At 43.0% G+C, this 124,438-nt stretch overlaps 1 protein-coding gene and 1 long non-coding RNA gene across 2 annotated transcripts; both read left to right on the top strand.

The window, feature by feature from the left end:
- The first annotated feature begins 23,820 nt into the window (after positions 1-23,820).
- On the top strand, positions 23,821-93,098 carry LOC115796372 (protein NLRC3-like). The gene is made up of 8 exons (XM_030752762.1): positions 23,821-23,877; positions 29,080-30,863; positions 30,953-31,126; positions 33,664-33,837; positions 89,758-89,931; positions 90,671-90,847; positions 91,133-91,179; positions 91,834-93,098. Exons 1-8 carry the CDS (start codon positions 23,821-23,823, stop codon positions 92,370-92,372), a joined length of 3,126 nt encoding a protein of 1,041 aa, XP_030608622.1. The 3' UTR covers positions 92,373-93,098.
- LOC115796937 (uncharacterized) lies at positions 78,995-81,429 on the top strand. Its single transcript, XR_004021367.1, has 4 exons — positions 78,995-79,098; positions 80,735-80,824; positions 81,060-81,182; positions 81,420-81,429. It is a non-coding gene; the product is annotated as an uncharacterized LOC115796937 (long non-coding RNA).
- Positions 93,099-124,438: the final 31,340 nt, after the last annotated feature.

The raw sequence follows: 124,438 nt of genomic DNA, 5'->3' as shown, positions 1-124,438 counted from the left end.
GGGGTCTTTTGTGACCTCTTGGATGAGTCGTCCCTGCGCCCTTGGGGTAATTTTGGGCGGCCGACCACTCCTGGGAAGGTTCACCACTGTTCCATGTCTTCGCCATTTGTGGATAATGGCTCTCACTGTGGTTCGCTGGATTCCCAAAGCTTTGGAAATGGCTTTATAACCCTTTCCAGACTGATAGATCTCAATTACTTTCTTTCTCAACTGCTCCTGAGTTTCTTTGGATCTCGGCATGATGTGTAGCTTTCAAGGATCTTCTGGTGGACCTTACTGTGTCAGGCAGCTCCTATTTAAGTGATGTCTTGATTGGGAACAGGTGTGGCAATAATCAGGCCTAGGTGTGGCTAGGGAAATTGAACTCAGGTGTGAAAAACCACAGTTATAGTATGTTTTAACAAGGGGGGCAATCACTTTTTCACACAGGGCCATGATGGTTTGGATTTTTTTTCACCTTTACTAATAAACACCTTCATTTACAACTTGCATTTTGTGTTTACTTGTGTTGTCCTTGACTATTGTTTAAATTGGTTTGATGTTCCGAAACACTTAAGTGTGACAAACATGCAAAAAAACAGGAAATGAGGCAGGGGGCAAACACTTTTTCACACCACTGTAAAGAAAACAATAATGGGCCCAAAATAGAACCTTGTGGCACACCACAGGAAAGAGAGGCTACAGAATACAAGGCTACATGCTACTATATATTTTGTTTTTATCACTGTTGTATATGTAGTTTTGCACCTTTGGTACTTCTACTGTCACTTGTAATTTATTGAATAGTGTACTATTTTTGTTGTGTGTTGTGGCAAGAAAGGATCCGATCACAGTGCAGTTAACTTGGTTCCATTTAATGAAGAATGTCAGTCGCCAGCTCACATAGCGGTAGCCAGTGGCAACCAACGGCAGGACAAAAACAACAACGTAACCTCCAGTGCGCATGCGCAAAACCCAGAACCACGGACCCTGTGAACGCTCAATATTACTGTGTGCACACTGCACAGTCAATATTCTATATCCCCTTTCCTTAGCTAATCTCCATCATCATAAAACATTAGGCAGTCAAATTGTATCATCTCAACAGCAGTATGGCAACCACATTTTGTACTCTCTGGACCTGTGCTGAACAACATAAATCATAACCATGACCTTAAATGCATAAAATAGAATAACAATAACTAAGATGAAATTTCAACGAAACTAGTAACAGGTTTTTTGTTGTTGTTGTTGTTTTTTATATAATGCAACCATATAACTTTAACAGCAAATTAACTCAAACATGGAGATCTAATCCCTGTATTTAGGATTGGGCTTACTGACACGGCTTGAGCGTGTTCTGTAGAGATTGTTGTCTGTGGTTAAGGATGAATCAGTAGCTGGAATTTGGACCCTACAATGGTCAGAGTCCATGTCCTGTTGTGTTTGTGGGAGGGTGGGGTTTTTTTGAGATAGGGCTAGTATCCTGATACTCAGAGTCATTTGGATCAATCTGAGCTGGAAGAGGCTCAGTCACAGGTAGGATGTGTCTGCTGCTTCTCCTATAGGTTTGTCCTTCTGATTGGATCAAATAAGACCTACGCTCATTGCACATTTCTTTGACAGTTCCAGTGCAGTCAAAGCCTTTTGGTGTTTGCAGTCTGACAACTTGCCCTTCCAATAGTGGCTGGAGAGGCCTGCTTGTTCTGTCATAATACACCTTTTGTGTCAGTCTGTTGTTGAGCAGCTGGGCACTGATTTTCTCAGGATTACACATATTGGGTACGAGCAGTTTCTTGGAGAGAAGAAGCGTAGTGCATGTTTATCTTGACATGAGTTGTTGCGCTGGAGATCCAAGTATGGTGTCACGAGGTATATTTCTTATGTTCAGCAGGTTGAGTAAGACATCATTTTTATCTCTGTAAGACTTCTCCATGAGGCTCTTGACACTGCGGACTGCTCTCTTGGCTAATCCATTAGATTGAGGGTATTCAGGGCTACTCGTAACCTGAGAGAAGTCCCACTGTTTGGCAAAGTCTTTGAAACGTTGGCTCGTAAACTGCCTACCATTGTCCGATATTAGAGTATGAGGTGATCCGTGGACTGCAAAATGGTGTTTCAATTTGCCAATGACTGTAGCAGATGTGAGATCGTGAAGCACGTCGATCTCAAACCAACATGAATAAGCGTCCACAAGTACCAGGTTCTGCTTGTTGTGCCATTCAAAAATATCGGCAGCCACTGTGGACCAGGGCAACTCCGGAACTGGGTGCAAATGCAGTGGCTCCTTTTGCTGATGCGATTTAGTACTATTACACACAGAGCACGCCTGTACTTCCTCATCAATGTCTTTGGTAATTGTGGGCCAGAACATTACACCTCTCGCTCTGCGTTTGGTGGCTTCTGCCCCTGGGTGTCCTCTGTGAAGTATGCCCACATATGTCTTGTGTAATGAAAGGGGGGTTACGGTTTTCCATCCTTTCATCACAATACCATCCTCAATAGCAAGTTCATCCCTAAAAGGTAAGTAAGGACGTACTGCATGTGGGAGAGCATGCTGTTTGGTGGGCCACCCGTGTTTGATGATGCTGCTGAGTGTCTGAAGAGTCATATCTGTGGCAGTGTGCTCCTTTAATTCCTCCAAGTGAGCTGAAGACACATAATTCACAGACATTACATCAAAATCATCCACTTCATCTGCAAGCTGAGCTGTGGAGCTTCTCAGTGCTCTTGACAACGTGTCAGCTAAGTGCATCTGTTTGCCAGTTTTGTAGACAAGGTTGATGTTATACTTTTGAAGCCTCATCCTCATTCTTTTCAATCTGGCAAGTGCTGCATGGATGGGCTTTTTTATTATTGTCACAAGAGGCTGGTGATCAGTTTCAACAGTTATTGGTTTGCCATAGATGTAGTCATGAAATCTTGAGCATGCAAAAACAACAGCTAGCAGCTCTTTCTCGATTTGGGCATATCTTATTTCAGTGTCTGTCAGGGTGCGTGAAGCATAGGCCACTGGGTTGCCTTCCTGCATGCATGCTGCTCCAAGTCCATACCGTGAGGCATCATAGGTGAGTGTGACAGGTTTGCGAACATTGTAGTAAGAGAGCACTGGAGGGTTTGACATGTGCTCCTTTAATGTTTCAAAAGCACGCTGCTGCTGTTCATCCCATAACCACTCGGTGTCTTTGTGTGTGAGCTGGCGGAGTGGCGCAGTGATTTCACTGTAGTTAGGTAAAAATTTTCCGAGGTAATTGACCATGCCGAGAAACCTTTGTAAGCCTGAGACATTCATTGGCACTGGCATGTCGCTTATAGCCTTTGTTTTTGATGGGTCTGCTTTTAAACCTCGAGCAGTGAACACATGCCCAACATAACTGACCTGGTTCAGTCTGAACTTGCATTTGAGAGGGTTGAGTCTTAATTTTACCTCTCTGGCTCGGTTGAGTACTTTTCCTTGTCCTTGCCTCCCATGAGTATGTCGTCCACGATGATGGCACAGGGGTATCCAGCGAATATTTGCTCCATGGTGCGCTGGAACACCTCGCTCGCAGAGCTAATCCTGAATGGCATCCGTAGGAACCTGTAACGACCAAAACAAGTGCTGAACGTGGTGAGCAGGGATGACTTACGGTCCAGTGAGATCTGTCAGAAAGAGTTTTTAGCATCCAAAACTGAGAATACAGTGGCAATGGACATTTGTGACGCAACATAATTTACTGTCCGCATTGGGTGATGTGGTCTTTTTAGGGCAGTGTTGAGATCTTTGGGATTGATGCATATTCTGATCTCTTGTTTGTCCTTTTTATTGGTGGCGATAATGGATGACACCCAATCAGTGGGGTCTGAGACTGGTGTGATCACACCTAATTCTTGCATCCTGTCTAATTCAGCTTTGACCCTGTCTTTCATGGCTACACGAACCCGGTGGGCAGGGCGAACTACTGGTCTCACCTCTGGGTCAAGTGTCATTGAGTATGTAACCGGGAGCTTACCCAACTCATCTGAAAACAGATAGCTGTATTCACATTTCATCTACTGAGTGAAATCTTCAGGTGTGGTGTTACTGACCTGGTGGACCTCTTTGCTGAGTGTCACAAGACCCATTTCCAGTGAGGCACCTAGTCCCAGTAGTGGTAATACATTCTCATGGATAATGTAGAAAGGTACAGTATATTGCCTGGTCCCCAAACGGCAGCATAGGTTGGCGAATCCAGCAGTTTCAATCTTGCTGCCACCTTATGCTATGAGGGTGGTGGGTTTGCTGCAGGGCTGTAATTGTTCATTTCATCTTACATGCTCAAAAGTCTCTGCTGAGAGGACATTGCATTTGGCACCTGTGTCCACCTTCATCTCAACTGTAGCATCATTAATTTGTATTGTGGCAAAGACCTCATCCTTTCCATGACTCTGCGCGTTGGTTGAGTCAACAGGTATATGCAGTTTAATGCCATTGACGTAGTAAGTCTCATCGTCGCTAGCTTCTGTGCTTTGAGTGTCCACCTGGTGGACAGACTGCCTCTGCCTCTGTCCATGCCTGTCAATCTGTGGCCTCGACCTGCAACACTTTCTAAAGTGGTTCATCTTCTTACATGGATTACACTGTTAACCAAAGGCAGGGCATTTGTTCCTCTTTGCCACATGACTACCACCACAATTACTGCAGTTAGCAATGAACTGTGTGGTGTTGTTGTTCATTTTGTTGTCAAACCTGATCTTGTCAGCGCCTCCTCTCTTTCCACTTGTGAGTTGAACCTTGTCTACAGTTGTGGTGGGAGTACGTGGTGACGTTAAGGTTTTGTCAGTCATCTCATGGATCTGACATATTGAAATGGCCTTGGCGAGCATTAGATCACAATCACGTAACAGCACTTTCCTGAGATGGTCGTTATCTATGCCACAGACCAGCCTGTCTCTGATGAGCTCCTCGCAAAGCCTGCCAAAGTTGCAGGTTTTCACTTTTATTCTCAGATCACCAGAGATGGGAAGTAACGAAGTACAAATACTTCGTTACTGTACTTAAGTAGATTTTTTAGGTATCTGTACTTTACTTGAGTATTTATTTTTCTGAGTACTTTTTACTTTTACTCCCTACATTTTTACACGAGTATCTGTACTTTCTACTTCTTACATTTTAAAAATAGACTCGTTACTTTTTAACACGTCAGGGAGAAGTTTTCGTTTCCGGTCAGTGCGCCGTCAGTCATCAAGCGATCTGAGCCTAAACGGAGGAATATTAACATATAAGAGACAATCGTACTGGCGTATCCTCCATCACCGGGGCTTATCGGGTACAAAGGGATTAAATACACAAACCCATGTAATTAATGTATCATTTATAGCGCTATAATCAGGGGTTACAGCGGGCCGGACCGAATCCGTAAATTATGCTCGCAGGACAAACAGCTTAGCTAGCGCTACTGAAGAGGAGCGAGCATGAAGGGAGTAACGTGTGTCAGGTAAATGCAACGTTTCTAAATGCTCAACAAATATCAGCAAACACACAAAGTGTGTGCAGTTTGTCACACAGTGTGTCTACTAGCTAAAAGAAGAGCTGCTGCATTTGAGGGAGAGCAAAGAGAGAGAAGTTCACTCAGAGATGGAGAAAGGGGACAGGAGAGGAAGAAGAGAGGCTAGATTTAAAGGTAAGGACTGGAAAATAAACTGAAGTATGCTGACTTTGTGTTATTCAAAGATTGGATGAAAATACTGCAGTTTAGTGTGTAATAAATAGGTTATCTTGTTGTACTGTATTTACAGTAAAGCTCTGTGTTGGTGCACTTTGTGTTCATGGTCAGAGTTACAGGTTCCATCAGTGCAGCAGAGATGAGTCTGAATCAAAGCTGCTGATGCTGAGATTCATTCACTGAATCCAACATTTCTACAGCCTGTATGCTGTCAGTGTAGGGGATGGAGATCAGCTCAGAGAGCTGTGAAATACTGGGTTACATCTTTGTGAGTTCACTTCATCCACACAGAGCAGTAAACCTCAGAGCAGCAGCAGCAGGTCAGCTGATCACAGCCTGCACACCAACATCATTTACTGCAGCTACAATAGAAAGCTGTGGTTCTTCTCTCCATGCAGAGACACTACAGCTGATCTTAGGGTTCCTCCACCTTCTGAATCCCACTGTAACCCCTGAGTATCCTCATGTTGGTGTTTAGGTGGAGGCACAGTCACCCTCTACTATGGAGGACACAGAGAACAGAGCTGTGTTTAAATTCCCTTTCACAGTTTGTGATTCAAGCTGAGTACATTCATTAGAATTAAAATTTAGATTGGAATAATGTGTTCTCATGTATTATTTTATATTATTACAATAATATATAATAAGGTTCAGTTAGCTTTACACAAAAATAGCAGGTAGAAACATCCTCCAAAGAACTACTTTTACTTTCTTACTTTGAGTAAATTTCAGAACCTGTACTTTTTTACTTTTACTTAAGTAAAGAACTTGAACCAGTACTTCGACTTTTACCAAAGTATTTTTTAACACAAGTACTTGTACTTCTACTTAAGTACAGAATGTTAGTACTTTTGCCACCTCTGCAGATCACTGACATATGATTCAATAGGCTCACCAGCCTTTTGGTTGCGTGTGTTGAATTTGTGTCTCTCCATGGTGATATTTGTCTGAGGGTTGCATATTTCATGAAATTTCTTTCATATGGGGCCCTCCCTGGATTCCACGGGAACCAGGATACGTCCTTCTTCCCCTTCTCTGCCGGGCGCCCGTATCGCAGCTGCATACACAAATGATCATTCGAGTTCAATAGCCTCAGGCCCAGCCAGATTCAGAAGTATATAGGCTTGAGTCCATGCCAGCTTGTCCGAGTGCGCCACTGTGATAAAGATGTCATATTCTTGCTCAAATACGTGCCAGTTCTCCACTATATTGCCACCCAATACTAGCGGGTCGAGCCGTCTGAAGCCGTCCGCCATGTTGCAAAAAGCACAATGGTTCCGCACAGATGTACTCACGACACAAAATTGTCCACAAAACCGTTGAAGTCCAGGGCTGCTGACACCATGTTGTGTGTTGTGGCAAGAAAGGATCCGATCACAGTGCTGTTAACTTGGTTCCATTTAATGAAGAATGTCAGTCGCTAGCTCACATAGCGGCAGCCAGTAGCAACCAACGGCAAGACAACAACAACAATGTAACCTCCAGTGCGCATGCGCAAAACCCAGAACCATGGCACCTGTGAAGGCTCAATATTACTGTGTGCACACTGCACAGTCAATATTCTACAATTTTCTTGCTGCTGTAACATCATTTCCCTTGCAAAATTGATAACCTACCTACTGCCTGCTTTGACTGGATTTAGTAGACTGCTAACAGGCTGTTAGCAGACAGTATAAATATCCAGAGTCCAAAGGAAGCAAAGGGTCTGGGTGTTAGTGATGAAAAAGATTATCTCTGTGTTTGATTCAGTTTAATTCTGTTCGGTTTTATTTATATAGCGCCAAATCACAACAAACAGTTGCCTCATGGCACTTTATATTGTAGGTAAAGACAATAATTACAAAAAAAATCCAACAGTCCAAACGACCCCCTATCAGCAAGCATTTGGTAACAGTGGGAAGGGAAAACTCCCTTTTAGCAAGAAGAAACCTCCAGCAGAACCAGGCTCAGGGAGGGGCAGTCATCTGCTGCGACTGGTTGGGGGTGAGGGGAGAGAGACAGGACAAAAGACATGCTGTCTCCTGAATCCAAGCTGGGAGCTGGTTCCACAGAAGAGGGGCCTGAAAGCTGAAGGCTCTGCCTCCCATTCTACTCTTAAGTATCCGAGGAACCACAAGTAAGCCATCAGTCTGAGAGCGAAGTGCTCAGCTGGGGTGATATGGGACTATGAGGTCTTCAAGATAAGATGGGGCCTGATTATTCAAGACCGTGTATGTAGATTGCTGAAACTGGGTCACAAGACTATACTGCAGTAACACAAGACTTCAATGCAAATCTCAGCAGTATGGAGTAGGGTGGTAAGCCAGTGATTGTTGAACATCCTAGTGAATAATTTTCTCCCCCAGCTTAGTTATAGACAAATTTAAAGGCTATAAAATTTATATTAGCTAGAGAGTCACTAACTGAAGTGCACTCGAGGATAGTGAAGAGGACCTGGACAGTCTGCAGAATTTTATTGACAAGTGTTTTGAGTGAGTTGTCATGGGTAAACCAGACCCTCCGGCAACAAAGGAGCTCCGTCCACCAAGAGGAGTCACTCTGAAGATTCCCCAGAGGCTGCTTTTTCCACAAGGAGTTTCAGGCTCTCCTCGAGTCTGTAGAGTTTAGCCAGCAGCAGGTGGAAACACTTGCTGTGGAAATCGCCGTCCTCAGAGAGTCAGTGAATTCCCTCATGGAGGGAATGACCCAGATCTCGGAAGATCCAGATCACCTGAAGCTCCTGGAGGACACAGTGAAGACCTTCACCTTAAATCGTGTTCACCGCATAGCAGCCAAGTGACCCAGATGGCACAGACCCAGACCGATCGTGGCCAAATTTGAACATTCAAGCAAAAACAACTGGCGAAGGATTGCGGCTGGGAGCTGAGAGGAACGGATTTTAGTGTTAACAACCAGTTTCCCACAGAGGTTTATTAGAGATGTCTGTATATAACAATTAATACTGGTTAAATCAGCACAGCGCATTGTTTTGTCTTGTTATCATGTTGTTGTTCGTCACTTTGTAATGGCTCTCTGGTGTTTGCACCCTTTCATCTCTCGCTCACTTTACACACCCTTTCTTTTCTCTTTCTGCACCCAACATGTTTGCCACACAGACACACAGCACACATACATACACAATACACACGGTCAAGCAGGACACATACACGTGCACGCATAAGGTTATGCAGTATACATCCAAGAGCATGCATGTGCGCACATGCACACACACCACACACATCTTTAATGAGCACATAACACTACACCAGTTCATTTAAACATGTGCACTATGCTGTCCTCACCCCGAGTTTTCCAGTTTTCACCAGCTAGACAGTTAGATAACGATGCTCCAGTAGAGAAACTTCTCTTTGGTTTTTGTGGCTTTATTGAAGAACGGCCTCTGACCATCGTCCTCTTTCAACCACCGTAAAAGAACAAATTCCGTCTGTAACAGCATTTCAAGATTGATATCAGCCTAATTTATGAACTCTCTGGCATTACATTCCACCATCTTGGATCTGTCTGCTTCCTCTATTTTCTTTTCCTCAGAACAACCAAAAACAATGTTACAAACAACCACTAAAGCAGAGGTCACCAATAGGTGGACCTCGGTCCGGATCTGGACTGAAATGATGTCTCATGCGGACCCAAACCTAATAGCAAAATAGAAATGCCCACTTAAAATGTTAAGCTGGTTCCTGCCAGCCATAGACTTTGTAACAAACAAGGTTATTATAGTTAATGAAAACGAATAAAAAAACGAAAACTAAAATTGAAAAAACTTTTAGTTAACTGAAAAAAATAAAAACTATAATTAAAAGGAAAAAACGATAACTAAAACTATATTGTGAGTTTACAAAACTAAGTAAAACTAACTGAAATTATAGATAAAATGACCTTTGTTTTAGGTATTTTATTTAAAAGCCTTGTGGAATGATATGAAATCTTTTATTCCGCTCTAGCAGTTTAAGCCGGGAGCGCCATCGGGCAACTGTGTGCGTGCACGTGCGCGCTCACCGCGTTAGTCTGCAAAGTAATGGCAGCGGTCTGCGGATAAAAGGGTTTTGAATATGATATCAAAGATAGAAGTGAGTGTCTTGTTGTGGATGATGAAAAATGTGCAGAGCACTTCTCAGTCAGGAAAAAACCACCAACATCAAAGTCCAGCTGAGAAGCGCACAATTCCTACAGAAACTGTTCTGATCCTACGACATCATCTGACGCGCCTCCAGAAAACTCTAACTACAGGTTGGGTCCACGCAGCCCTCAATGTTGTGATTAACCTGTTCCGTCCTTGTGTGTTTCCGGCTACTTTATCAGTGAGGGAATAACAATCAGGAATAATAATCAAAGTATCAATATAAGGACTCACAAATGTCAGCAAATTCCTGGAGGGAGACTGATGAAACTATGGGACTGAAGAAAGTGAACAAACAGGGACAAATATGTTTGCAGCCAAAACACTGAAGACAAAGAGCGAATACCAAAAAAAGTCCCAGCATGCACTGCATATAAAACACCTGCACAGGACCACAAGGTAATTAACACACACAATCCAGCTACACAAGCATAAATGTGGACATGGGTTTGGCCACTTCGTAGGTTGTGTACAGAGGCCGCAAAGACCCTGAAGGCTAATCAGAGCATCTAACCAAGCTAGCTCCTGTGATAGAAATTTTTACTTTAACTTCTTATCTAGTTGGTTGACCACAGAGTGACTGGTAGGTTGTAAAACCCAGAGGCCTTATCCGTTAACACTTCCTTTCCCAGGATTTTCTGTGTTAATGGGGTCACATTTGTTAGTTTTATTGTCCTTTTGGTTAGTCTCTTTTATGTAGGGACATGTAACTGGAGAGGATCTCCTCTTATTTATGGTTGGGTTAAGGAGGGGGAGAACGGGGGGTGGGGGGGTGGGGGTGAAAAAGGTATAAGTAGATTGTATGCTGTGTAAGATTCAGAAGTCATATACATTCCTTGGGGTGTGCATTTGACTTCTCCTCGTACAAGAATAAACATCATTTGACAGAATCTTGTCTCTCTAATTTGATAAATAAATTTCCACAACACTCCAAAACAGAAGCACCTTCGGGTGGTGAGAACATCAGGATGCAGCTGGATTTGACCTTTGATTCCTTCAAAAGTTCAGTTTTTTTTGTCAAACATTCGCTGTATTCTGATGTTATACACCACATGTTCTGCATTGACCATGAAGTTTGTTGTAGAGTTTGAGTTCTGGAGTTCATATTTTTCTTCATTTTTCTCCCTGTTGATGTTCATGTGTGTCCTTAATATTACACACATTAAACACGTAATGCTGCTGTCTGTGAACAGTTGATTGTTGAATGACATTTTTCAAACTGTATCTTTTCTCGAGTTTTTATTACACAATAGTCACTCTTGCACCTGACAAAGCATGAAAAACTAAAGCTAATACCCAAACTATTTAAAACTGAACTATAATGTAAAATACAAATCTGTTATCACTAATATATATATAGAGAGAGTGAGAAAGAGAGAGAGAGAGAGAGAGAGAGACCTTGGCCTCATGAAATTTTGTCTGACTGGACCTCTTTAAATTTTATTTGAATACCTCTGCAGGGTGGGTTACAAAAAACTATCCGGTGTAACTTACAAAAGGCAGAACAAGCACACTGAAGTTTGTCTCATGGAATGTACGCGGAGTTGGTTCAAGGGAATACAGAGTGAAAACTATTAATCTGTTAAATGATTTACAGGCTGACGTGTTTATACAGGAGACACATGTGTCCAGAACATCTGCATACACACTCTCCACAGTTCCCTCACACGTACTCAGCCTGCTACAACTCCAAACAAAGAGGTGTAGCTATATTGATTACCAAAAAGATAAACTTCACCACTAGAAATACTATATTAGATTCAGAAGTTGGATTTATAATACTTAATTTAACTATTCAGAATATAGATTTATGCATTACTAGTATATATGAACCAAATGCCGATGACCCCTCCTTCTTACCTTCACTTCACTCTCTGATCACTCTGACACCACACTCGTAATAGGAGGACTTCAACCTGGTGTTTAATGCAGACACTGACAGGCTCAGTACAGCAGTGAGTCAAAGGAACTGCTGTACTGAGCAAAACACATTCTTAAACAGTATATGAAGGACTTGGGTCTTTGCAATGTTTGGCGTTCACATCACCCCACTCTGAGAGATTATACTTTTTTATTTATTTAGTTATTGTCAAAAATGAATGATTCAGATTCCCTCCCAACTGCAAAATGAGAGCAAGATCTTTCCATCAACCCAGATAAAAACTTCTGGACACAGATATGTTTAAACACCTTCAAAATGACTACAAGTCCAAATGTACAACTTCTATAATACAAAACTCTCCATAGAATACACTATACAGGACACAGAATGTTCCAAATGGGCCTCAGAGTCTCATGGTGTGCTGTGTGGCAGGAGAAGGTAGACCCAAAAACACAGGACTCAGGTAAACTTAACTGAATGGTTGTTTAGTGTAATGGGCTCAAGACACAGGGAGCAACAAAGGACAGTGACAAATGGCCCTCATCGCCACTAGGGTGAAACCCAACATACGGTACGCGATAGCGATGGCAGCATTCTGAATCGCACTCTTGCGTAACTTGTCTCCAAGAAATTTGATTGGTTATGAAATTGGAGGGATTTTGACATTTTCAAAGCAGTCTGTGTCAGACAGGCAATAAAAAAGGTTCAGTTTGTCAGAGTTAATTATTGATGAGATTAAAGTTATAACAAGGTGCAGCAGCTGATCTTTGACCTGTGAGCTGGAGCTTAGACTCTTTCATGGTTTGAAGTGTGACAGCAGCCTGCAGACACAGATGACTGATGACAAAGATTCAGAGGATTTTTCTTTTGCTACACAGACCTGGTGCAGACAGCAGAGAGCTGCAGAGAGAAGAATTAGTGTGCTCGGGGACAAAGCTGGGTAAGTGGAACTTTTATTGAATAGTCTCTGAAATTTTCTCTGTTTCAAAATGGATACTCTTTGAGGTCTTGTACTGCTTAAAGGCTCTAAACAAAAAGTTCCTCAAATAACAAACTCTTCAACATCAAGCTCAGAGCTTTTCAAACAGAGTCCACAAGTAGAGATTTGTACTCCTCACATGGAATTAGACCAACAGTCTGTGGGGGTGTTTTTATTAGCAGTGTTGCCAGATTGGGCAGGTTTCCATCCAGTTGTGTGGTTCTAAGATTAATCTTCCAGATTAAAATTATAGTGGGCAGGTTTCAGATGGCAGTTTTTAAAATATATACATTTTATAGGTTAATTTGAAACAAAACCCAATGCAGTGGTTAGGTGTGGATCTGGCCCAGGTACAGGGTGGAGCAAGGTTCAGGGAGCAGCACCTGGAGGGGTTGGCTGACATGCCTGTTGTGCGTTTTCTAATTCTGCCTTTCGCTATTATTATGCTGTAGGGTGCTGCGGCAGGGAGGGCTGAGCAGCGTGAAGGGCAGCTGAAGTAGGCTGCAGGGGCAGAAATGCTGAGCAAAAAGGGCTTTGTCTGGAAAAACACTTGAAAATAGCAAAGACACTGAGTAACACTGTCACTTCTTTGCTCGCTTTGATCGTCAGTCACTTCTTGATATCCGTGATTTTCAAGCTTCGGTATAGATGTACAACTTTGAAGGCTGGACGGCCAGTCGTCCATTTGACCTACCAGACATACCAGTATGCTTGTGGTGTCGAACCTCTGCAGCTCCTTGTAAGAAGCATCTCAGCCAGTGGGGGAAATGAGGAGGTGTGAAAGCTAGGATGGAGGCTTTTTCTCGCTGCTTACTGGGAGTGAGTTGGCGGTGGTTTCGTCCTGTTGTGCCTTGTTTCCCAGACTTATCCAGTGCCATTCTGCTGTTGCCGTCTTCTGCTCCTCTCAGGGGTCGAGGCCACAGATGTAGACTTGCTGGAGTGGGCTGCATCTTTGGCTGGAGAGGACCGTGTTCTATGGTTGCCGTTGATCGATGCTAGATCAGTGGCAAATAAAACTTTTATTTTGAATGACTTCTTCACATCACGTCAATTGGATTTTATGCTTCTAACAGAAACCTGGATTCCTGATGATGAGACTGTGTTGTTTTCTGAACTTTTTCCACCCCATTGTGCCTTTTTCAGCTCTCCTAGAGCCACCGGTAAAGGTGGGGGGGCTATAGCTTCAATTTTTAAATTCATTTGATAGCTTTGCCAGCTTTGAGTTGCAGCTCTTCGAGGCAAATTTTTCTATATCTGTGCTGTGTGCTGTTGTGTATCATCCTCCAACATTTAAGAAAGGCTGTTCAGGATTTTATGCATTTTGTCGCTGGAACTGCTCTGAAATATGACCATTTCTTAATTGTTGGTGATTTTAATATACATGTTTGTTGTGAGTCTAGATGTCTGGTTAGAGTTTTTGGATCTTATGGACTCACTGACCTAAAGAACTGAATGTTCTTCATCTTAATAAAAGCAAAACAGAGATTGTTATGTTTAGTTGTACTGAAGAGTTGAAGGACTCTGGAGTCGCTCTTGGACATCTCGGGTTATGCATCCATAATCTGTTAAAAATCTTGGTGTGATCATCGACAACTCCTTTAACTTTGATAGGCAGATTAATTCTTTGAAAACTACTTTTTCTAGTTGAGATTGTTGGTTAAAGTGAAGCCCTATCTTTATTATAATGACTTTGAAAGAATCATACATAGTCTCATCATGTCAAGACTGGATTATTGCAATTCTTTGTATGTTGGTTTACCACAGTCATCTCTTCGTCAATTTCAACTGGTCCAAAATGCTGCTGCTCAACCTTTAACAGGCATGAGAAAGCCTGAGCATATTACTCCAGTTTTAGCTTCACGTCATTGGCTTCTTGTCAATTTTAAGATTTTATTGATTGTTTTTAAGATTTTAGACGGGCTGGCCCCTCTGTATTTGTGTGATATTATTCGTGTTCATTCTCCTGTCAGAGCACTGAGGTCTGCCAATCAAATGATCCCAAAAATTCCTAGATCTAGAGTTAAAAATAGAGGTGATTGAGCTTTTCAGTTAGAGCCCTAACATTTCATATTAGAACTGCTGGGACTGTTCTATAGTTAAGTCTTTGCTCAAGACCCATTTCTACTCTCTGGCTTTTAATTCGAGCTAATCTTCTCAAGATTAGCTCGAATTAATAGCCAGAGAGTAGAAATGGGTCTTTGTCTGGATTTTTGTTTGTTGTTTTTGTTTTTCTTTAATCTATGGCATTTTATTTATTTATTTATGTATTTTGGTTGCCTGTAAAGCTCTATGGTCCACTCTGGTGGTTTAAATCTGCTATATAAATACATTTGACAGTGACATTGACATTAAATACAGGCAAGCCCAATATACAATAAACAGTTATCCTGTTTTTAAATAACAATATTTAAAAGCATATGCTTCAAGTTGTACTTGCATGTCTAGGTCCACTAAATCCACTCTATGTGCAAAATGGAGTATATATGTGCATTGATTGTTATTTAGGTTGCTTTTAAATTGATAAATTTAATTTTTAAACTGACAGTGAGAATACTAAAGATTTGCAAACCATTGTGTTCTGTTTTCATTTACAATTTTTTTATTTATTTTTTTTTGGCGTGGGGTTGTATTTGGGCAGGAAATTTGAAGCATTAACTAAGTGAACGTTAATTTTAATAAAAAAAAAGATGTATGTACTCCACTGACCCTAAAGTCTAGTTAGCTTAGAACATGATGCATTTCACTCAGATTAGGTACTGGCAATCAAAAATTAAAAATCAAAATATAAAGTGGAAAACTGCTTTATTGATATCAAGAGGGCAACAGACATACACACACAAATTTCAGCCCAGTATCTCAAATGGTCGTTGCGCTATTGTATATCAAAGTAATGGGCTCGACACACGGGGAGCGACAAACGACAGCGACAAATGGCCTGAATCGCCACCGGGGTGAAACCAAACACATGGGATACAATAGCAGTGACAGCTTTGGGACTCGTACTCTCATGTCACTCGTCTCCAAGAAATTTGATTGGTTATATAACTGGAGGGATTTTGACATTTTCAAAGCAGTCCGTGTCAGACACGGCAATGAAGATGAGGAGTCAGAAGATTTAACTGGAACTGACAGAAATCTTTCTGTTAAGTCTCCTCTACAAAAGAGAAAGACAACCTTGGGTTCGTCCTATATTAGCACAAAAGTCCTCTCTGTCCTTCTGTTTAAGGTCAGTCTGGCGCCAACACCTTCCCATAGGCTGCCTTCTATGTGTAACTCGATAATCACTATGTGAAGTGTCATATAAGAAAGTCAAACACAGATAAAATGATGCTTTCCTTCATGCTGAAAGTGGTTGCAGACTACAGCGTGTAGCATACTCTCTGCTCATTGGTCAGTCAATGAAACCCTCGCTGATTGGTTTAGTGCCACGCAACAGCCACAAAAGTAGAACATTTTTCAACTTTGTTGTGTCGCGTCGCCTGGTCGTGTGTGCATGTCTATGTGTATGATTTCGAAATTTCACATGCATGAATGTCGCCGGTCACTTAGCTGGAGGAGGACAAGTGACTTGTTGCCTCATAGCACAAGCTCCATAGGAAATGAATGGAGAGCGAGCGACGTTGCTCCCCGTGTGTCAAGCCCCTAACTCACTGCTTGCACCTTGGTAAAACTGCTGAAAAGGTGGTTTTTAGGCCCCCTTGCACAAAAAAGTAAACAAGATAGCCATGGTTTTTGGCTGTAATCCTATCAGTCATAACCTCTAGTGTACATAAATCAAATATCATTTAATGAAAAAGAATATTTATAAAGTTATGGCCTTAAAAATATGCCTTCCTGGCCAATTACCCCAGTGATTCTTTGGACAAAATGGGATTTTTGAAACCTCCCTACACAAAATGTGTGCACAGCTGAAAAGTTACATTTAAACATGTAAGGAGAGTTAGCCTATTTTTCTCGAAGCAGTTAGGAAACCAAGCCTTTGAGATATTAACAGGGAGTCACGTGACGGCGGCATCGTCAAAGAAGCAGGATTCCAGAAAACCCTGAAATGGCTAACCCTTTTACCTATTTGCTCAACATCATCCCGAAATGGTTCCCAGAACTGGGATCAGTTAAAATCACGCCTGTACACCGAGTGGGCCCAACGAGGGAAAACGTCAAATATAAGCTCGCTCAACATACCCTTCTGCTGGAGCTGCTCACATTTACTGACAGAGATAGGATGCTGGGCGCCGCTCGTAAAATGGCGGTGGAGCTGTGTTTCTGCACCTTTTTGCACTACCAGGTGAGGGCACTTCTGACCCCGGGGAACATGCTTTTTTTTTGCCATACTAGAATTAAGTGTAATTGCACATCCACTACAGTAGGTGGCAGTGGAGCTCTCATTGTCAGAGTGTGCGCAGTAAGTAATAGCTCTATGGCTTACGCGCAGAAGGTTTTCTTTTCTTCCTAGGGGGGCATAACAGAAAATAATTGAGAAGCCCTGACGTAAACGTAATCTCTGACTGAATATACTAGGAAAGTATTGGAAGTGAAGATGGCAGGGTCACAAATTCCCCTGTATTTCTATCTATGCTCCACCTCAAGATGAACCAGATTTCTTCTCTAAATTAACTTCAATTTTGGCACAACTTCATGACTATTTGTTAATTATAGGTGCAGGCATGAATGCCTGTGCCAATTTAACGCTAGACAAATCTGCGCAACTTTCTACCCCAACACAAGTACAAGTATCCAAATAATTCCAAGATCTCTTATTGGCCTTCAGTCTGGTAGACCTATACCGTGTAGTTAACCCCACCTCCAACCAATATACTTTCTACTCAGCCAGACATCAGTCTTTCTCTAGGTTAGCTTACTTGTTAGTATCTCCTACTTCATTCTCTGAAATTCATAATGTAGTAATTTTACCTTGTCCATTATCAGACCACAGTATCACTGCAGCTCATCTAACACTCAGGGACATTCCTTCTAAAGTTTCAATACATCACTCCTCAGAAATGAAGAGTTCTGTACTTTTTTCATAATGCCTTAAAAAAATCTTTATAGAAATTAACACGCGGTCAGTAGAAGATCCCACGTTTTTGTGGGATGTGATTAAAGGGTCAATTGGAAATTCAACTATTTACTTTTCATCTAATCTTAAGAAAAATAGACTCCAAAAAATTTGTGAATTGGAGGAAACCCTTAAACAACTTAAATTAGAACAACAGGATACCTAGAATGCTGTACTGTTGGGAGAAATTTCTGCAACTAGGACTGATCTGAACTCATTGTTAAGGCAGAGAGCTGAATTCCTAATACATAGAACTAGAAGAAATTATTATTATAATGGATCTAGAATGAGCCATATACTGGCCTTAAGTCTGAAACAAAATACGCCAACATCATGGCCATCCAAACACCTATTGGTACTCTAACCAAACCCTGCAAAATTAATTTGACATTCAAAACATATTATTCTAACCTTTACTCATCTGAAGTATTGCTGAATACAGAGATATATGAGCATTTTTTCCAGGATCTCAAGTTTCCTACTCTGGCTAATCAAGATTCAGAAAAACTTAGTGCTTCCATTATGTTAGAAGAGTACACAAGGCTCCAGGACCTTGTATACTCTAACATACATACATCCCAAAGAGGCCAAATTACAATTAGGCCCCATAATCTCGCATTTGTTTGGAACCTGCCACACAGTATTGAATCATACAAAAGCCGACCTGAAATGGAATAAACACTCTCCTATATTTAATAATTTTTCTATTCTTATTGGGGAAACACTGACACCCTATCCCTCCCTCAGTGGAGGGATAGGGTGTCAGTGTTTTCAAAGATCTTTTCAATGATGATGGTCTGCGCTTTTTTAGTGACTTACAAGTGGAGTATAATTTACCAGGTTCAACATTTTTCTTTTATCTGCAGTTATGATTGGCCATGAAGGCATATGGTGTACCACGGGGCACACCTCTCTTAACCCTCTGCATGAACTTCTTGCCCCAAGTGCTGTAGTACCTGAGACCAGTCTTGATATTCCATTATCATCATCCTTCCTCCTGCTCAATGACGATTCCACTCTAGAACTTTCCTCTCAACAAACATGCATACTGTGGGCAGGACTCACTGCAGCCAAGAAGATGTTGGCACTGCGATGGCAACCAACACATATATTGCCATGGCAACAATGGACCAACTCTTTCCTAGATATCATTATGATGAAGAGATCAGTAGCCAGTCCGAAAACAATGAGAGCATGCAATGCAGCTTATGCTTGCTTTGCTATTGCTTGAGATCTTTGGGGGGTGGGGCAGGAAGTCGCCATGGGACTCGGGGTGAGGATACTTGTCCATAATTTCTTATTTCACCTCTTCATATTATGTTCTATTGTTATTATTTTCTTTGTGGATGCACAATAATGATAATTGATCAAAAAAGAAAAAAAGATATTAACATCTAAATATGCTTTCATGGGGCACCAGGGTGGTTCAGGGTGTGAGCAGGCGACCACCGCATGGTGGTGGAGACGGCACTGGTTTGAGTCCTGAGCGGTCACCATTTACCGCGTGTACTTTTACAGAGTTTTTGGATTGATTGGTGCAAGAATAACAATCATAGCATCTAAAAATATAAGCACAGTCCACAAATTGTCCAGCACCGCATATGAAACACCAGAACATAACCACACACTAATGTCGGTTATGGCTCCCATTGAAGCATACGTTTAAGTAGGGACTCGTATGTTAAAAATGATCGTGCTCTGTCACCGCTGATTCAATATTATTGATATGACACTTTTTAAAAAGCCCTTTTTTGTGCTTTATTTTGGTACCAGGTTTATATGGGGGTTTTTAATTGTTCATATTCTATCTTGATGTTAAAAACTTTGAAATTTGTGACTTCTTCCTAAAAGTTTATCCTATGCAAACTAGGTATGTATCAAGAGCTGGGGTTCTGGGGATGAATATGAAATTTGTAAATATTGCCTAAGGTCAATGGTGTCAGAGTGCAGAGGGATTTTCAAAGAGGGTCCATCCTCTGGCAAGGTCCAATCAGGAGGAAATGAGTGAACATTGACTTTTCATGTCTTTATTTGAGAATCAAAAGATACACCAACTTACATGATTTTATACAAATGAAAGGAGAATTAAACACTCTTTATATTCATTTAAAATATTATTTCATAGAGCCAGGATTTTTTTATGATAATGCTACCTAAAATTTGTCCACTTTCACCCACTCACTGTGTGGCCATTGTTTTCTAGCAGCATTAACCTGGACTTACTCAAATGCACAGAGTGAGAGGTTGTGGCAGAGGGAGTAGGGTTGGTTTGGAGGTGGGCTTATGCATTAGTGAATGCATCGTGTGTGTGCTAGGCTGCAGCTTCATGGCTTCATTTAATAGGCTGATAGTAGAACTAGAGCAGCTGATTTCGTCTGCCTCTCACTGTCTGACTGCTTTCAGCTGACACTAAGATGAAGCAGCTGATATTTGGACAGCACACATGATGAAAGGAGGATTTCAGTTGATGTGCACATGAATGATGTGTGTTTCCTCTGCAGGTGAAGGTAGAACGTGTGCGGGAGCTGCTGTTAATTCAGCAGCATGGATCAGTGTGAGGACAGAGAGGAGGGAGTCCCTCCCTCTAAAACCACTCTGTGTGGGGAACATGAGAGCCAGACCAAAGCTCAGAGGTGAGATGACCATCTCTAACTGTCCATGACTCTTCTCCATGTCACAGCTCAGCACTCACATCACTGCTGCATCATTATTCACAGGAACCAACCTGGACCTGAACCTGAACCTGAACCTGAACCTGGACCCAGCTGTGTGTCTTTATGCAGTGACAAGTCAAAGGGTTTGATCATTGAGTTTAAACACCAACATTTTATACGAAAGAGGTGAGCTGACCATATATTTTAAGTGACTAAAGCTTCATCAAACACACACATCTGTAATCAGTTAATATATTTTCCACCCACTTTACCAAAAGAGTGAAGGTGTTAAAAATTGAGGTCAAAGTACAAAGAAAATAGAAAAAAAAAATTCTTATTTAAAGTTTCACTCTGGAAATCCATCCATCCATCCATCCATCCATCCATCCTCCCATCCTCTCCTCCTAGTAGGACATGCCCAAAACAACTCACCTCATAGGCATCCTACATTCTCAGCTGACTCCTTTCAATGTTGTGAGGACTGTTGTAACTGTTGTGATTAGGCGTTATTTATATAAATAAAATTGAAATGAACTGTCAACCTCCCCTCAGCCCCCTCCAAGTCACAGCAGATGACCCCCCCCTCCCTGAGCCTGGTTCTGCTGGAGGTTTCTTCCTGTTAAAGGGAGTTTTTCTCACCTCATGAGTGCTTGCTCATAAGGGGTCATTTTCAATCTCAAAAGCTTTGGATCAGTCAACCAGGGCTCCCATTCTTGGCTGCCGCCCAACACACACTGCACCTGATCTCTACTGTGTCTCCTGGTGGCGGGCCTACAGAAGGGTGAGCCCATGTCTCACTTTCGGGCTAAGGCCTGGCCACCAGCCACTCTCCCTCAAACCCTCCCCAGGCCTGGCTCAGTGTTGAGGTCCCCGTAACCCTTTCCTGGACAGGGTAAACTGTTCCCTTGGTGTCTCTGCCAAAAGGGCCAATTGAACTGCTCTTTTTCTGGCCCCTCACCCAGGACCAATTTGCCTTGTGAGACCCTACCAGGGGGCAAAAGCCTCCAAACAATATAGCCCCAGGGCTCACTGGGACACAGAAATCCCTCCACCATGACAAGGTTGCGATTCATTGAGGGAAACCCTGGAAATATTTGACATTATTTTGACATTATCTTAGCTTGAAACTAATCACTTAAAGGGGGGCTAAAAGATGATTAAAATATCAGTAAATGTTGTTTCGGCCTTTTTATTATTGTGTGCACTAGTGCCTCCTTACTACTATGAAGTTGATCAGACCTCATGAGTGCACATTTTCTTGGGTAAATTGTAGATAAACTGTTGCTCAGTTCACCTGCTTTTGATCTGAGGTTCTTCTTCACTGCACTTTACTACCTGACATTAGCTTTCAATCCATTTGAAATTCCCCAAGGTCTCACTTTTCAGAACAAAACTGCTGCAGCTTAATCTACTGGCTTATGGCTGCATTATTTTTTGGGGAGGCATCAAATTTGAGGGATGTCATCCAGGTGAGTATGTTCCTTCCACATGGCGAGATCCAGTGAATGACAGTATAATGAAAGGGCCTTGAATGTCTGCCTGCAAAACCAAGGTGACCCACCACTAGACCGGTCATGTTGAACGACGTTACAGGCAGCATAACATTCTCCACAGCTTCTCCAGACCTTTTCACATCTGTCACATGTGCACAGGGTAAACCTGCCCTCACAGGTGAAAAGCACAGGATGCCAGTAATGGACTGGCCAATTCTGGTATTCTATGGCAAATGCCAATCAGGCTCCATGGTGCCAGGCAGTGAGCACAGGGCCCACTAGAGTATGTCAGGCCTTCGGGCCACCCTCACTAAGTCTTTTTCTGATTGGTCAGAGACATTCATGCCAATGGCCTTCTGGAGATAATTTTTAGGGCTCTGTCAGTGCTCATCTTGTTCCTCCTTGTGCAAAGGAGCAGATCCTGGTCCTGCTGATGGGTTAAAGACCTCTATGACTCTGTCCATCTCTTCTAGAGTAACTGTCCATCTCCTCAAATCTCCTCCATGCTCTTGAGACTGTGCTGGGAGACACAGCATGTCTTCTGGCAATGGCAGAGCTTTCTGTCTAGCCATGAGATCAGAAGAACAAAATACAAAGAACAAAATCACAAAAATTTTCACAGACACAACAAACCTGGCAATTTATGTATTGATGTGCCATCCTGGAGGGTTTGGACTACCTTTGGAACCTCTGCAGGGTCCAGGTATCACCTCATGCTACCAGTAGTCACACTGACCCCAGCCAAATTCAAAACTGGTGGAAAACAAAAACAGTCAAAAAAGATGAGGAGGAAAAATGTCAGTTGCCTCCACCTGTAAAACCATTCCTGTTTTGGGGGTTGTCTCTTTGTTGCCCCCCTAGTGCTCCTGTTAATTTCATTAACCCCAAAGCAGCTGAAACTTACTCACAACAAAGAGATCAGTATACCAGAAGTTTAACTGACTTGGTGCTATACTCTGTGTTCCTTTAACTTTTTTGAGCAGTATACAATACATTGTCAGATTATCTCTCAGTTAATTCTGAGTGCAGTGTAACCTGTTTTTATTAGGAGGAAGCTGGAAAAACAAGACAGCGCTCAAACTGCACCAAGCTCTGAGTCACCGATGACGGACCAAAAAAGTGTTTATAATTTCAGGAAGAAGCGCCACTTCGTGGATCAAAGGTAATGATTTAAAATTGATACTAAAAATAGAAACTGGACAATTTTTTTCTGAGCACTAATCTCTGTTTCACAGTCAAGCATATTCACACTGGGAGTTGCCCAGTATTATTAGTGTGATAGTGATTGTGGATGCTGCGTTCATGGTATTTCAGAAGGGAGGGAAGCTTTATGAAGTGATTTGTGACAGCTGGGACTCAACCAAACTGAAATGAAATCCACAAACAGGCTGCAGACTGAGTGGTTGATTCACAATGAAATCAGAAACTAGTAAACCTTTAACACTACAGGGTAGTCATGTAATCCACTCAAAACATTATTTTATGGACTTTTAGTTTGTGTTTCTCTGTGCAGACAAACATAATGTGATCTAATTTTTCATGATTCCAATGCAGAGGGCACCACGAGAGCTCTGAGGTTCCCAGTGGTCTGCCTGTCCAGCAGCATCAAACACACCAGGACGTATTTACGGTCTGTGCCTGTAGGCTACAACACCTACTTTTACATCTATTCTGTTCACAGTCATCTCCATGCGGCAGACCAGTGGATTATCAGTGCATCCAACATGAATGTGATGTTTAGCTCCATGATTTCAGCCTGATTGAGTCATTCATATAATATTCTGTTCCAGCTGCTGGAGGACAACATCATCACTTTTGCGAAGAATGAGTTGAAGAAGCTCCAGAAGGTTCTGAGTTTAGATTATCCCGCATGCTTAGACATTCAGAGAGAAGATGTCTTGGAAGATGAGCTTAAGGAGCAGAAGAGAAGCAGTAGAGAGGCATTTCTGAAGATCACACTGCACTTCCTGAGGATTATGAAGCGGGATGATATGGCCAACTGTCTGCAAGAGAGTAAGAGGATTTCTCTAAACATTTAAGTTAATGAATACAGATGCTGGCCATTAAATTAGAACATCATAAAAATGTTGATTTATTTCAGTAATTCCATTAAAAAAGTGAAACTTGTATATTATATTCATTCATTACTCACAGACTGATATATTTCAAATGTTAATTTCTTTTAATTTTGATTATTATAACTGATAACTAATCAAAATCCCAAATTCAGTATCTCAGAAAATGAGAAAACTGTGAAAAGGTTCAATACTGAAGACACCTCTAATCAGCTAATTAACTCCAAACACCTGCAAAGGCTTTTAAATGGTCTCTCAGTCTGGTTCTGTAGGCTACACAATCATGGGGAAGACTGCTGACTTCACAGTTGTCCAAAAGATGACCTTTGACACCTTGCACAAGGAGGGCAAGACACAAAAGGTCATTGCTAAAGAGGCTGGCTGTTCACAGAGCTCTGTGTCCAAGCACATTAATAGAGAGGCGAAGGGAAGGAAAAGATGTGGTAGAAAAAAGTGTACAAGCAACAGGGATAACTGCACCCTGGAGAGGATTGTGGAACAAAAGCCATTCAAAAATGTGGGGGAGATTCACAAAGAGTGGACTGCAGCTGGAGTCAGAGCTTCAAGAACCACCAGCACAGACGTATGCAGACATGGTTTTCAGCTGTCGCAGTCCTCGTGTCGAGACAGTCTTGAACAGAGACGCCGTCAGAAGCGTCTCGCCTGGGCTAAAGACAAAAAGGACTGGACTGCTGCTGAGTGCTCCAAAGTTATGTTCTCTGATCAAAGTCAATGTTGCATTTCCTTTGGAAATCAAGGTCCCAGAGTCTGGAGGAAGAGAGGAGAGGCACAGAATCCACGCTGGCTGAGGTCCAGTGTAAAGTTTCCAGTCAGTGATGGTTTGGGGTGCCATGTCATCTGCTGGTGTTGGTCCACTGTGTTTTCTGAGGTCCAAGGTCAACGCAGCTGTCTACCAGGACGTTTTAGAGCACTTCATGCTTCCTGCTGCTGACCAACTTTATGGAGATGCAGATTTCATTTTCCAGCAGGACTTGGCACCTGCACACAGTGCCAAAGCTACCAGTACCTGCTTTAACCCCTTAACTGGCAAGGGCCCGGTGACGGGCCGTTTGTAGTCCCTTTTATATGGCAGGCTAGACCCACCCAATTTTATTGACACGTCATTCGGCCAATCATGTAACTGGCTGCACCAAATCACCTGACAAAGCTACGTGACGCCCTCTGAGTATTATTGGCTCTGGGAAACCCATTTCTTAACATGATTGGCCGAATGAGGTGTCAGTCAAAATGGGCGGGTCTAGCCTGCCATATAAATGCACTTCATTCGGCCCGCGGACCAGACGCAGCCGATTAATAGGCTATGAAATGGGTTGTTCAGAGCCAATAATAACCAGAAGGCGTTATGTAGTTTTTGTCAGGTGATTTTTTTGCTGCCAGTTAAGGGGTTAAGGACCATGGTATCCCTGTTCTTAATTGGCCAGCAAACTCACCTGACCTTTAACCCCATAGAAAATCTATGGGCTATTGTGAAGAGGAAGATGTGATACGCCAGAGCCAACAATTCAGAAGAGCTGAAGGCCACTATCAGAGCAACCTGGGCTCTCATAACACCTGAGCAGTGCCACAGACTGATCGACTCCATGCCACGCCGCATTGTTGCAGTAATCCAGGCAAAAGGAGCCCCAACTAAGTACTGAGTGCTGTACATGCTCATACTTTTCATGTTCATACTTTTCAGTTGGCCAACATTTCTTTTCTTTTCTTTTTTTTTTTTTTTTTTTTTTTTGGGCCTGTCGTGTCTGGTAGTTTTTGCTGTCAGAATGATGTTACAAGAAGAGCTCCATAAGTTTTTTATAGGCTATTCTTGTTAATGTTTGTATTTTTATTTCAGATCTGACCAGCAGGAAGGAAAAGAAAAAAGAGAAAGAGAAGCCAGGGAGAGAACAGAAAAAAAAAATAGAAAATAGATAGATGTACATACATACACATATATATACATGCATATACATATACACACATACATACAATCTTGCTGTAGTTTGTAGCAATGTCTGTGTGCTCCTCTGTCATGGACAGAGGTGGCAAAAGTACTGACATTCTGTACTTAAGTAGAAGTACAAGTACTTGTGTTAAAAAATACTTTGGTAAAAGTCGAAGTACTGGTTCAACTTCTTTACTTAAGTAAAAGTAAAAAAGTACAGGCTCTGAAATTTACTCAAAGTAAGAAAGTAAAAGTAGCTCTTTGGAGGACGTTTCTACCTGCTATTTTTGTGTAAAGCTAAGTGAACCTTATTATATATTATTGTAATAATATAAAATAATACATGAGAACACAAACATTCCAATCTAAATTTTAATTCTAATGAATGTACTCAGCTTGAATCACAAACTGTGAAAGGGAATTTAAACACAGCTCTGTTCTCTGTGTCCTCCATAGTAGAGGGTGACTGTGCCTCCACCTAAACACCAACATGAGGATACTCAGGGGTTACAGTGGGATTCAGAAGGTGGAGGAACCCTAAGATCAGCTGTAGTGGCTCTGCATGGGGAGAAGAATCACAACTTTCTATTGTAGCTGCAGTAAATGATGTTGGTGTGCAGGCTGTGATCAGCTGACCTGCTGCTGCTGCTCTGAGGTTTACTGCTCTGTGTGGATGAACTGAACTCACAAAGATGTAACCCAGTATTTCACAGCTCTCTGAGCTGATCTCCATCCCCTACACTGACAGCATACAGGCTGTAGAAATGTTGGATTCAGTGAATGAATCTCAGCATCAGCAGCTTTGATTCAGACTCATCTCTGCTGCACTGATGTAACCTGTAACTCTGACCATGAACACAGCCTCTGTGCACCAACACAGAGCTTTACTGTAAATACAGTACAACAAGATAACCTGTTTATCACACACTAAACTGCAGTATTTTCATACAATATTTGAATTACACTAAGTCAGCATACTTCAGTTTATTTTCCAGTCCTTACCTTTAAATCTAACCTCTCTTCTTCCTCTCCTGTCCTCTTTCTCCATCTCTGAGTGAACTTCTCTCTCTTTGCTCTCCCTGAAATGCAGCAGCTCTTCTTTTAGCTAGTAGACACACTGTGTGACCAATTACACACACTTTGTGTGTTTGCTGATATTTGATGAGCATTTAGAAACATTGCATTTACCTGCCACACGTTACTCCCTTCATGCTCGCTCCTCTTCAGTAGCGCTAGCTAAGCTGTTTATGTCCTGCGAGCATAACTTACGGACTCGGTCCGGCCCGCTGTGACCCCTGATTATAGCGCTATAAATGAGACATTAGTTATATGGGTTTGTGTATTTAATCCCTTTGTACCCAATAAGCCGGTGATGGAGGATACGCCAGTACGATTGTCTCTTATATGTTAATATTCCTCCGTTTAGGCTCAGATCGCTTGATGACTGACGGCGCACTGACCGGAAACGCAAACTTCTCCCTGACGTGTTAAAAAGTAACGAGTCTGTTTTGAAAATGTAAGAAGTAGAAAGTACAGATACTTGTGTAAAAATGTAGGGAGTAAAAGTAAAAAGTACTCAGAAAAATAAATACTCAAGTAAAGTACAGATACCTGAAAAATCTACTTAAGTACAGTAACGAAGTATTTATACTTTGTTACTTCCCACCTCTGGTCATGGAACATACTCAATAATGAGGGCAGGAAGCCGCAACCTCCCCCATCCAGATCCAGAGGCAAGCTGGGAAAGATCCAGGGGACCCGGGCCATCCACGGCCCACCAGGAGCTCAGAAGACCCAAGGCCACACATCCCGATGGCAACCGTGCGCACACCCTAGAGGAGGAAGGAGGGAGACACAAGACGGAGCCCCCACAGTCAAATGGCAAGGGCACAGAGAGCCAGGCCAGCCCTCCCAGCACGAGCCGAGAACGTAGCCCCGAGGCCCCAGGCGCCCGGGAACCACCCGACACACACACGGACGGACCTTAACTGGACACTAAATGGACACCACTAGCCAGTCCCCTCCCCAGGCAAGGGCGTGCGAAACTGGGGTGTGGGAAGACTCGCTCACCCCCTCCTCCCACTCAAAGTGGTTGGGGGTTGTTAGATGTATGTGAGTGTATGTAGTGGGAGAAATGTGTATGACTATGTGAAAGCTACAGTGCTATTAAAAGTGGAGGGACAGATATAACATGAGCACTGAGCAACAGCACTGAGCAACAGTTCCCTACACCCAACTGCAGGGCAGCAGCGGCAGGTCTAGGGCCTGAAGTGGCCACACCCCCAAGGCACCGCCGCGTTCAAAGCCAGCACCACAACCCACACGGTAGACAAACAAAAACGCACACACACACACACACACACACACACAAAAGACAACAGCAAACATCCCAGCCACACCCACATACACAAACACAATGGTCCCAAGTCCAGAACCAACCGGTCCCCCGTGGGAACCTCTGTCCCCTTTATCTGAGCAGACATGCAGGCACCACGGAATCCCGGAATGCCGGCCAGAGATCCCCACACGGCGGGGGCGAGGGGCGCAGACCCCTCCAACACAGGGAGGGGCGCAACCGGGAAACGGGCAACTCCGGGCACCAGGGCCCGAGACCCCGCACCCCGCCCCTGCAGAGGAGGCTGGCCACCTGGCCTGGGGCCAGCACCCACCACCACAGGCACCCCAGTCTGCACACCCCAAGACCGTCAGAGCTTCCATCCAAGCCCCCACCACAACCAACCAGGGCCCGCACACAGACACCACATAAAGACAGCCACAGTCCTCCAGTCCAAGAGCCAATTGGCCAACATTTCTAAAAATCCTTTTTTTTGTATTGATATTAACTAATATTCTAATTTTCTGAGATACTGAATTTGTGGTTTTCATTAGTTGTCAGTTAAAATCATCAAAATTAAAAGAAATAACCATTTGAAATATATCAGTCTGTGTGTAATGAATGAATATAATATACAAGTTTCACTTTTTGAATCAAATTACTGAACTAAATCATTTTGTTCATGATATGCTCATTTTATGACCAGCACCTGTGTGTGGGACATTATGAAAACTGACATGAGAGTATGATCTTGGGTCAGCTCTTGAGACTTATTAATGTCTCAAGAGCTGACCCAAGAAAAAACATTCCCCTATTCTTTATTGTTTAATTGATATTGCTTTTATGTTTTTATTCAGGACATCTTGCTGCAGTTTGTCAACACAAACTTAAATCTAAGCTGAAGAAGAAGTTCCAGTGTGTGTTTGAGGGTGTTCCTAAAGCAGGAAACCCAACCCTTCTGAATCAGATCTACACAGAGCTCTACATCACAGAGGGAGGGACTGCAGAGGTCAATGATGAACATGAGGTCAGACAGATTGAAACAGCATCCAGGAAACCAGACAGACCAGAAACAACAATCAGACAAGAAGACATCTTTAAAGGCTCACCTGGAAGAGATGAACCAATCAGAACAGTGCTGACAAAGGGAGGGGCTGGCATTGGGAAAACAGTCTTAACACAGAAGTTCACTCTGGACTGGGCTGAAGGCAAAGCCAACCAGGACATCCAGTTCATGTTTCCATTCACTTTCAGAGAGCTGAATGTGCTGAAAGAGAAAAAGTTCAGCTTGGTGGAACTTGTTCATCACTTCTTTACTGAAACCAAAGAAGCAGGAATCTGCAGCTTTGAACACTTCCAGGTTGTGTTCATCTTTGATGGTCTGGATGAGTGTCGACTTCCTCTGGACTTCCACAACACTGAGATCCTGGCTGATGTTACAGAGTCCACCTCAGTGGATGTGCTGCTGACAAACCTCATCAGGGGAAACCTGCTTCCCTCTGCTCACCTCTGGATAACCACACGACCTGCAGCAGCCAATCAAATTCTTCCTAACTGTGTTGATATGGTAACAGAGATTAAAGGTTTCACTGACTCACAGAAAGAGGAGTACTTCAATAAAAGATTTAATTATGACAAGAAAACTACGTTCATCATCTCCCACATCAAGACATCACGAAGCATCCACATCATGTGCCACATCCCAGTCTTCTGCTGGATCACTGCTACAGTTCTGGAGGATGTGCTGAAAACCAGAGCGAGAGGAGAGCTGCCCAAGACCCTGACTGAGATGTACATCCACTTCCTGGTGGTTCAGGCCAAAGTGAAGAAGGTCAAGTATGATGGAGGAGCTGAGACAGATCCACACTGGAGTCCAGAGAGCAGGAAGATGATTGAGTCTCTGGGAAAACTGGCTTTTGATCAGCTGCAGAAAGGAAACCTGATCTTCTATGAATCAGACCTGACAGAGTGTGGCATCGATATCAGAGCAGCCTCAGTGTACTCAGGAGTGTTCACACAGATCTTTAAAGAGGAGAGAGGGCTGTACCAGGACAAGGTGTTCTGCTTCATCCATCTGAGTGTTCAGGAGTTTCTGGCTGCTCTTCATGTCCATCTGACCTTCATCAACTCTGGAGTCAATCTGCTGGAAGAACAACAAACAACTTCACATGACTCTGTAATGAAAGAATCTGCAACCTTTCAGAAAGAGATACACTTCTACCAGAGTGCTGTGAACAAGGCCTTACAGAGTCCAAATGGACACCTGGACTTGTTCCTCCGCTTCCTCCTGGGTCTTTCACTGCAGATCAATCAGACTCTCCTACGAGGTGTTCTGACACAGACAGGAAGTAGCTCACATACCAATCAGGAAACAGTCCAGTACATCAAGGAGAAGCTCAATAAGAATCTGTCTGCAGAGAAAAGCATCAACCTGTTCCACTGTCTGAATGAACTGAATGATCGTTCTCTAGTGAAGGAGATCCAACAGTCCCTGAGATCAGGAAGTCTCTCCACAGATAAACTGTCTCCTGCTCAGTGGTCAGCTCTGGTCTTCATCTTACTGTCATCAGAAGAAGATCTGGATGTGTTTGACCTGAAGAAATACTCTGCTTCAGAGGAGGCTCTGCTGAAGCTGCTGCCAGTGGTCAAAGCCTCCAACAACGCTCTGTAAGTGTATATTTTGGGATTATACATTATGTTTGAAATGTATCATTAATGTTTCATTAGAGAACTCTTTTTGCACTTTATTTTTTTAGACTTCATATGTGTAACCTCTCAGAGAGAAGCTGTGAAGCTCTGTCCTCAGTTCTAAGTGCTCAGTCCTCTAATCTAAGAGAACTTCTCCTGAGTAACAATGACCTGCAGGATTCAGGTGTGAAGCTGCTGTCTTCTGGCTTGAAGAGTCAACACTGTAAACTGGAAACTCTCAGGTCAGTTTTTCTAAATTCTCATATGTGACCTGTTTCAATTGTTTTTCTTTAAGATTTTCTCAGCAGTCTCTTACCAGCTTAGCACTAGTTCATCTGATTTAATTCAATTTCAATTCAATTCAATTCAATTTTATTTATATAGCACCAAATCACAACAAGCAGTTTCCTCAAGGTGCTTTCTGTTGTGGGTAAAGATCCTACAATAATACAGAGAAAACCCAACAGTCAGAACGACCCCCTATGAGCTGCACTTGGCGACAGTGGGAAGGAAAAACTCCCTTTTAACAGGAAGAAACCTCCAGCAGAACCAGGCTCAGGGAGGGGGGGTCATCTGCTGTGACCGGTTGGGCTGAGGAGAGAGAAAAGACATGCTGTGGAAGAGAGCCAGGGATTAATAACAATTAATGATTAACTACAGAGTGTAGTATAAACAAAGTAAATAAGGCGAATCAAAAGAAATAGTGAATTATTGGAACCCACAGCAGACTAGGCCTATAGCAGCATAACATAGGGAGGGTTCAGGGTCACCTGATCCAGCCCTAACTACAGTATAAGCTTGATCATAAAGGAAAGTTTGAAGCCTAATCTTAAAATAGAGAGGGTGTCTGTCTCCTGAATCCAAGCTGGGAGCTGGTTCCACAGAAGAGGGGCCTGAAAGCTGAAGGCTCTGCCTCCCATTCTACTCTTAAGTATCCTAGGAACCACAAGTAAATTCCTGCAGTTTAACTAATTGATGTGTGTCATCAGGCTTCATTGATAGGTAAAGCTGAGTATCATCTGCATAACAATGAAAATTGATGCAATGCTTTCTAATAATACTGCCTAAGGGAAGCATATAATGTAAATAAAATTGGTCCTAGCACAGAACCCTGTGGAACTCCATAATTAACCTTAGTGTGTGAAGAAGACTCCCCATTTACATGAACAAATTGGAGGCTATTAGATAAATATGATTCAAACCACTGCAGTGCAGTACCTTTAATACCTATAGTATGCTCTAATCTCTGTAATAAAATGTTATGGTCAACAGTATCAAAAGCTGCACTGAGGTCCAACAGGACAAGAACAGAGATGAGTCCACTGTCAGAGGCTCTAAGAAGATCATTTGTAACCTTCACTAATGCTGTTTCTGTACTGTGATGAATTCTGAAACCTGACTGAAACTCTTCAAATAAACCGTTCCTCTGCAGATGATCAGTTAGCTGTTTTACAACTACTCTTTCAAGAATCTTTGAGAGAAAAGGAAGGTTGGAGATTGGCCTATAATTAGCTAAGACAGCTGGGTCAGTGATGGCTTTTTAAGCAGAGGTTTAATTACAGCCACCTTGAAGGTCTGTGGTACATAGCCAACTAATAAAGACTGATTGATCATTTTTAAGATTGAAGCATCAATAATTGGAAAGACTTCTTTGAACAGTCTAGTAGGAATGGGATCTAACAAACATGTTGCTGGTTTGGAGGAAGTAACTATTGAAGTTAACTCTGAAAGATCAACTGGAGCAAAAGAGTCTAAACAAATAGCAGCAGTGCTGAAAGCAGCCGAACATGAAGATAAATCTTTGAGATGGTTATGAATAATTTTTTCTCTAATGTCTAAAATTTTATTTGTAAAGAAATCCATGAAGTCACTACTAGTTAACGTGAAAGGAATACTCGGCTCTACAGAGCTCTGACTCTTTGTCAGCCTGGCTACAGTGCTGAAAAGAAACCTGGGGTTGTTCTTATTTTCTTCAATTAATGATGAATAGTAAGATGTCCTAGCTTTACGGAGGGCTTTTTTATAGAGCAACAAACTCTTTTTCCAGGCTAAATGAGCATCTTCTAATTTAGTGAGACACCATTCCCTCTCCAGCTTTCAGGTTATCTGCTTTAAGCTGTGCGTTTGTGAATTATACCACGGAGTCAGGCACTTCTGATTTGAAGCTTTCCTTTTCAGAGGAGCCACAGTATCCAAAGTTATACGCAGTGAGGATGTAAAACTATTGACGAGATAATCGACCTCACTGGGAGCAGAGTTTAGGTAGCTGCTCTGCACTGTGTTGGCACTGAAGAGCATAACAATGAAGGAATTAGATCCTTAAAGTTAGTTACAGCACTTTCAGAAAGACTTCTACTGTAATTAAACTTATTCCCCACTGCTGTGTAATCCATAACAAAACGAAATACTGCAGTAAATTACTCAAAACAAATCAAATCAAATATACTTTATTGTCCCCACAGGGACATTGTACAAAAAAAAGCTGCTACCACAATAATACAGTATAACAATAAAAGTGATTTTAAAAGCGCATAAAAAGTGCACTCAAAAGTTCTGAACCAGTTGTAAGTTGTGTGTATAGTGCACTAAAATGTGGCTTGAAATTATTTTGTTCCCTTGATGGTTTTGTTAACTTAGGTAAAATGAAAATGGCCAATAATGTTGGATTGTTTCAGGGTTTTTGAACTTGTGAGCAACAATGAGCTTTAGTTTCATACAAGTTCTCTCACACAATCTGTTCTGTGTGTCTGTTCTGTGTGTCTGTTCTGTGTGTCTGTAGTCTCTCAGGGTGTTTGATTACAGAGGAAGGCTGTGCATCTCTTATCTCAGCTCTTAACTCCAACTCCTCAAATCTGAGAGAGTTGGATCTGAGCTACAATAATCCAGGAGACACAGCAGTGAAGACTCTTTCTAAAAGACTGAAGGATCCACACTGGAGACTGGAAAGTCTCAGGTACAGAGAGAATAGCTGATAAGTTGTTTTCACATGTGCTCTGCAGCCCACACGTTTTCTGAACATTACCTAATGAATCTGCATGCAAAAACATGAATATCCAAATTAGTCTGACCAAAATTTAAGTGGCGTTTACTCTGCTGAGTTCAAAATCTGTTTTAACATAGATTTGGTAGAATAGTGCAGGGACTTGTTGTGAATCCAGTGAATTCACAGTTGATGATAACATTTGTCCTGCTTTCTGCACACTATCCAGGCAGCAAACTCACTCAAACCAAACAGAGTATTTTCCTGTATTGAAAATGCATTTGAACTTATTTCACCCACATCATATGCAATTCAAGTGTGGAAATGATGACAGAAACATTTGCTTTGTCGTACTGTTTCTCTGGGTCATGCTATGTGATGAATTCAAATGAATTCAGTGCCACACATAGTGGATTCTTTTGCACTTCTGCATGTATGTAAAGATAATGCATTTGTTGCTCCACTCCATAATAAAATACAGAGGTCCATCTCAGAAACTCCTTGGAATCCAAAGTATGTTTTATGCTTGATATGTGACCTATTTGGACTAATGAGTTGTGAATAATAAACTGTGTGTCTGAGAGCGATGTAATGTCCATGTGTGCATGCTGACAGAGACTGTGCTGCTCTGACCCCCCTCCTCCTTTCAGGGTGGAGCCTGCTGGAGTCCGATGGCTGAGACCAGGTCTGAGGAAGTGTAAGTGTGTTTTTAATGCGATTGATGAAAACAAAGCAGCACACATTCAACCATCTTCAAACTGTCACATCACTCATTCACATCTCTGATGTCAGGAGTCATCATCAAAGTGTCAATCAATGAACAGATGATGGATCAATAACTGCAGCTGGATTGTGTTTGTTCTCTCCATCAGATTCCTGTCAACCCACAATCGACACAAACACAGTCTACAGATACCTCAAACTGACTGACAACAACAGGAAGGTGACACATGTAAGAGAAGTTCAGTCATATCCCGATCATCCAGACAGATTTGACTGTGTTCAGCTGCTGTGTAGAGATGGTCTGACTGGTCGCTGCTACTGGGAGGTCGAGTGGAGAGGAGAAGTTGATATTTCAGTGAGTTACAGAAGAATCAGAAGGAGAGGAGGCAGTGACTGTGAATTTGGAACGAATAATCAGTCCTGGAGTCTGAGCTGCACTGGTTATAATAACTACTCTGCAAGACACAACAACAGAGACACAGCCATCTCCTCCTCCTTCTCTTACAGAGTAGCAGTGTATGTGGACTGTCCTGCTGGCACTCTGTCCTTCTACAGAGTCTCCTCTGACACTCTGATCCACCTCCACACCTTCAACACCACATTTACTGAACCTCTTTATCCTGGGTTTGGAATCTGGTCTCGTGCTTCCTCAGTGTCTCTGTGCTGAGTTGAGTGTAAAGAGCGTCCTCCTGTCAGAGAAACTCTGACTGTTGAACAGATAGTTCAGTCTGTACATGTCTGTCTCTTTCACTCACAAACACGTTTTCAGATTCATGGATTCAATCAGTTGATGTTTGAAACTGTTCTCAATGATTCCTTGTAAACGTCTTCCTCTTCAGTCCTTTAAAGATGGAAGCTGCCATTATTCCAGGATCCACATGTTGTTTTTCTGTCTTTTTCCACTCAAAGCTTCACAGTGAATATCAGGATGTTGTGTTTCTCTGAAGCTCAGTTCAGCTCAGATGATTCGGTTCATGTCAGCTGCAGTTAGTTTGCTGCAGATGAGACAAACTGTGATATCAGAGAGGAATCACTGAGCTGCACTGACCCAAAACATCAATTTACAAACTGCTCAGAGACGTTCACACATTATTGTCAATCTATTTTCTTCCACTTGTACTTTTTCTAGGTTGCAGCGGAGCTGGAACCTCTCCCAGCTTTAACAGGGCGAGTGGGGTACAGATGGGTACTCTGCCTATTCAACATTTTATTAAAAATTAAAGTCTTCAAAGAGGAAATGAGAAAAGGAAAGTGGATCTGACCCTCAGATGCTTCTTCTCTTACATTGACTTTGGGAACTTTTCTCCAATAAGCTGAGATGCTTTGAGAAACATGCAGTTTTCTTAGAAAGCTGTTTAATGCCATTTGTTTCTTAAAGCAGGAATCTTGTGATTTCAGTAATTTAGAAAATTTTTCTTTCCAACCTTCATAACATGTAAGATCCATATTTACTATAAAATGGTTGCTTTTGAATCATCAGTGTTACAATGTTTTGCCATTTAAGTCCTTACAGATCATTAATTCCCAATCAGTTTTTTCTTCATAACTTTAGAACTCCTGCTCTATAATGACAATCATATCTATTATGGTATATATTAACTTTAAAAAATAATTGTAACATTTTAAAGAAGATGTAAATAATTTCCCTTATAAAGTAAACTCATAAAAGTACCTTAAAGTAGAGGTCTTAACATTTCCTGCTCCAGATGTTAGTGCTGTTTGTTAAAGATGGAACAAAACCTTTCATTCAGATGACTGAGATTCTATTAATTACTAGTGATAATTGGTTGTTCCATTAATTAAGAGGACTTTTTTTTTTACTTTAAACAACTCTTTATTTCAAATTTACAACGCATGTTAATACACATGAAAATCAAATTCACATTCAGTCAGTGACATGATTATTTTTATTTATTTGTTTATTCTGTTCAAAAAAGGAGGACGAAACAAATGCTTATTAATTACTACCCCTAACCTGCTCATTCTTTATATCTGCTCTGATTATACAATCTATGTGCCTATCTAATACACAGTCCCTTGTTATTATATTTATGAGTTAATCTTTAATTATTTAACTATACCTAGCCAGAACAATGGCTTTTTTGATAGTATCTCATAATAATCACGTATCAGTTTTTTAAATATAAAGTACAGCTATATAAACATTTACCACCCTCCCTCGTTGATATAGTGCTTTATAAGTGTTATTATATATAATTTTTAAACTGATTTATATTAGTACATCTTTTCAAATTCTCCCCACAGACCGCTGCTGTATACATGCTCCTCATTGCTGTTCTTACTTTATGTTTTTTTATAATTTTGCTCTTTCCTCAGCTCATAACCGCCTTCTCTGTCAAATTTTTTTTAATGTTTTCTGGTAACATATTATTTCTTGCTTTTTACATTATTTGACCAGTTTTGAATTTTAGCAGATGCATAAATTTCAACATGTTTGACCTTAAAAATAGAGTTTGTGTGCTGCAGATATCCCACATTATTAACTATCCCTATTGCTCTTTTTTGTAATGTACATAGTGGCTGTAGTGTGCTTTTGTATGTGTTACCCCATTAATCCACATATTAATTCAATTAAGATAAAACCACTGAACAGTATAAAATATTCTGGTTCAGAACGTGCCTCGTTTTTCCAAACACGGCGACACTCGTTGCTATTTTTGCTTTTACACGATTAACACAAGGCCAAACCACATAATCTTTGTTTTACTCAAATTTATTGACAGTTTGTTGATATCAAACCATTGTTTAAATGTTTTCATTTCTGTTGAAATTGTTTCTAAAAGCTTGTGTAAACTGTCATGTTCAGAATAACTGGTGATGAAAGTTGATCTTTACTGGAAAGAACTTATAATTAACAGCAGATCAATCGGCTCCTGAACAGCAAAGATTGGTGTCTGGAGGCAGAGTGTACTTTTGAGATGGTGATTATTATTATTTTCATAAATGCCTCCAACCATGTGACATCGAAACATCTGTTTTTATTTACTTTTAGGGAAACTACATTATTTATCTGAAGTTTTTCTTCACTGATCAGGTGAAATGTTTGGAAATGCTGTTCAGATGTGTTGAATTGTCTGTTGAATAAACCACCCGGCATTATGAAATACAATTTCTGATATTAATTGGTGATATTACCAAATTCAGTGATGCTGAGTTCAAAAGTACAAATAAAAATATTCAATCATGTGCTGTCAGAAATTGTGAATATTTTTTTTTAACATGTGGTCCATTGTGCTCAGTGTACTTCAGCTTCTTCAACACAATTTGAATAACCAACTGGCATGGATGCAAAATAGTTGAAATTATGCAGTAGGACACATTTTAGGCTGTTTCTAAGCTGATGCGCATGATGCAGATGAGCTGAACAGCCTCAGCTCATCTGCATCATGCTCACAACCCAATACACCCAGAGGACCTTCAACATCAACAGAATAGACTCATCAGTTCCAACGAATGGAGTAAGATCATTCTCACAATGTTTATAAAATGAACATTTGGTCCTTGGAGCGGGGAGGTTTTTCCTTACTGAGCCTAAACACGAGCAGCTCAGCCTCGTTCTTTGGCAGGTTCAAATCTTGTGTCTAAATGTTGTTCCTGACTCAGTGTTTCTGAATAAATTCTCCATCATGTTTAATGTCAGCTCAGCTCTTTTTCACACACATTTCTGTGTTCATATGTGAAGCGGTGTGTGTTGGAGTTTGTTCCACAAACACAGCAGTCAGAGTGTAAAGAATGGATGTTGTAGGAGGTGTTTGTGTAGTGAAGAGGCTGAGTGTCTGTAGGACTGCAGCTGCTCCAGCAGGGGGCTCCTTTGAGCTGTGCTTCACACAGTGTATGAACTTCCTCTCAGATGGCCTCAGGTGTTGCTGGATGGAGGAGGACAAATAGTTTTTTGTTTTCTTCTTTATGTTCTCCTGAGTAATTTGTCTTCATGGAGGTTTATGCCTCATTTTTACTTATTTAAGTTATTCTCAGGGACTGTGCAGACCAGCTCTGTCAGGTGGTCCTGCACATCTTCAACCTGAGTCTGAATCTGGAGAGGGTTCCTGAACTGTGGAAGACTTCCTGCATAGTTCCAGTGCCAAAGATTGCACATCCCAGGGAGTCCAACCACTACAGACCTGTGGCCCTGACTTCTCACCTGATGAAGACCATGGAGAGGCTCATCCTACACCACCTCCGCCCACTGGTGACCTCAGCGCTGGACCCCCTGCAGTTCGCCTACCAGCCCGGAATCGGGGTGGACGATGCCGCCATCTACCTGCTGCACAGATCCCTCTCTCACCTAGAGCAGGCGGGGAACACTGTGAGGGTCATGTTCTTTGACTTCTCCAGTGCTTTCAACACCATCCAGCCTGCACTGTTGAGCGGGAAGATGGAGGGAGCCGGAGTGGACAAGCAGCTGACGGCATGGATCATCGACTACCTCACCAACAGACCACAGTATGTGAGGTGCCATGACTGTGTGTCTGATGTGGTAGTTTGCAACACGGGGGCGCCACAGGGCACTGTCCTCTCACCCTTTCTGTTCAGTCTGTATACCTCAGATTTCAGGTACAATTCAGACCACTGCCACCTACAGAAGTTCTCAGATGATACGGCCACCATCGGATGTGTATCAGATGGGAACGACCAGGAATACAGGGGGGTCATCAGTGACTTTGTCGGCTGGTGTGAGAACAACGCACTCCAAATCAACGCCAGCAAGACGAAGGAGATGGTCATAGACTTCAGGAGGAAGCCACCCCCTACAGCACCAGTGAACATCCAGGGAAAGGACATTGAGACAGTGGTCTCCTACAAGTACCTGGGTGTTCATCTCAATAACAAGCTGGACTGGACTACAAACACAGACGTCCTGTATAAGAAGGGCCAGAGTCGACTCCACCTGCTGAGGAGACTGAGGTCCTTTGGTGTCTGCAGGACTCTGTTAAAGACTTTTTATGACTCAGTGGGAGCATCTGCCCTTTTCTATGCAGTGGCCTGCTGGGGGGGTGGATGCACCGAAAGGGACAGGAGCAGGATCGACAAACTGGTGCGGAGGTCTAGCTCTGTGTTGGGATGTCCTCTAGAGTGTGATGGTGGTGGGTGAGAGGAGGATGTTAGCAAAGCTGACATCCATCATGGACCCCCCCATCACCCTCTGCATGAGACCGTGGGTGAACTGAGCAGCTCCTTCAGTCAGAGACTGAAACATCCTCGCTGCAGGAAGGAGCACTTTCACAGGTCATTCATCCCAACAGCAGTTAGACTGTATAACACATCATAATGTCTTGAGTCACTTGGACACTTTACCTCCTCTGCCATCACTTTATCCATACAGTCCAGATACATTTTATTTATTACACTCACCCATATAATGCATACCGTGTATGTTGTGTACCTTACCGGCTACAGATGTATATGTTTTTTTGATATCTGTATATAGTGTTTTGACGTGTGTGTATATGTGTGTATATGTAAATGTGCGTATTGACATTGATATATATATTTATGTATATAGTGCTTATGTATATATGTATAGTTTTTTTTGCTATTCTATTTTATTTTATTCTATTCTATTTTAGTTTTAGTTTAGTTATTTGTTCTTACTCATCCTTTTCATTTTTTCTCTGTACTGAGCTGCTGTAATGCGCAAATTTCCCCGTCGTGGGATCATTAAAATCTTATCTTATCTTATCTTATCTTATCTTATCTTATCTTATCTTATCTTATCTTATCTTATCTTATCTTATCTTATCTTCTTCTCTTCATCTCAAAGTGCTGCAAATGGTGGACACTTATGCACTGAAAGCCACAGACCCAATGAACCAACCAGAAACCTGCGTCCCCGGCTGCAGTCTTAGCTTGAAGACAGATACTTCAGCCATTTACACCCTCATGTTATCATTTATGCATCCATCCATTGGGGTGGGTGAGGTCACAGCATGGCTCAAACACTGTAAGAACACTAAATCTTCAAAAAAAAACAAACAGTAACTAAAAAATTGTATCTGTCAGAAAGTGCACTCCATAAAATTTATGTGAGTGGTTGCCGTGTATGTGGAGAGCAACAGGAAGAGGGTGAGAGAGAGAGAGAGTGAGTGCAGCCATGAAGGATCTTTCTGTCTTTTCTTATTTCTCTAATGTGTGCCTCTTCCATGCACAATCCATGCACAATCGACCTGCACATGGATCCTGCTCCACCTGTTTATTGACCAATAATAGAGGAGCTGGAGCAAGAAGGCTGCCCTCCTCATTTGCATAATGAGGCAGAAATGCATACGGTAAAGGAAAAGCGGACGAGGAAATGTAAAAAGAACAAAGGCTTGTATAAGGAAAACGCAACACAATATATATATATATTTCCTGATGAAAACGCATGTATAAGGAAAAGGAAAAACAATATATATATATATATATATATATATATATATATATATATATTATGGAATGCCATTTAGGAAATTATTATATATATATAAAAATAAGAGTCTGAATATATTGAATGAAAGTCTGAATATATGGAATGATGTCTGAATATATTGAATGAAAGTCTGAATATATTGAATGAAAGTCTGAATATATTGAATGAAAGTCTGAATATATGGAACGAAACTTGAATATATTGAATGAAAGTCTGAATATATTGAAAGAAACTTGAATATATTGAATGAAGTCTCAATATATTGAATTAAAGTCTGAATATATGGAACGAAACTTGAATATATTGAATGAAAGTCTGAATATATTGAATGAAACTTGAATATATTGAATGACGTCTCAATATATTGAATGAAAGTCTGAATATATGGAACGAAACTTGAATATATTGAATGAAAGTCTGAATATATGGAACGAAACTTGAATATATTGAATGAAAGTCTGAATATATTGAATGAAAGTCTGAATATATTGAATGAAAGTCTGAATATATTGAATGAAAACTGACGTCACGGAAGCTCTTGCGCCATCTAGTGTTTTCGTTACGTAAAGCACATAATGTCGCTACAAGAAATGACACTATGAGTCAATCTGCAGGGAATTTAGTGGCAGAAATCCTAAATAATGTGTAGCTAATTAACACCCTGGCAAATGCATGAACTGGCCAACATAATGCTAGCAGCAGTGTTCCTAATCATACTACTGATGAAGAGTTTTTTTCAGTGAATCTCTCAGGTCAGACAGCTCCTGCGTATCAAGCTAACAATAAGCAGAACATGCCTTCCACATCCACATCTCAGATTCTAGACAGAGCCTGTTGTTGTGGAGGGTGCCTGTGCATGTTCTGCGTAAGGTTAGCCTGCATGCAGGAACTTTCTGACCTGAGAGGTTCGCTGCATTTGGTCTTCCACGATGAAACAGTGAAGATGAACTGCAGATTGACACATAGTGCCGCTTCTTGTAGCGATATTATGCGCTTTACGTAACGAAAACACTAGATGGCGCTTCCGTGACCACAGCTTTCATTCAATATATTCAGACTTTCATTCAATATATTCAGACTTTCATTCAATATATTCAAGTTTCATTCAATATATTCAGACTTTCATTTTATATATTCTGACTTTCATTCAATATATTCATACTTTCATTCAATATATTCAGACTTTCATTCAATATATTCAGACTTTCATTCAATATATTCAAGTTTCATTCAATATATTCAGACTTCATTCAATATATTCAGACTTTCATTCAATATATTCAAACATCATTCAATATATTCAAGTTTCATTCAATATATTCAGACTTTCATTTTATATATTCTGACTTTCATTCCATATATTCAGACTCTTATTTTTATATATATATAATAATTTCCTAAATGGCATTCCATAATATATATATATATATATATATATATATATATATATATATATATATATATATATATATATATATATATATATATATATATATATATATATATATATTAGGGGTGGGACTCGATTAAAAAAATTAATCGAATTAATTACAAGCTTTGTAATTAATTAATCGAAATTAACCGCGTTTTAATGGCATTTCAATATTTGACATGATAAATATTAATTTAAGTTTAGTTGATGAATAAATCAATATACATAAGCTTAAACTTCAAAATTTTGTTTATTTTCCCACCAGTCTACTACACAGACCAACAAAGGGTGGAAGTGCTCCTGTGATAAGCAAACTCCTGAAATTAAAGTTAAGAATCATAACTGGATAGTTTTATTCAACATTAATGTCTCACTTGTTATAGTTAGAAATTAATCATTCTCTCAGCTGTATTCCTTTATGTTGAAATGTGTTATGCTTGTTTTAACAGCTTATTTTGAATTAAAGACTTAAAATTAAACCACAAAAAGGAGAAAAAGTTCGTTCTCCGTTTAACAGCTGCTTTTACACAGCTGTGCTTCACACTCACGGTTGCTAGGCGACATGAGCTACGCAGAGGTGACGGCAGCTGATATGAAGGCTAGCCGCTCACTTCCGGCCTTTGTGGTGTTCGTGGGCTGCGAAAGACGTGGGCCGGGTCCTTCGCAGGATGCGGCCCCTAATTTGACATTGTGCGTCGATATAATCTGTATGCCGGGAACTCGTGCACTGAGAAACGTTCCACGGTGCAAAGTGCGATTAAAATGCGTTAAAATTTTTAACGCGTTAATTTCCCCATAATTAATTAATCGAAATTAACGCGTTAAAGTCCCACCCCTAATATATATATATATATATATATATATATATATATATTGTAGCGATTCTCTTAGTTAGAGAGCGTGTTGATGTTGTGGGATTTCGGACTGTTCGGGAGGTTCGTGAAGGCAGCATGGAGAGAGAGAAAAGACCGAGAGCTTGCCTGTGTGTGTGTGTGTGTTGCTGTTCCGTTGTTGTAGTTGTGGTTGGCGTGGCTGTGGCCTACAGCAGCCGTTTTTCTGCTAATAAAGACGACCTTTGTTGTGAACATCGCCGACTGTGGAAGTGTGTTTACAACGTTACAATATATATATATATATATATATATATATATATATATATATATATATATATATATATATATCTGCTTTTATTTCTAATTATGTCAGTTTTTGTCCTCCATATCTCCAAACCACAGAGGAAGCCGGAGTCTTTGAACAGCTCGTTCTTTTTATCCATGTTTCAGACTTTCTGCCCTTTTTGCTGTTTCTCTGTGACTGTAAAAAGCTCTGATCTCTGTCACACTGCCTCATGTTGTGAACTCAATTACAACAGTGACAAATATGAAGCATAATTGGTGTTACACCTGAGTAATAGTGAAAATCACATATCAAGATCTGATATGTTTTACACCCATAACTGATTTACCAAATCAAAAGACTTAATAATTTATTAGTTTATTATTTCAGGGGTTTTGTCCTTCATTGTTTCTGTTCCTGTGGTTCCAAAGAGGAATCTGTCACATTGCTTCATGTTAGGAATTAAAAGAGTCTGTAAATATAAAACATATGATGGACTCTGTTACACCTCAGATCATAAATACAGCAAACGAAATCATTTTGAGACGAGGCTCTGAAGGAAGGACGTCTCATCTGGTTCCACACCTGCTGCCTCCTCCGCTCCCGTCTCTGGTGGGAGGGTCAAAGCCGCGGGGGGAGGAGGCGCTCGGGAGTAATACCGCTGCAGAGAGGCGCAGGAACAGGAGGACCTGCGGACTCCGCCGAGACTTTAATGAATGGGTTTCAGGAACGAGGCTGAAAACTCGCTGTTGGGAGCTTTTTGAATGCAGGTGAGTCACTAAAGTATGATTAAAGAGAGAAGTGAGAGTGAGGTTCCATAAAGATATTTAAAAGCGGTCTGTACCTGCTGCTTTAAAAATTAATAACTAAATCTCAACCAACCCTAACCATTTTTTAACAAATGCTGCTAGTAAAAAAGTCCCTGAATGTACAATTTAAAACTGGTACTCTGCTAAATTGTTTCTGTGTGGCAGATGTTCCTGTACGCTGTCACAGCCACTTGGTTGTGCCTCTCGGTGTACTCATTCCCAGCTTCCATCTTACATCCTGCTAATATATGATTGATAGCCTCTGGGGCAATGTCTCCAAAGTTCTGTGGTTGTCATGTTCCCATAAGGCTGTTTGAGTAGAAGAAAATCCAAAACATTATTTTGATACTGTAATCTTAATCACTCAACACTATAATTTATTAACTTAAATATTATGTTATGGAGCTTAAAATATATCTTTTTACAGGAGATATCCATCAACTTCTTAATAATCATATGATTAATATGATAATATAATATCATCTGATTAAACAGCCTCACTGGAACACAACCACCACAGGACAGGACTATAGAGACATTTCCTTCAAGTGTATGAGTCCAAATGTTGGACTGTTCACTCATTCACATCTCTGATGTCAGGAGTCATCATCAAAGTGTCAATCAATGAACAGATGATGGATCAATAACTGCAGCTGGATTGTGTTTGTTCTCTCCATCAGATTCCTGTCAACTCACAATCGACACAAACACAGTACACACAAACCTCAAACTGTCTGACAACAATGTGTTTCCTTTAGGATTGTTATCAACTCAGTTTATTCATAAGCACATCTAAAAACAACAGGTGCAGACAGGGGCAGCATCAGTGCCAGCAGGATCAACACACTGATTTCCAAGGCTGGAACCATCACTGGTGAGAATTTGGAGGTGTTTGAGTCAGTGAGGGTCAGGAGGTCACTGAACAAACTGCTGTCTATTATGAACAACCCATCTCACCCACTCCACTCCACACTCCTGAGGCAGCACAGCTCCTTCTCCCTCAGGCTGATTCAGCCTCACTGCCATAAAGGACAGTTCAGGAAATCATTCCTACCATTCTCTATGAAACTGTGTAATAACTCTTTTCTGTGACAGGTGAACACACCTATCAGGACACAAAATTTCACACACAAACTTCCATATTATATCCTCTTGCAGCTGTCTTTCAGATTCTTACTGTACATAGTATTTATTAATGCAAATTATTAATGCACAATGTCAGTCTTACTATTACTCTTCTTTACCTGCATTTACATATTTTATTTATTTTGTTTTTATCACTGTATAATTTTGCACTGTGTGCCTGTAGCACTTCTACTCTCACTTTGTTATTTATTGTACATTGTAATATTTTCTTGATACTATAATACAGGGCTATTCAATTAGCGGCCCGGGGGCCACATCCGGCCCGCGGACCCCCTTTGACTGGCCCACCCCCCGACTGACCCAACGTAAGCTGCAAAAACGCAATTAAATCATATTTGCTGTGAGAGTTTTAAAAATTCCCGCCATTCCTCTTGTACTTGAACGCACCGCTTCTGGTATCGTTGCAACGCCAGCCCAGAATACTCTCTCCAAGTACGACAACCGCGAAAATATATCACTGACAGGTCAAAAACGTAAAATTGACAATGAAAATCGCCGTTTTAACCCTGCTTGAACTGATAAATGTGTTTATTTTACCCCAAAGACTGAAGTCATTAAGTCAGCATTACTTTGAATATGCAGATGAAGCTTTAATTTTACAGTTATTAAATGTTCACTTGATGCAGTTTCTTTTGTTGAAATATTTAATGCACTGCATCAGTTGGCCTCTAGTTCAACAAATGCTCTTTTGCAAATACATATAAAATGTTATAGAAGACTTTACTGTTGCAAAAGGTTGTTATTATTACATTGTTTTTTTTTTTTAATTAAACATATGTATGGTGAATAGATGCCTTGTTAAAATTATTCTAGTCAAGGTTTGGGCCAAATGTTAAAATTTGCAATGCACTCGAATTATTTTGCTCATCAATAAATGATGCAGTATAAAGCCCTTATTGTGAATTATTTTATTTATTTTTATGACTTAGTTCAATTGTTAGCATGTTTAGAGTTAAGTCTCAAGAAATAATGTAAGTAGGGGTCTTCGGCCCAGTGGCATCTCAAAATTTTCAAATCTGGCCCAGAAGAAAAAGTAATTGAATAGGCCTGATGTAGAAGGACAGAGTGCCAGCAGGACAGTCCACATACACTGCTACTCTGTGAGAGACAGAGGAGGAGGAGGAGGAGATGTGGGTGTCCAGCTGTATATCCCCCATCAGTGCAGGTCAGACACCATGACTGCCTCCAAACTTTGAGGTATCGCTGTCTCCATTCCTTCCAATCACTCTGTAGCTATAGGGGAAAGTGGGGTGATTTGTGCCAGTGGGGAAGTTGTGCCACCCCCTGTTTCTAGGGAACCATAAAAGAAATTTGTCATGTGACCACACATTTTTGAAGAGTCAGTCATTTTACTCATCCTGTAAAGATGAGAGCCTCATTGCATGAGAAGTAAGCACATTTAACTTCAAAAAAATGTTTTTTGCCCTACAAAGTAAAATTTCTATGATCAAGGTTTTTTGATTGTTGTGTCTGAACAGTTATAGACAAGTTTGAAAACATTCTACAAATGTTTTACTGCTTTGGTATGCTACGCTATAAGTCTATACAGCTAGCATTAAGTTAGCTAAAAAATGCTGGATGATGCATTTTTTCCAAAAAGTTCGGGTTGGGGTGATTTGTGCCAGAGGGCCTGGGTTAAGTTGTGCCAGTGGCACAACTCACCTCCACTATTATTTATTGTAATTGTAGACTGTTTTATTTTTTTTTATCACTAAAACTATGTGACATTCTTCATTTTAGACCAAAAATAGAAATAGATCATAATGCCACAGAATTATAAGAGGAAGACAGGCAGGGGTTCAACCAACTGCTCCACCAATTACCCAGTTCTGCTCATTTTGGACAACCATGAATCTCACATCTCAATGAAGGCGGTGACAACTCCTAAAGAAAATGGTCACCCTGCCATCACACACAGCTTTCAACATTTAGACAAAACAGTCTATTAGTCAATGAAAACCTACTACAACAGTGCAATGGATGGATGCGCAGGTGATGGATGCTGATTTTTTTCTTCATTTTTTTAAATTTTGAACTCAACTTTGTTCTTATGTGTTCATAAAGTGCTAGACCTTGTTTAAGAAAACTGACCTTTGATGTGCTCATGTGGTGCAATAGGCTCGTAGAAAAGTAGCCTTTGATGTTGTAAAATAACTTTAAATAAATGTTAAATGAGTCATTTTGTATTGTATTTCTCTAGCTTTTATAAAGCATTACAGTTTCTGAGATCAAAATATTCTGTTTTACTTCAATAATCAATGGCACAATTTACTCCAATGCATTATCTCCAAATGCACAACTTACCCCGCACCGGGGGCAAGTTGTGCCACAAGACCACTTTTTTTCAGAAAGCTGTATTTCTTAAATGCCATATTTCAGATCCAAAGTGATTGTTCCCAGGGATGCATCACATTCTGAAATATATATATATATATATTTTAGTTGGAAGCATTACTATCATGGTCTTGCTTTAAAGTCACTTTAAGTAAAAACTGGCACAACTCACCCCACTCTCCCCTAAACCTTCCCACCCCACTTGACCTCCAGCAACAGTGACCAGTCACAGCATTTTCACACAGCACCTGGGGCCAGTAATCAAATCTCTCTGGTTGGTCAGGATATGGGTGCTCCTTTCTTGTTGCTTTCAGAGAGTTTGAGAAACTTGTGAGTTGTGTTTGGGTCCAGCGTGAATTCACAGAAGTCTGACAGAGAGAGGATAAACTGACTTGGTTAATATTGGCTAAAACTTCCTGTGTTGCGTGTATGTCTATTTTTAATTGATGGGCTTCCAACTGCATTAAGTGGATTTTGGATCACTTGGAGGGAATGTGAAATTCTTAAAAAAAAAAAAAAAACATTGTTGGCTTCATGAGGATATGTAAGGGGGACCATAATTCATTTGTGTCTGTTATGTTTGTGTTTTGGGGGTTTAACATAAGAAGTTTTATGGTTTCATTGCTGAGCTGCAAGTCCGTTGTGTTTTATTTTTAAGTTTCATATTGGGCTAAAACTACCTCTTTCAGTGTATTTGTACTCTGTTACTGAGGACCCGTGGGGACTAGGGTTTAATATTTTTCCCGAAAATGACATGGATCAAATCCCGGGAAATGACGAGCCATTTCCCGGGAATCCCGGGAAAAAGTTTATTTATTTTTTTATTTTAATTAGGCCTTCTGTAGCCTGTGTCGGCCTTAACCTATTGTGATATTGTAGAGGTAGCTTTCCAGCTATGTCCTGTTATGCCCAGTAGGGGGTAACGTCGGCTTGATTAACGCAATAAAACCTACATCTCGACATTTGAGTGCTCGAGCTATGCGGTGTTGTATCGTTCCTCAACACTCCCTTAACAAATATAATTCGAATATTCCTCCATTGTACATGGAATTATACCAAGATATTTTACAACTGCTGGTGCAAAACAATACGGTTCATCTCCACAGCATTGATAAAGGCTCAGCCACGCTGTCGTGGCGACATCTGTTGGGCTATATCTCCACCAGTGGAACGCTGTAATAGTCATTGAAAAGTTAACTACCGTACTACACTATAATATGGCATAACACAGGGCCTTGAGTAATGCACTACGACTTGGTCATTGCCATTCTGGCAACAGCAAATTTATAACACCGTGTCTGAGGGTTAAAGTAGGTTCGCTGTGAATCGTCTATTGAAAAACTGGCCAATCCTTATAGCCTAAAAAAATATACATTTTACTCAACTCCATTTTAAAAGCGAAATATGTTAAAGCAATCTATTTCATGATAATTTCTTCACACATTAGGCCCGTATCCTAATTCATGATTGTTAGTAAGCGGCTGCAAACGAGGAAAAGAAACACTCGAAGTTAAACAGATATTTCTTTATTGTTCAGGGCAGGCATATTTTATAGGCTATATAATGCAATATAACAATATATAATAATATAAAATTATATAATACAAAATACCTTAGGGTAAACACATTGCCTACGATTTCAACAAATTAAAGAGGAAAAAAGCACAACTGTGTAATACCTCTATTAAAACGCTTGAGATGAAGCTGAAGCCTTAAACGGAGGCTGAACATGCCTGAAATGAAGAGTAATGCTTTTCGCATTAAACGAACCCTTCTCTCAACATTTCCTTAAATTTAACATTCTGAAGCTTTCTTTTCTTTCTGAAAGTCAAATCGACGCGCGCGACTTTTTTCCCGGTTTCCCGTCTAACGTTTCCCGGGAAACGGGAAATGGTTCTGATCGCATTTCCCGGGAATCCCGGATCTCGGGATTAAACCCTAGTGGGGACATACTGGTGGTGCTGTTGTTGACTCAAATCTGGTATGATTTATTAGTCTAGTTTTCTTTGTATCTTGTCTAGTCTTTGTTTAGTTACCTCCTGTTTTGTTTTGCCTATAATTTTACTTTCTTTGTCTCATCGTCATTATTTCCTCTCAGCTGTCTCGTCTGCCTGATTAGCCCTCAGTGTTTTGAGTGTTTTTTGTCAGTGTTTGGTACTCTGATATGTTCCTCCTGTTGTTGCACTGTAACGAATGGCTGTAAAAACTACAGCATGATAATACAGTAAGGCGGCTGTATTTTGAAAATACAGCTCTTTGCTGTAAACTGAAATGCCTCTGAAAAGAATATCGAATTTAATTGGACCGCTGGATAGCTGCATAGCTGTGCTGTAAATTGTAAATGTACAGTTGTATTGTGGTGTGGTGGCCACATATATGCACATTTCACACCAGAATGCCCCAAGCTCTTATTGCGAAGAGAGAGACCGGAATACATCTGGAAAAGGCGGGAGAGAGAGGCCTGGAATAAAAGGGCTTGACTTCTCCTTTTGAGAGGCAGTCATATTTTGAGTCCTAGCTTGTTGTCAGTTTACCGCCAATAAAGCTGAGACTACATACCTGCTCGTGTCTCCTTCCACTGACTCCTACATTGGTGACCCCGACTAAAGAACATATCTGCTGACGATGGCTCAACGGCCGCGGCCGCTGTTTCCTCACCAGCCGCCGCCGTTTCTCCCGCTTTTTTTGCGGCCACGGTCAAGCTCCCGGAGTTCTGGCAGCACAATCCAGAGCCTTGGTTCCAGCATGTGGAGGCCCAGTTTCACCTCCGCGGGATCACCTCAGACGACACCAAGTATTACCATGTCGTCGCGGCGCTGGACTCTGCTTCTACCCGCCAGCTGATGGGACTGCTCCAGAACCCGCCGCCTGCTAACAAGTATGGAGCACTGAAGGAGAACCTGCTGCGGATTTATCAGCTTTCAGCTGATCGCCTGTTGTCCCTGAATGGCTTGGGAGATGGTAAACCCTCCGAACTGATGGAGCACATGCTGGCTCTGCTCGGCCCGGGCGACGCTTCGTTTCTCTTTACGCATCTGTTCCTGCGCCAGCTCCCCCCTCCCGTACGCACCGCGCTAGCCAGCTCCGCTCTGATACGGGCCAAGGATTACCGCGGGCTAGCTGAAGAGGCGGACAAGATTTTGCTGGCATCCAGGCATTCCGGAGTGCATGCACTTTTACCGAGTGCGGCTCTACAAGGGACGGAGACTAGAGAAGCTGGTGCTGTGGCCGCCGTCGCAGAGCGCCGGAGGAAGGAGAGCATGCTCTGCTTCTATCATCGCCGGTTCGGAGTGAAGGCGAAGCGCTGCATTCCGCCGTGTACCTTCCAGCACCAGGGAAACGAGAGGGCCAGTGCTCACTAGCAGCTGTGTGCGCTGGCAGCTCGGACAAGCTGCTCTTCATTGAGGACACTGCTTCAGGACGCCGTCTGCTTGTGGACTCGGGTGCTCAGCGTAGCATCATGCCGGCTTCAGCTGCGGACGCCTTGGGACAATGTCACAGACCCCTGCTGGACGTGGCGAACGGTACCCCCATTCGCACATATGGAATGCGGTTGGTGACTGTGTGTTTCAAGGGACGTCACTTTAACTGGGACTTTGTGATAGCGTCTGTGTCAGTACCTATACTTGGCGCTGATTTCTTGTGTGCTTTCAGGTTGTTGGTCGATGTAGCTAATAGGTGCTTGATAGATGCTGTGTCTTTTGATACCTACCCCTGTACACTTGGTAGTCCTGGCCCCCTGCCCCTCGCTAACATGCTTGCCACAGGTGATGAGTACCAGCGTTTGCTTGCCGAGTTTCCCACCCTCACGGTTCCCACCTTCTCTGCAGCCGTAGCTAAACATGGTGTGGAGCATTACATTACCACTGTGGGTCCGCCGGTTTTTGCGCGTGCACGCCGTCTCGATGCCGCTAAGTTAGCGATAGCCAGGGAGGAGTTTGCAAACATGGAGCGCCTTGGTATTGTGCGCCGCTCAAACAGCCCGTGGGCGTCCCCGTTGCACATGGTCCCTAAAGCTGACGGTGGGTGGCGCCCTTGTGGGGATTTTAGGCGCCTTAATAATGCGACGACTAATGACAGGTACCCGGCTCCCTACATTCAAGATTTTTCGGTTCATCTTGCGGGGGCAACTATTTTTTCAAAGGTGGATTTGGTGAGGGGACACCATCAGGGTCCTGTCCATCCGCGTGATGTGCCCAAGACCGCGGTTATCACTCCTTTTGGCCTTTTTGAGTTTTTGCGAATGCCCTTCGGTCTGAAGGGCGCGGCACAGACGTTTCAGCGCCTCATGGACTCCGTTTTGTGTGGTATGCCATTTTTGTTCATCTATCTGGATGACATATTGGTTGCCAGTCCTTCCGCCGTGGAGCATTCAGTGCACCTCCGCCAGTTGTTTGAGCGTCTCAGTGAGCACGGTTTGATTGTGAATCCAGCTAAATGCCAGTTCGGTCTGCCGGCCATAGAGTTTTTGGGACACCTCGTTTCGCCCCAAGGGGCGTTTCCCCTGCCCGCTAAGGTGGAGGCGGTTTCTGCTTTTCTGCGCCCTTCCTCAGTGAAGCCCCTGCAGGAGTTTTTGGGGATGGTGAACTTTTATAACCGTTTCATCCCCCGGGCTGCTCACCTCATGCACCCTCTGTACAATGCACTTAAGGGTAAGAAAGGCAACCAAGAGATAGAGTGGACACCTGAGTGGGTGCAGGCATTTGACAGTGCCAAAGCTGCTCTTGCCAACGCTGCCCTGCTGGCCCACCCGTCTCCCGAGGCGCCTGTTGCCCTTACTACCGATGCTTCCGATTTTGCAGTCGGGGCCGTGTGCGAACAATGGGTGGGTGGTGCTTGGCAGCCCCTCGCCTTTTTTAGCAGGAAGCTTCTGGATGTGGAGAGGAAATACAGTACATTTGACAGGGAGCTCCTTGCCCTTTTTCTCGCGACGCGTCATTTCCGGTTCCTGCTTGAGGGCCGTGACTTTACCGCTTTTGTAGACCACAAACCTCTCACATTTGCCATGGCAAAGGTTTCAGAACCATGGACTGCACGGCAGCAACGGCAGCTTTCTGCTATTTCAGAGTTTACCACTGACATTCAGCACGTCGCCGGCAAGTGTAATCGGGTGGCTGACTGTCTGTCCAGGGCGCAGGTTAGTTCTGTGCATTTGGGAGTGGACTACTCTGCCATGGCTGCCGACCAACTTACGGATACAGAGATTCAGGCTTTTAAGATGGCCGAGTCCAGTTTGCGTTTGGAAGATGTCTCATTTCAGGATAGTGGCGTAACCCTACTTTGCGACGTCTCATTGGGCAGGCCTCGCCCCTTGGTTCCTGCTTGCTGGCGTCGGTGGGTTTTTGAGGCAGTTCATTCTCTTTCGCGCCCAGTAGTTAAAGCCTCAGTTAAGTTGGTGGGGGCCAAGTTTGTGTGGCCCGGCCTCCGGAAGGAGGTCCGGGCGTTGGCTTCCTCATGTGTTGCTTGTCAGAGCGCCAAAGTGCAACGACACACCAAATCCCCTCTGGAGCACTTTCCCATACCCCAGAGAAGGTTCGAACATGTCCATGTAGACCTGGTAGGTCCATTTCCCCCTTCCCGGGGTTTCACCCATCTCCTGACAATGGTGGACAGGACGACTCGGTGGCCTGAAGCAGTTCCTTTGTCGTCAACCACCTCAGCAGATGTTGCTCGTGCGTTCGTCTCCTCCTGGGTATCTCGGTTTGGCGTACCGCTTGACTTGACATCTGACAGGGGTCCTCAGTTCACGTCTGAGCTGTGGACTGCTGTGGCGGAGAACCTTGGCGTCAGACTCCATCGCACTACCGCGTACCACCCGCAGGCCAATGGTCTTTGCGAGAGGTTCCACCGTACCATGAAGGCTGCCTTACGGGCTGCGCTGGTGGACAGCAGCTGGGTTGACCGCCTTCCTTGGGTCCTGCTGGGCCTGCGTGCGACACCTAAGGAGGACCTGCAGTCTTCTTCAGCTGAGCTGGTCCTGGGCCAGCCTTTGAGGGTTCCAGGGGAATTCCTTCCTGGCGCATCTGCTTCGGGGGCCGACAAAAGGAGCGGGCCGGTTTTCCCGGGGAATGATAGGTTTTTGGCCCCAGTAGCGGCGCATCACTGCTATCCACAGTCATATGTGCCAACGGACCTGATGTCTGCCAAGTACATTTTTATCCGCCATGACGCGCACCGTTCTCCACTTCGACCTCCTTATGATGGTCCATTCCGTGTGCTAGAGGTGGGACCTAAGGATTTTTTGGTTGAGCTGGGAGGTCGTCAGGAGCGGGTTTCGGTGGATCGCCTTAAGCCTGCTCACATGTTTCCGAATGGTCCTATTGAGTTGGCCCAACCTCCGCGCCGCGGTCGTCCTCCCGTTTCTATGCCTCACTCGGAGGACCTGCCCCCGGCTGCTGTTTTTTCCCCTGCGAGGGGGCAGTCTCGCCGTAGTCGGGGCTATGCCCCTCCCTCGTTTTCACCACCTGTGGTCGCCAAGCACAGCCGTAGCGGCCGCCTTTTTAAAGCCCCTAGGAGATACTCTTGATGTGGTATTTTATTTTGCTATGTTGAGTTGAAAATGGTTGCTGTTTTTATTATTGTATTGTTTGCCATTCTGTGTGTTCAGGGGGGGCCTGTGTGGTGGCCACATATATGCACATTTCACACCAGAATGCCCCAAGCTCTTATTGCGAAGAGAGAGACCGGAATACATCTGGAAAAGGCGGGAGAGAGAGGCCTGGAATAAAAGGGCTTGACTTCTCCTTTTGAGAAGTCATATTTTGAGTCCTAGCTTGTTGTCAGTTTACCGCCAATAAAGCTGAGACTACATACCTGCTCGTGTCTCCTTCCACTGACTCCTACAGTGGGATATTTACCGGCTGAAGGTGAATGTTCGTGGGCTAGAGAGTGGGACCAAGGAGGATTTTCACCGGGTAAGTACTTTCTTAGGATTTAACACTTTTATTGCAGTTTTGTGTCTGTTAGTGGGCAAAAAAAATATTTTATGTGGTGAGCTACTCTCGCTTCTGTCACAGTCTTCTAGCTAGCGGTTGTTTGCCGGGCGCTGCGCCTTGCTGAGGCTGCTATTATCGCCACTTGCACCTGTATCATTTCACTGCAATTTATAATCTACCACAGAGCAGGGGCCGTTTGATTAACAATGTGCACATTTGAGCTCACTATGGTCGTGCTGCTCTTGATTTCGCGGCTACAGAACTGGAAATGACAGCCGGTATGAACGGAGGAGAAGTAAGAGGAAAAATGAAGATCAAATGAAAATTTCAGGCTTCTAATTTAACAAAAAAAGTCCCAACATGAAAAGGTAGATCACAACCTTCATGTATTTTGATACACAAATTTAAAATTGAACACAACTTTTAGGGCTGCAACGAATAACTCAAATAGTTCGATTATTAAAAATCCTCGACACAAATTTGTTGCTTCAATGTTTTTAACTCTGGAGCTCAGGTGTCTCCATGCGGAGCATTTCATCCACATTAGCGACAGTAGCCCCTTAACTGGCAAGGGCCCGGTGACGGGCCGTTTGTAGTCCCTTTTATATGGCAGGCTAGACCCTCCCATTTTTATTGACACGTCATTCGGCCAATCATGTAACTGGCTGCACCAAATCACCTGACAAAGCTACGTGACGCCCTCTGAGTATTATTGGCTCTGGGAAACCCATTTCTTAACATTATTGGCCGAATGAGGTGTCAGTCAAAATGGGCGGGTCTAGCCTGCCATATAAATGCACTTCATTCGGCACGCGGACCAGACGCAGCCGATTAATAGGCTATGAAATGGGTTTTTCAGAGCCAATAATAACCAGAAGGCGTTATGTAGTTTTTGTCAGGTGATTTTTTTGCTGCCAGTTAAGGGGTTAAAGTACTCTGTCGCTGTGGCGGATTTCCATCATTTGGAAAAAACAACCCTTTACACTAGTGGATCATCACTGACAAGTTTTTCCACGCCCCCACTGCTCTGTGCTGTGTGTGTGCACGCGTCCGTGTTGTGCAGAAAATGTCAGTCTTTACTTCAGCTGTAGCCACCAGGACGGCTGCTATAACCACAGTTTGCTATTAGCACTAGCGATAGTTTGGTGTCGAACACCCCGCCCTTCAGTACCGAGGGGCTCCTCAAAAGGTTTTTATGCTTTAAACCCTGATTAGCAACTAAAAATAGAGCTGCAGTAGAAACGTAATTTGGAGGATGCTTGTGAATAAAAAGCATTACAGCATTAAACTCATGCAGCCCCAAGTTTTTCAACTAAAACACAACAGAAACTGTTTTACGTGCAGTCTGTCTGCACACTGCAGCAAGCAGAAAAAGGCGGAGCCGTTACTGAGACCTGAACTCAGGTGAAGAGAAAGGAGACGTTATTCTAGTGCCCAAAGCAGCAGCACTTTTACCTGTAACCAGCTTAAAACCTTTACTGGGAAACAGCTGGAGGTCCTTCAGCAACCAAATGAGGAAGAATGAAAAATAAAATCCAACTGTTGTACGTTTTTTCTTAGGTAATCTTATGTTGTGATGTGCTACAGCTCCAGATCTTAAAGGGACACACAACCTGCCGCCAAGTCCACAACTCATTGCCTTCAGTAAGTACAACATATGCACAATGTAGTCTTCAGGGTGTCTCACTGTATCTCCCATCCCTCTGTCTATAGACAAATGGGTGGAAGATACAGTAGGATATTGCCATCTTACTGTATCTGCATCCCTAGGTCTACAGACAGAGGGGAGGCAGATACAACCCTCTGTCACTGAGACAGGGATGTATCTGCCTCCCCTCTAATATCAGTTAATATTGTTCTTTTTTCAGGAGACAACATTACCCTTCATCATGGATGATAAGCATCAAGGGTGAAATTGTTTCTGAGGGCATTCAACCTACGTTCATTCAACCTGGTCTCGCAGCACTTTTTGCCACCTTCTACGTTTTTAACCTTGAGTATCCAGAGGAGGCAGCATGCACACTGGAGTTTTTTCAAAGGTGAGATCTAATTCAGTAATGCCTTTGTTAAACATATTTGGTAGTTCACAAGCATCTAATCTCAAAAGGCAATATGTAACTTAAAGTAAAGAAAAGGGTAGTTTTGAACACTGAGCTATATGTCTCCATCTGTTTTAGGTGATTCACAGGCCTCAACAAAAGCTGCAAAAGGAAAAGTAACATCAAAAATGACGACTCGTGCAAAAGAAAAAGACAGCAGTGAACAAACATGTCTCCACTCTCCTCTGCAAGTTCATGGACTACCAGAGGAACTTCTAAAATGGTAAGATGACACATTTACTGTTCTCTGTATGTGCTCTTTGCTTTGTTTCTCAGTTTGTCCTCCTGTCCATGGACATGTCTGTCTCTCCCTCTCTTTCTCTGTCTCTCTCTCCCTGTCTCTCTGGCTGTCTCTGTCTCTTTCTGGCTGTCTCTCCCTCTTTCTCTGCCTCTGCCTCTGTCTCTCTGTATCTGTCCTATCCATTTCTAACTGACAGACAGGAGGACAGCTACAATGAGGTAAGGTCAGAGAAAGAGTGTCTGTCCACCAAATCTGTCCTCCTCTTCCTGTCTGTCTTTAACTGACATAAATGTAGTTTAATGTGAAATGTGTATATTTCATGTGTTAAATGAAACATTTTCCTTTTCTTTATCTTCTAGCCACCCTTTGATGATTTCAGGTGGTGTTCAGGACTAAGCCCCACTCAGCACTCATTCATGTTGGTTTGGTTTGGCTGTTCACTAAGTTTTAAACTAGCTCAAATGTTAAAGATGTTACTGTTAGGGTTCCTATAAAGTGTTCAAAAATATGTAACTTCAATATTTGACAGTCCTGGATTCCTTCCTTCAAAAGGCAAAAAGGACAAAGACATTTAGAGTTTTCATACTGGAGGTTTTACATGAAAAACTTACATTGTTATGCCTTTGTTTGACAGTTTTTTTTTTTTTTTTTTTTGAAATTTTGACCCTTTGGAACTTTTATTTTAAAGGTTATTTAACTTGTTGTATATAAGTTAATATTACCATGGGGGTTATGCATTTAAAAATGTATCAGTTCATAATGTTTTTTGGTCAATTCATGTCAGTGTATTTTTACACTTTGGTTTCTATACTTTTTGACTTGTGTGTAAAAAGCAAATGTTGCCTTTGCAAAGCATGTCATGTTTTGTTATGTTTCAGTTTGTCGGATTTAAATTGACAATGAAATAAAGTAATTTTAAAATATATTGTTTTTTATTTGCTTGAAATTAGAAAAATTGCTTACATTTATCCAGAGTTTGGTAAATTAAGTTGCAAGTTGCCATTTTAACTTTTAACAGCTAGCAATAGCCAGTTCAATTCCTGTTGAAATTACAATTTAGGGTGCCTCTTAAACTACTGCAAAATGAAATAACTTTAACTGTAATTCTATCACAGGAAAAAAATGAAGTAACAGTAACCATGTAATATAATTACTGTAAAATTGTAATAAAATCACAGTAAAATTATAAAAAAATTACAGTAAAACTGAAAGAGAATTACAGTGAAATTGTAAATAAATTACAGCCAAATTGTAAAACAAATTACAGTAAAATTGTAAGAGAATTACAGTAAAATTGTAAATAAATTACAGCCAAATTGTAAAAAAAAAAAATTACAGTAAAACTGTAAGAGAATTACAGTAAAATTGTAAAAAAAATTACAGCCAAATTGTAAAAAATTACAGTAAAACTGTAATTAAATTACAGTAAGGTTACTGTGAGAATTACAGTAACTGGCTGGCAACCCTGCTGCCAGTAGTTTACTGTAAATTCTACAGTCACTTTTTTAACAGTGTGGGACACCCTTTATTTTGTCTCATGGATTTTTATTTTTGGATGACTTGCCAATCAATATTAAAGGTGCGCTTTGTGTTAACTTTGCTTTTGAAGGTCTTGCATTCAGTCCCACTTCCTGTCAGCCATTACCAGGATTTAGAATTCTCCAGTCATACTGACAATGGTTTCATTTCATGCTTTCTTCATTTTTTCTAATACACATGAAGGTGCAGCCGTCCATCAACACCACCTGAACCTGATCCCTAAAAGGCACAGGTGGCAACAATTGAGAGTTTGTCAACATTCAGCACTGACAGTGTGATGCAAACACAGTCACTGAAGCATGTGTACAAAACCACACACATTAACACTGTCTGACACACATTCATAGATAGAAACAAACCACACCCTTGAATAAACCACTTCAATAAGCAGCAAACCACTACACTGAAACATACAAATCAATTATACACACATCTTAGAAACAATAATGAGAAATAGACTAAAACAGAGTGATCATTGAGCAGCTAAATATAAGATGTTGATGGAATGTGGAGGAGAGGGAGGAATGCCGGATCTTTGGCTCTCCTGGGAAAAGGACTTGGGAGGAGATGATGATCATCAGTAGTTTGACATTTGTTCAATTCTAGAATAATTTCGATGGATTTAAGAGTTAGATTGAAACACAGACTTTTTACACTGGGGGTTAAAGATTCAGGTTTTTTTTTCTGGAAATGTGATATGGATGCAGGTCATGGTCTTAGTGCAGCAAGATTCATGTTATACTGATAATGTCACAATAATGCTTCTCAAGCTCTGCCCTGTGCTTTATGTAAAGCACTAGCCAAGTTTAGGGGCTCATCCTTTGCAGCCCACGAAGACCGCAAAGTTCAGGAATGATAGTCTGTGAAACTGGACGGTCTAGTCTTCATATCTGCATCGCCTGCCCTCTCCTCTGCCTAGCTCCTTTCGCCATGCAACCAACAAACCGATTTGTTCAGGAACAAATGAAACACTGAAATAAACCAAACATCAGCTGTTAGAGATCATCTGAGTGAATTATAGCTGTGTTTAACTTCCACTCAGCAGCAAAAGCCAGCGGGGTTTTGAAAAGGATGTGCCGAGAGTCAGGTGTTCTCACCAGGTATAGCAAGCCTCCATCTGCCAGTCAGCTGACAGCTGACTGGCAGATGACTGACTGAAGCCAGAAAGGACATCTCCGAAAAGGTCGGAGCACTTTTTGCAATTAAGCGATATCTTGATAAAACAAGTGGATATTTAAAGGTTTACATTCTACATTACATTCAAACATCTTAAAAGTTTATTTTGTGTCAAAGAAACAGTCATATTTCAAACTTTTTGGCCGCTCTCCTCTGCCATTGCGGTTTGAGGTTTGCAGTGCAATGAATCATGGGATGTGGTAGGCCATGAAGGATACACCAGACCCATCTTTCAAATCCTTTTAAAGAAGGATTCCTTGATTGGATTTGGAGGAACCTTCGACTTTGGACAGCCTTCGTCGCCTCACTGTGACATAATCAGGCTACAAATGTGGCCTTGGAAGGATGTGGCCCTTGAATTTGGACACAGCGACCGTCTGCTTCTCAACAGCCCTTGAGATATTGCACAACGACTGCTATTGTGATTGGATGACAGCTCATCACGAAGAACTGGAAGACTGGGTGACTGAATACAGTAAAGTCACTACTTTACTGTATTCAGTCAGGTTAGAGACCGGACAGACAAATACATGTTAAATTGGGGCATGCATAGACTATATGTTCACACCAATGTAATGACCATTCACCAAGTGCAATACTCACCATCTTCATTATTATATGTATACACTTATTTTACTTTTCTTACAATGTATATATTTCTTACAATGTATATATATATATGCACCAATGTATATATTTTTATACATTCTCTTATTTTGTGTATTTTTAATACATTTTATTTTCTGTATATATTTTTATATATTTTATTTTTGTATACTTTATACATTGTTTTATTTTCTGTATATTTTTAGATTATATTACATTTTTTTTTTTTTTTTAGAGAGTTCGACTTTCTATTGCATGACCCTCCAATCTCATTGTAATCCTGTATAATGACAATAAAGGCATTCTATTCTATTCTATTCTATTCTATTCTATTCTATTCTATTCTCTAATCTTTGGGTCAAATAAACTTGAATTTGAGCTGGAGACAAATTCAAACAAAGCTTTATTGGCATAAGCAGGCAGGGCAGAGAACAGTCAGCTTGATGCTACATGTAAAAATATTCAGGGATGTTTGTGTGCAGCTCCATCAGCTTTCAGCTCAGAACGCATGCTCAGTGGTGACATCATCAGTGACATCATCACACACTGAGTCAACAGGTTCTTTTCCTGTAGGCAGAAATAAAATGTTATAATGCAGAGGTGGATTAGAGTGTGCATTAGAACATACCTGAGTTTGTACCTGAGTTCCTGTTTCTGCTATAGCAGAGCGACAGCAGCAGGACGGTGCTGATACAGAATGGACAGAAGACTAGAAGATGGGAGAAGACTCTGAGCACGGACACAGACTGAGGAGGAGGTGGAGTAGAGGAAGAGCTGGTGTCAAGATGAAAGGGAATGGAGGTATCATTGGTGGGAGGAGGTGGAGTAGAGGAAGAGCTGGTGTCAGGATGAAGGGGAATGGAGGTATCATTGGTGGGAGGAGGTGGAGTAGAGGAAGAGCTGGTGTCAGAATGAAGGGGAATGGAGGTATCATTGGTGGGAGGAGGTGGAGTAGAGGGAGAGCTGGTGTCAGGATGAAGGGGAATGGAGGTATCATTGGTGGGAGGGGGCGAATGAGTTGTGGGATCGGGACGAGGAACTGTGAAAGAGCAGAACACTGGAGAATTAGAAAATTTGTGTTTCAGTCAAGGTGCTTCATTCAGTGTGGATGGATGTTTGTCTTTGTGTGTGTGTGAGTGTCCTGTGTCTGTATTTATGTGCATGTGATCAGTATGTATCCGCTCCCTTGGGGGTCTGGTTGGCTAAGGCCTCTTTGGTGGGGCGGGTCAGGGACTTCTGCTGTATGCCGGGTTATTCTTGAGTGCCTGGGGGCCTGTTCTCAGCTTGTGCCAGGGTGGCTGACCTCTGGTGGAATCTGCTGTTTTGGTGCCTTTAGTTCTTTGGGGCTTTCCCTTCGGCTGTGGGGGACCTCCTCGGGCTGGGTCTCCCTCTTCCTTCTGCTTGGGTGGGCACGTGGCTGTAATCGGGATGTGTGGTCCTGGTTATTTGGGGCTCCTGGGATGCTGCAGACAGCCAGGCCCGGGTCTTTTGGTCTTCTCTCTGTCTTGGGCTTCTGGGGGTCATTGTTGCCGCCTCTCACCCTCAATAGCAAATACATTTCATGACAAACACACAATACACAGATACTGACACTGACTTACACACAAACAAACAAATAAAGCATGAGTATGTGCTTGTTTCTGTTTTTCTCTTTCAGGTGCTGTTTGTTCTCTTTTTTGTGCTTTATTACAGATGCAGCAGTTTGCAGCCAATTATTTGTGCTCCGTCTTTACTTACCTCCTTAATACTGGAAGGTAAAGACTGCCCTATTTAATGCAAAGCTGTCACTCAGTCAGAAACTTGTTTTTTTTTTGGTTATGCCTGCCCCCAGATGGGGTGTTGTTTCTGGTATGATTGTCTCTCTGTAACAGTGTTAATTTCATTGATGAACTATTTTCGTCATAGTTTTCATCAACGACCCTTTTTTTCATGATGAAATGAGACGAAACAAAATAAAAACTGCCTAAAAGGATAAAAACAATGATGAAAGTAATTGACACTTTTGTGAACGAATGAAAACGAGGTGAAAATGCTTGGCAGGGACAACATCCAATCTGGACTTATTTCATTTTGTGACAGGGCGAGACAAGTTAGGAAAACATCCAATCCAACGCACAGTTTCACAACTTTGATCTAAACCTGGGAAGGCCACACTAGCCTGTGAATTTCTCAGGCAGAGCAGGTCTTCTTATCAAAATTTTATTGTTATGCTCAATAAACAAGGTCAGGTAAATAAAGATGTTGTTTGTTCAATATGTTTGTGTGTGTGTATTGGTCTTTCAAGGATTAATAATGTTCTATAACTTTTAATAAATGTTTAACTTTATGTAAGTGTGTATAATGACTAATTCAAGGGAACTGAAGAAAAAGAAATTACATTTTACACCCTTTATATTTTAGTCCACTGAATTGACTGTAGATTTAGTCGATTATATTCTTACGATAATTAGTCGACTAAAATTAGACTAAAACTATACAGATGACTAAATTATGACTAAAACTAAATCAAAATTTGCTGTCAAAATTAACACTGATCTGTGACAGATGTGTATCTTAACTATAATTAGAGAATTAACAATATTAAAGTAAAACTTACAGTCAAATTCATACCAAATTTGCACAAAAGATGGCCAGTGACCCCTAGATCACCAGATTCAAATTCTTGTGAGTGTGATAACTTGAGAACGATGTGAGTTAAGATGTCAAAATTCACACCATAGAGACATCTACCAAAATTGGATCAGTTGAATCTCGGTGATCTTAACGTACCCTCAAATTTACCTTTAAAGTTAAAAATATTATGGGCATGGACAGTAGTACCTGTGTTGTCTTGGTGGTTCCACTACTTAAAAAGCCATCACTTGACCCAGCTGTCTTAGCTAATTATAGGCCAATGTTCAACCTTGGCCTCCAGTAACATCAAATCTTGGAGTCATTTTTGACCAGGATATGTCCTTCAATGCACATATTAAAAAAATATGGAGGACCACATTTTTTGCAATTGCACAATATTTCTAAAATTAGAAACATCCTTTCTCAGAGTGATGCTGAAAAGCTAATCCATGCATTTATTACTTTTAGGCTGGACTATTGTAATTCATTATTATCAGGCTGTCCTAAAAGCTCCCTGAAAAGCCTTCAGCTGATCCAAAATGCTGCAGCTAGAGTACTGACAGGGCCTACAAAGAGAGAGCAGATTTCTCCCATATTGGCTTCTCTTCATTGGCTCCCTGTTAAATCGAATTTAGAATAGAATTTAAAATCCTTCTCCTCAACTACAAGGTCTTGAACAATCAGGCCCCATCTTATCTCAAAGACCTCATAGTCTCATATCACCCCCAACAGAGCACTTCGCTCTCAGACTGCTGGCTTACTTGTGGTTCCTCGGATACTTAAGAGTAGAATGGGAGGCAGAGCCTGTCAGGATGCGGTATTGTTGCTGTGGAGCGGTCCCTCTTTTCCCTTTTCCTCCAGTAGACAGGCAGCATGGAGTTTCTCCGCCCCTCTAGGGCGGGACTGGTGGTCAGGGCTGTCACACCTGTTCCTTGTTTGGGTGCCATCAATGCTGTATTTAAGGCTCAACCTGATTCCCCAGTCTCTGCCAGAGTGTCTGCTATTGTGAGGTAGGAACTCCAGGCCTTCTTGTGAATTTTGCGCTCTGCTCATGTCTCTGTGTTTGTCTCCCACCAGTGCTACAAGGTTCTACTCTATTTGCATTCACCAGTGTTTTGGATCTTCTCACCCTCCATACCTTCCGGATTTACCTCATCACTGCCCTTTGCCTGCCTGTCCTCCTGGACAACCTCAAGGCTTCCACAGCAACTCCATATTCCTTCCTCGGATTTTCATAAGACCGACGGACAAGTAAGACCCTCTGCATCTTCCTGGAATTGTCTGTAAACCACTTACCTCTTGCTGCCCAACATTAATTTATCCTTCTCTCTATCCAGAGAGGCATCCCCACTCCACCTATGAGTTCCCTCCATGCTTAGTTCCAGTGACCGAACGCCCCACCAGAACTCCCGTGGGACTTTTTCCCACCAGCTATTTTGGACTACATTTTCTGACCTTGTAAATAAACTTTGTACAATTACCTCCTGCTGTCTTGTCCTGATTTGCATTTGGGTCCTCCTTTCCCCGTGGCTGTTAGCCGTGACAGAGCCTTCAGCTTTCAGGCCCCTGTTCTGTGGAACCAGCTCCCAGCTTGGATTCAGGAGACAGACACCCTCTCTATTTTTAAGATTAGGCTTAAAACTTTCCTTTTTGATCAAGCTTATAGTTAGGGCTGGATCAGGTGATCCTGAACCCTCCCTTAGTTATGCTGCTATAGGCCTAGGCTGCTGGGGCTTCCCATGGTGCACTGTTTCTTCTTATTCACCTCTTTCTAATCTGTTTATACTTCACTCTGCATTAAATTATTAGTTATTATTAATCTTTGTCTCTCTTCCACAGCATGTCTTTTGTCCTGTCTCTCCCTTCAGCCCCAAACAGTCATGGCAGATGACTGCCCGTCCCTGAGCCTTCTGGAAGTTTCTTCCTGTTAAAAGGGAGTTTTTCCTTCCCACTGTCACACTCACTTCTTGCTCTCAGCTGAGGTGGACACCTTTTTCTTCTCTCCCCAGCCCTCCTTATCTACCTTGCTTTGCTGCTTCGCTGTGCTTGAGAGCCTCTCTCTACACATCTTCCGAACTGGGAATTTAGAATTATGGATCCGATCAGCTGGTCTCTCAATGCTATTGATCAAATTTTCTCCATGAGGGGAAATGAGGAAAGAGAACCCACTTGTCCCAGTGCCACACACCCGGCTGGCTATATTAGGGATGCCTGGGGAGAGTGGAAGTTCACGCTCCTGGCTGCATTGTTGATTGAAGACGTGGAAGATGTATACATATTTGGCCTACTGATAATAGGATTTCTTCTCATTGGACTTGGGATATACCTGACTTATCGTTAAATTAGGAAAGTCTAAGCAGCTGTTTGGTCCTTGGTAAGGCTGCCTGGCCAGTACGAAGGTATGTGCAGAGCAGTGCACACTCAGAGTCAGTATCTGCTGGAGCTGCACCACAAGTTGGATGTGAGTCTTGAGGCTCGCAGGCCAGCGGCGGCCGCGTCCACAGGCAGATTGGTTTAAATCTTGGAGAAGTGTCTGTTTCTTGCACGGTGAGGAAAGAACCAAGAAAATATGGATGATTGGATTTTTCGCCATTGAGAGTTCCCAGCAAGACTGTAAGGCTGTTGGCAAATTAATCAGTGATAGCCTGTACTAAAACAATTGTAGTATCTGGAAATTTGCTCCCCAACTGGTCTTGGATTGCCGGTATCTCATTTTTCTCCTGGATGTTATGTAAACAGATGCTCTACGCCCCCACACTATCCCAGCTTCTGACCTGTGTGAACTGCTATCCCTAGACCAAGGCTGCTGGTGAACATTCCTCCTCTTATCAGGAACTGTTAGCTGAGGGGGGAGCTGGGTCAGCTCCACAGTAACCTGATCCCACTCGACTCCGCTGACTCCCTTCCATCCTCGCCCCTCCCCACCCTAGAACTCCCATGCAATATATGTGTTCACACTACGCTATGCAGAGGTTTTTCCTACCTCATATATTGCCCTGGTACGGGACAAAGTATGAAATGCTTTTTTCCCCTTGCTTACCCCATTGTGTTTGCTATGTTTCCATCTTTTCTTTAAACGGCAGCGCCTTTGATGGCTTCAAGGCCACGGACACTTATCTCCCCTGTTTGTTTGATTTGTTTGTCTTCTCTGGGATGGGTGTTCTGGAATATAATTTCGTTGTATGTTTGACATATAATGACAATAAATTCTTCTGAAATTCTTCTGATTCAAATACTTGCTCATAGGGGGTCGTTTTGACTGTTGGGTTTTCTCTGCATCATTGTAGGGTCTTTACCTTACAATATGAAGTCCTTGAGGTGACTGTTGTGATGTGGTGCTAGATAAATAAAACTGAATTGAACTGCTAAATTGACCTCTCTTTCAATCTATGATTGGCTTCATACACCAGTTCAGCATCAATGCTGATTTCTTACCTTTGATTTCTTGAAATACCAAATGTTTTTTAAGGATCTCTTAAATTTCTGTGTAAGTATTGTAGAGTCTTTACCTACAACATGAAGCACCTGCAGGCGACAGTTTGTTGTGATTTGGTGCTATATGAATAAAACTGAATTGAACTGATTCAGTGTTTGGAGACTGACATGTTTGTCACTTCAACACTCAAATCAGCTAAAATGTCTGCTGGGGGTGGGGTTTGCTGTGCCCGGCACCACTTGTTGTGAGCTGCAATTACCTGTAACAGTCAGCCTGCTCTCAGGTGAGATCATCCCCATATCATAGTGAAATGCAATGCAGTTGTAGATGCCTTCATCAGACTTTTGGACATTATGGATGGTGTGGACGGGAGGGAAGCGCTCCAATCCAGAATCCCCCCTTCTGTCGATAGAGTTCAATCTGTAACCGTTATAATGAGGTCTGCAGCGCAACGTGACATTACTTCCTGCCATCACTGGCAGAGCAGGGATTTCCAGGATCACATGATCTAAACAAGCACAGACAGACAAGGACACACAAACACATCACGTTAGTGGGTGACTGTAGTGCAACTGACAGCAACACTGACAGACTCTGTAACAGATTCATAATCAACGTGAGACAAAATGACAAACAATAAAAACACCTGCAGCTGATCTCAGTCTTAAAGCACCACAAACAGACACAGAAAAAAACACTAAATCACCTCAAAGAGGCTGTAAACTAGCTTGAGGTGGGATCTGTACCTGATACAAAGATGCTCAGCTTGTCGCTCTTCTGTCTTGCTCTGTTCTCACACCAGTAAGCTGCACTGTCTGAGTTAAGATCTGAGATGATGCAGGAGGAACCATCAAACTGGCCAAAGTCTCCACCACAGGTCTGGATTTGATCATTGTAAGGTTTTTGTCTCTTCAGGGTCCAACCATCAGAGCTGTGAACCCCCTCACACCTCAGAGTTACAGACTCTCCGGGGAAGAACTGAGCACGATTTGGACTGACACTCACAAAGACTGGAGGACACACACACACACACACACACACACACACACACACACACACACACACACCCATTTTAATTACTTGTTGGGCACATTCTTTCTAAGAGCTCCAGGATGGAGCTATCATTGTATCAAAACTATTTGTGTGTGTATCTCAGTCCACATATGTGTTTTTCAATCTTTGTGGAGATTTGTGTGTTTGTGTGTATCGAAATCTGTATGTGGGGATTCAGATCAGTGTGTGTACTGAGATCCATGTGTGCGTGTTCTAAACTGTGTGTCTGTAATCTGATCTGTAAATCTCTGCAGAGATTTATGACTGAGTAGAGCAATCTGCAAAAGCGTATTCAGAATCTAGTCAGACTTGTAAATATGTTAGTAAATCTGTAACTGTGTTTAGATATTAATGATTTTAAAGTCTTAAAGTTTTGCTCAAATCACTACATACACAGGTGATCAGTTACAAGTAACCCAGCTTTTCACTTGGCTGTTTTTATGAACTTTTTGACATGACTTTTGCAGCACTTCTCCTGCAGCAGATCTGAGCAGCAATTCAAACTTGTGTGGAGAGATATGTGTATCCAGGGTTCATTATTCCTGAACTCAGGCTCAAAGGCTCGGGTTGTCTCACATGCTCAGTACATACCATCATGTGAAATATTAGTCAACCTTCATGCATGAAATTAGCATGTGGGTAGCGGTAGCTGTGCCAATGCAACACTCAGATGGCCAGATCAGTGGATTCACCACATGCTTGCTGTAAGTACCTGTTTCTGTTTGTTCAGTAGCTGCCGTTAGCTTGTAGTAGCTCATATTGCAGCTCTGTCAAAAATAAAATGTTATCTGTATCTGGGAACAGCTGTGATTACTCAGCTGATGGTTCACCAGTAAACTCCTCCATCAGCTGCAGAGAGAAGCTAGCTGAAGCAGTTAGCTAAAACTGACTAGTCTGTCGCAGGGCCAACGAAGAGAGTCAGACAACCATTCACACCCTCATTAACACCAATTTAGGGCAATTTTGGACAATTTAGAATCACCAATCAGCTTAGTACAACTGGGGATATTATTATTATTATTATTATTATTATTATTATTATTATTATTATTATTATTATTATTATTATTATTATTATTATTATTATTATTATTACTACTACTAATAATAATAATAAAAACATGTGCAGCCTACCTGGAACTACAGCGGAAAATTAACCTCTAGTATTCCCTCTAACTACCTGGTTACCAGACTTTAACACATATTATCGAGGCAGACTAAAACAAATATGGTTGATATAAGAAAGGTCAAAGTACTCACTTTACGATGGAATAAAAAAAACAGTGAATTAAAAAGCTGGGTGATTTCTCGTGATTATTTGTTATGATTTGTGTATTTTCAGTGATTCTAGCAAAACTTTAAGCCAGTAGAATAAACTTCTAGTTTTTGTGATCTAGTGATCACAAAGATACTCACTCAGTATTACACTGGTAATATTACACTGCTGGTATTACACTGCAGTACAGTGGTATCTATTGCAGTGTAATATCAGCATGTAGTTAAATCGGGGTGGGCGAGTAATGTGATCTACTGAGTGCCCTAATGATGCATCTGTGAGGGTTCTTCTGTCTTCCGTGGACTCACCTGCAGAAACAGTGAGCGCAGACAGCAGCAGCACACACACACCTGCAACAGCAGCACAGAATCATTCATATCATCATTGTAACATTACAGGTATTAAAAGCTGCACTTCATCACAGTGAAGGCATCAGTGAGCTCCAACAGTTCAGCTTTAAGGAAGGAAAAAATGAGAGAACAGAAATTCAGAGGATTCTGCTGTTTGCTTGAGTGAAGAGTTTTAGGGTGGAGCCAAAGTTTTAGCACTGCGATCACAGTTTGAGCCGATTACACACTCGTCCTGAAAACACACACCCACACACCCACACACACACAATATATAATATATGGTGGGATGTGATGCTTTGCAAAAATTCCACCACTAATAATAAAGATAATCATCATGATCATCAATGAACACATTCATGATGAAGCTGTTTGACTCACCGAGGAGCAGAGAGGTCGATGCAGTCTTCATGGTGTCTGACTGACGGCTGAACGTTTATCTCTGCCCAAAAACTTAAACCTCACCCTTCAAACAGCTTCAGACCACAGCTCCTACTTCCTGCTTTCTTCAGTGTGAACACAGAAATAAACCAGTAGCTGCTGTTTCACTGATTTAAGTCTGATCTCTCTGCAGCTACACAGACTTCTGCAAATCTAAGAGAGCACTGTTTAAGGTTACTAGAAGTTCCCTTCAGACTGAACAGAGTCTCCATCAAACAACCACAGTGAGAGTGACAGAGTCAGTGAAAGTATTTCAGCAGATTCATCAAGTCAGAGGTTTGATTCAGTCTTTGGTGAACTTTAGGTCTTTCTAAGAGAGAAACTCTGAGGTGAAACAGACCGCTGCACCCCATCTGAGCTCTGCTTCAGGTTTTAGAAAATCTAAGCAGTCACACCAGACTGTGACCAATCACGGGCTCTCATAAGCAGATGCTGTGAAATGCATGTGGAGTATGTCAGGTAATGCAAACATTTGAAAAGGGAGAAAAAAGCCTGCCTGTTATGGAATTTATATAAGCTGTGTCTGAAAGCACCGGTCAGCACACCAGCAGCAGCTTTTAATTTGAGAGGTCACATTAAGTTATCAGAAACATCTGCCAGTGATCAGTAAGATCAGACTGTAAGAACTCGAGGCAGCAGGTGCTCATTTCCTGTGGAGCTGAGTGGAAACTGATCTGTTTTCAGATACCCTTCTTTTTTTAAAAAATTTTTCCACCCACCAACTTATCTGATCTAGATATTTTTTATCAGAAGCACAGCACAAAAGTATAACGGCCACACAAAACTTATGCTTCATTTTTTGATGACACACAAAAACAGAAAATAAAACATGAGGCCAAGGTATTAACCATAATAACAGTAATTCTTAGACTTTTTTTTTTTTTTTTTTTAAAAAGCAAGAACACTCAGTCAAACATTACATCACACACATGTAGGGTCTTGGGTGAGGGGGACTTGTGCTGCGGTGAGTAGAGCCACTTCTTTGGCTCTGCTCACTATGTTGCGTGATGTCCCACTCTCCCTTTTTAATTACATTATATAGCTCACAACACGCCATTGTACACATAGGGCTTTGGGGGGCAGGTGTGTCATACAGTGGTCAGTGTGTGGAACTGCTGAGGTGGCCCCACTTCTGTTCACTGCTGCCTGCTCCTCAATTTTAATTACATCTTAGACATTGAGGGGCTTGGGGGGTGGTGTGGATGGGCGCTGTTGTACAGTGCTCATCACATTTGTCCCTCCAATTTTAATAGCACTGTAGCTTTCACACACACACATACATATTCTTCCCACTCCATACACTCACATACACCCAACATATCACTCCAAACACGCTGAGTGGGAGGAGGGGGAGGGCAGGTTCTCCACACCCCAGTTTCATTTCATGCACCCTGCCTGGGGTAGGAACTGGCTAGTGGTTGGGGCCGGGTTGGCTGCTTCGCCGGGGGTGCCACTGGCTCTGTGCTGGTACCCTCTCACCCACACTTGGTGTCCATGTAAGTTCTGTATGTGTGCACATGAATGTGTGACAGTCATTTGTGTGAGTATGAATATATGATTTGTGTGTGTGTGTGTGGTGCATGTGTGTGCATGTGTGTGTGTGTGTGGTGCATGTGTGTGCGTGTTTGTGCACGTGCGTGGACAGCAGGGCCTGGGCCTGTGGTTGGCTGAGCCTTGGCACCTGTGGGACATGGTTGCGGAGGGTGGGAGTCACCCCTCCCTATTACTCCCTATCGCGTCCTGCTGCTTCCTGCTGGTTGCCACTGCTGCCCTGGAGTGTCGGGTGCCCGTGGGTCCCGGGGTTCGCGGCCGGATGTCTTGGCGTGGTTCTTGACCCGCTCCCTTGGCGGTTGTGGCCTGGGGGTGGCTCGGGCCTCTTTGGCGTGGGGGGGGCTCTGCTGGGTGTCGGGCGGTTCTCGGGCGCCTGGGGCCCTGGGGCCGCATTCGCGGCTCGTGCGGGGGGATGCCGGCCTGCGGCGGGGGTTGGCTGCTCATTGCCTCTGGCTGTCTGGACTCTTGCTGTTTGGCCGTGGGGGGGTCCGTATGGGGTCACCCTCCTTCCTCCTCTGGGGTGTGTGCGCAGTTGCCATCGGGATGTGTGGCCTCTCGTCTTCTGATGTTCTGGTGGGCCGTGGATAGGCCGCGTCCCCTGGGTCCTTTCCCGTTCGCCTCTGGATCACGAGGGGCATGATTGCAGTTTCTTGCCTCCGTTGGTGAGTACGTTCCATGACAGAGGCACATACACACATTACTTGCAAGCAACAGCAGGATTATGTGTGTGTATGTGTGTATGCGTATGTATGTGCAGGTGTAGATATGTGGATATCATTCTTTGATTATTCTTTTCTCACTTTTGTTTTGTTTTTGTTTTTCTTTCTCACTCCTTTTTGTACCCTTTCCTTTCTGCCTGTCACGCCTGGTATAAATAAATAAAATCAAATTAAAATACAAACTAAATACACGCTAACAAGAGTAGCCTATTGTAAAACTTAAAGAGCTATTCTTGGAAAAGCAAATATGTTTGGTACACCAGCGTATTCGGATCATATTCTGAGTGCGAAAACTGCCAGACATGACAGGCTAAAAAAAAAAAAAAAAAAAAAAAAAAAGCAAGAACAATAAAAGAAGTGTTGGTTCCTTAGGTACACACATTAGACCTATAAGTCCCAAACCCACCCAAAAACCTCCCCACCCTGCCCTCTGACTGCAGAATTAAACATAACCAAGAAAGGAGAGTAAAGGTTTACAGATTTGATCAAACTTATTCATTTTTCCAGTAATGCCATATCTTATTTTCTCCAGGTGACGTGTGTTTGTGAGCTCTGTAATCACATCTTAAACACAGGAACATCTTTGCCCTCCCAGAACTGCAGAATAAGTTTTTTTTTTGCAATGATTAGTGCATATGATAATAGGCACTTTTGTGAACGCTGTAGGCCTTGTATATATGTGTAGAAGTTCCAAAGATAATTACCTCCGGACTTGGGCTTATTGTAACTTTTAGGACATTGGACAGAAATGTAAACATGCCACACCAAAAACCCTGATGCTTTAAGCACAGTGCAAAACTATGCAGCAGAGTACCATGCTGCATCGAGCACTTTTCCCAAAGAGGAGAACAATCAAGATAAATTTTATGAATTGTCTCTCTCAAGTAGTGCAACCTGTGTATAATTTTATATTGGATCAGGCAGTGACGGCATTTGCAGAAATTGTACCTGTGTTGCTCAAAGCTTCCTGCCAAGTATCCTCAGGCAGAGGAGTCCCAAGTTCTTTCTCCCACTCTTGTTTAATTGAAGCAGTAGAAAGGAGAACTAATTTCCTGTAGTGAACTATAAAATAATAAAAAATAGTCCTTTAGGGAGCAATGCTGTCTCATGCAGCAAAAGATAGATTATTCTTAAGTTGTAGTCCACTAATAATACATAAAATTAGGTAGTGTTAAACCTCCCAGCAAGCTGTGTTACAAAGATGCTGTTTTTTTATTCTGTGTGATTGTAATTCCATAATAATTCCATCCAATTTTTTTGAAAAATGGTTTAGGGTAGAAAGACAGGTATGTTTTGAAGCAGGTACAAAAGTTGTGGGAGAAATATCATTATTGAATTCACCCTTCCTATCAATGATATAGGAAGTGTTCCCCAAAACTGAATGTTGTTCTTAAGCTTCTCCAAGAGAGGAAGGAAATTTTCCTTAACCAGGGAGCGGTAATTTTTGGTTACTACAATGCCAGATACCCTTCTTTATGTTGACCTAGTAAACATGCACAGCTCTGTTTATCTTTGGTCTCTTTGGTCCTGCAGGGATTGTACAGTAAATCATTTGGTATGAAAGTTTGTAATGTTTAAGGTCCACATGGATGTAGAAGTTCCTACTGAAGCAGAGAGAGAAGAAGTGAAAGTGATCCAGCTCTTTTTGGACACGATCATTTTAATCTGTGTGAGATTTGATCAATGAATTGGTTTAATGACCTCAGATCAGAGTGAAAGGAAAGGTTTGCAAGATGGTGGGAAGACCTGCTGTGATGCTGGAGATGCTGGCACTGACAAAAACATAGGAGGCAGAGCTGGAGGTGTCAGAGCTGAAGATGTCAACATCTTCATTGGGAGTGGCCAGAATGGACAGGATTAGAAATGAGGACATCAGAGGGACAGCTCATAGTTAGAGAGGCAAGGCTGAGATGATAGTGGATATATTGGACAAAAGATATTGAAACTGGAGCTGCCAAGGAGGAAGAAAAGAGGAATACCTCTGAGGAGATGGATGTAGGAAAGAGGACATGCAGAAGGTTGGGGTGACAGAAGAAGATGCTAACAATAGGATTAAATGGAGGCAGATGGTCTACAAGCCACCTAGGCCTATAGCAGCATAACTAAGGGGTGGTTCAGGGTCACCTGATCCAGCCCTAACTATAAGCTTGATCATAAAGGAAAGGTTTAAGCCTAATCTTAAAAATAGAGAGGGTGTCTGTCTCCTGAATCCAAGCTGGGAGCTGGTTCCACAGAAGAGGGGGCCTGAAAGCTGAAGGCTCTGCCTCCCATTCTACTCTTAAGTATCCGAGGAAGATCAGCCAATAGCAGTAGTGGTATAGTTATTTAATCTGGATTGGACTGAGCACAGCAGGTGATGTTTAACTTCCTCCACCAACCCCCCCACCTGCATACTGTCATACACTATGTGAGTCAAACCAGTTGAACCTGCCGTGTTGTTTTCAGTGCAAACATAAATGCTTTCTGTTTGTGTAGAGACAGCGTGAATGAAGAAATTCTGATCTTATTAATGAGATCACTGTATTATTCAGAGCTCAGAGGCTTTGTGAAGTTCAGCTGTGCCTCCTTTATGAACATGTTGTTTGAGGCAAATCAAAGTGCAGATTTAATGCAAAGTAAACAGGAAGAAAGGAGCGAAATGTTCCTGTTTCCTCTCTGAGAAAATCAAAGGAGAATTTCAAATGGCCAAAATGGGAAAAGGAGAAAATGAGAAGTTTCACTTTCACATTAAAGTCTGATATTCAGGAACTTGTAGGATGTTAAACTCGACTGCTGCTCCTGCTGAGCCCCTCCCACCTGTGCTGCTTCAGGTGGAGTCCCGCCTCCTTCCAGGAAGCAGCTCACCTGTGTGTGAGTGTTTAGTGTCCAGTGTGGAGTGGAGCTTCTTCTTCTTCTGCTCTGTTTGCAGAAACTGTAAGTTTGCTGTTTCTTCCTTTAACAGTTTGTCTTCCGGAACTTTACTGTTTGTTTCTGCTCTGTGAGGTTTGGATGTTCAGCTCTGATTTCAGGACAAACTTTGGATCATTGTTGTATTGAACACATCCACATGATTAGGCTATAGATTAAAATTAGCTATGTGCAGCTTAGGTCCAGAAGAAGCAGCAAAAATTTGAAGCTCCACAGTTCATGGTGGAGGCTGTGTGTGTGTGTTGTGTTGTGTGTGTGTGTGTGTGTGTGTGTGTGTGTGTGTGTGTGTGGTGTGTGTGTGTGTGTGTGTGTGAGCGAGAGCAAGAGCGAGAGCTCAGAGTCCAGGATTCAGAGTTAGTTGATGGTCAGCAGCTGAGCTCAGAGTCGTTGTTACTGTGGATCCACTCACTGATGACTGAAGGCAGCTTCTCCTCCATCAGTGGGTGGAGGACGTGAAAAGGAGCCGCTGCTCTGCCGCTCACTGAGCCACTAAATGTGGCCTGAGCTCAGTCAGAGGGGTAGTACTTTGGGGTCAACACAGTTACACAGTGGATCATAGCAGACTTTGTGAGTCTATATTTAACATAGATGTAGCCTGGATACACAATAGCTTCAACACATCAGCCTCTGATTAAAAACACTGCGCCACAAACTGTTGGCTCTCCTCCAGCAGAAAGTAATGTTGACTGTTTACTCCCAGACAGAGGAGTCATGATACTCAGTGACAGGATTAGACTGACCAAAAGCTGTCATATTAACTCAGATCTGTCTGCTAATTACCCAAACTATTTAAAGATGATTACATATCAGTCACAATTTAAATTTCATCAGCACTCTTAGTGGCTCCTCACCTCCTGTTCAGCCTGAGTTAATGTCAAAGCTCATATCAATAATCTGCTCAGGTTTGTGGTTGAAAACATCAGCAGTGGGATATTAGCTGGTTCTACAAAGGCTGTGTTTAACATCACTGACTCAGTCTGTCAGTACTGCACAGACAGTCATGCTGTGATCGATGACTCTGAAGGAACAGTCCCATCACAGCATGTTCAGGACTGATGAGTGTGAGGGCAGCAACCACTTTATGATTCTCAAACAGCACCAAATGTATTTTTGAGGAGTTTTTGAACACTGAATGTGTTCTGACAGGATTTTCTACTAAAATAAAAGCATCATCTACAGACTGTGTGCTCTCAGATTTTTGAGCCAGCTTTTGATAGTGAAAATGTTTTCACACACCAGTGTGTGAACTTTACTGTAGACTCATCTGACGGGTCAGACAGCATATTTTCCAGTGAAGAGATAAAGGTGTGGCCTCAACACACACACACACAGATAATGAAGGACAAAAATCAGCTGCTAAATGACATTTGAACTTAGACACGGAGATCAGTTTGTACAGTAAAAAGCTGCATTTAGATAAAAGTGAAAGTGTGTGTGTGAGGAGGCCCTGTGGTAGACCCAGGACACGCTGGAGGGATTATATCTCTTGGCTGGCCTGGGAACGCCTCGGGGTCCCTCTGAATGAGCTGGAGGAGGTGGCTGGGTAGAGGGAAGCCTAGGCTTCTTTGCTATTGTCCTGCCCCCCGCGACCCGGCCCCGGATAAGCGGGAGAGAATGGATGGATGGAAAGTGTGTGTGTATCTATCTATCTACTTTTCTTAGATTATTATTTTTTTCCTTTCTTCCTTTGTCCCCCCCCCCCCCCCCCCCCCCGTTCTTGCCCCTTCCTCGTTGCCTGTCAGACCTGGCATAAATAACTAAATAAAAAATATAAATATAAACATTAACAAGAATAGCCTATAGAAAACTTATAGAGCTGTTCTTGTAAAAGCAAATATGTTTGGTGCATCAGTGCATTTGGATCATCATTCTGATTGCGAGACATGACAGGCTTAAAAAAAATAAAAGATAAGTTAGTGGAGCTCTCTGAGTAATAGTGTTACAATGATGTTGTTCAGATGTGTTGAACTGACTGAATTTTGAAGGACTGAAGCTTCCAGTCAACTTCATGATGCCATCAAGCGAAGAGAAAGAAGTAGAGCACACATGATAGAAAGGAGGATTTCAGTGTGTGTGTGTGCTGGGCTGATGTGTGTTTCCTCTGCAGGTGAAGGTAGAAAGTGTGTGTGAGCTGATGTGAATTCAGCAGCATGGATCAGTGTGAGGACAGAGAGGAGGGAGTCCCTCCCTCTAAAACCACTATGTGTGGGGAACATGAGAGCCAGACCAAAGCTCAGAGGTGAGATGACCATCTCTAACTGTCCATGACTCTTCTCCATGTCACAGCTCAGCACTCACATCACTGCTGCATCATTATTCACAGGAACCCACCTGGACCTGAACCTGAACCTGAACCTGAACTTGGACCTGAACCCAGCTGTGTGTCCTTAAAGAGTAACTGGTCAAAGGATGTTATTATTACCTTTAAATCAGGTGTTCCTCCTCCTGCAGAGAGGTAATGTGTGTCTAAATGTTGTTCCTGACTCAGTGTTTCTGAATAAATTCTCCATCATGTTTAATGTCAGCTCAGCTCTTTTTCACACACATTTCTGTGTTCATATGTGAAGCGGTGTGTGTTGGAGTTTGTTGCACAAACACAGCAGTCAGAGTGTAAAGAATGGATGTTGTAGGAGGTGTTTGTGTAGTGAAGAGGCTGAGTGTCTGTAGGACTGCAGCTGCTCCAGCAGGGGGCTCCTTTGAGCTGTGCTTCAAACAGTGTAAGCATGAACTTCCTCTCAGATGGCCTCAGGTGTTGCTGAAAGTGTTCTGATGTTCTCCTGAGAAATGTGTTTTCATGAAGATTTATGGCTAGTTTTTATAACTTGTGTTGGGAATTTAGGACCATGTACTGTAAGGAATCAACTTCCCATCTGACGCAAACAAACTGTTGTGCACCATGGACCCTAACATCTTTGCTATGACTTAATAACGCACATCAAAACGCACAAAAAAAAGCGACCGTGTCCTTCTAACTAGAATTTGATTGGTCTTCTCCTTGTCTCAAAGTGCTGCTAATGGTGGGTTCTTATGCCACATACACAATGACCCAACCAGAAACCAGTGATCCCGCTGCAGTCTTAGATTGAAGGCAGATACTCCACCAATTTTCATCCTTATGCCATCCATCCATCCATCCATCCATCCATCCATTCATCCATCCATCCATCCATCCATCCATCCATCCATTCATCCATCCATCCATCCATCCATCCATTCATCCATCCATCCATTCATCCATCCATCCATTCTCTTCTGGTTCCATTGGGCAGCAGTTTTACGACAAATCAATGAGGTCAAGGTTACTGTGTCTTATTTGGGGTGGGTGAGGTCACAGCTTGGCTCAAACACTGTAAGAACAGTAAATGTTCAAAAAAAACTAACCGAGTATATTAATAAAAATTATGTCTATCAGAAAGTGAGTTGGATAAAAGCTTTGTGGGTTGAGTGGCCATGTATGTGGAGGGCAACAGGAAGAGGGAGAGAGAAAGAGGGAGTGCAGCCACGAAGGATCTTTCAGAGCCGGCCCTGGGTTTCACAGACGTCAGTCTCAGAGCATCGTCTCAGAAGATTAGAGGCTAAAAAGAAGAGAGGCGCTATAATCGAGGATGCACAAGTGCATCATTTTCGTTTTACATTCTCAGCATCTCCAAACCACAGAGGAAGCCGGAGTCTTTGAACAGCTCATTCTTTTTATCCATGTTTCAGACTTTCTGCCCTTTTTGCTGTTTCTCTGTGACTGTAAAAAGCTCTGATCTCTGTCACACTGCCTCATGTTGTGAACTCAATTACAACAATGCCAAATACAAAACATAACTGCTGTTACACCTGAGTAATAGTGAAAATCACATATCAAGATCTGATAAGTTTTACACCCATAACTGATTTACCAAATCAAAAGACTTAATTATTTATTAGTTTATTATTTCAGGGGTTTTGCCCTTCATTGTTTCTGTTCCTGTGGTTCCAAAGAGGAATCTGTCACATTGCTTCATGTTAGGAATTAAAAGTGTCTGTAAATATAAAACATATGATGGACTCTGTTACACCTCAGATCATAAATACAGCAAACGAAATCATTTTGAGACGAGGCTCTGAAGGAAGGACGTCTCATCTGGTTCCACACCTGCTGCCTCCTCCGCTCCCGTCTCTGGTGGGAGGGTCAAAGCCGCGGGGGGAGGAGGCGCTCGGGAGTAATACCGCTGCAGAGAGGCGCAGGAACAGGAGGACCTGCGGACTCCGCCGAGACTTTAATGAATGGGTTTCAGGAACGAGGCTGAAAACTCGCTGTTGGGAGCTTTTTAAATGCAGGTGAGTCACTAAAGTATGATTAAAGAGTGAAGTGAGTCCACAATGGGCAGAGACAGTTTCATTTTAATCTCCGGACTATATTATTAATACTCGTGAAGTCATGAAGGCGCGTAAACATCATTTTAACGTAGTTCACGTGTCCGCAGGTTTATCACAGAGTCTGAATGAATCCGGGTTCAGGATCGCGTGTTTCTCCCTGAGCTGCTGGCAGTGTCGTGTTTTCGGTGTGTAAAGGAGCCTGTGCGCCCTCCCCCACTCTCTCTGCTTGTTTCCGGGTCACTGGTTTCGTGTTTATGAAAAGGCCACTCTCACCTGTGCAGGTGAGTCTGCGCAGCCGCAGCTGTCTGAGCGCTCTGAAATGAAGGAGGTTGTTTTCACTGAGGTGGGCGGTGAACACTCCTGACATGCCTCTAAAGGACAAACACTCCGAGTTCCTCCAGGATGACGAAATCCTGAAGGCCGACAAAAAGCGAACGTCTGCCAAAAAGGGATTTCCAGTATTAGCCAAACAATGACTCTGTTTTTAAACTGCTGTCAATGACTTACTGGCCTACAGTCTGTGAGCGTATGTCAAACCTATCTCTCATGAATGATATCAGGTCATTCTGAGTGAGAAAAACGTTCTTGTCTCAAGAATCCCTGTTTGTCCAAGAGGGCAGAAATTACAGCAAATATAACATCACGGCTCCATAAAGATATTTCAAATAGCCAAAGAAGGACTGGATGGATTTATGTAGGTATGATTTATATAAGCCTTTCATAGAGCTACAATCTATTTACCAATATAAGCAAAGACATTACACATCAAAAACACACAGAGGCATCAGTTTTAATCACTCTGTGACATTACATGAGGCTAATTCCATCAGCACAGTCAACTTCATTTAAACTTTGGTAAATGTAAGAATTTAAAGCGCTTCCAGGGAAAAAATAGGACATGTAGACATCAGCCTGCTGTTTGTCAGGAAGGATAATGTCCCTTTAATATAAAAGCAAAGCAAAACCTGTGCAGTTTATGGTCTAATTTATCCACAGTAGTAAATAAATAGGAGAGTGTCGTCATTTCTGCTGCCTCTGTTGTGCATGCTGCTCTCACCTGTCTGAGGTTCCAGAGCCCAGCTAACCACACAATAAAACCCAGCATAAGATGAGCTAACCAACAGGAGAGGAAGAATCCAGATTCATTTCCTGTTAAAACGATCAGTTTATTGCGCAGTTGTTTTATTTCTGTCACAGTACACTGAAGTGTTCCTTGAGCTTGGCCTGTTTACCAGTTTATCAGCAGGACACGAGTGAAGGAAACACTGTAATGTAGAGCAGCCCAGAGTCAGCAGGAAACTAGGAGTTTCTCTTCATCTGACTAGGAGATCAATTTCAGTTTCTTCTAAAATTTATTTCTGACAGAATCAAAGTCTAATTTTAGAAAATTATGAAGCAATCTAGAGTGTGTATGGGCTCTAATATAATAATTTAAAGCTTTAAAACAGCCTGTAATGTTGTTCAGACACATCACCGACCTCTATGGAAGAACTGAGCTGAGACTTCCTGAATTAGAAACTCTGCAGCCTACATGTTTCTGTCACATGGAGACTGTCTGATGAGTGTTTTCCTGTTATTTTGTGTTATTTTGTCACAGTTACTTCTGAGAGTGATGACCTGCAGGTCCACGAGGAGCCACAATGAGTCCACCTGTTATATCTGACAGACCACTTTCTGAAAAAATGATGTAAGTCAGCATCATATAACTGAATCTGTCCCAGCAGACTGATGTCAGAAATACTGCTGATATGTACCATCAGGAGCATGTGCAGAAAAATCATCTTATTATGGATGATTTTTCTCCATAATAAGATTTTTCTCGCTGGGCTAAATGGACTTAGGTACTTCTGTCTCTTATGTACTGAGACACATTGAGACAGTGATGGCTGTCCTCTCTCTGGTTGTCTGCTGGTCTCATCCAGGCTCTTCCAGAGGCCGGAGCCTGCTGAGACAGACTCTGGAGTGAGCTGTTTGTCCTTGAAGAGCAACGAGTCAAAGTCTGAACCTCTTCTGTTTAAAGGAGGACTCTGCTGTGCTGAACCCAGGTGAGCTGCTTTTAACTCAGGACATCCTGATCAGCTTTACGTAACATTTATACAGCTAAGGATCACAAATCAAAGGAAAAACAGTGATACGATATAATACACTCACAAACCACTAGCTAAAAGCAAGCCTATGAGTCTGTGATAAGTCTAAATGATAATTAAATGATAATTAATAGTGAGCTACAGGAGGCTCAGTAAAGCACAGCAGAGTAAAGGCTGTTCTTGTCTGTTCATCAGGATCCATCACAGACCGGAGCCGTCTGAAGCTGAACTCAGCTGTTTGTCCTTGAAGAGCAACGAGTCAAAGTCTGAAGCTCTTCTGTTTAAAGGAGGACTCTGCTGTGCTGATCCAGACCTCAGGTGAGCCTTCAGACTGTTTCTCTTCATCTCTGACCTGCAGACTCACCTTTAAAAAGAAACGAGTGCATCAAATCAAGGCAACAAAATCAGGAAGTAAATGGGAGACGAAGACAGGTGACAGCCTACCAAAATAAAACAGGAAATAACCCCAAAAACCAAAAATTTAATCTGACACAGGAAGACTGAGGATGTGATCAAAGAGTCAGTGTTGCTTAAGAAGGTTCCTAACTTCCTGAAGTATCTGCAGCCATAATCCAAACTGCTCAAATGATCTAAATACTGAAGAAAGGACACTTCAGAGAATACACTGAAGGATCCTTTATGAGCGAGAGGAGAAAATGCCGTCCCACAATTCATAGTGATGGACTATCAAACAAAAACAACCTGATCATGACTTGCATCATGTTATTTAACAGTTCATTTTCCATTTCATATCACGACCTATTCACATTGATCCATAACACAAACTGCTGCATCTGAACTCAAAAAAATAAAATCTCATTATTATTTTGCCTTGCATGAAGATGGTGGATATGGCTCTCAAGATCATGAGCTTCTAAGGATCTTCTTAGTTCAGTTGCATTATTTATGCCTGTTGTCATGTTTTAGGATCACCATCATTTTTTTTTATTTATGTATTTTATCTGGGGTCAACTCGGGTCACAGTGGATTTATATTTCAGTGTTAAATCTACAGCATAAATATTTAATAACCACAAACCTTTCTGAAACCCGACACCACAACCAGAAGTGCGCCTCGCTATAGAAACGTACCCACACATTACACAGCCCACGATGACGTGTTTGGTTCCTCTCATGCGTCTCTGGCTGCTTCTTCTCCTGATATCTTTTTAAATTGACTCAAAGAGAATCAAACTAACAGCAGCGAGTGTGAAGCTGCAGACTCTGCAGGCTCATCAGCACAAGGAAACATCATCTGCTTACACACTGCAGGGATTCAATGCAGAACTCAAAGCTGAGGTCCAAGTGGTTAAACTGTTATAAAAATGAATGAATGTTCTTCAGTCACAGAAGGAAGGAGTTACACTGTATCATATTCCCGACAGGAAAAGGGAATAACAAACATTTAACTAAACTTTATTATAGGCTGGTAATGAAATAATATTTTTCACCAGTGTTTATATTACCTGCTGTGATAAGAATACAGATGTATCTAAAATGTGCATTTTGTTGTCAGTTTTCAGAACATTGCAGTTTTACCACAGCAGCCACCTGCACATTTTTAAGCAGTGTTGCGTAAAAGCTGTGGGAGGACAGCAGGTTTCATTTCCTGCTGCTGAACAAATTCTTTCACTTCTTTTCTTCACGTCATGAAATTTTCCATCAAGGCCGAGTAAAAGTGATTATGGAAATGCTTTTGTTTGTTTGTTTTTTGGCCTCTTTGACCCGAGCCTAAACGTGATGTGTGAGATGGGCAAACACTGAAGACAATAGTTGAGACAAAGGGAGGCAGATACAGGGAGGCACCAGGAGAGCAGAACAACAGTTAGAAAAAGAAAAACAGGAACTAAAACTCAGACCGTAAAAACCCAGAGTTATGGTGTGATGACATTTGTTTTCCTTTGTCAGTAGTTTGAGTAAAAATTTTATACCAATTTGACATTGGACCCATGATGCATGTATTACCATTAAATAGTGAGTAAGTTGTATTTTAATCCAAAGCCCATTTTCCTCTGCTGATCACACAGTGAAAAAAAGTGAAAATTGTGAGAGATGGGACACAAAACCTCAGAGTGTTGTGAATTACATCAGCCTCTTCTTTCTTATACACGCTTTAAAACAATAAACACCTGTGTGCATTATGTGGGTCAATATGTTAAAGTCAAAACGAGGTCACAAAACAAACATTTACCAATTACTAAACATGATTAATAATCATTTCAGTGAACAGCTACTATGAACTATTACCCAGTTACACAATTACATTTTGATGACATTGGCAAGCATGGCTTTATTGTGTGTCATCTATGTATTTGTTAATAATAACAATGCTCTTATTATAATTAAGGTTTCATCTCTGATCACTGAGTCCTTCCTCATTCCCGCAGCAAACTTGTGTAAACGAAGGACTGCCAGATTGTCACGACCATGGTCAGAACTTTGCAGCGCATTTTAACACACTGGCTAATCCTAACTTTTCAACGTGGAGGGTTAATATAGCGAATGTGCACATTTTTACACAATGTTGATCTTTTCCTGAACCTCATCAGGTCATTTTCATGCCTCAGTTTGACCAAACAACAACAAAGGAAGCAAAACACGAACTGCTGCCTCCTGGGCACTATTCCAGGAAGCAAGTTCTACAAACTCCATCCATCCATCCACCCATCCTCCCACCAACTAGTTTAACTGTTTCTAATCTGATCTATGATCAGCTTCACTGATAGATGGCGGCTCTCTGGCAGCCACAGCAGAGCTGTTTCACTGAGTTACTGTTAAAGGTCAGAGGTCAGTCATAGTTTCACATTTAACAGAAAACATGCCGGGCAGCTTTCCAAATCTGTAAATAAAGGCAAGGTTTGCATTTATTACATCTCCAGGTAAACATTATGATTTCAGAGATTTTTAGCTTGTGTCTGTCTCTTTGTGTTTCCTCCACAGAGTGGATCAGGAGAGCTCAGAGGTTCCCAGTGGTCAGTCTGCCCAGCAGCATCAAACACAGCTGGACTCCATATTTATGGTTTGTACATGTACAACAACTACTGTTACAACTGTTCTTCCAGCCATCTCCGTGCTGCACTTTGTAAACCAGTGGATTGTCAGTGTGTCCAAGATGGATCTGATATTTGGCTCATTTTAGTCTGATTGGGTTATTCATGAAGTATTCTGTTCCAGCTGCTGGAGGACAACATCATCACTTTGTGAAGAAAGAACTGAAGAAGGTCCAAAGATTCTAATTCAGGATTACCGAGGATGCCCAGAGAGTCAAAGAGAGGATGAGGAGGTGTTGGACGGTGAGGATGAAGAGCAAAGGAAGAGAAGCAGAGAGGCCTTTGTGAAGATCACACTGCACTTCCTGAGGAGAATGAAGCAGGAGGAGCTGGCTGACCGTCTGCAGAGCAGTAAGAGGATTTTTCTAAAGATTGAAACTGCTGTATAAATGGCAGAATATTAAAATGTCTTCTCTATATGTTCAGCATTAGATGTTTTACAACTGGCTCATCTTAAAATAGCTGAGTTCCCATCAAATGTTGTACATATTTATCCCTTGAGATGGACCTGTGCTTTGGCCAGATCAGCTTTGTGTTCTATTTTTTCCTCTTTTCTTTTTCTGTGCATCTCTTTGCAGATAGATGGAGTTGAGCAATCCAAACACAGTAGGTACAGAAAGTATTCAGACCCCTTTAAATTTTCAACTCTCTGTTGCAGCCATCTGCTAAAATCAAAAAAAGTTCATTTTATTTCTCATTAATGTACACTCAGCACCCCAAGACAATGACCCTAAGCACACAGCTAAAATAACAAAGGAGTGGCTTCAGAACAACTCTGTGACCATTCAGAGCCCTGACCTAAACCCAATATGTCTGTGTAGATTCTCAGTCATCCAGGTCATAGTATCTCTGGAGCTTGAAAAAGGCGACTGGACTTTTGTTTTGTTTCTTGAAGACGTTTCACCTCTCATCCGAAAGGCTTCTTCAGTTCTCAAAATGGTGGAGAGACCCAGGTATTTGAACTGAATGGCACAACATAGAAGAGCCACAACAACAGGACAAGACTCAGCTGTACATCTGCATCTGAAAGAGAAAGGGCACTCTTTTGAGGATGCCAATGTTCACATTTTGGACAAGGGAAGACAGATGGGTTTGAAAGAGGAGTGGAAAGAAGCATCTATGTCCACTGTGAACAACCATCATTGAACAGAGGAGGTGGATTACGTCACCAACTTCCCCCGATTACAGTGCTGTCCTGAGCTCCCTTCCCAGACGCCTCAACCCCCATTCACACCTTTGTTCCAGTGACCTCAATAGGCCACATGAAACAATAGAGCGAAGTCCTAAATTGGTTTTCAACTGAAACCACTGATTGAAATGACCCACGCCTCCTTCACGCCTTGGCACATGTGTTTACACACATGAACAACAGAGGGTCATAACCATCTCCAGGGGACTACGCCCACAGGGGTTCAAATACCTGGGTCTCGCCACCATTTGGTTGAGACTGAAGAAGCCTTTCGGATGAGAGGTGAAATGTCTTCAAGAAACAAAAAGAAGTCCAGGTCGCCTTTTTTCAAGCTCCAGAGACTACTATGACCTGGATGACTGAGAATCTACACAGACATATTGGGTTAGGTCAGGGCTCTGGCTGGGCCAGTCAAGAATGGTCACAGAATTGTTCTGAAGCCACTCCTTTGTTATTTTAGCTGTGTGCTGGGGTCATTGTCTTGTTGGAAGGTGAACCTTCGGCCCAGTCTGAGGTCCTGAGAGTTCTGGAAGAGGTTTTCTTCCAGGATATCTCTGTACTTGGCCGCATCATCTTTCCTTCAATTGCAACCAGGCATCCCATCCCTGCAGCTGAAAAACACCCCCATAGCATGATGCTGCCCCCACTATGTTTCACTGTTGGGATTGTACTGGGCAGGGTGATGAGCAGTGCCTGGTGTTTCTCCACACATACCGCTTAGAAATTAACAACCAAAAAGTTCAATCTTCGTCTCATCAGACCAGAGAATCTTATTTCTCATAGTCTGGGAGTCCTTCATGTGTTTTTTGGCAAACTCTATGTGGGCTTTTCATATGCCTTGCACTGAGGAGAGGCTTCCGTCGGGTCACTCTGCCATAAAGCCTCGACTGGTGGAGGGCTGCAGTGATAGTTGACTGTGGAACTTTCTCCCATCTCCCCACTGCATCTCTGGAGCTCAGCCATAGTGATCTTTGGGTTCTTCTTTACCTCTCTCACCAAGGCTCTTCTCCCACCATTGCTCAGTTTGGGCTGGACAGCCAGGTCTAGGAAGAGTTCTGGTCGTCCCGAACGTCTTCCATTTAAGGATTATGGAGGCCACTGTGCTCTGAGGAACTTTGAGTGCTGTAGAAATTCTTTGTAACCTTGGTCAGATCTGTGCTTTGCCACAATTCTGTCTCTGAGCTCCTTGGGCAGTTCTTTCAACCTCATGATTCTCATTTGCTCTGACATGCACTGTGAGCTATGAGGTCTTATATAGACAGGTGTGTGCCTTTCCTAATCAAGTCCAATCAGTTTATTTAAAACCACAGCTGGACTCCAATGAAGCAGCAGAACCATCTCAAGGAGGATCAGAAGAAATGGACAGCCTGTGAGTTAAATTTGCAAAAAATTTCTACAATTTTTGCAGATCAGGTTTTTCAGATCAGGTCTACAATTTCTAAAAAAAAAATTTCTCTCAAAATGGGGTGCTGAGTGTACATTAATGAGAAATAAAATGAACTTTTTTTGATTTTAACAAATGGCTGCAATGAAACAAAGAGAGAAAAATTTAAAGGGGTCTGAATACTTTCCGTGTCCACTGTAGAACCACCTGGGCAGACTCCCAGGAACATACAAGAGTTGACTCTGTCTTTCATCATCCACTCATCAAACACTCAGCTGTAGACATTCTAATTACAAACTTCTTAAGTGAACTTTGGGAATTATTTTGCACATTTTCAAAAAAGAATTGGAGCCATTTTCTATTATTTGCTATGAATTTTGTGCCAGACTCAAATTTGGGGACATGTCCAAGAGAAACACAATTTTAAAAAAACTGTATTAATAGAAATAAATAAAAAACAATACAGAAGATTATGCGGTGATCTCAGTTATAGCAGAAAACTCCACGTAAAAATCATTTGCAAGGAAATGGATTAAAAAAGGATAAACCCAAAGGATTGCCCAAAGCAGGAGGCCAACCATTAAGGTTCCAAAAATTCAGAAGAGCATCTGAATTAATGCCCATTCCATCTGCTACTATTCTTTAAATATTAGAAGGTGGGTCATCAATAATTAGGAGTTAACGGGTGGCATGAAATTTCAAGTTATTTGGAGCTACGGAAAAAATTCAATCAAAGTTCAGTCCTTGATTAAACCCTATAAAAACATTCTGGAAATATTTCTGTTTGCTTCACTAGATATTGAATTCATATGCTTATGTCCACTTTTTTTTATGAAGTCTGTTCCTATTTGTGTGCCAGCATGAATCAAAATGACAGCTCACCTCAGCAAGGTGTACAAAATGTTTGACAGATTTTCATATTTTTTGCATTGCTGCTTGGGGTTCTCTGTGTGAATTGTAAGTATTATGATGCAAATTCTCTAAAAGTATATCCAGGAATTTTTTTTTTTCTTTTTCAGAATCTCCTTCCATGTGCCAACTGAATCTCAAATCCACACTGAAGAAGAAGTTCCAGTTTGTGTTTGAGGGGATCGCTAAAGCAGGAAACCCAACCCTTCTGAATCAGATCTACACAGAGCTCTACATCACAGAGGGAGGGGACTGCAGAGGTCAATGATGAACATGAGGTCAGACGATTGAAACAGCATCCAGGAAACCCAAAAGGCAAGTAGAGAAACAACAATCAGACAAGAAGACATCTTTAAAGGCTCATCTGGAAGAGATGAACCAATCAGAACAGTGCTGACAAAGGGAGTGTCTGGCATTGGGAAAACAGTCTTAACACAGAAGTTCACTCTGGACTGGGCTGAAGACAAAGCCAACCAGGACATCCAGTTCATGTTCCATTCACTTTCAGAGAGCTGAATGTGCTGAAAGAGAAAAAGTTCAGCTTGGTGGAACTTGTTCATCACTTCTTTACTGAAACCAAAGAAGCAGGAATCTGCAGCTTTGAAGACTTCCAGGTTGTGTTCATCTTTGATGGTCTTGGATGAGTGTCGACTTCCTCTGGACTTCCACAACACTGAGATCCTGACTGATGTTACAGAGTCCACCTCAGTGGATGTGCTACTGACAAACCTCATCAGCGGGAACCTGCTTCCCTCTGCTCGCCTCTGGATAACCACACGACCTGCAGCAGCCAATCAGATTCCCTCTGACTGTGCTGACATTGTGACAGAGGTCAGAGGGTTCATTGATCCACAAAAGGAGAAGTACTTCAGGAGAGATTCCCAGATGACAAGCTAGCTAGTAAATTGTGTCCCACATCAAGACATCACGAAGCCTCCACATCATGTGCCACATCCCAGTCTTCTGCTGGATCACTGCTACAGTTCTGGAGGATGTGCTGAAAACCAGAGAGGGAGGACAGCTGCCCAAGACCCTGACTGAGATGTACATCCACTTCCTGTGGTTCAGGCCAAAGTGAAGAAGGTCAAGTATGATGGAGGAGCTGAGACAGATCCACACTGAGTCCAGAGAGCAGGAAGATGATTGAGTCTCTGGGAAAACTGGCTTTTGATCAGCTGGCAGAAAGGAAACCTGATCTTCTATGAATCAGACCTGACAGAGTGTGGCATCGATATCAGAGCAGCCTCAGTGTACTCAGGAGTGTTCACACAGATCTTTAAAGAGGAGAGAGGGCTGTACCAGGACAAGGTGTTCTGTTTCATCATCCATCTGAGTGTTCAGGAGTTTCTGGCTGCTCTTCATGTCCATCTGACCTTCATCAGATCTTCAGTCAATCTGTTGGAAAAACAACAACAGCTTCCCATAAGGAAAAACTTTTCTATCAGTATGTGGTGGAGAAGGCCTTACAGAGTCCAAATGGACACCTGGACTGTTTTTCTTCTCCGCTTCCTCCTGGGTCTTTCACTGCAGACCAATCAGAGTCTCCTTCGAGGTCTTCTGTCACAGACAGGAAGTAGCTCACAGACCAATCAGGAAACCATCCTGTACATCAAGAAAAAGATTGAAGACATTCCCTGCCCAGAGAAAAGCATCAACCTGTTCCCACTGTCTGAATGAACTGAATGATCGTTCTCTAGTGGAGGAGATCCAACAGTCCCTGAGATCAGGTCGTCTCTCCACAGATAAACTGTCTCCTGCTCAGTGGTCAGCTCTGGTCTTCATCTTACTGTCATCAGAAGAAGATCTGGATGTGTTTGACCTGAAGAAATACTCTGCTTCAGAGGAGGCTCTGCTGAGGCTGCTGCCAGTGGTCAAAGCCTCTAAGAAAGCTCTGTAAGTGGGTAAAAACTTTGTTTTTTGTGATAGTTGTTGAAATTTTGTTTTTTGTTTTTTTTAATTATTTTATGAATATGCTCTTATGTATTCTTGTCTGTTTCTCCAGACTGAGTGGCTGTAACCTGTCAGAGAGAAGTTGTGAAGCTCTGTCATCAGTTCTCAGCACTCCATCCACTAGTCTCAGAGAGCTGGACCTGAGTAACAATGACCTGCAGGACTCAGGCCTGGTAGTGCTGTCCAGAGGTCTGAAAAGCCCACACTGTACATTGGAAACTCTTAGGTCAGTTCAGTTATCTATGTTTTACTGTGTTGCTTGAAATATTCATTTATTGATTTATGGTCATAACACCTCTGAATCAGTTTTCCAGAGATATGCTTTGGGCCCGTATTGGTATTCCAAAATCTCAATTTGAGAAAATGTCCCTGTTTTGGTCATATCCACGTTAATTTTAATGTACATTATAAAGCTGGAGGGTAATTTGGGATTCATTGTCTTGCTCAGTAGACTGGAAAGGATAACTAGGTTACCTAGTCTTTGTCCCCTTTGCTACACTCTGGAGCATCTCAGTGACTGCTTGTGAATGAGGATGACTTTTCTTCAGACATGCCTCCTGCGTAGAGGATGTTGGTTGGATGGATTGTTTCACTCTATAAAATCACCAGTCAGTCTGGCAGTTTTTCTCCCCTGGTTGGGCACAGATGGGCTGAGGTCTTCTGAAATGGCTACTTTTTATATTGCCAGTCTTTTCACATTTTAAAGTCTGTGAGGAACATGTCTGTGGACTGCACAGGGAACTGCTACCTGTGGGAATGTGTACATATTACTTGTTGAATCAATCCACTGTTGGGATTTGTTCATCAGCTGATGTAGAGGTAATCTAAACAACTGTGTATAACATAAACTATGATAACAGAATTTGCTGACGTGACACACTTCCCCAACTTTTAGGATAAAAGAAGAACAATTTATCTTTATAAGGTGTAGTATATCCTGGTAAATACTAGTTTTGTGTTTGCAGGTTGTCGGGCTGTATGATTACACAGGTAGGGTGCACTTCTCTGGCCTCAGCTCTGAACTCCAACCCTTCCTCCCATCTGAGAGAGGTGGACTTGAGCTACAATCACCCCGGAGACACAGGGCTGAAGCTTCTGGCTGCTGAGTTGAAGCAGTCACACTGGAGCTTGGAAAATCTCAGGTTCGGCATTCAATCCTGATGAAAAGATGAGAAAATCATCATTGACATCTGCATGCAAAATTAACTTGGGTCACAGGATTTTCTGTAGTTCTGTGATATACAGAGTATTTCTGTAACAGTGTGTTTGCTCGGTGTGGTTTTTACCAAGGGGATATTTCACTAATATTGCAACAATCTTTCCACATTTGCTTCTCTGCTATATTTAAAGTTATCGTGTTAAGAAAGATTAGTGAGGTAAGCAAGAGCATCATTTCTAATTTTAAATCAACCTCCCATATCTTCCAGAGCTGACCCTGTTGGAGTCGAGTGGTTAAAATCAAGTCTGAGGAAGTGTGAGTGTTTTTTATAATATACTATTTACGTACTTCTCCTGTGGATCCCCCCTCCCCCACCTTCAGTGATTCATACAGGTCTTTGACCTCTTGCTCTTATTCATCATGACATTGCATTTTGTCATTCAGAAAAATTACTTTCACTCATTCATAAATTATAACTGTTGCTGGGTACAAAATTGAAACTCATAATATCATTTGTGCTTTATCAACCACATTAGAGCTGGAAATGAAGTCCCTTACTTGCAGTTCATTTGTGGGCATATCTCAAACCTTTTGACACATGAGGGCATTTTGACTCAGAGTTTTGATCTTGCTCATCTTAATTCTTTTCAAGCCATTTACAGTTTTTGTTACTGGACTGTAATGAGATGGTTTCCCTTTGTATCAAATCTGAGCATTATGTTAACAATAGCACCACCGGTATGTCCCCACAGGTCCTCAGTACAAACACATTGGAAGAGGTAGTTTTAAAGAAAAAAATATCCACTTAAAAATAAATTTTTTTTCTAGAATTTCACATTCCCTCCAAGTTATCAGTGATCCAAAATCTACTTAATGCAGTTGGAAGCCCATCAATTCAAAAATAGATATGCATGCAACACAGGAATTTTAACCAATATTGACCAAATCAATTTATCCTCTCTCTGTCAGACTTCTGTGAATTCACGCTGGACCCAAACACAGCTCACAAGTTCCTCAAACTCTCTGAAAGCAACAAGAAAGTGACCGACCTGAGAAAGGAGCACCCGTATCCTGACCACCCAGAGAGATTCGATTACTGGCCCCAGGTGCTGTGTGAAAATGCCATGATTGGGCGCTGTTACTGGGAGGTCGAGTGGGTTGGGAAGGTTTATGTTGCAGTGAGCTACAGAGGGATTGGAAGGAATGGAGACAGCGATGCCGCAAAGTTTGGAGGCAATGATCAGTCCTGGTGTCTGACCTGCACTGATGGGGGATATAGCGCCTGGCACAACAACAGCGGGACACCCATCTCTGTGCCCTCCTCCTCTGTCTCTAACAGAGTAGCAGTGTATGTGGACTGTCCTGCTGGCACTCTGTCTTTCTACAGAGTCTCCTCTGACACTCTGATCCACCTCCACACCTTCAACACCACATTCACTGAACCTCTTTATCCTGGGTTTGGTTATGGGGTGAAGTTCAACTCCTCAGCATTTCTGTGCAAGCTGTAGACCAGCAGCATGTACAGAAATCTGACAGTGGTTCCATTGATTCTATTGAGCAGATTATGATTTGGCTAACTGATCGGACCAAGTTGTAACAAAGACCAAGTGTAGGGTGTGTATCACCGAATTCAAGAGTCCTTTACAGTTTTGAAATCTTATGAAAAAGTTCAGATTTCAAGCCAGATATTCATACTGCCCTACTTATTTAAGCTATTTCTCATGTGTTTGTTGTTGTTGTTTTATTTGATTTGTTTTCAATTGTTCTTATAAGGTTTCCCAAATTTGGGCTAACACCTGTTTTCTTATATTTATGAAATTTGTATATACCCTTGTAAATGCAATTGTAGTTTTATTCTTGTCTATTTATTTGTACATATGCATATTGTTGTGAATTGGATATAAATACACTGAATTGATCATAATATTGGTATAACACTGTCAGCTAGTGGTTGCTGTGAGTAATTGCAGCATCTGTATTGGGATGAGATTTAAATGTTTACAACAAAAGCCACTGCTTGCTAATTTTTTACACCATTTTTTAATTAATAAATTATTTTTATTGTTTTGCTGTGTTTGTTCACTGTTTTTACCAGAACATGTGACCTTAGTGTTTGTACACTAAACAGCTGTAAAAGGGTGATTACCACTGAGTAAGTGGGATTGTAAGACAGAAATCCATGCTTTGTATTTGTTTCTCAGAAGAATTGTGAAGGATTCTGCAACAGCACATCTCCCTGTCCAACAGTTTCTTTGTGAGGTTAGTATTATGTCCAGAATAAAACCCAAAATATTTAAGTTTCCAAAAGTGTGTAGATTGGACATTGTTTTGGTGTTGTGACTGAATTTTAAGTACAAGCTTGGCTTATATGCTATTGGTAGCATGTCAGTTTGGGGTACATACATCCAGTGTACAGTTGTTTAGTTACTGGCTGGTTCTACATTTATATTTGTGCATTGTTTTAGTTGCTTTGTAATTATTTTCTGCCCATAAAATAGTGTGGACATGTTACACCATCCATCCATCCATTTAATTCCCTTTATCCAATTCCGGGTCATGGGGGCAGTAGCCTAAGCAGAGAAGTCCAGACCTCCCTCTCCCCAGCCGCCTCCTCCAGCTTATCCGGGAGGACCCCAAGGGGTTCCCAGGCCAGTCGAGTGATATAATCTCCCCAGCATGTCTTCCAGTAAGCTGTAAGCTGAAGGGATACAAGAATACCCACCCCAGCTTGCCGCCTCTCACTGAGGGCAACTCCAGACTGGAACAGGGTCCAGCCCCTCTCCAGGAGACTGGTTCCGGTGCCCAGGCCATGCATTGAGGTGAGCCTGACGTTAGAAAGGACCAGACCTATTTAGGTTTTTCTGTGTTATGACTGTATGTTGTGTAGTAATGCACCATCTACTGGACTGGCAGAGAAATTGATGTTCCTCACTAGCAGCATGTGGAGCATTAGAGTGTGTCTGCTGAGCAAACCAGGCCAGTCTGTGTGGTGGTGTGTGTTCTTGACCTAAAATGAGTAGGTCCTATATTTAAGGTTCTGAACTGGTTCTTGACTTTTATTAATGTACCACGTGTTAAATGATTGGGTCATTCTGACTGAGTTTAGGTAGAAGCAACAGCTTAATTAGCCACCACTGTTAGCTCCTTTGACACTGTACCTGATCACATGGACGCTGTGTAGCTCGTTTAGACACAAGGTAATAGTGTTACAGCAAGTACCAGTTTGCCATGGGAGACCCTACCAGGGGCCTAAGCCCCCAGACAACATAGCTCCTGAGATCACTGGGACACAGAAACCCTTCCACCATGATAAGGTGGAGATTCACAGAGGAGTTGTGGACTCACATAATTAAATCTCTACATCATTATAATATTGTGGTTGCAGGTTCCCCTACATTACTGCACTAATCCCTGCAAAAAAAAAATCTTTGCAAAGTTTTAGACCATCATTTGTCATGTTGTGATTGCCCTACTGGAACATACTGCAGCTGGTATATGATGCTGGAGATAATTAAACGATTCTGAGACTGATGTTTGAGGTGCAGCGGACATACTTTCAGTTTCTAAACAGTAAAAATAGTTTTAGGGCAGGTTTTTGAACACATGCTGCCTGAATGTGTTTTGACAAGCATTTCACATTGAAATATTTACAAATTTAAAATATGGTCATTAAATATTGTTGAAGCAACAGCAATGATGAAAAAAAAGTTTAAAATTTGAATATACAGAGTCTGTGCACAGCAACCAACATAAACAGGTGATGCATATTTGCTGTCATGGACCTGTACCTCTCGTGCATCTTCCTGTCCTTATTTCTTTTCGTGTGTGTGTGTGTGTGTGTGTGTGTGCGTATGTTTATAATACCTTGTGGGGACAATTTTCCTGACATATACTACGTTGTGGGGACCAATTGCTCCTTGTGGGGACTGGAACCTTGTCCCCACAAGGGGAAACCCTGTTTTTGGGGTCAGGGGTCAGAGTTAGGGCTAAGGTATGAATTGAGTTTAGGTTAGGGGTTAGGGTTAGTATGTGATGGTTAGGGTTAGGAAAAAGGGTAAAGGTAAGGTTTAGGCTGTAGAAATGAATAGAAGTCAATGGAAATTCCCCACAAAGATAGCAAAACACACTTGTGTGTGTGTGTGTGTGTGTGTGTGTGTGAGAGAGAGAGAGACTGGCAGACTTGTGTGAGGTCTGCTGCATACCTCCTCATATACTGTCAAAATACTTAAGGACTGGTTCAGCACCCGCTTTGTTCAGCTTCATTTGCCTCTGCTCTGTATGTCTCTTTATGTGCTCCAGCCTTTCGTGCTTGTGTAACAGGCCCCGTTACAGCGGGCGTGAAGACAGATTACAGTCCTGTAAACAGGAGAAATAATGAGGCAGAAGAAAAACTTGCTGGCCGTTCGCCTGGTCAGTCTTGCCAGAATTATTCACATAAATAAACATCTGTTTCGTTTGTCACTTACTTCAGCCACAATTCTGTTTCTTCACCATTAACAATGTTGACATTAATTGTTGTATTGGCACATACAAATACAAATAAGATTAAAGAAAGAAAGAAAAATATACTTTTCACATGAACAAAAAGAGAAAAGAATGCATCTCATCATGTTAAATGACCAATTATAAAGGAAGTATCTTAAATCCCTTTTCAGATAATGTACTTTAACATTTGTTGACAATGCCCACATTAGCTTTTCTGGCTTTGTATGCTCTCAGTAAGTTAGCTCCTGACAGTATTCAAATGGCAATCTTATTAAGGACCTCAGACCGGCTTAACATATCTTACAAACATACTGCACATAAAGACTTAACAGACAAACTAAGTAGACAGGAACTGTTAACATGACTGATTGAGCCTTATGAGAGAGCGGGAGCATGTGATCAAGAATAACAGTGTCTGCCAATGCCCACGTTTCCTAGCCTTTAGCTGTTAGCTCAGTGTGGCAAGACCTGGAGTAGCTCAAGCGCTTAGAGTCAAATACATTACACATTATAACATTACGACACAGCATGAAACACCACAGGATCAACTTCGTAGCGTTTATCTATCAGTTTGTTTGTGCTTCTGAAACATTACTGACCTGTAAAACAGAGAAATAATGAGCAGAAGAAAACTTGCTGCCGTTCGCCTGGTCAGTCTTGCCAGAATGACAAGCTTACGCCAGCTAAGGCAACTCCTTCCGGCAGGCATTCTGCTGCCCTCTACTGTTCATAGTGACACACAGTCTTGCAGCACAGCGCTTGGGAGACTTATTAAATCTCATGTTATTTGTACACAAACCGTGTGAAAGATACAAGATTTTATACATATAATCACTTAATTCACAAATGTGACACATATTTGTGTGGGTCACACGCTCCCTGACAATTAAAATGGCTCCTGACATTAACAAAATATACCCAAAACCTCAATTCCTTCCTGTCTTTTTAAACACTTGAACTCATCCCACAAAAACACTTTTGAACTTAGCACTTAGGACTTAAGGTAGTTTGGTCTCTATATGTGTGTGTGTATCAGTATGGGTTTGTGTATGGCATGGTAGTGTGAGGGAGTGCCTGGCATGGGATTAATGTGGTATAGGGATGTGTGGCATCCCCCAAACTGGTAGGGCTTGTATTGCACAGAGTCCAGCAGGGGGTGAATAACCTGTGTGGTTGGTAGGATGGCTGGCCAAGGGACTCGTATGTGAGGGTCTGGGTGGCCTCCTGTCCCTGGTGGATTTCCTGATCGGAGCCTCCGGAGGAATCACAGGCTGGTTATTAGCACTGTCCATTTAAAAACACATACATTTTCACTTTCATCCGGTAGCACTGAACCAGCAGGTAGGTAGTCCTCCTCAGTTTGTGTTTCAATTTGTTCTTGTTCAACTTCTCGTTCACATGAGGTGTCTCTGGGTTGCTCTTGTGCCCCATCTCCTGATGGTAATATGTGTCTGCGTTGCTCAGGTGCCCTTTGGACCCCCTCTGGGTTCCTGTGGGGCCTACGAGTCGGTTTCTGTGTTTGATGCTGAGTTGGTGGTGATACTCTCAGCCAGTACTGTACTCTGGGTGCTTCATCAGCAGAGTTTTCAACTGTCACTGTCTTCAGTTGTTTCTCTCCCCATTCCTGTCCTTTCCACTGGATGACCCCTTTTCTTTCGTTTCTCTCCAGCGGCGGTATGTTCTTCTGCAGGTCAGGTAAGTTGACAGGGTAGGTCATTTACTAGGTGTAGGAGATTTCTGTGGAGGATACGGATTTTGGCACTCCCCGTCTCCGGACACACTTTGTAAATGGGACTGGTCGCTCACTTGCTCTTGATGACATAAACAGTTGTTCCCAGTAGACCGCAGTTTCCAGGGCCCCCTCTCTCACTCATGTTGCGGACTAGGACCCTATCCCCAGGCTGGAGAACAACTGTGTTCTGTGCGTGACGATCATAATACTTCTTATTTCTTGCGCTGGACTGCTGACTGTTTTCAGCCGCAATACGGTAAGCCTCTTCCATTCGCAAAGCCCACTTTTTAGCATAGCTCTGCGGTGTTTCAGTCTGATCTCTGGTTAACAGCCAAATATTAAGTCTACTGGAAGACGGGGGTGGTGACCAAACATGAGGTAGTGGGGGTGAAAAGCCTGTCGCTTCGTGTCTGGTGCAGTTATAAGCGTGTATTACCTTAGGTAAGTGTGCTTTCCAGTTACTCTTTCCTCCTCTTCCAGTGTCCTTAGCATTTGCAGCAATGTCCTATTAAATCTCTCAGCCCGGGTTTCCCTTGGGGGTGGTACGGTGTTGTCCTGGAGTGGGCAACTCCAGCCAGGCGTTGTAGGGTCGCAAATAGATCATTTCAAATTCCCGACCTTGGTCATGGTGTAGCCTGCCTGGAAACCCAACCGAGGGATGAAGTCATTAAATATCTTCTCTGCAGCCGTTCTGCCTGACTTGTTTTTGTGGGGTAAGCCTGAGCAAACCTGGTGAAGTGATCAATGACCACCAGAATGTACTCATAGCCTCCCCTGCTAACCTCCAATGCATATAGTCAATTGACACAAAGTTCAAGTGGAGCAGAAGTAGTGATACATCCCATTGGGGCTCTGATGTGCTGCACTGGTTTCTTTTGCTTAATGCAAGGGCATTTTCTGGTCACATAGGCCTCGATGTCCCTCTTCATAAAAGGCCAGTAGAACCGGTCTCGTGCCAAGTGAATGACCTCTCTGCCCCAACATGGCCCGTTTATCAGGAGCTGCTTAAGCACCAGGGGATGATATTGTGATGGTAGCACTAGCTGCTTTCGCTGACCTGCGGTGCGGTATAACAGCTGGTTTTCCATGTGAAGTTGTCTTCCCACTCATGCATGAGCTTTCTCACAGGGCCGTTGGCTCTCCCTTCTGTCATCGTTGGATATTACTGACTTTGTTTCTTTTAGCTTATGAGTTCGCTGATTACAGGGTCTTCTCTTTGGGATCTTACCATATCATTATGCCGACTGCAAATGGCGACACATTCACAGGTGGCTCTGGGCATGTCAGGCTCAGGGCAGCAACGTAAGCAACATCTTTTCTCTTTGCAAGCTCACAGCCCCCCCATGTAGCCTGAATAGCCTCTTTGTGAGCTCTTCAGTACACCTTGTGAGGTAGGTATCAATGTCAAGTGGAACCGAGAGAGTGTGTCAGCATCTACATTCACCTTCCCTGGTCTGTATCGGACATCAAACCTGAAGTCTGCTAGCTCCCCTACCCATCGGTGGCCTACTGCATTCAGCTTTGGCGGTACTCATTACATACGTGAGGGGGTTATTGTCTGTATAGACTGTAAAATGGGGTGCATAAAACAAGTAATCTCGGAATTTCTCACATATTGCCCACTTCAAGGCAGAAACTCAAGTTTCCCTGAATGCAGATTGGAATTTTTCTCAGCAGGAGACAGAGTTCTCGAGCCATAAGCGATGACTCTCATTCTCCCATTCTGTCGCTGATACAACACTGCACCGAGCCCTTGCTCAGAGGCATCAGTGTGGAGCACAAATGGGAGTTCAAAGTCTGGATACGCCAGTACAGGTGGTGTGAAGAGTGTCGATCAGCTGCTCAAGGCTTCTCTGGTGCTCATCATCCCACAAAACAGGTGTCCTTGATGGTAACTGAGCTCCCTTTCCCCTCTTAGTCTTTGCATTCATTGCTGAAGGGGCTTGTTTTCTTCCCTTTAAAACAGCTCATAAATGGGCTGTGCAATGCTAGAAAAGTTTTGGATGTATGTCCTCCAGTACTCAGGAACCCAGTAACTTTCGAACTTCACCGACCGTGGTTGGGCCTTTTCTCTTTCAGCAGCTTGATGGCATCAATATCTTTTGGGTCAATCCTGACACCATCGGACGAGACGAGCCTCCCCACATACCTGACCTCCCACCTGAACACTCACATTTGTCGGTCGGAGTTTGACACCATGGGACTGTAAAGCCCTCAGGACTTGACGTACTCCCTCACATGCTCAGTGAAAGATTTTGAATAGCAGAGGATGTCATCAAGGTAAGGGATACAGCAGTTGTCTCGCAGAGAATCTAACATCTCCTCCATGCTGCCTGAAAAGCAGCTGGGGCGTTAGAGAGCCCAAATGGGATCCTCACCCATTCATAGAGACCCCAAGGAGTGATAAATGCTGTCATGTGTCTGGAGCCTTCTGCCATGTAGCCCTGGTGATAGGCTTTGCCTTGGTCCAGGATGCTGAACCAGCTGTGGCCCCCTAGTGTGTCTATGAGGTCCTGAATGCGAGGCAGTGGGTGGCGGTCTGGCACTGTCTTTGGTTAAAATTCTGTAGTCAATACACAACCTCAAGGTACCATCCTTTTTCCTGACACAGACTACCGGAGCTGCGTATGGTGACCTCGACTTAACCTATCCACCCTCTGGCAAGAAGGTCTTGTATATATTCTTTAACTTCTCTGTAAAGGGGCTTGGGCACTGCAGCATATGTACGCTGTACTGGTATGTTATCCTTTAGGTTATTGACATTTGAAGACTCGGGATACAACCCTATGTCTCCATCATCACGAGCAAAAGCCCCTGACTCCTCAGACAGCATTTGCCTCACCTCTCCCTGTTGCGCCTCACTTAGGTGACTAACAATCCACTGGTGGGTGCCACAGTGTACCCGTGGACGGGCCACCATTCGGACTCTGAGGTGAGAAAGCGCGACCGTATGGTCTGAGCTTGGTTTTGCTCACCTGGCCGTGTCTATTACGCCATCAATGCTTCAATAGTACCCCAGGACTGTAGAACTGGGCAGGACCACAATGTTTTTAGAATGGTTGGACCAGGTACCTTAACAAAGGGCCTCTCAGTCTGCTGAACGTCCATTAACCCCTCTCCAATACTCAATGCTGTGAGTGGTGAGGTTTCAAGGTTGGGTTCAAACAACACAAGTGAATTGGAGGTCGCTAACATCTGCTGGTACCCTACATTTAATGTAGAAGCTACTGTACCAGGACTATAGTGATTTCTTTCCTGCCCACTTTTACAGTGGCATTTGGTTCTCTCGGGGTTTTCTTTGTCTGTATGAAATTCACAATGGCCTCTGCCGTGACACTGTCAATCTCCAAGGCACCAGTGAGCAGGCTGACAAGGATGGACATCACTTTAGAGGTCTGCTCTCATTACTCTTAATGAGTTCCTGGATGACATTAAAACCAACTAATGGTCTCTCTAGCTCCAGCCGCTCACAAGGAAAGGTACCCTAATGGAAAGGTCTGGATCATGGTTGCCTTGCAGGTTTACAACCACTTCCATCCCCCGTCATACGGTACTACTGCGTCCCCTGTGACAGCAGTTACCCTAAGCTCCTCATTCATGAGTTCACTGAGTGGCCGGATCTCATGTTCAGGAAGGTACTTGTTCTTCCAGACGTGATCTATAATGCTTACGTTGGCCCCAGTATCTAAAATGGCAGTTACAGCATAGCCATTCATGCTACATTCAACAGAGACGTTCGGCCAATTAGTGGAGCAACCTTCTCAGGGGAGTGGGTTTGCTATTTGTGTTGATAGGTTTGTCACCTTTTCTTAACTCTGATGCCGTAGCATCGTGGGACTGTGATTTGTCCTTCAAATCGGTCAGAGGTCGCCCCTCAGCCCTGACCGGCACTCGTTCCCGACTGGTTACGTCTTGTAAGCAGCCAATAGCACGATGGCCTTCTTCTCCACAGGAAAAGCAATGGCTACAGTTTGGCTTGGCCTGGGCTATGCATCGTTGACATCCATACTGTCTTGGTGTCTTTCTCTCTGGTCGGTTTTCTGTCAGGGGCAACACTGATGGGTGGTTTGACTAGTCCTCCCATGCACCTGAGCGGATTGTAGTGACCTTTCTCAGTGTCTCCATTGCCTCTGTTAAAGCCTCAACCTGAGCGCTTAGTCTTTGAATTGCGTTATCTTTACCTTTAACTTTGGTCTCTCCCACAAGGCCAGTTGTCTCTCCTGCTCTGCAAGCATGCTGTGCGCTTGAGTGAACTTACGATTGGTGCTGCGCCCAAGCCGGCGTTTCCTCTCGCTTTCCTCCATCGTGGTCTGGATGACCTGTCGTAACAGGGCTTCATCAGGACAGTGGGGTCTGCAAGGAGCGGTTTAAGCTCTCGTCTTACAATCCCATGTCTCTCCCCCATGCCTTGGTAGACTGCATTCAGGAACACACCCTGGAGTGTAGAGACATCATACTTGATAACTGAGTTTGGCCTGTTTTGAGGTGAACGTTATTCTTTGTTTCAGAGGCCAATCATGCGGTACAGGAATTGCTGTGGAGATTCATTCTCATGCTGCTTCGCACACATCAGTTCTTGGAAGAGCTCTGTGCTGCTCTTTTCTCCCAAATGGGACTGTAGGAAACTTTTTAGCTCTGTAACCGTAAGATCGTCCTTGTTCACCAGCATGTCTTTAAAGTTTCCTCCTTTGATTGCGCGTAAAACCCCTCTAATAATTTCATCATCAGTGTGTTGTTCTCTGCAACCGTCTTGAATCTGTTTGCATATGCTATTAAAGCTGATGTCTGATGTAGTATCAGTTATTTGCCCACCATGTATTTTAAACTCCTTCCTCTGCAGCAAGGGAAGGTCACGGAGAGCAATCATGCTCCCATGAGTTGGGACAGCCAGCTCCTCAGTCACTTGAGGTGAATGGGGAACTGCTGGATGACTGATGTTAGTTGTAGGCAGACTGGTGAAATGAGGCCTATGATGTGCTTCTTCTCCGAAACAGGTATGTTGATACTGTGTTTATAGGACCTGGTCTGTGTCTCTCCTGAGCCACTGAGCTGAACTTGGGTGTCAGTGTCAGGAGTTACAGTTTCAGATTCAGTAATGTATTGAGCAATGACATGTGTCTGTTTTTTGTTAGTCTCCTCAGTAACTGGTAACATTACAGGTGATCTTTCATCAGACACATCTTCAGGGACCAATCTGCCCTTGTCACGGTTAGCAATGACCAGTCAATCGTATCTTGTAAATATAACAACACTGCCAGCCTCATCTTCTAGTTGTAAGAGTGCTGAACTGTTCATGTATGCAGAAATATACTCAACACAACTTTCTTCATCATCTTTGTTCAGTTCGGCTGAGTCCAGTCCACACGCTGGGTCGAGGTGCGTGGCTACCTCATAAGCTTCGCCAGCCGTTAACTGATAGAGTCTTTCTTTATGACCAGCTGAGGCCTCCTTCTCTCGTTGTCGGACATGACGTCTGCTGCAGCCAGCCGGCGTTACCAGTCTCACCCACTTTAGGCTCGGCTCCCCTTCAAACCGGGTCTGTTCACCTCTTGAGGCCTTTACTGGAAAATCCTGTCGCTGCAGCAGCACTTGGTCATTTGGGTCCAAAGATCACTGGATCAGCATGAGGTGTTCTTCAACCACTGCTGATCCCGGACGAGCCCCCAGAAATCTGTAACAGGCCCCGTTACAAGCGGGCGTGAAGACAGATTACAGTCCTGTAAAACAGGAGAAATAATGAGCAGAAGAAACTTGCTGCCGTTCGCCTGGTCAGTCTTGCCAGAATTTATTCACATAAATAAACATCTGTTTCTTTTGTCACTTACTTCAGCTACAATTCTGTTTCTTCACCATTAACAATGTTGACATTTAATTGTTGTATTGGCACATACAAATACAATAAGATTAAAAGAAAGAAAGAAAAATATACTTTTCACATGAACAAAAATAGAAAAGAATGCATCTCATCATGTTAAATGACCAATTATAAAGGAAGTATCTTAAATCCCTTTCAGATAATGTACTTTAACATTTGTTGACAATGCCCACATTAGCTTTCTGGCTTTGTATGCTCTCAGGTAAGTTAGCTCCTGACAGTATTCAAATGGCAATCTTATTAAGGACCTCAGACCGGCTTAACATATCTTACAAACATACTGCACATAAAGACTTAAACAGACAAACTAAGTAGACAGGAACTGTTAACATGACTGGATTGGAGCCTTATGAGAGAGCGGGAGCATGTGATCAAGAATAACAGTGTCTGCCAATGCCCACGTTCCTAGCCTTTAGCTGTTAGCTCAGTGTGGCAGACCTGGAGTAGCTCAAGCGCTTAGAGTCAAATACATTACACATTATAACATTACGACACAAGCATGAAACACCACAGGATCAACTTCGTAGCGTTTATCTATCAGTTTGTTTGTGCTTCTGAAAACATTACTGACCTGTAAAACAGGAGAAATAATGAGGCAGAAGAAAACTTGCTGCCGTTCGCCTGGTCAGTCTTGCCAGAATGACAAGCTTACGCCAGCTAAGGCAACTCCTTTCCGGCAGGCATTCTGCTGCCCTCTACTGTTCATAGTGACACACAGTCGCTTGCAGCACAGCGCTTGGGAGACTTATTAAATCTCATGTTATTTGTACACAAACCGTGTGAAAGATACAAGATTTTATACATATAATCAAACTTAATTCACAAATGTGACCACATATTTGTGTGGGTCACACTTGCTCTTCATCAGTCCCAGACATCTTCCTATACGTCTGCTGATCTGAGTGAAGCACTCCAGCCGCATTAAAGGCTCAGCGAGCTATGTCAGTGTTAAAGTCATAGTTTGTCTCACTAAACTGGCTCTCATTAACACATCTAAATTGCCATCCTTCCTCCTCTGGGGTGTGTACGCGGTTGCCATCAGGATGTGTGGTCTCAGGTCTTCTGAGCTCCTAGTGTGCTGTGGATGGCCTGGGTCCCCTGGGTCCATTCCTAGTTGCCTCTGGATCACGGGGGGCATGGTTGCAGTTTCTACCCTCATTACTGAGTACATTGCATGACAGAGGCGCACACACACACACATTACTGCAAAACAACAGAACTATGTGTATGTTTGTATATGTTATGCATATGTATAGATGTGTGAATCTATGTATGTGTGTATCCACTTTTCTTTGATTATTTCTTTTTCCTTTCTTCCCTTTTGCCCCCCCCCCCCCCCCCCCCCCCCGCCTCTCTTTCCCTCTCGTTCTTGCTCCTTCCTTTTGCCTGTCAGGCCTGGCATAAATAAAAAAAATAATGATAAATAAAAATACAAACAGTAACAAGAATAGCCTATAGAAAACTTATAGAGCTGTTCTGTAAAAGCAAATATGTTTGGTACATCAGTGCATTCAGATCATTCCGATTATGAAAAATACCAGACATGACAGGCTTAAAAAAAAATGTATTAAAAAAAAACACAATCAGATCTCAATAAGGAGAAAAAAAAAGCATGCTGGATATCTATACTGAACTGAACTGGGTAAATGTTAGGATGATGTTGGATTATGCTCCTAATGAGCATATTCCTGGGGGAGTCTCCTCCCAGGGCATCAGTGAGCTCCTGGAAAGTTTGAGGTGCAACCTGGTTGTATGAGATGGACTGAAACATAATGTCCCAGAGGTGTTCTCCTCTCACCACATGACGCTGGGCATTATCATGCACCAGGAGGAACCAGCAACCAACCAGGATTTATCCCAATATGTAATGCAGTCAGGGGGCTGTTGCCCAGGCTGTAGAGGTCTGTGCCCCTCTCCATGGATATGCCTCCCCAGACCATCAGTGACCCACCACCAAACCGGTCATTCTGAACAATATTACAGGCAACATAACGTTCTCCAGGTCTCATGTACTCAGGGTGTACAGGGCACCAGTGGTAAACCTGCCAATTCTGGTATTTCTTGCCAAATTACAACTGGACTCCCAGATGCACACCAGTGTTGCTGATGAAGGACTTGCAGCCACATCTGAGGTGCAGAACAACAAATGAAAAACACAAACAACAAAAATAATAAAACAAAGTAAACATGGTGGCTGAGAACATTAGAAACATATTCAGCCTCAGCTTAAAAGGTTTTCAAATCAGTTCATGCTTTTCCCTCTGGTGGCAGCGTGCTCCTCCTGTGCTCCACACGGTTACTGTCATACGTGGCTGACTAAATATTACATTAGTCCACACCAACCTCTGATCTTGGTGTGGCACCTTTGCTGCTGGATTTTTGAGATCAGTTTAATAATTTCACTGACTAGTTCACTGTTGAGGTTTTTTTTCTCCTTTTTTTTTGTTACAGTCTAAGATTCAGCTTCCTTTCAGCTACTGTTGGCAACAGTTTCCTGCTACCCGACTTCTTCTCATATGCTCTAACAGAGAGATAAGTGGCCAAAGGAAGTGAAACTGCTTCCTCTGGTAACACTTGTAGATGTTTTTTTTCCATCTCACTGCTGCTTCTGCAGACACAGCAGACATTATCTGCAAACGTGGTCTAATGCTAAACAACAAAAAGATTTGTACATGTACCTGTGACTTACTACAACACACAGTATGCAGGAACCTCACATGAATGTGCTTGCATGTTAACCATGAACTTGAACCATGAACATAACATGAATACAAGGCACACAGCAGGGAATCGATGATGGTGACGAGGACCAACAACAAGACCCAGTCCAGTTAAAGTTACTTATAGCTAACTGTACAGCAACTCTTAGCTTAGACAGTTCACATAACCAAGCTAACTTTATCAAATGTCTGATAATCTTGACTCCTCTGAGACACTAATTTAAACCTGCTTATTAGAAGTGTGATGGCTCAGCTTAATGCTCTTCAGCAGAGGAAACGAGTCTTCAAAACCATCAACGTTTAAACACCCTGATGCTCGTACCCAGAGTCCAACACTGGCTGGTGCCAGTCTTCTGCCATAACAATGCAGGAAAACAGTTATGATTTGAAGTGGCCTACTGCACGTGCTCACACCAAGTGGCTGCTCTTATTTTCAGCAGACTCAGCACAGTTTAGTGCCCTGCTTCCTTCTTCTTTTTTTCACTGCTCTCTTCTGGGGGTCATTACAGTAGATCATCTGCCTCTATTTAATTGTATTGTTAGCATCTTCTTCTGTCACCCCAACCTTCTGCATGTCCTCCGTCCTACATCCATCTCCTCAGAGGTATTCCTCTTTTCTTCCTCCTTGGCAGCTCCAGTCTCAATATCTTTTGTCCAATATATCCACTATCATCTCAGTCTTGCCTCTCTAACTATGAGCTGTTCCTCTGATGTCATCATTTCTAATCCTGTCCATTCTGGCCACTCCCAATGAAGATGTTGACATCTTCAGCTCTGACACCTCCAGCTCTGCCATGTTTTTGTCAGTGCCAGCATCTCCAGCATCACAGCAGGTCTTCCTACCATCTTGCAAACCTTTCCTTTCACTCTGATCTTGTCATGGCCGGGGAGGAAACGGACGAGGAAGGACAAACATGCAGGACTCCGGAGATGGGCATAACTCAAAGGCATTTATTAATGTAGGGAAAAACAATACAAAACCGTTCAGAAGGGAGACGAAGGGGAACCACAGGGAGCACAGGAACACACGGGCACACAACATCAACGACGCGACAACAGGCATAGAAAACGCAGGACTTAAATACACAGAAGGGCTGATGAGGGAAGAGGAAACAGGTGGGAACACAGGTGACACAGATAACTAAGACGAGACCAGAGGGAAGCAAAACTGAATACAACAGACAGGGGCTGGACGAATATCAAAATAAAACAGGAAGTATGACAAGGGAACAGAGACGCAAACCTGACACAGAATACAGAGAGACACGAGGGACTAGAAATAACTGAGGGCAACTCTAACAGATAACAAAACAACCTGAGAAAACGGAACCATACCAAGAAAACATAAAACACTGGGCCACCGGCCCAGGACATGACAGTACCCCCCCCCTTAAAGGCCGGCCCCCGACGGCCAAAACAGAAAACAAAACCAGACCAGGGCGGGAGGCGGGGGGACCAGGAAGGAGGGCCTGAAACAAAAAACAAAAACCAGGCAGGGAGCAACAAGGAAGAAAGCCCAGGGACAAAAACCAAAACACTGGGGAAGCACAGGGGCAAGACCTAGAACACGAGGGCAAAAAGACAATAAGCAGAATAAACAGAATAACAAAAGCAATGGCGCAAGGCTGAGAGCTCCAAAGTCCATACAAGGGTCAAAGTTCACGAACAGAGCAGGAGCCAAAACAAAACAAAAAACAGCAAACTGCAGGGGAAAAACAGTCCACAGTTCAGGGGAGTCAGTGGGAAATCCAAAAACAAAAAACACACAGTTCAGGAGGCCGCAGAGGCCAAGGGGCCACAAAGCAAAATCCCAACGAGGGAGGCCGACCGCGCTCCCAGCGGCGGCGGCGACGAGGACGAGAAGGAATCACTGGAGGCCGACCGCGCTCCCAGCGGCGGCGGCGACGAGGACGAGAAGGAATCACTGGAGGCCGACCGCGCTCCCAGCGGCGGCGGCGACGAGGACGAGAAGGAATCACTGGAGGCCGACCGCGCTCCCAGCGGCGGCGGCGACGACGAGGGGGAGTCACTGGAGGCCGACCGCGCTCCCAGCGGCGGCGGCGACGAGGAGGAGGAGTCACTGGAGGCCGACCGCGCTCCCAGCGGCGGCGGCGACGACGAGGAGGAGGAGTCACTGGAGGCCGACCGCGCTCCCAGCGGCGGCGGCGACGACGAGGAGGAGGAGTCACTGGAGGCCGACCGCGCTCCCAGCGGCGGCGGCGACGGGGAGCAGGCACCGGAGGCTGACCGTGCTTCCAGCGGCGGCGGCGGAGACGCGGAGAAGACACTGGAGGCCGACCGCGCTCCCAGCGGCGGCGGAGAAGGGCGACCCCGGGCTCTGGTGGGGAACCCTCGGGTGACGTGGAGCGCTCGGACTGAGCGGAGACCCCATCGGCTCGGAGTGAGCGGAGACCCCCATGGGCTGAACGGGCCTACATAGTGAGGCACCGGATGCGTAGGCTGGGGACCGCGGAACAGGGCACACTGCTGCTTTATTGAGCAGCAGGGGATGCTCGGGAATAGCCGAGGTGCAGGGGACTGCGTGGAAGCAGGCCGGGAGACGACTGGCTGCGTGGAAGCAGGGCCGGGAGACGACTGGCTGCGTGGAAGCAGGCCGGGAGACGACTGGCTGCGTGGAAGCAGGCCGGGAGACGACTGGCTGCGTGGAAGCAGGCCGGGAGACGACTGGCTGCGTGGAAGCAGGCCGGGAGACGACTGGCTGCGTGGAAGCAGGCCGGGAGACGACTGGCTGCGTGGAAGCAGGCCGGGAGACGACTGGCTGCGTGGAAGCAGGCCGGGAGACGACTGGCTGCGTGGAAGCAGGCCGGGAGACGACTGGCTGCGTGGAAGCAGGCCGGGAGACGACTGGCTGCGTGGAAGCAGGCCGGGAGACGACTGGCTGCGTGGAAGCAGGCAGGGAGACGACTGGCTGCGGAAGCAGGCCGGGAGACGACTGGCTGCGTGGAAGCAGGCCGGGAGACGACTGGCTGCGTGGAAGCAGGCCGGACGACTGGCTGCGTGGAAGCAGGCAGGGAGCCAGAGAGAGCGGGCTGTGAGCTAGGGAGATCTGGCTGCGTGGAAACAGACCGAGAGCTAGGGAGATCTGGCTGCGTGGAACCAGACCGAGAGCTAGGGAGATCTGGCTGCGTGGAAACAGACCGAGAGCTAGGGAGATCTGGCTGCGTGGAGACAGACCGAGAGCTAGGGAGATCTGGCTGCGTGGAGACAGACCGAGAAGCTAGGGAGATCTGGCTGCGTGGAGACAGACCGAGAGCTAGGGAGATCTGGCTGCGTGGAGACAGACCGAGAGCTAGGGAGATCTGGCTGCGTGGAGACAGACCGAGAGCTAGGGAGATCTGGCTGCGTGGAGACAGACCGAGAGCTAGGGAGATCTGGCTGCGTGAAACAGACCGAGAGCTAGCTGACACTGGGGCCTGGGAGGGAGCTGACACTACTGGAGCTACAGAAGGAGCAGGAGCTGAGGGAACTGGGACCAAAACCGAAGGAACTAAGACAGGGGCTGAGGGAACTGACTGAGAGGGCACTGAAACAGCTGACACTGGGGACCGAGGAAGAGTTACTGGAGCTGACTGAAGGCGAGGGAGAGCGACTGGAGCTAGAGCTGACTGAGACCCTGCTGCTGCAGCTAACACAGAAAACCGATGCGAAGGCTTGGACCTGGTTGCCCCCACCCGCGGAACAGGAACGGGTGCAGAGGTCAGCCCGTCCGTGGCTGCCCCCACCCGCGGAACAGGTACGGGTGCAGAGGTCAGCCCGTCCGTGCAGCCCCCACCCGCCGAACAGGTACGGGTGCAGAGGTCAGCCCGTCCGTGGCTGCCCCCACCCGCGGAACAGGTACGGGTGCAGAGGTCAGCCCGTCCGTGGCTGCCCCCACCCGCGGAACAGGTACGGTGCAGAGGTCAGCCCGTCCGTGGCTGCCCCCACCCGCGGAACAGGTACGGGTGCAGAGGTCAGCCCGTCCGTGGCTGCCCCCACCCGCGGAACAGGTACGGGTGCAGGGGGAGCTGGAGCCAAGGGAGCGGGAGCAGGGTGAGCAGAGGGAGCTGGAGCTACAGCTGACTGGGAACACTGCGACTGAGGAGGAGCTGGAGCTACAGCTGACTGGGAACACTGCGACTGAGGAGGAGCTGGAGCTACAGCTGACTGGGAACACTGCGACTGAGGAGGAGCTGGAGCTACAGCTGACTGGGAACACTGCGACTGAGGAGGAGCTGGAGCTACAGCTGACTGGGAACACTGCGACTGAGGAGGAGCTGACACTGGAGGAACTGACACTGGAGGAACTGACAGAGTGCTAGGGTGAACAGACATTAGGGAAACCGACTGAAGGCTAGAGGGGGCCTGAGTACGTCAAAACTGGCCGCGTGGAAGCAGGCCGGGAGACAGAAAGAGCAGACTGCGAGCTAGAGAGAGCAGGAGCTAAGGGCGTTAGAGCTAACTGCGAGCTAGGGGAGACTGACTGCGAGGAGACTGACTGCGAGGAGACTGACTGCGAGGAGACTGACTGCGAGCTAGGGAGAGGAGCTGACTGCGTGGAAGCAGCCTGAGGCACAGCTGACTGGGGAGACTGAGACTGAGCCACAGCTGACACCGGGCACTGAGAATGCGCTGACACTGGGGACTGAGAATGAGCTGACACTGGGGACTGCTGTAGGTGAAGGGTGGAGGTTAAGAAATCCTGCACTAACCCATGCAGAGAGCCAAATAACCAAGGGTAATCATCGACTAGCCCTTGCAGCTGGGCCGTGAGCTGTTGCTGTTCCTGCTCACATGGGTCAGCCAGAAGGTCCATAACCAGTGAATCCACCCAACAGATAATGGTCTGCTTTGCCACCTCAGGGAGGGGAAAGGCAGGGGGGTGACGGGAATAATTGTCCGCAGGCATAGTAGCGTTGAAGCCAGTGTTACTCACGGAAACGGAGGATTGGGTGTGAAGTGGTGAAGCGGTCCGCGGCGTTATACCGCTCGGGTCTCGGGGTGCCTTCCGCCGTTGCTGCCGGGAACTCCCTCTCCTCCGCGGCTGCCGAGGAAGGGAGGGATCAGCGAAAGGGGAGGCAGGTGAGTGACGATGACGGGACTGTTCAAAGACGTCGGGCCCCCAGCGCTAGACGAGTGCCGTCGAAAAAATTGGAGCCGGAGGGGGTTTTGTAATGGTCGCGTCGTTCTGTCATGGCCGGGGAGGAAACGGACGAGGAAGGACAAACATGCAGGACTCCGGAGATGGGCATAACTCAAAGGCATTTATTAATGTAGGGAAAAACAATACAAAAACCGTTCAGAAGGGAGACGAAGGGGAACCACAGGGAGCACAGGAACACACGGGCACACAACATCAACGACGCGACAACAGGCATAGAAAACGCAGGACTTAAATACACAGAAGGGCTGATGAGGGAAGAGGAAACAGGTGGGAACACAGGTGACACAGATAACTAAGACGAGACCAGAGGGAAGCAAAACTGAATACAACAGACAGGGGCTGGACGAATATCAAAATAAAACAGGAAGTATGACAAGGGAACAGAGACGCAAACCTGACACAGAATACAGAGAGACACGAGGGACTAGAAATAACTGAGGGCAACTCTAACAGATAACAAAACAACCTGAGAAAACGGAAACCATACCAAGAAAACATAAAACACTGGGCCACCGGCCCAGGACATGACAGATCTGAGGTCATTAAACCAATTCATTGATCAAATCTCACACAGATTAAAATGGTTGTGTCCAAAAAGAGCTGGATCACTTTCACTTCTTCTCTCTCTGCTTCAGTAGGAACTTCTACATCCATGTGGACCTTAAACATTGCAAACTTTTATACTAAATGATTTACTGATAAACAGAGCTGTGCATGTTTTACTAGGTCACCATAAAGAAGAGTATCTGAAAACAGATCAGTTTCTATTCAGCTCCACGGGAAATGAGCACCTGCTGCCTCCAGTTCTTACAGTCTGATCTTACTGATCACTGGCCGATGTTTCTAATTTTTAATGTGACCTCTCAAATTAAGTTCTGTGGCTGATGTGCTGACCAGTGCTTTCAGTCACAGCTCATGTAATTTCCATAACAAGCAGGCTTTTTTCTCCTTTTTCAATGTCTGCATTACCTGACATACACCATATGCATTTCACAGCATCTGCTCATGAGAGCCCGTGATTGGTCAAAGTCTGTGAGTTTCTTACTTAGAAAGACCTAAAGTTCACCAAAGACTGAATCAAACCTCTGACTTGATGAATCTGCTGAAATACTTTCACTGACTCTGTCACTCTCACTGTGATTGTTTGATGGAGACTCTGTTCAGTCTGAAGGGAACTTCTAGTAACCTTAAACAGTGCTCTCTTAGATTTGCAGAAATCTGTGTAGCTGCAGAGAGATCAGACTTAAATCAATGAAACAGCAGCTACTGGTTTATGTGTTCACACTGAAGAAAGCAGGAAGTAGGAGCTGTGGTCTGAAGCTGTTTGAAGGGTGAGGTTTAAGTTTTTGGGCAGAGATAAATGTTCAGCCATCATTCAGACATCATGAAGACTACATCAGCCTCTCTGCTCCTCGGTGAGTCAAACAACTTCATTGTGAATTTGTTTATTGATGATGATGACATTTATCTTTATTATCAGTGGTGGAATTGTCTCAAAGCATCACATCCCACCATATTTTATGTATATATTGTGTGTGTATGTGTGTGTTTTCAGGACAAGTGTGTAATGATCGCAGTGCTAAAACTTTGGCTCCACCCTAAAATTCTTCACTCAAGCAAACAGCAGAATCCTCTGAATTTCTGTTCTCTTATTTTTTCCTTCCTTAAAGCTGAACTGCAGGAGCTCACTGATGCCTTCACTGTGATGAAGTGCAGCTTGTAATAATACCTGTAATATTACAGTGATGATATGAATGATTCTGTGCTGCTGTTGCAGGTGTGTGTGTGCTGCTGCTGTCTGCTCTCACTGTTTCTGCAGGTGAGTCCACGGAAGACAAAAAAACCCTCACAGATGCATCATTAGGGCACTCAGTAGATCACATTGCTCACCCACCCCGATTTTACTAAATGCTGATATTACACTGCAATAGATACCAGTCAGTGTAATATTGAGTGAGTATCATTGTGATCTAGTGATCACAAAGATACTCACTAGTTTTTGTGTTCTAGTGAGTATCTTTGTGATCACTAGATCACAAACATACTCACTAGATCACAAAAACTAGAATAAACTTCTAGTTTTTGTGATCTAGTGAGTATCTTTGTGATCTAGTGATCACAAAGATACTCACTAGATCAAAAAAACTAGAAGTTTATTCTAATGGCTTAAAGTTTTGCTAGAATCACTGAAAATACACAAATATATCAAATAATCATGAGAAATCACCCAGCTTTTTAATTCATTGTTTTTTTTAAAAATTCCATTAGTGTGATAAAGTGAGTACTTTGACCTTTCATAAATCAACCATATTTGTTATAGTCTGCCTCAACACTCTAAATATGTGTTAAAGTCTGGTAACCAGGTAGTTAGAGGGAATACTAGAAGCCACTGTAGTTCCAGGTAGATAATAATAATAATAATAATAATAATAATAATAATAATAATAATAATAATAATAATAATAATAATGCAGAACAGGATAAGCGGAAGCAAATCGATGGATGGATGGATCAAATGATCTTCAATATCCTGCCATGAGGTCAGTTTCAGGAACATCACTCTGGCTTCTAGTTTGAGATCAAATCCTCCATTGACTCCTGTACAGTAGTTTTAGCTAACTGCTTCAGCTAGCTTCTCTCTGCAGCTGATGGAGGAGTTTACTGGTGAATCATCAGCTTAGTAATCACAGCTGTTCCCAGATACAGATAACATTTTATTTTTGACAGAGCTGCAATATGAGCTACTACAAGCTAACAGCAGCTATTGAACAAACAGAAACAGGTACTTACAGCAAGCATGTGGTGAATGCACTGATCTGGCCATCTGAGTGTTGCATCGGCACAGCCACCTCTGCCAGCAGGTTAATGTGATGTTTGGTGGCCGACTAAAATTCCACATGATGGTATGTACTGAGCAGGTGAGACAACCTGAGCCTTTGAGCCTGAGCTTAGGGTTAATGAACACTGTATTACACACAAATCTCTCTACACAAGTTTGAATTCCTGCTCGGATCTGCTGCTCATGTCAAAAAGTTCATAAAAACAGCCAAGTGAAAAGCTGGGTAACTTGTAACTGATCACCTGTGTGTGTAGTGATTTGAGCAAAACTTTAAGACTTTAAAACCATTAATATCTAAACACAGTTACAGATTTACTAACATATTTACAAATCTGACTACATTCTGAATACGCTTTTGCAGATTGCTCTACTCAGTCATAAATCTCTGCAAAGATTTACAGATCAGATTACAGACACACAGTTTAGAACACGCACACATGGATCTCAGTACACACATTGATCTAAATCCACATATACAGATTTCGATACACAAACACACAAATCTCCACACAGATCGAAAAACACATATGTGGACTGAGATACACACACAAATAGTTTTGATACAATGATAGCTCCATCCTGGAGCTCTTAGAAAGAATGGGCCCAACAAGTAATAATTAAAGTGTGTGTGTGTGTGTGTGTGTGTGTGTGTGTGTGTGTGTGTGTGTGTGTGTGTGTGTGTGTGTGTGTGTGTGTGTGTGTGTGTGTGTGTGTCCTCCAGTCTTTGTGAATGTCAGTCCAAATCGTGCTCAGTTCTTCTCAGGAGAGTCTGTAACTCTGAGGTGTGAGGGGGTTCACATCTCTGATGTTTGGACCCTGAAGAGACAAAATCCTTACGATGATCAAATCCAGACCTGTGGTGGAGACTTTGGCCAGTTTGATGGTTCCTCCTGCATCATCTCAGATCTTAAAGAGATATCAGACAGTGCAGCTTACTGGTGTGAGAACAGAGCAAGACAGAAGAGCAACAAGCTGAGCATCTTTGTATCAGGTACAGATCCCACCTCAAGCTAGTTTACAGCCTCTTTGAGGTGATTTAGTGTCTTTTTCTGTGTCTGTTTGTGGTGCTTTGAGACTGAGATCAGCTGCAGGTGTTTTTATTGTTTCTCATTTTGTCTCACGTTGATTATGAATCTGTTACAGAGTCTGTCAGTGTTGCTGTCAGTTGCACTACAATCATCCACTAACGTGATGTGTTTGTGTGTCCTTGTCTGTCTGTGCTTGTTTAGATCATGTGATCCTGGAAATCCCTGCTCTGCCAGTGATGGCAGGAAGTACTGTCACTTTGCGCTGCAGACCTCGTTATGACAGTTACAAAGTGTACTCTATCAAAAGAAACAGGGAGTCTGGATTGGAGCGCTTCCATGCAGTCCACACCATCCATAATGTCCAAAAGTCTGATGAAGACATCTACAGCTGCACTGCATTTCACTATGATATGATGATGTTCTCAGATGAGAGCAGGCTGACTGTTACAGGTAATTGCAGCTCACAACAAGTGGTGCTGGGCACAGCAAACCCCACCCCCAGCAGACATTTTAGCTGATTTGAGTGTTGAAGTGACAAACATGTCAGTCTCCAAACACTGAACCAATTTAGTTCAGTTTTATTCATATAGCACCAAATCACAACAAACTGTCGCCTGCAGGTGCTTCATGTTGTAGGTAAAGACCCTACAATAATTACACAGAAATTTAAGAGATCCTTAAAAAACATTTGGTATTTCAAGAGATCAAAGGTAAGAATTCAGCATTGATGCTGAACTGGTGTATGAAACCAATCATAGAGAAGTCAATTTAGCAGTTCAATTCAGTTTTATTTATCGGATACCAAATCACAACAGTCACCTTAAGGCACTTCATATTTTAAGGTAAAGACCCTACAGTAATACAGAGAAAACCCAATAGTCAAAACGACCCCCTATGAGCAGCACTTGGCTTCCTTTAACAGGAAGAAACCTCCAGCAGAACCAGGCTCAGGGAGGGGGGCTCATCTGGTGTGACCGGTTGGGGGTGAGGGGAGAGAGACAGAGATTAATAATAATTAATGATTAAATGCAGAGGGGAGTATAAACAAAGTAATAAGGTGAATGAAAAGAAACAGTCTATTGTGGGAACCCCCCCAGCAGCCTAGGCCTATAGCAGCATAACTAAGGGAGGGTTCAGGGTCACCTGATCCAGCCCTAACTATAAGCTTTATCATAAAGGAAAGTTTAAGCCTAATCTTAAAAATAGAGAGGGTGTCTGTCTCCTGAATCCAAGCTGGAAGCTGGTTCCACAGAAGAGGCGCCTGAAAGCTGAAGGCTCTGCCTCCCATTCTACTCTTAAGTATCCTAGGAACCACAAGTAAGCCAGCAGTCTGAGAGCGAAGTGCTCTGTTGGGGTGATATGGTACTATGAGGTCTTTGAGATAAGATGGGGCCTGATTATTCAAGACCTTGTATGTGAGGAGAAGAATTTTAAATTCTATTCTAGATTTAACAGGGAGCCAATGAAGAGAAGCCAATATGGGAGAAATCTGCTCTCTCTTTCTAGTCCCTGTCAGTACTCTAGCTGCAGCATTTTGGATCAGCTGAAGGCTTTTCAGGGAGCTTTTAGGACAGCCTGATAATAATGAATTACAGTAGTCCAGCCTAGAAGTAACAAATGCATGAATGAGCTTTTCAGCATCACTCTGAGAAAGGATGTTTCTTATTTTAGAAAAATTTACTCAAATGCAAAAAAGTGGCCATACATCCTACTTTTGTTTAATATGTGCATTGAAGGACAAATCCTGGTCAAAAATGACTCCAAGAATTCTCACAGTGTTACTGGAGGCCAAGGTTGGACATTGGTTAGTTAAGACAGCTGGGTCAAGTGATGGCTTTTTAAGCAGTGGAATCACCAAGACAACACAGGTACTATTGTCCATGCCCATAAAGATAGACATCTGTTACAGATAGCCAATCATACCCCAAAAAAAAAAAAACATCTGGGGGCAGCCATACAAAAACACTTGTTTGTAACTGAGTAGCAGCTCTGAATTAAGCAGGGCAGTCTTTACCTTCCAGTATTAAGGAGGTAAGTAAAGACGGAGCACAAATAATTGGCTGCAAACTGCTGCATCTGTAATAAAGCACAAAAAAAGAGAACAAACAGCAGCTGAACGAGAAAAACAGAAACAAGCACATAATCATGCTTTATTTGTTTGTTTGTTTGTGTGTAAGTCAGTGCAAATATCTTTTTATTGTGTGTTTGTCATGAAATATGTTTGCTAATAAGGGTGAGAAGTGGCAACAATGACCCCCAGAAGCCCAAGACAGAAGACCAAAAGACCCGGGCCTGGCCATCTGCAGCACCCCAGGAGCACTGAAGAACCGAGACCACACATCCCGATTACAGCCACATGTCCACCCAAGCAGAAGGAAGAGGGAGGCCCAGCCAGAGCCCCCACAGCCTAAGGGCAAGCCCCAGAGCCCCAGAGAACTAAAGGCACCAAAACAGCAGATTCCACCAGAGGCCGGCCACCACGGCACAAGCCGCCAACAGGCACTCAAGAATAACCCGGCATCCAGAAGAAGTGCCCGCCCCACCAAAGAGGCCTTAGCCAACCAGACCCCCAAGGGAGCGGATACATACTGATCACATACACATAAATACAGACACAGGACACTCTCTCTCTCTCTCTCACACACACACACACACACACACACACATACACACACACACACACACACACACACACACACACACACACACACACACACACACACACACACATCCACACTGAATGAAGCACCTTGACAGAAACACAAATTTTCTAATTCTCCAGTGTTCTGCTCTTTCACAGCTCCTCATTCTGATCCCACAACTCCTTCACCTCCTCCAACCACTGATCCCTCAATTCCCCCTCATCCTAACACCAGCTGTTCCTCTACTCCACCTCGTCCCACCACTGATACCTCGATTCCCCCTCATCCTGACAACAGCTCTTCCTCTACTCCACCTCCTCCTCAGTCTGTGTCCATGCTCAGAGTCTTCTCCCATCTTCTAGTCTTCTGTCCATTCTGTATCAGCACCGTCCTGCTGCTGTCGCTCTGCTATAGCAGAAACAGGAACTCAGGTACAAACTCAGGTATGTTCTAATGCTCACTCTAATCCACCTCTGCATTATAACATCTTATTTCTGCCTACAGGAAAAGAACCTGCTGACTCAGTGTATGATGATGTCACTGCTGATGTCACCACTGAGCATGCGCTCTGAGCTGGAAGCTGATGGAGCTGCACACAAACATTATTCCCTGATTATTTTTACATGTAGCATCAAGCTGACTGTTCTCTGTCCTGCCTGCTTGTGCCAATAAAGCTTTGTTTGAATTTGTCTCCGTCTCAAATTGAAATCCGTCTCAAGTTTATTTGACCCAAAGATTAGAGACTAGAATAGAATAGAATGCCTTTATTGTCATTATACAGGATGTACAATGAGATTGGCGGGCCATGCAATAGAAAGTCAAACTCTCTAAAATAAAAATAAAATATCTAATATAATCTAAAAATATACAGAAAATAAAACAATGTATAAAATATGCAAAAAATAAAATCTATAAGAATATATACAGAAAATAAAATGTATTAAAAATACAGAAAATAAGAGAATGTATAAAAATATATATCCATCCATCCATCCATCCATTCGCTTCCGCACATCCTGTTAAGGGTCGCGGGGGGGCTGGAGCCTATCCCAGCTGTCACAGGGCGAGAGGCAGGGTACACCCTGAACAGGTCGCCAGCCTGTTGCAGGGCCTAAAAATATATATGTTGGTGCATATATATACATTGTAAGAAAAGTAAAATAAGTGTATACATATAATAATGAAGATGGTGAGTATTGCACTTGGTGAATGGTCATTACATTGGTGTGAACATATAGTCTATGCATGCCCCAATTTAACATGTATTTGTCTGTCCGGTCTCTAACCTGACTGAATACAGTAAAGTAGTGACTTTACTGCATTCAGTCACCCAGTCTTCCAGTTCTTCGTGGTGAGCTGTCATCCAATCACAATAGCAGTCATTGTCCAATATCTCAAGGGCTGTTGAGAAGCAGACGGTCGCTGTGTCCAAATTCAAGGGCCACATCCTTCCAAGGCCACATTTGTAGCCCGATTATGTCACAGTGAGGCGACGAAGGTTGTCCAAATTCGAAGGTTCTTCCAAATCCAATCAACGAATCCTTCTTTAAAAGGATTTGAAAGCTGGGTCTGGTGTATCCTTCATGGCCTACCACATCCCATGATTCATTGCACTGCAAACCTCAAACCGCAATGGCAGAGGAGAGCGGCCAAAAAGTTTGAAATATGACTGTTTCTGTGACACAAAATAAACTTTTAAGATGTTTGAATGTAATGTAGAATGTAAACCTTTAAATATCCACTTGTTTTATCAAGATATCGCTTAATTGCAAAAAGTGCCCCGACCTTTTCGGAGATGTCCTTTCTTGCTGCTCTGCCTCGCCAGCTGTCAGCTGACTGGCAGATGGAAGCTTGCTATACCTGGTGAGAACACCTGACTCCCGGCACATCCTTTTCAAAGCCACGCTGGCTTTTGCTGCTGAGTGGAAGTTAAACACAGTTATAAATCACTCAGATGATCTCTAACAGCTGATGTTTGGTTTATTTCAGTGTTTCATTTGTTCCTGAACAAATCGGTTTGTCGGTTGCATGGCGAAGGAGCTAGGCAGAGGAGAGGGCAGGCGATGCAGATATGAAGACTAGACCATCCAATTTCACAGGCGCTCATTCCCGACCTTTGCGGTCTTCGTGGGCTACAAAGGATGAGGCCCCTTAATTTGGACACAGCTAGTGCTTTACATAAAGCACATGGCAGAGCTTGAGAAGCATTGTGACATTATCAGTATAACATGAATCTTGCTGCACTAAGACCATGACTTGCATCCATACCACATTTCCAGAAAAAAAAACCTGAATCTTTAACCCCCAGTGTAAAAAGTCTGTGTTTCAATCTAACTCTTAAATCCATCGAAATTATTCTAGAATTGAACAAATGTCAAACTACTGATGATCATCATCTCCTCCCAAGTCCTTTTCCCAGGAGAGCCAAAGATCCAGCATTCCTCCCTCTCCTCCACATTCTATCAACATCTTATATTTAGCTGCTCCATGATCACTCTGTTTTAGTCTATTTCTCATTATTGTTTCTAAGATGTGTGTATAATTGATTTGTGTGTTTCTTATTGAGGTGCTTATTGAAGTGGTTTATTTTAGGGTGTGGTTTGTTTTTATCTATGAATGTGTGTCAGACAGTGTTAATGTGTGCGTGGTTTTGTACACATGCTTCAGTGACTGTGTTTGCATCGCACTGTCAGTGCTGAATGTTGACAAACTCTCAATTGTTGCCACCTGTGCCTTTTAGGGATCAGGTTCAGGTGGTGTTGATGGACGGCTGCACCTTCATGTGTATTAGAATCACTGAAGACATGAAATGAAACCATTGTCAGTATGATTGGAGAATTCTAACTCCTGGTAATGGCTGACAGGAAGTGGGACTGAATGCAAGACCTTCAAAAGCAAAGTTAACACAAAGCGCACCTTTAATATTGATTGGCAAGTCATCCAAAAATAAAAATCCATGAGACAAAACAAAGAGTGTCCCAACAACAGGAGGAACAGATCAGAGTAACAAACACTCACAAAGAACACACAAAACACTGAGGGCTAATCAGGTAGATGAGACAGCTGAGAGGAAATTATGACGATGAGACAAAGAAAGTAAAATTATAGGCAAAACAAAACAGGAAGTAACTAAACAAAGACTAGACAACAAGATACAAAGAGAAACTAGGCTAATAAATCATACCAGATTTGAGTCATAAGGTTACCAACAGCACCACCAGTATGTCCCCACGGGTCCTCAGTAACAGAGTACAAACACACTGAAAGAGGTAGTTTTACCCAATATGAAACTTAAAAATAAAACACAATGGACTTGCTGCTCAGCAATGAAACAAAAAAACTTCTTATGTTAAACCCCCACAAAAGACAAACGTAACAGACACAAATGAATTACGGTCCCCCTTACATATCCTCATGAAGCCAACAATGTTAATGTTTTTTTTTTTTTTCAGAATTTCACATTCCCTCCAAGTGATCCAAAATCCACTTAATGTACTTGGAAGCTCATCAACTAAAAAATAGACATGCACGCAACACAGAAAGTTTTTGTCATGGTCCTGGGCCGGTGGACCAGTGTTTTTTGTTATCTGTTGTATTTGCCCTCAGTTATTTCTAGTTCCTTGTGTCTCCCTGTATTCTGTGTCATGTTTGCGTCTCTGTTCCCTCGACATACTTCTTGTTTTATTTTGATAGTCCTCCGGCCCCTGTCTGTTGTATTCAGTTTTGCTTCCCCCTGGTCTCGTCTTGGTTATCAGTGTCACCTGTGTTCCCACCTGTTTCCTCTTCCCTCATCAATCCTTCTGTGTATTTAAGTCCCGTGTTTTCGCTGTTTGTTGTTGCGTTGTTGTCGCCTTGCCCCCGGCTGTGGACCTCCTGTGTTCTTCCTGGTTTTGGGTTCATTCCTGTTAATGTTTCAGTTTTGTTGCTTTTTACTCCTGACGTTACCCTGCACGACGCCTAATAAAGACTGTTTTCCTTTACCTCGTCTGCCTTGGGGTCCCCTTCCTGCCTGCCACATCCTTGATCCTTGACAGTTTTAGCCAATATTAACCAAATCAATTTATCCTCTCTCTGTCAGACTTCTGTGAATTCACGCTGGACCCAAACAGCTCACAAGTTCCTCAAACTCTCTGAAAGCAACAAGAAAGGAGCACCCATATCCTGACCACCCAGAGAGATTCGATTACTGGCCCCAGGTGCTGTGTGAAAATGCTGTGACTGGTCGCTGTTACTGGAGGTCAAGTGGGGTGGGAAGGTTTACGTCGCAGTGAGCTACAGAGGGATTGGAAGGAATGGAGACACCACCTCCACACCTTCAACACCACATTCACTGAACCTCTTTATCCTGGGTTTGGTTATAGGGTGAAGTTCAACTCCTCAGCATTTCTGTGCAAGCTGTAGACCAGCAGCATGTACAGAAATCTGACTGTGGTTCCATTAATGCAGTGTAACCTTACAGCCTTTGAGCAGATTGATGGGACCAAGCTGTAACAAAGACCAAGTGTGAGCTGAGCATCACTGAACTCAACAATGTTACAGTTTTGAAATCTTGGAGCAAAGTTCAGACAGTTATTCATTTAGCTTTATATTTCTCTGTTTATTTATGTTGTTTCCTAAGTGTTTGTTGTTTTTACCTTAATTTAGTATTTTTTATTTGATTTGTTTTAAGTGTTGGAACAAAAGTATTTCTATAATATTGCTAACTGGATGCAACAAAAATGGCAACTTTATTGACTTAATTGATCAAAAATAAAAATAGCAGTGTAACACTGCCACCTCGTTGTTAGTGTGAGTAACTGCAGCTTCTATAATGAGATCTAAATGTTTACAATAAAAGCCACTGCAACTTTTTTCCTCCCCTTCACCCCAATTTTTGCTGTTTTTTGTTCAGTGTTTTGAAAAACTTTACCCGAAAATGTGACATTAGTATTTGTACAAAAACAGCTGTAAAAAGGCGGAACTGGATAAATAGCTCAATGTATGCAGTATCAAGTATAAGTATTCACCAGATGTGTAGTTCTGCCCCCCACATGTGTAGTAAGTAAATAAAATATTCAGTTAGTGTACTCTGTTAAAATTCAGCTGTAACTTTGATCTATTGTATGAAAGAACGTTAAAGACAAAGTGAAGAGTTCAGAGTTCCCAGCATCTCATGTGGGAACTGACTCCACACTAACACGAGGAAAATTAAGGTGGGTTAACTTTCTCTTAGGAAGATGCAAGACCAATGTGTGATAGACTGGTTATTCCTTTGAGTGACCGCCTTTTTCTGTTTATAAGCAGGCAGGTAACCCTGGTTGTGCTGTCCTTGGGCCCTGGGCTGCAGGCCAGAATTATACTCGCATCCCAGCTGTACACTTTGAAAGGAAATAAACTTTCAACCCAATTTCCATTTGGAGTTTGGAGGTTTTCTATTGGACATCATTAGAACTTATTTCTTTCTTATATTGAGGCAGATTTAACCCACTTTTCAACATTAAAACCAAACAAAACAGATAACTAGGGTCTGTATGTTTGACATTTAAGCAACACTCTAAAATAACCATTTATTTCTGCTCCAAAACTTTTTTTCTCTTAAAATGAATAAAACGCCAAAGTGATCAGATTCTGAGTCTGCTGATTCAGAGTCCCTTGAACGCCTCTCAGTGTTTCCTCCTCCTCACTGAAGTTTCGTTTCACTTTCCTGGACTTGGTGTCAGATGATCGTCTCCGTGTGAAGCTCCAAGTGAAGGTAATGAAGGTTTCCTGGCTAACGTCAGTGTGCAGCTTAGTTCCTGCAGAAACCTGCAGCTCCATAGTTCACAGTAACAGACTCACAGCTGAAATGAAGGAAACACACGTTTGTGTGTGTGTGTGTGTGTGTGTGTGTATATGAGAGAAAGAGAGAGTGCATAGTAACATAATATATCCAAGAGTAAGAGCAGTAGTAGTATTGTATATGAATTCATATTTAAATATTTTCATCAATACATTAGAGGTATTTTTATTTTGAAGCTGCCTTTAAAAATTGGATATTTTGTAACCTGAAGTACTGAAAGTTCATTCATTTTTTCACTGCTGTCTCCAAGTAACTGAATTTTTCGTCTTCTTAACACTTTCTCACAGTTCAACTGAAAGTACAGCTTACAGTTTTATTAAATTATTAATCCAGAGAAAGGAGCTCTTAATGAAGAATATTTTTACTTGTTATCCTGAGAACAGGACTGTTACTGTGCTGTCTTCCACCACTGCTGACTTTGAGGTTCTTTTTTCTTTCATTTCCTATTTTTTTGGGACTCAGAAGTAAACGTACAAACTGTCTGCTAAATGTTTCAGTCATTCAACCCCTGCATCTGTGTATTTGAAACTCTACCTTTAATATTGCTACATAATTATGCTCCATCTGTCCAATCTTCTGCCCCTGAAACTGATATCTGCAAATCTGTGAAGAAAGTCACTGTCCTCCACCTGTAAAACCATTCCTGTTTTTGCCTGACTGCTGCCCCTCCAGTACATCTGCTGTTAATTTCAGCTGAAATTGATTAAAAAGCCCCTCTGCTAATGAACAGATCCATAACCCAGAAGATTAAATGATCTGATTAGACTCTGATTAAAAAGTGTATAAACACTCCTGCACTGGAGCCAGATCAAACCAGTGCAGCTGATGAAGGAGTTGCAGCCACATCTGATCTGCTGACTTTGTCCCTGGTTTGACTCTTAAGAAAAATGATTTGAATACAAAGAGAAAAACAAAGAGCACAACAAACATAAGCAACAACAAATATAAGTAAAACAAGATAAACATGACTGAGAACATTATTTAAGGACATAAAAAAGGTCCAGATGTAGTTGATGACATTATTCAGCCTCAGCATTAAAGGTTTCAATCAGTTCGTGCTTTTCTCTCTGGTGGCAGCGTGCTCCTCCTCTGCTCCACACTAAATGTTACATTAGTCCACACTAACCTCTCCTCTTGGTGTGGCACCTTTGAGAACAGTTTTTACTAGTGCACGGTTGAGGATTTATTTATTTATTTATTTTTTGTGATATCCTGAGATTTAGCTTCCTTTCTGTCATGACCCCATGTTAGGCTTAACCCTTTGACCCCTGCAC

This window comes from Archocentrus centrarchus, chromosome 2, assembly GCF_007364275.1.
Source record: "Archocentrus centrarchus isolate MPI-CPG fArcCen1 chromosome 2, fArcCen1, whole genome shotgun sequence".
Lineage (NCBI taxonomy): Eukaryota > Metazoa > Chordata > Actinopteri > Cichliformes > Cichlidae > Archocentrus > Archocentrus centrarchus.
This window is presented reverse-complemented; position numbering and strand designations above follow the sequence as displayed.

Excerpts from the sequence above, each read along its gene's own strand:
- LOC115796372 (XM_030752762.1), top strand. The coding sequence starts at position 23,821 with ATGAAGCGGGATGATATGGCCAACTGTCTGCAAGAGAGTAAGAGGATT. Across the intron at positions 33,838-89,757 it reads TGGAGACTGGAAAGTCTCAG|ACTGAGTGGCTGTAACCTGT; the intron begins GTACAGAGAGAA and ends CTGTTTCTCCAG. Across the intron at positions 89,932-90,670 it reads TGTACATTGGAAACTCTTAG|GTTGTCGGGCTGTATGATTA; the intron begins GTCAGTTCAGTT and ends TTGTGTTTGCAG.